The 124,562-nt window shown below is 43.0% G+C and overlaps 2 protein-coding genes and 1 long non-coding RNA gene across 4 annotated transcripts; 1 reads left to right on the forward strand and 2 right to left on the reverse strand.

Annotated features, from left to right (window-relative positions):
* Window positions 1–19,254: 19,254 nt before the first annotated feature.
* On the reverse strand, window positions 19,255–21,585 carry LOC138774669 (uncharacterized). Its single transcript, XR_011360357.1, has 2 exons — window positions 21,165–21,585; window positions 19,255–19,415 (listed from the first exon to the last, which is right to left on the reverse strand). It is a non-coding gene; the product is annotated as an uncharacterized lncRNA (long non-coding RNA).
* A 6,600-nt stretch (window positions 21,586–28,185) lies between these two features.
* Window positions 28,186–107,684, reverse strand: MON2 (MON2 homolog, regulator of endosome-to-Golgi trafficking). Of its 2 annotated transcripts, XM_069973955.1 has the most exons (35): window positions 107,350–107,684; window positions 97,537–97,600; window positions 94,791–94,918; window positions 93,331–93,462; window positions 92,583–92,712; window positions 91,416–91,513; window positions 91,176–91,301; window positions 90,877–91,071; window positions 90,436–90,560; window positions 90,207–90,346; window positions 89,794–89,947; window positions 88,382–88,605; window positions 87,430–87,511; window positions 86,791–86,972; window positions 86,030–86,142; window positions 85,836–85,940; window positions 84,730–84,810; window positions 84,571–84,644; window positions 84,235–84,325; window positions 78,738–78,839; window positions 74,842–74,952; window positions 74,530–74,705; window positions 74,284–74,446; window positions 70,101–70,394; window positions 68,551–68,749; window positions 66,228–66,856; window positions 65,607–65,750; window positions 60,564–60,581; window positions 60,135–60,263; window positions 57,038–57,228; window positions 54,607–54,667; window positions 51,977–52,100; window positions 40,373–40,580; window positions 38,585–38,667; window positions 28,186–28,846 (listed from the first exon to the last, which is right to left on the reverse strand). In XM_069973955.1, the coding sequence occupies exons 1-35, from the start codon at window positions 107,461–107,463 to the stop codon at window positions 28,683–28,685; spliced, it is 5,154 nt and encodes a 1,717-aa protein (XP_069830056.1). In that variant the 5' UTR covers window positions 107,464–107,684; the 3' UTR covers window positions 28,186–28,682. The 2 variants fall into 2 exon arrangements, with proteins under 2 accessions (XP_069830056.1, XP_069830065.1); XM_069973964.1 differs by lacking the exon at window positions 60,564–60,581.
* Window positions 107,685–110,747: 3,063 nt separating this feature from the next.
* RPS16 (ribosomal protein S16) lies at window positions 110,748–115,718 on the forward strand. Its single transcript, XM_069973971.1, has 6 exons — window positions 110,748–110,796; window positions 110,885–110,936; window positions 113,692–113,793; window positions 114,973–115,069; window positions 115,186–115,233; window positions 115,530–115,718. Exons 2-6 carry the CDS (start codon window positions 110,889–110,891, stop codon window positions 115,673–115,675), a joined length of 441 nt encoding a protein of 146 aa, XP_069830072.1. The 5' UTR covers window positions 110,748–110,796; window positions 110,885–110,888; the 3' UTR covers window positions 115,676–115,718.
* The last annotated feature ends 8,844 nt before the right edge of the window (window positions 115,719–124,562 follow it).

Consider the following 124,562-nt stretch of genomic DNA (forward strand, 5'->3'; position numbering starts at 1 on the left):
TATTACCATGTGCCCATAGTGCCCCTCACATTCCCTGTAATATCACCATGCCCATAGTGCCCCTCACATTCCCTGTAATATCACCATGTGCCCATAGTGCTCCTCACATTCCCTGTAATATCACCATGCCCATAGTGCCCCTCACATTCCCTGTAATATCACCATGCCCCCTGCCCTCCTCACATTCCCTGTAATATCCCCATGTGCCCATAGTGCCCCTCACATTCCCTGTAATATCACCATGTGCATAGTGCCCCTCACATTCCCTGTAATATCACCATGTGCCCATAGTGCCCCTCACATTCCCTGTAATATCACCATGCCCATAGTGCCCCTCACATTCCCTGTAATATCACCATGTGCCCATATTGCCCCTCACATTCCCTGTAATATCACCATGCCCCCTGCCCTCCTCACATTCCCTGTAATATCACCATGCCCCCTGCCCTCCTCACATTCCCTGTAATATCACCATGCCCCCTGCCCTCCTCACATTCCCTGTAATATCACCATGCCCCCTGCCCTCCTCACATTCCCTGTAATATCACCATGCGCATAGTGCCCTTCACATTCCCTGTAATATCCCCATCCCCATAGTGCCCTTCACATTCCCTGTAATATCACCATGTGCCCATAGTGCCCCTCACATTCCCTGTAATATCACCATGTGCATAGTGCCCCTCACATTCCCTGTAATATCACCATGTGCCCATAGTGCCCCTCACATTCCCTGTATTATTACCATGTGCATAGTGCCCCTCACATTCCCTGTAATATCACCATGTGCATAGTGCCCCTCACATTCCCTGTAATATCACCATGTGCCCATAGTGCCCCTCACATTCCCTGTAATATCACCATGCCCATAGTGCCCCTCACATTCCCTGTAATATCACCATGTGCCCATAGTGCCCCTCACATTCCCTGTAATATCACCATGCCCCCTGCCCTCCTCACATTCCCTGTAATATCACCATGCCCCCTGCCCTCCTCACATTCCCTGTAATATCACCATGCCCCCTGCCCTCCTCACATTCCCTGTAATATCACCATGCGCATAGTGCCCCTCACATTCCCTGTAATATTACCATGTGCATAGTGCCCCTCACATTCCCTGTAATATCACCATGTGCATAGTGCCCTTCACATTCCCTGTAATATTACCATGTGCATAGTGCTCCTCACATTCCCTGTAATATCACCATGCCCATAGTGCCCCTCACATTCCCTGTAATATCACCATGCCCATAGTGCCCCTCACATTCCCTGTAATATCACCATGTGCCCATAGTGCCCCTCACATTCCCTGTAATATCACCATGCCCCCTGCCCTCCTCACATTCCCTGTAATATCCCCATGCCCATAGTGCCCTTCACATTCCCTGTAATATTACCATGTGCATAGTGCCCCTCACATTCCCTGTAATATCACCATGCCCATAGTGCCCCTCACATTCCCTGTAATATCACCATGCCCATAGTGCCCCTCACATTCCCTGTAATATTACCATGTGCCCATAGTGCCCCTCACATTCCCTGTAATATCACCATGCCCATAGTGCCCCTCACATTCCCTGTAATATCACCATGTGCCCATAGTGCTCCTCACATTCCCTGTAATATCACCATGTGCCCATAGTACCCCTCACATTCCCTGTAATATCACCATGTGCCCATAGTGCCCCTTACATTCCCTGTAATATCCCCATGTGCATAGTGCCCCTCACATTCCCTGTAATATCACCATGCCCATAGTGCCCCTCACATTCCCTGTAATATCCCCATGTGCATAGTGCCCCTCACATTCCCTGTAATATCACCATGCCCATAGTGCCCCTCACATTCCCTGTAATATCACCATGCCCCCTGCCCTCCTCACATTCCCTGTAATATCCCCATGCCCATAGTGCCCTTCACATTCCCTGTAATATTACCATGTGCATAGTGCCCCTCACATTCCCTGTAATATCACCATGCCCATAGTGCCCCTCACATTCCCTGTAATATCACCATGCCCATAGTGCCCCTCACATTCCCTGTAATATTACCATGTGCCCATAGTGCCCCTCACATTCCCTGTAATATCACCATGCCCATAGTGCCCCTCACATTCCCTGTAATATCACCATGTGCCCATAGTGCTCCTCACATTCCCTGTAATATCACCATGTGCCCATAGTACCCCTCACATTCCCTGTAATATCACCATGTGCCCATAGTGCCCCTTACATTCCCTGTAATATCCCCATGTGCATAGTGCCCCTCACATTCCCTGTAATATCACCATGCCCATAGTGCCCCTCACATTCCCTGTAATATCCCCATGTGCATAGTGCCCCTCACATTCCCTGTAATATCACCATGCCCATAGTGCCCCTCACATTCCCTGTAATATCACCATGTGCCCATAGTGCCCCTCACATTCCCTGTAATATCACCATGTGCATAGTGCCCCTCACATTCCCTGTAATATCACCATGTGCCCATAGTGCCCCTCACATTCCCTGTATTATTACCATGTGCATAGTGCCCCTCACATTCCCTGTAATATCACCATGTGCATAGTGCCCCTCACATTCCCTGTAATATCACCATCCCCATAGTGCCCCTCACATTCCCTGTAATATCACCATGCCCATAGTGCCCCTCACATTCCCTGTAATATCCCCATGCCCATAGTGCTCCTCACATTCCCTGTAATATCACCATGTGCATAGTGCCCCTCACATTCCCTGTAATATCACCATGTGCCCATAGTGCCCCTCACATTCCCTGTATTATTACCATGTGCATAGTGCCCCTCACATTCCCTGTAATATCACCATGTGCATAGTGCCCCTCACATTCCCTGTAATATCACCATGCCCATAGTGCCCCTCACATTCCCTGTATTATTACCATGTGCATAGTGCCCCTCACATTCCCTGTAATATCACCATGCCCATAGTGCCCCTCACATTCCCCATACAAGAACTCCAGCACTCCCAGGTCCCCCCATTCAACATGATTAACGCCTTAGCTGAGTCTCCTATCCTGTGACCTGACAGCAGTCTAAACTGCAGGGACCTCAGAGCAATAGTCAGGGAGAGAAGATCCAGGACAGGCACAGTGCAGCATCGCAGTGTGTATGGGACACCACTATAGATAACAGTGTGCGCAGTGTGTATGGGACAGCACTATAGATAACAGTGTGCGCCGTGCGTGACCAGATATTTTAACTGTTTGAGCCACTATGGGCCCCCTGAGAGCTTCAAAACAAACAACAATCTGCAACTGCTGACCTCTGACCTCAGGAGAAGAGCCATAAAACGGGCTGCTCTGTTAACTCTTTCAGTACTGCAGAATGTAGAGTATTACTGTGCATCACTTGCATTCTTCAATACAGAAAGAGTTAACAGCAGGGTAGAACATTACTTTTATGCCTCTTCTCCTGCTCTTTCACTATGCTGAGGTCAGCTCGGAGTTCGGCAGTGCAGAGAAGACATAATATAGCGTCCCCGCTGCTGTTAACTTTTTCCTTTCTACCGTGTGTAAGTGATGCAGAGCATTATTGAAAGGGTTAACAGCAGGAGACACTATGGGCCACATGTATCATCCTGCGAACGGATGATTTTCGGCGGAAAGTGCCGATGGCCGATAAAATATTCGCAAATCGGCACTTTCCGTAGAGTACGCCAGGGGGGCGGAAAGGGGGCGTGTAGTGGGCGGATACGCCGAAAACCTACTCCAGTCCTCAGCTGGCGTAGGTTTTCGGCGGTGCGCACGGGATTTATGTAGAGGCTGTCCGCCTCTACATAAATCTCCGTAGCGCCGGAGCTGCGGGGGCATTTTTAAGTCCGGCGTAAAAAACGCCGGATTTAATAAATGCCCCCCTGTATCTATGTCTCATGTGATGTGAATACCTGTGAATACGAGGCTTCCAGTGCTTCCTCAGCGCTTCTCATGAGGCAACTGACAGGAAACACAGCTGGGCACTGAGCCATAACTAGTTGTAATGATAAGGACACAGGACGCTGACGCCGCCCCCCTCAAGGGCTGTGTTATCTGCCGCCTGAGGCGAACACTTCACTTCGCCTCATGGCAGATACGGGCCTGGTATGTAGTATTCCTCATGTAGGTAATCCCCCTCGTAGTTAGCAACCTCTTCCCCAGTAGGTATCCCACAATGTAGTAGGTAATCACACTGTTACTTACACCCCCTCCAGGTATTTAGCATCCCCCATGCTTTGCATATCTCTAGTTAGCTAATACCCCATGTTAGGCATATCTCCCCACCCCTAGTTGGCATACCCCCTGTGTAAAAACAAAACAAAAAAATCACATACCTGGCTTGCACCTCTGTCTTCTGGTGTCTTCATGCCCCACCGGAGCGCTGGGGCAGGGATTGACCTCTTGCTGCCTGCAGCTACAAGAGAGATTAGCACATCAGGGAGCCAATAGCTCCTTGCTGTGTCAATCTTTGCCAGCTGCAGCTCAGAGATTCCGGGCTGAGTGGGTGGCTGGCGGCAGTGAGCAGAGCTCTGTTTAAAAGGCTTTAGAGCTGAAATCTTTCAGGATTTCACACTTAATCAATGTTTATACAGTGTTTCTCCTAATAATTTGCCTTCTAGTACATCCCATATTTAAACCTAGTCCTAAGCCTATGTGGATGTAGTACATAGATTCAAAGAATATCCCCAGATGCCAAGCATAATATTATTCATCCAAATTACAACCCAACAATTCTATCTACATAAAACACTAACTTCACCTACAAAACCTTGGTTATTTATGTGCAAATAACGACAGCTTATTCATCTATGAGCCTCTTTGACGTTTTGCAATTCAGAAAAAAAAGCATTTTTCTGCTATAGAAGCACAGACAGAAATATGAATGGTACCATGTGTTTTCTTGACCTAACAGCTATTCAACAGTGCCCGCAGCTTGGAACATAAATTGCCTTCGTCTTTGTGATTGACCATTTGCAGACCAAAAATATATTCAGCAGCACAGAAAAAAAAGTCTAAATAGTAGTATAGGCGCAGGCCCGTCTCACCAAACCGGCCCATGTAGGTATAATGTCCAAAATAGACAGAGCACTTCCAGTGAATCCAAGTGGTTTTATTTGCAGACCAGTACAGTGCTGTCTCTTTGTCTATTTTTGACCATTTGCAGAGTTATAAAATTGCATTTTTTCTTGGAAGCTGAAGTGCCACATAAGTGATGCTGAGCCATAGTATGCACACCTCCTCCCCCACTGCTCTCTGCCTTGACTAATTGACATAAAAGACTGGAGGCTCAGCTCTGTATGTTAATCAAATCAAGACAGGGAGGGAAGATGTGTGCATTTGTGGCACTTCAGTTTCCAAAGACAAAGGCCTCATTTGTTCTATCTCCCTATCACTTATCTGCAGCTCTGTACCTGGTACAAATTTGACAGATTTCCTTTAAATACACCTTTTTTCAGTTATCGTAGGATTCACTTAACTCTGCGGTATCTTGGCAAGATATAATTTTGTATATGATGTGATAGTATCTTGTTTATTTACACTTTTTTTTTCCAAATCAGTTGTTTTCCGTTTCATATGTTAATGTAATTGTTGTGCCTACTGCTGTAGATATCTCTATAACGCAGGGGTTAAACTATTACACTGTAAGATTAGATATTCCTGATATGCAGACGCTCCATCTGCGCTGCCACCAGACACTATTTACAGCAGAGGTTAGACTAGTGATTGCTGGGATGGAAAACTAATTTCTCTCTCTGGTTTTATTTACACTTTTAATAAAGAGGCTTTCACTCAATGCAGAATGGCAGCTAATGTCCACGCTCAACAACTGGCCCTACGCCAGATACAGAAATTTACATGCCAATGAAAGTAGTCTCCTTCCATTTTAACCTTTCCATGTTTCTTCGTTTGCACTTCTACTTGCATGAAGGTGAAAATGATTATTAGGAGTTGGGAGGTATCATTGTGGGCGAAGGATTAGAAAATCTGTCTTTTCGGATAAGGACTGTCAAGTGCTGCTGGGGACAATATTGTACAGATATCTAAACAGAGAAGGCTCATTTATGCTTTCCCTGTTGCTATCTTGCAAAGATCTATAATTATTTTGGAGTCTGGATGACATATTTGCAGGGCACAATGAGTGCATCATGTTAGTTTGCAATTTATATTTTAATTTAAAATTTTTCACTTTTTAAAATCTCAATATTTTTAAGAATTACACAGCCAAATATATTAATTGGATTTGTGTCCTGTTAATATTTTAGGTTGCTACTGCATTGCAAAACATTTGTTAGAAAGCAAAAGATTTGCACATTCATACAATATTTTCATGAAACAAATTTTGTTACTAATCAAATGCTGCCATTTTTGGTTGTAATAGATCGTGGGCTAATAATAACCACTTTCCCAAATAAAGAACATGGTACCTATTTATATTAACCCTTTATTTACTATTGGACATCTTTTGGTTGCCAGTTTACATCTCATACTAACATTGCATGCACACACATGGCACTGTAAGATTCAGTGAGTCTCTGTGCGTATCATGTGGTATATACAGGAATGAAGTGTCATCATTCTCAGTATCGTTGAGGGGCAGACCAGCAGTGATCAGCTTATCAGCTATCCGATGGACTTTTTATAACCTGCATAAATGGTAGGTACTAGAGATGAGCACAACTTGAACATGCTCTTGTCTGTCCGAACCTGAGCATTCGACATTTGATCAGCGTTGGATGTAACCGGACAGACCAGAGCATGCTTGCGTTGCACTTATTCCTAGTACCTACCAGTCTAGTGACTCCCAGGATACTATAGACCTGAAGATACAGTAATATAAAAATTACCCCAAATAGGTGTTTAAAATGACTGAAAAGGGTATTGATTAAAGTTATCAGATTGTGACACAAATAAGTTTACTTGCATCAATGGCAGTTTATTAAATATAAATAGGGTGCTGATTACATTTCACTATATACTCAAACCCTCCTAATAGTATACAAGGTCCCTTTCATCACAAAAGCTAAGGTCTCTGTGAGTTTTGTCTCCTTTCTGAGAAAAAGGTCAGAAAACCTCCCCTTGGGACCATACCTTCCTAAAAAACAAACCTTTACCATTTACATTCTTATCTTTGTTATCCAAGTCTTTGTTTCCAATCTTTTAACCAATTGCTGATCCATGAAATTGCTTTTTCACCATCTCCAAGAACTGTTTAGTTTTGAAAGGCATTATCGAATGCTACAGCTTGGAGTTTTGGTTGACACTAATAGGCGAAGTAACAGCATACTGCTTGCTAAAAATGTTCAAAAATGTTAACTCTTAGGTTGCAGCAACATCTCTGAGCTTCTTGAGAAAAGTTGCCAGTAATCAGCACAGTTAAGTTTTTGTCATGTTTTATTGAAAAGTATATTTTTTAATTTTTAAAAACAATTGTGGCTATCGCATTTCAATACAGTAATAATAAAATGTACTGTAACAGTATAAAAAACTCTGCACACAATGAACAAAAAAAGATCACAGGCAAACAACTGTACAAAAAAATCTTTTGACAAAATAAAAATGAAACACGTGTGTTAAAATTAGTACTGTACACTTAAAATCCTTATATCCACAATAACGCTTACAATAAATGTGTATGCATAATTAATAATTGAAATTAATTGTTGTATTTTTATCATTCTACTCACCTGCCTACTTACTCAGGTGTCAAATCTGTATGACTTTATGTGCTACACTTATTAAAGAGGTAAATAAAAATACGAAATGGCTCAATTCACAACATATAAATGAAAATTTTTACCACTAAACTATAATTTTCCCGACAAACCTGATTTGTACCGGAAAGCATAACAGATAATTAGTTCTGGCACACATTGGCTACAGTGAATACATGAGTTCTCAGTAAAGAGATTCCATATTTTCTATTATACTGTATGTAACATATTTTTATTCATTAGTGAATTATAAAAAGTTTAATTTTATTTTCATAAAATCAACTTTTTATGTACTAGCCTTAATGTCTTTTAGCCTATATGTTGATTACTGTAGTTTAGGGGGGTTGGAGGTGATAGGGTCCCTTTAATTATGATTGTAAAAATCAAAGCCGTCATTTTCACAACTGTGGTTCAAAAAGGTAAAACAATAGGACTCCCATACACAACTATTACTGCTGTTCCTGCAGAACGCTGTAGCTGCTACCTCCAAGACAGACTCGTCTTAGTAGTGGAATCCCACTCAGTCAATCAGTGACCGAAGTGGGACAGCACTACAGCCAGGGATTGGCTGAGCGGGCTGTTACTGCTGGGACAAGTCTGTCTTGGAAGTAGCAGCCTGAGTTCAGTGAGGGACCCGAAGACATTACAGGAAGACCCCTGGGGGAGCCTGTTAGGTGAGTATAGGTTTATTATTTTCACTACTGTAATAAAGCGGTTTTAAAATGGCAAAAATGGACTGACAGCTAAGACAATTACGTTTCAGGTTTTCTTACATTTTCTGAAAGAATAAGGGTAGGTTCACACCTGCATTTTACTCATTTATGAACAGATCCATCCATATTGACTAAATGAGCAAACTGATTGCAAAATCGTAATTTTTTTTTAATGGTCCGTTTGTAATTTCACCTTAAAAGTAATATGCCAGCACCAGGATCCAGATCAGTGTGTGTTAAGTGACAGCTTACTAGTTAGAAGGGTGCCTTTGCCTTAAAGGGGAACTCCAGGTAGAGTTAAAAATAATGAAACTTTTGCAGAAGCATTTAGCATTACTTACCTGTCTATCCCAGTTTCAAAACTACCAAAAATTCATTTGTTTGGGGGGTTGTTCTGCATTGTGTTTCTGTCCTTCCTAGTTGAGCAGTTCCCAGAGTGCAATGCTTTTCCTCAGCTGATCATCACAGTCCCCCACCCACACAATCAGTAAAATTAGTGCTGCACCTGCTTCTGGCCATTCAGAGATGGTGAATCACTAAGGGCTTTGGGGGATCCAGCCAAGCCTCCTGTGATATCACGCCCTGCCCACTGTCTGCATCATCAGCCTGTCCTCAGCAAACACACACAATGTGAGACAGAGGCATGGAAGATTTGTCTCCTAAGGGAGGATAGCAGAAGGAGCAGGAGACAATGTGGATTGGCACAGAGGCCATTTTTTTTTTTCACTTCCTGGATTTCTATCAGCTACCAGTGTGGCAGAACCTCACAGATATGGTAATACATTATATAGACACATCTATATAACTTTTAATGTACTTTTAATAGAAAACAAATTTTTCTTATCCGGAGTTCTCTTTAAGTCTCGGTGGAGGGGATGCTCTACAATTTAATTTCTTTCACTGTATTCAACAGTCAAAGAGAAGTCATGGTGAGGCATCGTGCTGCCATCTGGCATGCCTCAACATGCCTTCCTCATTTTTCTTTATGAATATTCTGTGCTGGGCAGCCTCCTGCATGCGCACATTTGTGCAAATGTCAATGCTCGGCCGTGTGTGCCGTCCTGACAGTTATACACAAGCACACCTCCTCCCTTCTCACAGGCACCGTAAACCACACAGGCGCCATAGCCCAGGAAGCGGCGTGTGGACTAGGGTGCTGAACCCAAAGCCCACATTTAAGACACTCAGCGCGTGTGTGCCGCTTCCACGGTTTACAGTGCCTCCACGAAGAGGGGAGGCGTGTGGCATGAAATATCACTGGCGCATGTACAAGCTGCCAGAAATGGAACTCTGACAAATTTGATGAAAACGGAGCTCATTAAAACCCATTGAAATTTATTTATTTGTGTGCATCTGTTTTTCTGTTGACTTTCATTATATTTAAAAAAGCAAAAAAAAAAGATCAAAACGGATCCATTTTTTGTTAACATAATCAAAAATTTGGTCGACAACTAATTTGCGTATGTTAAAAAACAGATGCGTTTTAATCCCTTGTATTATAATGGAAGTCAATGGAAAAACAGATCAAAACAGATGCTCAAAGAAATTGCAAAAATGTAATGTAAACCCAGCCTTATCCTCACTTGGATTAGTTGTCTATAACCATATAACAAACTTAAGATCCATGAACAACATACTACACTTTACTTACACTGGTAGACATATGATCTATTAAACGATTATGCATATATTGCCTCTCAGAAAACTCTGTATATACTTAACAAATACTACCACAATTTGAAAAACCTGGAGTGAAGATACAATGCATCTTCTGTTTGTGCACGTCTGCTGAAGAAATGATTTGCTTTGCATGCACTAGAATAGTTTGACCTTTACAGAACGTAGCACACTGTTGGAGGCATTGAATTTGTCTAGAAAAGACAAGTTTCAGGGGCTGACAACTGCCTGAATACTTCGAAGTTCCATAAAACAATACAGTATTTCCTCTCTAGAACTGCTGTCATAAATTTGGGAAAATAGGCATTACATAAATCAGTGCAGCTATGAGAAATATTTAACATTCTCTGGGACATAAAAATATTGTGACATTCCCAGACTATAAAGGATGCACACTGTATCCCATTTTCTGTATTATATCAATCTCCGAAAAATATTTCTGGGAAGAAAGTGAGGACTTTTTTTTGCAAATAATTATGACTATAATTGCATTAAAAGGTTTCTATTTTTTTACCTTCAGTGATGTATGGGATGCCATTGTTTTACGCCATGATAAGTGTACCTGTCATGACATATAAAACCCCTTATGTTTTCGTAAATCCAGAAGCCTATTTAGAATCCCATTGTGCTGCTCATGCTTATGCATGTCACTCTGAGCTGGTGGGCATGCCCTTAGATCAGTAGGTTTACATAGCTGCAGCAGTGTAGCGGGGCATGTATGGCCACCAGCCAATCATGGGCCAGTTAGTGCAGAACAGAGTACCTACATGTCCAAAAAGAGCAATTGCGTCTATCACCACTTCATGTGCAGAATATTGTGTTTTATTCTAAAAAAAAAATCATGCACAAAGCACACCACACCAGCATTTCCCCATTTACCTACATGTACTGTACTTGTTTCTCACATGCCAGAGGCAGGCGATCTCCTAGAAGAGAACCTTGCTGTGCTGGTCTGTCTCTTGTTTGCAAACTTCTCAGCTATACACACTGCTGTTATAATGTGCCTGCAATCACACTCAGCTATACACTCTGCTGCCATAATGTGCCTGCACTCACACTCAGCTATACACACTGCTGCCATAATGTGCTTGCACTCACACTCAGCTATACACATTGCTATAATGTGCATGCACTTACACTGAGCTTTACACACTGCTGCCATAATGTGCCTGCCTCACACTCAGTTATACACACTGCTGCCATGTGCCTGCACTCAGACTCAGCTATACACACTGCTGCCATAATGTGCCTGCACTCACACTCAGCTATACACACTGCTGCCATGTGCCTGCACTCACTCAACTATACACATTGCTATAATGTGCGTGCACTTACACTGAGCTTTACACACTGCTGTTATGTGTCTGCACTCACATTCAGTTATACACACTGCTGCCATAATGTGCCTACACTTACACTCAGATATACAAACTGCTGCCATAATGTGCCTGCACTCACACTCAGCTATACACATTATGTCTGTGCACTTACACTGAGCTTTACACACTGCTGCCATAATGTGCCTGCACTCACACACTGCTGCCATAATGTGCCTGCACTCAGACTCAGCTATACACACTGCTGCCATAATGTGCCTGCACTCACAATCAGCTATACACACTGCTGCCATGTGCCTGCACTCACACTCAACTATATACACATTGCTATAATGTGCGTGCACTTACACTGAGCTTTACACACTGCTGCCATAATGTGCCTGTACTCACACTCAGTTATACACACTGCTGCCATAATGTGCCTGCACTAACACTCGGCTATACACACTGCTGCCATAATGTGCCTGTACTCACACTCAGCTATACACATTGCTATAATGTGCGTGCACTTACACTGAGCTTTACACACTTCTGCCTTGTCCCTACACTTACACTCAGCCATTCACAATGCTGTATAGAGAAGTTTCTGGCACTGTCCTCCTGCACAGCTGATTCTCACTTTCTGATTGGTTCATGCTGAACACACCCCGCTTCCACTTTGCTGTCATGTGACCACACAGACCTCTGACAGCAGCCCTGCTTCTCTATTCTAGCTTGTTGTACAGTGACTTATAATATAACATATTCAGCTGTTTCTAAATGTTTGTTTCATTTGTTTTACATGTTATTTAGAATTTAAAAAAAATCATTATTTTTGGGGTGCGGAACAAAGTCCTCCAATTTATTCTAATGCTCCAATTTATTCTAACTGACTAGCAATCTACCTGTTAAACACAAAGGACTTCAGATTTATTACTTTACTAGGACCAGTAAAGGAAATCAAAATGGTGATTTATCTTGGTAGTTTTATCAAAGCACTTAAAAGGATAGTTAAAGTAACTTATTGTTACAGAATAAACCCTCAGAAAACATTAGAGCCCTGCAGATTGCAGACATTGATTTTTTCTTAATCCATTTGATAGATAAAAGCATATTAAGAATGCTTAAATTAATTGTAAGGACTTATAAGCATGAGGTGAGGGGCAGCAATGATAAGATGCCTATTAATAAACATATAGAGATTCAAGAAGGCAAATTTTTGTTTATTTTTGCCTGGCCAGAGCTATAACTTTTAACTTACATTTATAACTTGTATTTTTACATTGATATAACCATATGAACGCTTGAACTTTGCTGGACAGGCTACATTTTTAGCCACTATTACAGTGTGTCAGTATTTTTGTTTTAAAGTGACACTGTCACCCCCTTTTGTGCATTCTGACATCTCTACACAGGTGTAAAAGGTAAATTTAGCAGTTTTCATACCTTATTTTATATCATACGTCATGGTGCTTGTTCAAGTAAAAAGTCATCTTTTATCAACTGCAGGTTGTGCTGAGTGGGCAGGGCTTCATGGCAACAACACCAGTTAGTCCCGCCCAAAGCACCACCGTTGGCTCCGCCCCTCCATGACGTCATAGGCAACTAGGCTCTGCCCCCTCACGGACCATTGGAACAGGCTGGCCTAAAGGTCTATGCCCCATCCCCTCTAGGTTGGCCTATACCAATGGGTATAGAGGGGCCATGAAGCCCTGCCCACTCAGCACAAACTGCAGTTGATAAAAGATCACTTTTTACTTGGACAAGCACCATGACATATGATATAAAATAAGGTTTGAAAACTGCTACATTTACCCATTACACCTGTGTAGAGAACTCAGAATATAAAAAGGGGTGACAGCGTCACCTTAACTATTTCCAAAAAATTCTTGCAATATTATCTTCCCAATATATACTGTAGGATATGCAAATAGAAATATGGAGCTGGACGGCACCGTGTAGGCTCTGTGGCTCAAGTGGGTGCTTCAACCTCAGTGGACGGGCTCCAAGACCACCTTGGTTCTCAAATTTTCTACTGTAGGATATGGGTATATAAGACCGCTTTTTTTTTATCACCAAGCAAAACGCGCAACTGCAGGGGGCACCGACTGCTAGGGGGCATCCATAGCAATGCTACCCATTTACTGCTAGTAAACCTATTAAGGGGCCCTTGTCACATACAGAGTATTGTAGCATTGCCGGGCACAAATGATAGAACTATAAGGTCTTGTTACTTGGGGTGCCAAACTCTGTTCTCTGGTAATCATCACTCATTGTCACCCAGGACACAGAACTCAGGTGAGTAGCACAAGCTGGTGTGCTGATAAGTGTAAGAATAAGGACCTTTGGTGACGGCACAACCACTTGATCAGTCTCATAGGAAGGAGGAGATGGGCTTTCAGTTCAGTGCTGAGAAGTATCTGCCTAGATGAAGCAGGATCTATACACAGGGATGGGACAGGATGCTTCAGTGCTGTGTAATGATGTGGAGCTCTCTGTGTAGTATCATGTGAATACAGCAGAGCTGTGTTGTGTATATATCATGTGGATGCAGCAGAGCTGTGTGTGTATATATCATGTGGATGTAGCAGGGCTGTGTTGTGTATATATCATGTGGATGCAACAGAGCTGTGTGTATATATCATGTGGATGCAGCAGAGCTGTGTGTGTATATATCATGTAGATGTAGCAGAGCTGTGTTGTGTATATATCATGTGGATGCATTAGAGCTGTGTGTGTATATATCATGTGGATGCAGCAGAGCTGTGTGTGTATATATCATGGGGATGCAGCAGAGCTGTGTGTGTATATATCATGTGGATGTATCAGAGCTGTGTTGTGTATATATTGTGTGGATGTAGCAGAGCTGTGTGTGTGTATATATCATGTGGATGTAGCAGAGCTGTGTTGTGTATATATCATGTGGATGCAGCAGAGCTGTGTGTGTATATATATCATGTGGATGCAACAGAGCTACATGTTGCAGGGAAATGAAAGAAAATTTGATCAACTCGCGGGAAATGATGAAATGACCACACAGTTACATTTCCCTGAAGAAAGTCAGGGATTTTATCAAAGCCCTGACCCCTTTCAGGAAAATGATGAAATGAATGAGTCAGGAGTCACCTGGCTCTATGTTTATTTATTAAGTAATAAGACAATAGTCGTTGAAATACGAATTATTTATTCGAAACTAATTACAAATGAAATAGGTAGTTAAGCAGATATTTTTACCGAATGTGATTAATAAATAATCATGTTCATTCATTTTTAAATTTTTTTTATTAAAACACGTTGATTTGTAGCAACTCGAGTTATAGAGTACCTTACTTTTTTTAAAAAAATTTACAGGCACTTTTTTTTAGTTTTACATTGCATTTTGGACTGTTCCCTGGAACACTTCTTTAAATCCTTGACATCCAAATAAGGATAATTTTCCTGCAATCTCAGGCAGACTTAGGTCGGTCTGGGGAACTCTTTTGGTAAATGTTGTACTTGAAGAGCGCTTCTACGTAGCCAATTTTTAATAATTCCTACTGAGGTACCGATCTGGTATAAATAATTTTAATTTTTTTTACATCTTATACAATCCCCACAATGGTACTTCCATCTAATGGGCCTCTATCAACCTTAGGTACACACACCAAAACTGTGGAATCCATTAACACATCTTTAAATTTCTTCAAAGAAACTGAGGCTGCATTTACACGTTCCGGGAAGTTGTCCGTGCTCACAGATCCGTGCGCAGGGACAATTTACAGCCCATTGCTTTCTATGGGGCTATTCAGATGTTCTGTGATTTCACGAATCCGTAATCGCTTCCGTTAAAAAATAGGACATGTCATTACTCGGAATGGATGCACGGAAAGGATTCCCCATAGAAATCAATGAGATCCGTGTTTTTCACGGATGTGATGTAATCAATGTCATTTAAAATGCTGTAAGACAGATCCGTGAAAAAAAACGGACACGGATACAAAACGGACTCTTTTGCCCGGATCACGGAGGTAGCGGCCGGACCACAATCACGGACCGGGAAAATCACTGAACGTGTGAATGCAGCCTTAGGGTAAGCAATGCTTCGGCAACTCGTTCATTCCATCATCATCCCTAGGAATTTGATCAAATCCTGTGATTTTGTCATTTCCTTGCAACATATATATATAATGTGGATGCAGCAGAGCTGTGTGTGTATATACATCATGTGGATGTAGCAGAGCTGTGTGTGTGTATTAGAGATGAGCGAACCTTGAGCATGCTCGAGTCCATCCGAACCCGAACTTTCGGCATTTGATTAGCGGTGGCTGCTGAACTTGGATAAAGCCCTAAGGCTATGTGGAAAACATGGATATAGTCATTGGCTGTATCCATGTTTTCCAGACAACCTTAGAGCTTTATCCAAGTTCTGCAGCCACTGCTAATCAAATGCCGAAAGTTTGGGTTCGGATGGACTCGGACTCGAACCCGGTTCGCTCATCTCTAGTGTGTATATATATTTGGATGCAGCAGAGCTGACCTGGACCTCATTCGGCGGTGATTGAGAACATACAACCATACCCAGGGAAGTTTTTAGCAAGATTCGCCATTGCCAAAATAACCTAAAAACAGTCCTATGGTCTCCATTTTTCCCCACTTATTTCTTTTTTTGGCAGGTGAAGTAATGAAAAACATCAATTCTGTGTATTTTTTTATTTTACAATGTTCATTGTAAATTTATTCGCTAATGGAGTTGTTTTTTACATTTTTTTTGCAGCATAAGCTGACGTTTTTAGCGGTACAGTTTTTGAGTACATGTGACGTGACATGCCACATAAGTGTATCTTATTTATAAGGGATCATTTATTTTGGGGGAATAGTGAATGGGTTACACACTGACAATTCATACAGATTAGGCTCCTGCCTCAGTGTGGTTCCCATAGCAAGCAACCCAGAAGCACCGGCTGGCTTCTGGGTTGACATACCTTGGAGCCACACAATCGCTTGCACAGCTCAGAGGGGTGAAAGAGGGAGCCAATCTTCCTACTATCCCCCATTGACAGCTGTGCACGTGCGGACCGTGGTGTCTATGGGGTTAAAGAGAACCTGCAGCCCCCTATACTCACCTGATCCCGCTTCTGGATCCGGTCGGGTCACGGAGATCTCAGCCGCTGCAGCCCGGCTCGCGCGCTGAGAGATGAGTCCAACGCTCATAGAGAATGACGGAGCGCTGGACTCTCCGTCATTCTCTATGAGCGTTGGACTCATCTCTCAGCGCGCGCTCTGGGCTGCAGCGGCTGAGATCTCCGTGACCCGACCAGATCCAGAAGCGGGACCTGGCGGGATCAGGTGAGTATAGGGGGCTGTAGCGGGGGGTCGGGAGCCTGTCACCCCGGCACGGGGGGTGACAGGTTCCCTTTAACTGCCCATTTGGGGGGGGGGGGGGGGGGGGGCGGGGTGCAGCAGGGTTGTCCCAGATTTTTCAATAAACTAGCATTGCATTCATCTCTGTGGGTGTTGTATGTTCTTCTATTCTTTTTTTTTTTTTTTTTTATAGCGCTTATTGTGTTTGCAGGATCAGTCACAGGATGATTGTTTTCTTTACTCCCTGTGATATCATGTTCCCTTTGTTTCCTGTTCCTGCCAGTGAGCCATCAGGTGGGAGGGGTTATGCATCCAAATTGCTTTAGCCACACCCCTGTAGGAGGAGCTAATATCTGACCCCCAATAGCCATGGAGGAGACCAGGAGCTGATAGCTATGGCGTGTGGCACAGAGATTAGCCATGTTATTTTTGTAGTGTTGGAGTCCTGTGATCACATGCCACCAAGGATAACAGTTGCATTAATGTCCCCAATGCTTACCTGAATTTTATCACACTCTCTAAAACTTTGTGGGCCTCATTTGGGCTGCAGAATAGGTGTCGCTAGTTAAGATGTAGTGTTCAGGCAGTGTAATATGGAGAGGAGAGATGCCACTTCACCTTATGTCAGTCACCATTCTATTTAGTGCTGAGGAAAGCTTGTAACAGAATGCTCGCTCATTTAAGCCCCACTGAAACCGCATCCTCCTTTAGGGTAGCTTCACACGTACCGACTTGCAGCGTTAATAACGCTACGAGTCGGCTAGGTCCTGGCAGATCACTTTCACTACATACACACAGCGGTCTGAACGACCGCTGCGTATGTGTAATTCAGCTGGCCGCTTAACCCCTTCTGTTGTCGCCCGGCTCCCGCTCTGTATACATTACCTGTCCTCGCTGCATGGGATCCCGGCGTACTGCTCTCCAGCCCGGCCAATCAGTGGCTGTGGCAGTACAACACACTGATTGGCCGGGCGGGAGAGGACAGGTAATGTATACAGAGCAAGACCCGGCGGGAACAGAAGGGGTTAAGCGGCCAGCAGAATTACATACACGCAGTGGTCGTTCAGACCGCTGTGTGTATGTAGTGAAAGTGATCTGCCAGGACCTAGCCGACTCGCAGCATTATTAACGCTGCAAGTCGGTACGTGTGAAGCTACCCTAAAGATGCCAATCTGTAGTGTGTATGTATTCCAAGACTACGACTCCTAACATGTACTTGTGTGGTGGGTAGAGATGAGCAAATGTACAGTAATAAGCAGAAATAATGAAGTGCGTTGCTTTATCAGCTGGCAGCCTTTGGATATGTTCACACTGAGCAAATATGGCGGAATTCCACAGCAGACTTCTCCAACGCAGAATCCCGCCATGCTCTGTGTCCCGCTGTGAATGAATCAGAGGGTTCGCTCTCCTCTGCTGCTCTCCACACATTGAGATGATATGACACACTGAGGCAGGCGTAATTCTGTGGCAGAGTTCCGCTGCGGTATTACATCTACTTTACTCAGTGTGAACATACCCTTATAACTGACTGCTGCTCGGAAAAGCTGGATCCAATCCTGGAAAACATCTCCCAGTTTGCCAGCACTGGGTGAGCAGCAGCAGTCAGAAGCAGCCGGCTGTAATCATACTAATGTAATTGCATTTTTATTTCAATTTTTTTTACATTATCTTCTGGATGTCTTATGCATTATATGCTAAAAAGTGCCAATACATAGTAAAAATGACATAAAAAGGAAGAAAAAAAAAAACTATAGGGAATGGTTGACCCCTCAGATGCCATGGTTGCTATACAATAAGGTGTCTCCAATATCACTAAAGGCATTCGGTAGGTTTTTCTGGAATGAGGGCCATTTTACACAGGCAGCCTCACAAGTATAAATCAGGGAGATTTGTGCTTGTCTGCAAAGCCTTTTCAAGGCTAAGGGGGAGATTTATCAAACATGGTGTAAAGGGAGACTGGCTCAGTTGCCCCTAGCAACCAATCAGATTCCACCTTTCATTTCCCATAGTCTGTGAGGAAAGAAAGGTGGAATCTGATTGGTTGCTAGGGGCAACTGAGCCAGTTTTTACTTTACACCGTGTTTGATAAATCTTCCCCTTAGGGTCCTTTTACACCAGTGTTCCCCAACAGGTCAGGATTTAAGAATATCCAATACAAACACCACCTGTGGTGATACCTGATGCACGGACTCTAATTATTTCACCTGTGAAATACTAAGGGACCATCATGACCTGTGGGTAGTCCTTGAGGACTGAAGTTAGGGAACTCTTTTACATGGTCCGAAATTCACAAAAGGTGATGGTGTGCTGTGCTGCAGAACTGTAAGCTTTTTACCATGGTTTGGCTATGCAGTTACTGGCCATGTCACTTTTAAATGTGAAACTTTAATAGGTGAAGTGTAAAAAAGACACTGCAAAACTATGTTGCGCGTCATGTATATGTGAATATAACCTGCAGTAAACTTTTGTCAGCAGGAGGAAAAACAAAAAACAGTAATGGCATAATAAGCGGAGAAAGAATTGTTTATTTGTAGATAACAAGTGCCATTATTACAGTGAAAACCATTAGGAGATGTGGTGAAGTAGTGCATGCTGGGTGATAGATGCCAGTGCACAGGAAATATTTCATGTGCCACACAGCGCGGTCCTGTCTGGATGCATCACATCTGTAATGAATGAGGAGAATTCTAGTACATCAAACCTGTTCTTCAGATCAGCTTCCAACATCAGGAACAGCAGCAGGTAAAATGATGACTGTCCCCACAGATTAACCCTATGAGGAGCTATTGTCTCCAGCTGCAGCTCATCCCCAGCACTAGCAAGGCAGTAGCTTGCGCAGTTATCTCCACAGCGGGCAGTGTCACAACCCGACCAACAGCACAAACTACTACCTCAGCCAGGACTGGAGCACATGGCAGCCGTACAAAGCGCATTTACTCCTTACACCCGGGTTCTCCATAGACAATTGATATTGGGCAGAATCCTTATGAGACACGTGCTGCTTGCTGCCTTGGTCCTTTATCTGGTGGAGACAGACTGCTGTAAGGCGGCTCTCCCACCCCCACCGTGTGACCTGCGCTTGACATCCTGCACATATCTGCGCTGCTCCAATACTGTACTGTCACTCCTGAGATATGTGTACAGGGCTGGCAAGCTTCACCTTCAAGTTTCTCTCTTAGGAACTGCAGTAGCATCTCCTACCGGGAGACCAGGACAATAACATGTAGCCCTGTAGGAGAACAGTCTCTGCTGCCAGCACCATAAGTATATACATAGCACCAACATATTCTGCAGCAGTGTATGGAAAGTGTCCTTCTAGCTGTCCCTGTCCCCAGCGGGGCTTACACTCTAATATCCTATAGCAAAGTTCACACTGTGTATACATTACAGATGTTTCACCACATCACAAAATGTACTGTAACAGAGACCGCACAGTGTGAACTGTGTATGACAGATTACTTTGGCTTCCAGTGTGTATGTCTATGGAAGGCAGGAGGAATGTACTGCCCCCACTAACACCCACTCGCCATCACCCTCCATGGAAACAGCTGTCACTATACCCCCATCACCTGATCACTACCCACCTCCCAAGTCCTTACACCACCCAAAGGAGAACTTGCTGGAAAGCACCACCCCAATGAGGGAAGAGACCCCAAACTAATAATATACCCCCTACACAATGCCCTGATCAACACACCGTATAATGTTTACCCCCAGAACAGGGCCTGCCCCCTTCCCAACCTCCCCACACCTATATATACACAGGATGCCCTCTGTACCCCATAAACCAATTATACTGCACCCTAAAAATCACTCCCCCCTCCCAGGCTGCTGACCCCTCCCTGTGATGGGACATGGTGGCTGCTGACCCCTCCCTGTGATGGGACATGGTGGCTGCTGACCCCTCCATGTGATGGGACATGGTGGCTGCTGACCCCTCCATGTGATGAGACATGGTGGCTGCTGACCCCTCCATGTGATGGGACATGGTGGCTGCTGACCCCTCCATGTGATGGGACATGGTGGCTGCTGACCCCTCCATGTGATGGGACATGGTGGCTGCTGACCCCTCCATGTGATGGGACATGGTGGCTGCTGACCCCTCCATGTGATGGGACATGGTGGCTGCTGACCCCTCCATGTGATGAGACATGGTGGCTGCTGACCCCTCCATGTGATGGGACATGGTGGCTGCTGACCCCTCCATGTGATGGGACATGGTGGCTGCTGACCCCTCCATGTGATGGGACATGGTGGCTGCTGACCCCTCTATGTGATGGGACATGGTGGCTGCTGACCCCAGGAGATGGGCCACGTTCGGGAGCTGAGCCCACCCCCGGTGTCGCCCTCCCCCGGAGAGGAGCCGCTACTGCCCGTACACCCCGATCACCGGACATGCAGGAACAGAAACTTACAATGAGCGATACCGGCAGATGTCAGCGTCCAGGACACCGGGATCCCGGCCCGTACACGCACAGCGTCATCTCCGGGGACGACACGGCACAGTGCAGAGGAAGTGCCCGGTACTCCGCTCATACCTCCCGGGAAGCTCCGGTCCATGTGGTCGCAGCGGCCTTCTCCCCGCCCCTCGTGGATGTCTGTACAGACGTGACAGACAAAGCGCGTCTCGTCCCCGGCTCTACCGCAATGTCATGTACGGCGCCGTCTCCTCCGTACACGTGGGTCTCCTCCCGGGGAGATGAGGACCGTGCAGCAGCCCCGCCGCTCTCTCTCTCTGCCTCTTGCAGTTTGCATGAAATTCGCGGGAAGCGTCAGTCTGGGCGGGAACTGGCAGCTGGGCAAACCCTGTCCTGAGGGCTGTCGGGAAATGTAGTCCGCTGTGTACGGTGCAGACGGCTGCTGCTCTCACTGTGTGTACGGGAAGCCTGCTGTGCTCCTCCTATAGGAGAGGTCAGCCCTTGGCTGCAGTGTGTAAGCGAATCACCAAGAGAGGTCCAGAAATGTCTCTACCCCAGTAATATACACTGTGCATACAAGTATAGGACACCCCGACATTACATACAGGACACCTCACTACATCTAAGTCCATTGACAAGAATATGGAGCTGGTTCCTCCTGTGTGGAGATGATCGAACAGCGGGAAATCTCAGGTTCTATAGAACTCGAACCTTGTCCAACCTTCCGCGTTTGATTCCCGATGCCTTCCTGGTCCGTGGGGAAGCCCGGGTATCGCCTATTACCTAGGCTGAATTCCAGGCGGTACCAAGGCTGTCTCCTCCTTCCCCACGGACCAGGAAGGCATCGGGAATCAAACGCGGAAGGTTGGACAAGGTTCGAGTTCTATAGAACCTGAGATTTTCCGATGTTCGATCATCTCTACTCATGTGTAGTTATAAAAACTTCCACTGTTCTGAGAAGATCTTCCACATGATTTTAGAGGTGTCTGTGGAGGTTGTTGCCCTCTCACCTAGCAAAGAATGTGGGATTGGTAGAAATAAGGGAACCTTGGGTGCGCTGGGGGAAGTCTGGGCCACAACATCTGCATTTCATTACCAGTGGCTGAAGTTGTTGGAGGGCGGCATCAAACGCTGAGGGTGCAGAGAACGTTGCTGAACCTGAACAGTTTGGTAAGTCCGCTCTACACTAGTCATGATCACACCTACACAATGATACAAATACAAAGGACGTGGTATATGCTGTAAACATGTAATACAAGTCTGAGTCTGAAATTGTAGATGCCACATAACAAACATATAGGAAGTTCTAGAAAACATGCATACAGCCTACAGGGTTCACAGGCCGTAAGACAGTGGATGTTCTGTGACACGGCCGCTGTCTTTGATGTTCACCCCGGCCAGTACTGTAGTACCAGCCAGATGAACATCACTTCATGTTAAAGGGGAACTCAAGGTAGAGGTTAAAAAAAAAAAAAAAACCTTCTGAAGAAGCATATAGCATTACTTGGCATGGCATCTCTGTGTTCTAAGGTGGGAGCAGGAGACAATGTGGATTGGCACAGAGGTCAGTTTTCTTCACTTCCCGGATGTTAATCAGCTACCAGGGTGGCAGGACCGCACAGATATGGTAATACATTATATAGACACATCTATATAACTGTTAATGCACTTTTAATAGAAAACAAGTTTTTCTTATGTGAAGTTCCCCTTTAATTGGAATTGAATAGCGGCCGCACAAAATTAACAAAATACAGAGTGTATACAATGTGGCCATTATTCCATAGAAAACAATGTTATATCAGACTTTCAATAAATAGCGGCAAATCTGCTACAATGGCAGTTACTTAAAGGGGTACTCCAGCAAAAAGCTTTTTCCCAGTAATTGAAACACATTACAAAGTTAGATAACTTTGTAATATGCTTCAATCACCTATCTGCCCCCCTTCCCTATATTTTCCCCCCTCAATCTCCCATCAGGAAGTGAAGTAAACTTATTCTTACCTAATGACTGTTGACCCCAGGTTGTTCTGTGGAAGCCATTTTGTGACAATGACATCATCAAGAGGGAGGCGGGTCTAAGCCCTGTTAAGCCAGCCTCCCTTTGTCAAATGACTCAGGTTGCTCAGCTCTGATTGGCTGAACAAGATGTAAGCCATCTAACAGTTTTATAGTCTATTAGACATCACAGGAGACAAACTGCATCATGGGAAAGCACAAACCAGGAAGTAAAGAAAAAAATAAAATAAAGCCACCAACTGGAGCTTCAGGGACCTGCAAACAGCGGGAAATTCAAACGAAGACAGACTCCGGAGGGATGGTAAATGTAAAAATTATGTTTATGATGTTTTTTTTTTATCAGCACCGGAGTACCCCTTTAATGAAAAACTACATTGTGTGAACAGGGCCTATGGCTGTATTCAACGTTTGAAGCAACCGGTAATCTTACCCTACACACTTAAAGGGGTTGTCCAGCGAGCAGTAGTCTGTTAAAGCCTTCTTGTTGGCACTAGTACTTTTTTCTCCTGCTTTCCTTCTAAAACGTGGGGCTGATGAGACTAAGTCACAATCATCACAAGCGGGTGTAGTTTTATTCGCATTCACTGATCACGACTTTGCCCCCTTAGCGACTTAACACTTCTTTAACAACGTCTTTACACAGAGAGATTTATCTGGTAGATTTTTGAAGCCGAAGCCAGGAATGGATTTGAAAAGAGGAGAAATCTCAGTCTTTCCTTTATGACCTGTTCCCTTTTTATAGTCTGTTCCTGGCTTTGGCTTCAAAAATCTGTAAGATAAATCTCTGTGGAAATGCACCCCAAGAAAGCTTAAAGTTGAAATCCGGCCAAAATTAATTTTTGATATGTTGTTACTTATGAAAAGTTATACAAATTTCTAATGTACATTAATTATGGGAAATGCACATATAGGGCTATTTCCCTTAATTTAGTAGATCAGGAAGTGTTAGAATTCTCTCAGATCCAGTGAAATCACGTTTAAAGGTGTAATTCCTATGGAGTGTCCAGCAGGGGGCGCTCTCTTTATAGAAGTCTATGGGACTTTATTGTTTCTATGGATTTCTATGTAATGTAATGTAGTGTAGTGTACAGTGCTTTATTGAATGAATACATCTATGGAATACTTTGGGGAGCAAGTGTCCTTGCTCCCCAAGGTATTGCATAAATGTATTCAATCAGTACATTAGGATATCACAGTAAGCACGCCGATCCGCCGCATTCCCGCCGAGCCGCCACATATACATTGAACTACAGCTCCCATCATCTGCTTATAGTATGAACAGGTGATGGGAGCTGTAGCTGGGTAATGCATATCACTTGCCTGCGATGCCACGGCTTATGCCGCCGGGCGCAGGGGGGAGCCGCTCAGTACACAGGAGCGCTCCACCCTCCTCCTCCTTCTTCCGGGAACCTTCCCCCTATAGCACTGCTGACTCCCTGCCTGGCTGCCGCTCTCCGCTCTCATATACTGGCTCCCGATGCATCCTGGTGTTTGCACTGATGCATCGGGAGCCGGTATGTGTGGGGGGAGAGCGGCGGCCAGGCGGGGAGTCAGCAGTGGTATAGGGAGAAGGTTCCCAGAAGGAGGAGGAGGGGGGGGGGGGAGTGCTCCTGTGTACTGAGCGGCTCCCCCTGCGCCCGGCGTCATAAGCAGTGGCATCGCAGGCAAGTGATATCCATTACCCAGCTACAGCTCCCATCACCTGTTCATACTATAAGCAGATGATGGGAGCTGTAGTTCAGTGTATATGCGGCGGATCGGCGGGAATGCGGCGGATCAGCGGGCTTACTGTGATATCCTAATGTATTGAATGAATACATTTATGCAATACTTTGGGGAGCAGGGACACTTGCTCCCCAGAGTATTCCATAGATGTATTCATTCAATAAAGCACTGTACACTACACTACACTACATTACTTTACATAGACATCTATAGACACAATAAAGTCCCATAGACTTCTATATTGAGAGCGCCCCCTGCTGGACACTCCATAGGAATTACACCTTTCGTCGTGACGTCACTGGATCTGAGAGAATTCTAACACTTCCTGATCTACTAAATTAAGGGAAATAGCCCTATATGTGCATTTCCCATAATTAATGTACATTAGAAATTTGTATAACTTTTCATAAGTAACAACATATCAAAAATTTATTTTGGCCGGACTTCTCCTTTAACCACTTGTTTATTGCACGCATTGTTTTTGGTTGTTAATGTTCCATCGTGGGATATATTCAGTTTTTCAGGGGGGTTAGGGGGTTATTATAGGTTTTAGGTCACAATGACAACAGTCTTTAATAGAAAGAGACTGCAAGTGACATGCCACAAAATATTGGGGGGAAAAAGGGTTAAAATCATCATGTCACACTTTTTTACATAATTTTTATGGCCTTTTAATTAAGAAATTAAGAAAGTGCTTCTAGAAATTTTTATAGAAACCATGCAAAGACCATGTTGTATACACGCAATTTTTGACAAAAACATTTATTAATGTTACAACTTACTTGATAAAAATCTCAAACTTCCTATAAGGGCTAATGTACATGTCCGCAGAATTCCATCCGTGCATGGACAGTGTTCTGCGGACTTGACCTACGAGCTCCAAGCGTCATGATTAATTATGATTTTGGGAGCTCAGATACTGTTCGAAAGTTCGCACTAGTGCACTGACACAGCAGCACAGATGTGTCGGTACACTAGCTCAAACTTTCAACCAGTATTGGAACTTCCAACATCATAATTAATCATGATGCTGGGAGCTCCAAAGTCAAGTCTGCAGAACACTGTCCATGCAGCAAAGGGATATTTTTCTGCATGTTGGAAAATATCCTTGTAATGTGTCTTTGTATAGGCATTACCCTCAGTTGTCCATAATAGATGCAGCTCAGGTCTATGAGCCAATCATAGGTATGCGGGAGACCCCATACCCCTCCAGAGCTGGCCACACATGGCTGTAGGCATAATGCTAATTCAGTCAATGGCACCATAAAAATCCACACTTTGCTTATCTCTTGTAGGAATAAGGACTGAGCATACAGAAATCCAAACAGGCTTAGGGTACTATTACACGGAACGATAATCGGCCCAATTGGCCCGATTCGGCCGATTATCGCTCCATGTAATAAATGCAACGATCAGCCGATGACAACGATCATCGGCTGATCGTTGATATAGGTTAGACCCTATTTTTGTCGGGCGCCGACCGCGCACCGCTGCGTGTAGTAGCGATGCGTGGCCGGCGACTAACGATATACATTACCCATCCACGTTCCAGGGCTGCGCCTGCCGTCCGCTTCTCCCGGGGTCCCGCGCGCGCTCTAGCTTCACAGAGGCCTGTCAGCCGATAGGCTGCTCAGCCAATCACAGGCCGTAGCGGACCCGGCCTGTGATTGGCTGAGCGGCCTACCAGCTGACATCGGTAACGTGTAATAGGCCCAGTAAACGAGCAACAATCTAGCAGATCGCTGCTCGTTTACAGGTATTAATGGGCCCTGCTCGGCCCGTGTAATACCACCTAGGCCCCGTTCCCACTGAGGAAAGGTAGCGGAATTCCGCAACGGAATTGTCCGCCGCGGAATGCCGTTAGCCTCCCGCTCATAATGGGAGTCTATGGGAGGCGCGCGCTCCTGCTCTGTACGCGCTGAAGAATGAACATGTTCATTCTTCAGCGCGGACAGGGCAGGAGCGCGCGCCTCCCATAGACTCCCATTATGAGCGGGAGGCTAACGGCATTTCCTCAGTGGGAACGGGGCCTCAGTGGGAACGGGGCCTTAGGGTACTATTACACGGAACGATAATCGGCCGAATTGGCCCGATTCGGCCGATTATCGCTCCGTGTAATAAATGCAACGATCAGCCGATGACAACGATCATCGGCTGATCGTTGATATAGGTTAACCCTATAAGTCTCACATCTTCCCAAAGAGCAGTTGACATCAGATCTTATATCAATCTAATCAATAATAAGCAATTCAGTAGACTTTTGTATAATGTGTTTGGCCAGAATTCTATTTATCTCACTAACTGTGATAGCGACCAATCAGCACAATGACACCTGTCACCAGATAATATCCCTATAAAATATTACCACCATACTGCTACACTTGAAAGCATCTTTGAAAACTTGGCATAAGGCCTTAATAGCTCAGAATAGCTTTTAAGATTTAGTTACAAAACATCCAGTGTCATATGCCAATTAGCCCTTAAAAGGGCTTTATGGTGCCTTTCTCCATCTATACTCACCCCTCTACTCTCCGCCAGTCCAGGACCACCACTGCCCTGGAACTTCCAATGGAAGTGTCCCAGTGTCACTCTCGTACACTCAGCATGAGATGGTGCAGGCAATCGATGGCTTCAGTGGTTACATGCAAGTGACTGGCTGTAGTGTGCAGAAAAACCCTTATTAAAGAGTCCACTGGGTACATCCAAAGTATCCGAATGACCTTGGGCTAACCCATTCCTACTTTACGGATATAGATGGCATATTCTACATCATCCACATGCTCCCTCAAATCTGTAGTACGTGCCATAATGCAGGGAATTGCGGACAGATTGTGATTTCCATGCTGTGGGCATTGCATTCATTCTCATTCTGCACATACTCCCGTCCCAATTTAAGATTTAGAAAAGCCTGTGGATGACATAGGAGGTTGGATCCACATCAATCATGTTGGTAAGTTGGAGCTCAGCCACACACTTTAGACCTCAGGCTGCACCCACCAGACATGTGCTACAGTGCCTTCCTAGCTATTTATAGTAGTAAAACCTAGTAACAGGTTCTATATACGTTTTTCATACATTCTGATGACTTAGAAACCATTTTTCACAATGTTCAAACAAAGAAATTTTTAACAGAAAGCAATCCTTGCGAAAGGCTACATAACACTAGATAACCATAAAGCACCAGTTCAATGTAGAATGGTTCATCCTTATAAACAGACCAGTGAATGATCTCTTACTGAATACTGTCTGAACCAATGCTTTTAAATAATGGGACAACTTCTTACAGAACTGTACCATTTATTTTACACACAAATATGACAGTTCTCTCGGTTTACAAAGGCTAACAAAAATATGGAATGTTATAGTACTGTTTTGCATAAAATTAAGTACATGTTGTACTCTCCAGGGGTTTCTTCCACCAGTCTCACATGTTGACTGAATGGGGTTATTCTTTTATTTTATTTTTTCCTTATAATTTACCAGTCAGATCAATCCTCACCATTCAGTCTCTGAAACAAATGATCATTTACTGCACTTAATTTATATTCAGAAGGCCCACAATGTACTCACACAGGGACATTTATTGAGGTGCAAGTTTGTTTTCATGAATGGCTGAGCTCATTATTATAGCAGTTAAAAGGAAGCCACAGGCTAGGTGGCCGCTCAGGTTAGTTCATTAAATGCGTCCTTCAGAAAAAATAATTTCACTTAGGAGGAAACATTCATCTGTAGTACACTCTGTGTCATGTCCTCAAGAAGGATCATTCCAAACAGTCACGACTCTCCATTCTGCACTTTAGCTGCTGGTGGTTGCATGAAGTCCTTAAATGGAACCAGAGCTTCTTTCAGAGCTGAGCACACTTCAGAGGATGAACATGTAATGCATTCCACTAATGTCGGGTAAAGAGAAATCACCTGGGCCCAGGTGTTATCATCCACTGTAACAAAGAATATATATTACATAAGAAAATGCAAGTCTACATGCTAAACATACATGGGTACCACAATATGGTCCCTTAAAGCAGACCTGTCACAGGATTTTAGGTGATAAAAATAAGGCCATGGTTAGGGCTTCTCAGGTCTCTGTCTTTATTATTATGGAAAGGAGCTCCAAAAGCCTTGGGGTGTTCCCCTGGACACAAAAGTCCAGCTATGTAAATCTCAGCACTTGCCTGCAATGTCCCTGTGCTCGCTTTTATCCACTTCCAGCTGCATTATTGACATGCACTAGGCTTTCAATTATGCCTTCTGAAGACCCATTTACACTACGGAATCAGCGCCAAAATTGTGCGCTAACTGGTGCCGAATCTTGCCTTCTATCTTTTTGACTCAGCGCCTCCGCTCAAAGGATTGACATGTCAATTCTTTGAATGGAGAGGCACGGAGGGTGGAGGCATGCAAGCCCTCCCATTCAAAAAGATAGAAGGCAATTCTGTAGTGTGAACGGGCCTATGTCAATTCTTTTGGCGGAATGCGGATACCGCCCGTGCATAGAATGGTGTCTATGGAACTGGTGGAAAGGCGAATGGCCGTTAGCGGGTACTAGCGACGGAATCCGCCAGAATTTATCTGGGGGTATTCTGTAGTGTGAACCCACCCTTAGATGAAATCCGGTATGAGTTCTCTGCAAACCATTCTTAGCACATGCAGATACAACTGATTTCTGGGGATCTCATCAAACCTACATCCTGAGGCTCAACACAGCCTCCCTGACGCTTTAGCTCTGGGCATGATCTAGAGCTGAAAGTTTCCCTTAAAAATGACTCTGTAACCACAATCTGCCCATCCCAAACCGCTTGTACCTTCGAAATCCAAGATCTGTCCTGGGGTCCGTTCGGCAGGTGATGCAGTTATTGTCCTAAAAAATTACTTTTTAAACTTGCAGCCCTGTGTCAAACTGGTGTGACCTAGAGTGACTATGCATTAGGCTGGCACAACCTCTCTGTCCCTCCTCCCTGCCCTCTTCATCATTAGGAATTCTCCAGATTTTCTCCTATTCATCAGCTGTTTAAGCATGGCATATGGGCATCGTTAAGGCACCGGTGCAGTGTTCAATGCAGAGGAATAGGACAAATCCTGCCAGTGGTATTGCTAATGATGAAGAGGGTGGGAAGGGGGGATGGAGGTATGGTGCAAAGTTAGGGCACAGATACTCTAGGCCACAGCAGTTTGGCACAGGCCTGCAAGTTTAAAAGTTGCTTTTTAGGACAATAACTGCATCACCTCTCGAACGGACCCCAGGACAGATCTTGGATTAAAAGCAGCTATCCGAAGGTACAAGCGATTTGGGGGGGTCAGATTGTGGGTACAGAGTGGCTTTAAAGTGAATGTACAATCAGGCCCAGGCTGAAGCACTGGAGGCAGGTCGACCAACCCCCAGTGGTTGGAAACCCTCCCCCTTCTATGGTGCGGCTCCATTGATTCTAATGGCGCTGCATCATAGAGGGGGAAAAAGCAGAAAAACATGCAATCAATATTAAATAAAGTAATTTGCAATGAAAGGTTCTCCTGATCAGGATAGAGTGTTTACTGTATATATTTAATAATTATTAAAAAAAAAAAAAAAATACAATAAAAAAATGTGTGTGTACATGAAAGAAGGAACTAATTGCAATGATTAAAAATGATTTGATGCTAAAATAAAATTTTAGAGCTAAAATCTGACCAGGCTGTTCTGCTAAAACTGAATTTGCTGAATTTTCTCATTCCCTTTACATTTCCAATAAATAGAACTCTCCTGAACACTTCTAAAAATAAAATCCTATTGGATCTAAATATAGTGACTGTATGAACTCCAAGGCTCAGGGACTCCTATCAATGTTAAAGTCTTTTTTATAAAAACCTTGATATATCATAGAATTTCACATGGAATATTTGCAACCCATCATAAATGCATTTGCAGATAAGCCAATACCACAAGAATAATTTTACATGGATAGATTTCAATGTTACTAAATAATAATAGTAGTAGAGTGGAATGGAGGTTTAGATTTTCTTGGGGCAAACTAATAGCTTTCCTGCCCTAAATCCACCCGAGTATGCGACATGTCAATTCATTTTTCTATGTTGCAGATTTTAAGTTGACTGATGTGAACTCTATCTAAAAAGTTCCAGCTTCTGAAAGGGGTTAAAAACCATGGCTTTTTAAAAAAAAAAAAAAAAATCCAAAAACAGCATCACTATTATCCTCACAGTGGGTGTGGTTTTGCTGCTAAGGGTGCATTTACACAGAAAGATTATCTGACATATTATCTGCCAAAGATTTGAAGCCAAAGCCAGAAACAGACTATAAACAGATATCAGATCATACAGGAAAGCTTTTAATCTTTGGCAGATAATCTTTCTGTGTAAATGGACCCTTAGTTCTACTGAAGTGGATGTGAATGGATTGTAATACCGCACACAACCTGGAGATAGGAGAGGTGCTGTTTTTGAAAGAAAGCAGCTGGATACCCCTTTAAGCTCCTGATACATATCTAAGGCTGCATTAGGTTGGTTTTCTGGAAAGAAAATACCAATAAAAACTCCATATCCACCACATGGCATGTTTTTTTTTTCTTTTGCCACAAAGCGCTGTGGCTAGATGTTAGCTGGGAGTCAATGGGTAAATATGAAATGCCATAGCCACATTACTTTTTTTGGTTATTTTTTCACATTTTAGTGGCACTTTTGGGCTTTCTTGGGTTATGGCATTTCTTTTCAGGAAATAGTGGCTTTTTCTACCCCTACACTATAGGTGTGGAAAAACCATCACCTGCCTCCATTAACCCTGCCGGATTTACTAAGGGACCTACGGAATTTACTAAGGAATTATCGTTTGTATTTTGCCGATTACTTACTGTTCCATACAATAATTGTTTGGTATAATAGATCTGTTAAAAGGGCAACGATCAGCCGCCACGCACAATGTCAGCTTACTGTTGTCTTTCAACATGTTGAATCAAAACGATCACGACAGCCTGCCCATTGTTCCCGCTGCCATCTGTGCTTGTAATAGCACAGGCAGAGAGCTAGGAACGAGGAGGAAGCAAGCGCTGACCTGACAGGTCGTCACTCTCTTCCTCACATCGTGCATGTAATACAGCCTTTAGAGGCGTACTCCTCTTAGTATATCAGGCCGAACCCGAGATGTAGATTTCTGCCATGATTTGCAGTGGAAAAAAGTTGATGATAAAGTGCAAAAAAAATCAAATAAATAAACATTCTATACTAATAAAATATGAAGAACAGGTTTAAAACTGCTTGAATTTTTGGGAAGTTTTTTTTTCTTTTTAACCAAAATGTTTCACAAAAGGTAACATGTGACAAGTTTTGATTACTCAGGTCTCACTACTGGAACTCCAACCGGTTGGTAGTGAGTCCCAAGTAACCAAAGTGATCAAAAGGAGAACAAGTGCAGAGAAACACACAGTAGTGTAATTTACAGATCTGACGACAGATAATTATCTGCCAAAGATTTGAAGCCAAACCCAGGAGTGGATTTGAAAGGAGGAGAAATCCAGTCTTTCCTTTATGACCTGTTCTCTGATTATAGTCTGTTCCTGGGTTTGGCTTCAAATCTTTGGCAGATAATCTGTCATCAGATCTGTTGGTGGAATAGGGCCTTTACCTTCCTGCTGTCAATCATCCCACGTCCAGCAGCCCCATAGACATAATACAGCTGTCCAGAAAAACAGGACAAAGATTGCTGTGAGCTGGGAACTTCTGATCGGTGGGGGTCTCAAAGACCAATCAACTTTGGACATATCCCTGTGACATGTCAAGCTTTTCTGAATAACAGTGCTCATTGGGTAACTGCTTGATAACAGGCAGATGTAGCATTGAAAGTGGTAGGCGAAGCGGATATATTTTGCTATATTACTGTGGAGACACAATGTTATTGTGTACCAAGGATTAATGCAGCAAGGGGATCAATACAAAGAGTAGCAGAACAACATAGAACTGCAATGTAAAAGCAAGTAAAAAAGGTCTCGCACCACATGAACTATAATTTGTATACAAATGGAAGTCTGGGCAAAGCAATTTTTTAAACAAGTGGATAACGGTGAGGACAAAAGAAATAACATGCTCTAACACCACCACCCCCGTTCGAGCACTGGTGGTATTGTACCTCAGGTCAACCACCGCTTCCTCACCTGAGCAAGGACCCGGGTCATTACATAAGCGGTCCGCTTAGCCAGTCAGCAGCTGTAGCAGGGTCCCGCCTCGTCCGTTGACTCACTGAGCAGATCACAAACGTCGCAACCCGCGTCCAGCTCAGACCAGGAAGCGGCCGTGGACAATAACTACGGTAAACGGCCACCAGTGCCGAAGCGGAGGAGGTAAAAGCACACTATTTCTTTTATCCTCCCCAAAAATTTGCTCACACTTCTCCTTTAATGTTAGCAATGTAATGCTGGACCTGAGATGCCTATAGTCATGTGGCAATAACATTGTATGACCAATAGGTTACAGCACCTCTCCGTGATTGTTATTTGAGTCAATGGATATCATCTCTTATATGGATGATGATCTTAAATATGAAAATAAAGCATGAATAAACCAACTGTTTATAGGTTTCCTTAGATTATTTATTAAATATAAGGAAGCAAATATGCAGACACAGGCATACTGTCATAAAACAACCTGTGCCCACTTATAGGAATTACTACTTTTATTATTTTAAGTAGCCTTTCATTATAAATATACAATCATAACATTTAAACCACTTGTCTAATATTGTGTTTGCCCCCACCAAAACAACTCTGACCCATCAAGGCATGGACTTCACAAGAACTCTGAAGACGTCCTGAGGTATTTGGCACCAAGACGTTAGCAGCAGATCCTTTAAGTCCTATAAGCTGTGAAGTGCGGCTTCCATGGATCAGACTTGTTTTCCCAGCACATCCCACAGATGCTTGATCAGATCAGACCTGGGGAATCTTGAGGTCAAGTCAACACCTTGAACTCTTTGTGGTGTACTTGGTCTGCAATAATGTAGGTGCAGGATCCAGTCTTTTCACTTCCACAGGTAGGACTCTCTACCACCTGCTGTGACAGCTATAACAAATGCCACTTTGTGGTACTTTATTCATATTAACTGGATCCAGTTGTGGAAAGATGAAATTAGCTAATTGGTCCTTTTATACAGAGCTATTATCGCCCAAATTTTCGTGACAATGATCATATTTGAGTGATAATTGGCTCGTGTAAACACAGCTAATGATCAAGCAACGAGCGATGTCAAATCATCGCTGGTCACTTGCTGATAATTCGCAGATCACTTAGTCTTAAAGCGATCGTAATAACGATTTTTCAAACAATTCATCTCTCCGTATAAACACTGATCGGTATAAAAAACAAATCATTACATTGAAATCAGTAAACGATGAATTGTGCGAATTATCTCTCTGTGTAAAAGGACCATAACCTTTTTCATTTGCTGGTTCCCTCGACATTGGTCAGTGATTTACAACAACATTCCTGCTAACGCTCAGTCAGCCAATAATCGGACTATGTAAAGAGGCCTTTTAGAGGGGTGTTGCAGAGGTAAGTTATAATGGACTGAAGCCAATGGCCATGAAGAGAAGTATCCTGGGAGCAGAGATGGCCCAAACCAAACTCTTAAAAGAAAGCCCATGAGCCTTTAGCTAGCTCTTGCATCTGGTACATTTTTGGTTTAATGCTTTCTGTATACGGAAACAAAATATAAAAACAAAACTTGTTGACAGCCTGTGACCCTCTCCTATTTCTTTCGCTATCCTTATGGCACTGTTGGAGTTAAACACATCAGCAACATTCCAGGAATCCATAAAAGCAGATAGCTTCAATTAGTCACCACTTGTTGGCTACTGTAACCCCTGCTGAAAACGCTTACTGGCACAGTGTGGGGGTAGAAATGGTTATTTATTGTGCAACACTTACTTTTTGCCAATATAGAATTATTGCATCACTTCTGCATCTACGGAATGATCTTGCTGTAATAAACTACAAATGTAGCCATTTTATCATATAGACAGTGTACCATATACAGTGTGAAAATGTAATGAAGCATATTGGGTGGCACACACAGAAATTACAAGTAAACTAATCTGCCCATTACATGAGGACTTGCAGTGGTACCTAAACAGCTGTTCCCCTTCATCTACAGCTATAGGATTTATTTAGAAAGTATACAGTAGGTGCATAAAAAAGAAGATAAACTATGGAAAAGCACATTCCCCTTGTGAAAACATTTAAGTCAAGATAAGTAAACTATTTTCTGTATAAATGTATCTGCCAATGGACCTGGTGGGCAAAACTGTATCCGAAATGAGTGCCAACTGAGTACATGGTGCTGACAAATTCTCTTTAACGACTCATAATGCGTAATCCTGCTCTAGAAGCTAATTTGCTTTGGTAGAAGTTAAATGTACTGACTCATAGTGAATCTGCTGGCCAAAACATGTTCTACGGTGCTTTATAATGTGCCCAATGCAAGCCACCTTTGGGCTTGTAGGGGTGTTTCTGGATTCCATTAGAGAGCTGAGTCATTGGTATTGAAAAACAGAGTCACGTACAAATATAAAATTGAGCCTTGGCTTAAAGGTGTACTCCGGTGAGAGAAAAAAAATTTTCAACTGGTATCAGAAAGTTATACATATTTGTGAATTACTACTTATTTAAAATGTACTTATCAGCTGCTGTATGTCCTTCAGGAAGTGGTGTATTCTTTCCTGTCTGACACAGTGCTCTCCTGACACCCCTGTCCATGACAGGAACTGTCTAGAGCAGGAGAGGTTTTCTATGGGGATTTGCTACTGCTCTGGACAGTTCCTGTCATGGTCAGAGGTGGCAGCAGAGAGCACCGAGTCAGACTGAAAAGAATACACCACTTCCTTCAGGACATACAGCAGCTGATAAGTACCAGAAGACTTGAGATTTTTAAATAGAAGCAATTTAGTTTCATGTAATTAAAACATATTAATTTAAGCTGTATGTAAAACCAAATGTTGCATAATCCTCACTCCAAGGAGTAAATAGGAGTTGAAAACTGAATGCCTTACTTCAGTCGGGGGAGTGGGAGCCCCCCTTACCCTCCCCCGATTGAAGTATGGACATTCAGTGGGGTAAGAAAAATAGCATGCTATAAGTCATGCACTATGGTGACCCTGTTATCTGTCTTGGGAGGAAAGGCTTGACGAATATGTCGCCTCGGGATGTATGACTCACCAACCTTGAAGGTCACACAACCTCAATCCTGCTTCACCCAATTCCTCCACTTCATTCACGCATCTCCATTCCTAGCCCATTTATTTCACTTTTCATGGTTTTTTATTTTAATAAGCTGATCCACAAGAAGATAAATATATTTCATTACAGGAAAAATAGGTTATTTAGATTAATTCAGATGTCTGTCGGAGTGATTGAAAAGAATTGCTATTATATCCCAGAGGTATATGTTGTCAAAATTAGACATAACCAGGATGCAGTGCAATTTAAAAGAGTTTTCCAGCTTTGGTGTACAAATCCCCCTACCTCACGACATCCCTTTAGTGAGGGTAAAGCCAGACGAAGACTATTTACACAGTATTTTTTTGGGATGTCAGCCAAATTCCAAAAGGTTCAGAGAGAGACCTAACACAGCTACTCTTTGGCCTCAGATTTCTATATCTCCTGCTATTTTGCTATAGATAGGATATACACAACTTTATTCAGTAACAATCTAATACAGAAACTACTACTACTCAATACAAACCACAGCCGTTGTTTCACACAATGTATTGAACAAAGGTCATTGTTTGCTACTGCTGTTGAAATAATGATCATGTAAATAATTTACGGCCGTTGTCTATAGACATCAATGCAGTTATCATTTAAAACAATGACCGGCGATCGCTGCAGCCTGTCATTATCAGTGAGGGCCCAGTAACAGCCAGCCCTCCCTCCCTCGCTATGAAGCAAGCTCAGCTCCTGAGCTCGCTTCATAGCGGTATATGCACTCTGAACTTAAGCCCCTATTACACGGGGCAACTTGTTCCCCTCTCGCTGCCGGCGCTAGTGCAGAGGAGGCAACGGGGAGCTGCCCGGGTAATCGGTAGATCGTCCGGGCAGCCCACAGAGGATAGCGGTGGTCTACTGCCCCCACTGCTATTCTGTGGAATGATTGCAGCATATTGCTGATTTCACAGTCGTTTGTCTTTCAACATGTTGAAAGACAAACGACAGCAACGATCAGCCGACATTGTTCATTGCCTTCTATTACATGGGACGATTATCGGCCGAATACGGCCAATAATAGTTACGTGTAATAGGTCCTTTACTGGTATGCCCAGGGTCGTCTGGTGAAAGGCTGCCTTGGTGTACCGGTTCGTCTAGGGTTTAAAAATAAGTTGTAGCTAGGTCTTCCAGCATGACAATGACCCAAAACATACAGCCAAGGCAACAAAGGAATCGCTCAAAAAGAAGCACATTAAGGTCATGGAGTGGCCTAGCCAGTCTCCAGACTCCGAGATGAAGCTCTGAGTTGCCAAGCGACAGCCTCAAAATCTTAATGATTTAGAGATAATCTGCAAAGAGGAGTGCACCAAAATTCCTCCCCACATGTGCACCAACCTCATCAACTACAAAAACCTCTGGCTGCTGTGCTTGCCAACAAGGGTTTGGCCACCAGGTATTAAAGTCTTGTTTGCCAGAGGGATCAAATACTTTCTCTCTGCAAAATGCTAATAAATGTATATAATTTATACAATGTGATTTTCTGGATTTCATTTTTGATATTCTAGCTCGCACTGTTAAAATTAACCTTTATAATTATAGACTGACTGTTCATGTCTTTGTCAATGGGAAAACTTACAAACTCAGCAAGGAATCAAATAATTATTTTTTCACGGTATAGTGAACAGGGCTGGAAGCAGTTTTGCCCGGAAAAAAACCCTTTCAATGATATAAACGGCAGCATGCATCTTAAAGCATCTTAAAGGAGTATTCCACCCAAGAGTAAAAAAAAAATGAAATGCTCCCAAACCTACATGTTCTTACTCACCGAGCCCCCTTGAGTATTTTGAGCAATCTCACATCTTTCTAGCTGCCGCAGCTCCTTTTTTTATAGAAGCCAGTCTATATCCAAGATGGCGCCAGCCAGGAAAATACATCTCCCAGCATTGGACCCCAGAGCCAACTGCCAGGTATCTGCCTATGACTGGCTCAATCTGCTTATGCTTTACACTGTACAACAGCCGTTGTTTTAAAATAACAGCAAATATTTGCCATTAAATGGCGGCCATCCACTCAATTTCACCATTGTGTGAACAGAGCCTTTCTGTGTTTTCAATCCACTCCTGGTTTTGGTTGCAATATGAGGACCACAATACTGACTGAAATATATGTAGTGTGAACCCAGCCTAAACAAAATATCTGTGTTTTCTCTTGATCGTTGCATTTTATTCCACGTGACGATTATCGGCCACAATGGCCAATAATCGTTTCGTGGAATAGGGCCTTAAGCACTCTCATTCAGCCTATATGGAGTCAGCTTTACACTAGAAGTTCTTTGTATAGTCCAAAAGTTGAGTATCCAAGTTTGAAGGGTGACAACCTGTGGGACCTGCCCTTTCTGTGGTTATAATAAATAGTGAAGTATAGACTACTACTACTATTAATACTTTAATAAATATTAGTGTATTCACTAAAAGGAACATTGAAACTCCATTACTTACCATTTTCAGGGTGAGTTTTCTTAAGAGAGTCTATAAGAGTGCTTACAGCTTTTAAGACAAATATTATCTCTGTTACACGCTGCCTGAAAAATGCAAATATAAACCTCTATTACTTAAATGAATGCTACGAATTACAGTGCATATTTGACAGAAATTCGGATATTTATAGACGTTGTTGTATAGACATATTGTTTAGACCTGAAAACATTTTTTTTTTTTTTTTTACAGAAAAGCCCAAAATAAGTAGATGTGCATTTCCTTTACTCCAGTGTATGCGTATGACTCTTTAACTATAGCATAGATCTCTATTAATAGTCCATTTTAGATTTACACTTCTTTTGTCCACAACGAAATATCTCATATGTAGAAATACACATACAGTGCTACACCCACTGCCTGGCCCCAAGCGGCTTTTATTCACGCCGTTCACCGTGCGGTAACAATATTGTTATACTAAACAATATAGTTTAATAGATCGGACAAGTCCCCATGCTACGATATGTTTATTTTTCTAAAATATTTTTATTTGTATAATGGTAAAGGGTGTAATATAAATCTTTATTAGGGCATTTTATTTTATTTTTTTTTAACATGTTTTAAAACTTTTTTTATTTTTATTTGCGTATATAAGTCCCTTATTTTTATTTGCGTATATAAGTCCCTTAGGGGATGGCCAATGATTGGCTGAGTGGCCTGTCACTTCAGAGATGGCTTTAGATGTGATGGATTCAGAGGCAGCTGCAGTGAATGGGGAGAAGCGAGAAAGACACCAGGGAGTGTGGAGAGGTAAGTATAGTGTTTATTATTTTCTATGCATTACAAGGGCAGCACAGATATCGCTAATGATATATATACAGCACTTGCTGCACGATCATCGATTCATGTGATTGGCTCAGTAAATGGGTGCAGATCTAGCAAATCGGCGCTCGCTTACATAAAAAAATCAGGTCGTGTAATACGGCCCTTACACATTTTCCTTAACCTCTATGATACAACAGCACAAATCATACTGTAGCTGTACAGAAATAAGACGTGAGACACATCTGGGAAGAAAATGCAGAATCTTACTAATCTCGACATGTCTCTTAACTTGAGAAAGGGGCACAGACCCTGAAACGCCTTGTTTTATAAGACAATTAAAAAAACTGTTACTTTTACCAATTGTGCCATTCAGCGCCATAATAGGTCCTTTTTACCTCATCCCCGATTATGGTTGGCACTGTGGCATCTAAACTAAATGGGATTGTATTTTCAAATGGTATGTAATAATACATTTAACTAATATTTATGTAGTTTGTTGTTGGTCTATGTGTCTTTATGATTTCTGGGAAGATTTTACCTTTCCAAGTGTCCAAGCACAAAAAAATATTTGGTTGTAGCACAAGGTTTCTGAATGTAAGGATTTAATGATGACCAAAGCAATGGTAAGTTTATCACCTAAATAAGACTCCCCAATATGTAAATTCTCTACCTAAAACTCCTATCTACCTCTGGCATATGGGGTGTTTGCCAAAATTATCTTGCAATGAATGTACAGGGCTCCATTCTCTAAACTGTTGGATCAGCACTGACTTTTTTTTTTTCTTTATAAGTTCCATTGTAAAACTCTAATTATGTATTAGCTCACTGGTCTGAAGGCTTGAAAACTTTTTTGTGAACTGGTGTGTTGTTGCCTTTCAACGTTGGCACAAGGGAATACATCAAGATGAACGTTTGTGCTGCATAATTTATCTCCAGGATATGTCTTGAGTACCCATAGAAGAAATGCATATTAAAACCCATACATACCTTGGCAGAGGACATTTCCCGCTCAGCCTTTCATCATCTATGTAGCGATGAAGGACATCTTGGGATCTCTTCAATAGCACAGAAAGTGCCATTCTGGAAATATATCCTTCCTGTGGTGTTGTTACTTTATTGCTAAATGAGAATTGAAGCAATGTCTCAAAGCACACTTTTGAGAACTCTTCTCGCATCCTAATGTCTATTTCAGCTTCTGCAAAACAGACACAAAGGATTTAGTGGCAATCAAAAACTAAAACCAACTCACGACCTACAATTATAAACAAAAATCAATTACTTTTGCACTACAGGCTGAGAGTACTAGAAAGGAATAGCAATGGGGTTATCATACTGTGAAAAGAATTCAGACAACCCAGCCCTTGGCAAACACACAGAATGTGGCTGAAAATCAAACTTGCTTCCTGATCAACATTTCTAAACATGTTTGCTACTAGCTATTAAGAAAAGACCCTATTTCATTCTCTTTATTAAGAAGCTTCATAACGGGATATGTCAGAACGATAAGAAACCGAACATAATTCAGATATCATTTAATGGCAGGTCCAGAGAACAATTCCTGCCTTGTCCTCAAAGGCAAGACATTTAACCTTTATTGTATGATATTTACGTAGTACTTTTAGTAGCTTTTTTTAAATTTTTTATCTTGAAGTGGTATTTCAGTGATAAACATGTATAACATACCCATAGGAAATGCCATCAATGTCTGACAGGTGAGGGCATATCCAATGAGCGCCTCTACTAATCTGAACAATGAGGGTCCCTTGCTACAAGCTACATGCACCTTTCAATGCATTTTTTCATAGTGTTTGCTTATTACTTTTTATGGTACACAAAAACATTTTCTTTTAAGGTCTTTATTAACAATTAAGCTTAGTTTATCATCTTCTGCCTCCCTGTTTTCAAATAGAATGCTGGCTGTTGTCTTATTCATGATGAAATCCATCAGAAGCAATCTGACAGGCTTAGGGTCCTATTACACAAAGCAATAATATAACAAAAAAGGCCGATATCAACACAGGCAGATATTGCTCTGCGTAATAAAGAAAGGATGAATTGATCATAGTCATTTACCAAGTTTAAAAATCATTTGCCGCGCATCGATGAGTGTAATAGTGATGGGTGGCCTATGGCTGATGACAGTTACTAACCTCTCCATGCTCCCTGATGTCCTGCTGCCAATTCCTCCCTCAACACACCTGTCGCTGATGATGGCTGCGGGTTGTACCATCGTCATCAGTTATTGGCTGAGTGGCCTGTCAAACTTCAACAGCAGCTGAAGTAAGCGGATAAAAACCAGAAGGACACCGGGGAGCATGAAAAAGTAAGTGTATACTTTAATTACTTCAAGGACTGCACCAACATCACCAATGATGCCCGTGCAGCCCTTGCTGCAAAATCACGGATCCGCTTAATAGGCTCTGTAGGCGACCACTGATCTAGCTAAATTGGTGCTCGCTTACTGTGCTAATCATGCCGTGTAATGAGGCCCTAAGTCTCCAGCCCTCCTCTTTCCTCTCCTGAACTCCATTCTAAGCTGATTAATGATCAAATCAAATGTCACTTTGATCTGGTCATAAATCTACTTAGAAGAAAATGTTTTAGACCATAATAAGAATACAAAGAAAGAATAAAATACGCATTTAAAAATGTCTTTAGCCTTCCAAGATGAGGTTATCCAGGAATAGAAAACTATAGCTGCTTTCTTCTAGAAACAGCATTATTGTTGTCCTCAGTTTGTGTGTAGTATCGCAGCTCAGTTCCACTGAAGCAGAGTAATATCGCACACAACCTAAGGAAGGCTTTAGGAAGAAAGTAGCTATGTTTTTCTAATCCTTAAAAAACACTTTAAGGGTAGCTTCACACATACCGGATTTGCATCGGATTTCATGCTGAGAGTTTGCAGCGAAATCCACTGCAAATCCTGGTACAGTGAAGTTGAATGGGTCAAATACCTGCAGCGGTATTTTCATTCTGCTGCCAGAGAGCCTCACACGCAGCCGCGCTGCCAAGTACGTAATGTATGCTGCGGGGGTTAAAGGGGCCGGGTCACATACTGGCAGCAGAATGAAAATTCCGCTGCGGGTATGTGACCCATTCAACTTCACACTACCAGGATTTGCAGCGGATTTCCCTGCAAACTCGCAGCGTGAAATCCACTGCAAATCCGGTACACGTGAAGCAACCCTAAAGTGCTGAGGAGAAAGTGCATGACAGTCTTCACGGAAGCTAATTCTGGTGCCCTTCTCCTAGTTTTGCCTTTTTTCCCCTCCTAGAGCGCTGTGGCCTCACAGTTATTAGGGCCCTATTCCACAGTAACGATAATTGTCCGGATCGGGCCCATTTGGCCCGATTCGGCCGATTATCGTTCGGTGAAATAGAGAGAACGATTAGCCAATGATCGTGTCATCGGCTGATCGTTCATTTAGGGCCAGACCTAAAATCATCGTTCCCCCACCGCGCATCGCTACGGTTGAATAGCGGTGCGTGGTGGGCAACGGACGATTTGACAAGCAACAGCATCATACATTACCTGTCCAGGCTTCTTCTCCGCGGTGTCTTCATCCCCAGGTCCCGCGCGCTCTATCTTCAGAATGGCCGGTCAGCTGACGGAGCGCTCAGCCAATCACAGGCTGGGACCACCGCGTGTGGCCTGTCAGCTGACCGTCCATTCTGAAGATAGAGCGCGCGGGACCCGGAGATGAAGACAGCGCGGAGAAGAAGCCTGGACAGGTAATGTATGATGCTGCAAGGGCCGCAAGGACATCGGTAACTTGCAGCCCTCGCTTAACGTGGAATAGGCCCAGTACACGAGCGGCGATCTAGCAGATCGCCGCCCGTTTACATCGTTGATCGGGCCCTCCTCGCCCGTGGAATAGGACCCGGTCCTTTAACACACAGATATATGACAGATTTTTAAAGCCAAAGCCAGGAAAAAACTATAAACAAACAGGTCATAAAGGAAAGACTGAGATTTCTCCTCTTTTTAATCCTTGCTTTGGCTTAAAGGGAACCAATCACACCGAAATTGCCCCCATTGATAAGGAAACGTGCTGGTACATCAGCCAGCACGCTTCCCAAACATCCCCCTGTCCCCTCCTTTATTTCCCCGTAATCTTACTTTTGTGATGTCCCGCGCCGTATGCTAATCAGCCCCAAGTAGTCAAGGTGGGCTGAACTAGTCAAGGTGGGCTGAACTAGTCACGATCCCGGGCGCTGTAATCACGCCCAGAGGGGCGTGATTCAAATACCTGCGCTCCGCCGCACGCGCAGTACGTTAGCGTCTTCTCCCGCCGTACTGCGCATGCGCGGCATGCGTAAGACGCGGCGCGCAGCCGACTTGATCGCGGGCCAGAGATGACGTCGGCGGAGCGCAGGTCTTTGAATCACGCCCCTCTGGCCGTGATTACAGCACCCAGGACCGTGACTAGTTCAGCCCACCTTGACTACTTGGGGCTGATTAGCATACGGCGCGGGACATCACAAAAGTAAGATTACGGGGTAATAAAGGAGGGGACAGGGGGATGTTTGGGAAGCGTGCTGGCTGATGTACCAGCACGTTTCCTTATCAATGGGGGCAATTTCGGCGTGATTAGTTCCCTTTAACCCCTAGACGACCCAGGGCGTATAGTTACGCCATGGAAGTCTGTCCCCAGACGACCTAGGGCGTAACTGTACGCCCTGGGTGTTTCTCCCGCTATGAAGCGTGCTCCGGAGCGGAGCGCGCTTCATAGCAGGTGGGGGCCGGCTGCAATCAGCAGCCGGGACCTCACCGGTAATGACACGCTGCAGCGATCGCGCTGCCACGTGTCATTAACTCCTTAAACGCCGCGATCGCGGCGCGACCGCGGCGTTTAAGTGTAAGTGACAGGGGGAGTCCCCTGTCACTTACCGATCGGGACCCCCGCAGTGTGACTGCGGGGGTCCCGATCGGTAAAACGGGCCGCCGGAGGTCTCTCACCTGCCTCCGTGCGGTCCGATCGGCGATCTGCTACTCTAAGCCTGCACAGGCAGGCTCAATGAGCAGATCGCCGATAACACTGATCAATGCTATGCCTATGGCATAGCATTCATCATTGTAGAAATCAAACTAATCTATGTAAAAGTCCCCCAAAGGGACTTCAAATGTGTAAAAAAAAAAAAGTTAAAAACACTAACACACTACCCCAAAACCCCTCCCCCAATAAAAGTTGAAATCACCCCCCTTTCCCATTATATAAATAAAACATATAAAAATAAATAAACAAATAAACATATAATATACCGTAGCGTGCGTAATTGTCCGATCTATTAAAATATAACAAGCGTAATTGCGAACGGTAAACGGCGTACACGAAAAGAGGGAAAAAAGTGCGCGGATTACCGATTTTATGTTACATTATATATATAAAAAAATTTATAAAAAGTGATCAAAACGTCCGATCTTCACAAATATGGTATTAATAAAAACTAGAGATCATGGCGGAAAAAATGACACCACATACAGCCTCATAGGTGAAAAAATAAAACCGTTATAAGCATCACAATAGTCCCATTTTATTTATAATTAATTGCCAAAAAAAAGGATTTCATTTAAAAAAAATATATAACATTAGAGAATCTGCGTAAACCTGCATATGGTTGTGTTCGTACTGACCTATAGAGTAATGGTATCATGTCGCTTTTACCATATAGTGCATTACGTAGACACAGGAACCCCCCAAACGTTACCATATTGCATTCTTTTTTGCGATTTCACCAATTTATATCTTCATAAATAATATATTTGGAATTCCATCACACATGTTATGGTAAAATGAATGACGCCATTAAACAGTACAACTATTCCTGTAACAAATAAGCCCTTACATGGCCTGTAGATAAAAAACTGAAAGTGCTGGAGCTCTTAGAAGGGGAGGAGGGAAAAACGGAAACACTAAGATCAAAATTTGCGCGGTCCACTGGGTCATTTTGGGCCTGGTCCTCAAAGGGTTAAAAAAATCTGTCAGATAAATTGGTCAGACATCTGTGTATGTAAAAGGACCCTTACACATACCGATCAGAAATTAGTGGAATATCCATGGGATATGACATAAATGATTATCACTAGAATATTGTTTAAAGGGGTAGCCTCATAAAGACAACCCCATGTTTATATATGCTGGTAATGCTTATGAACCCTTCCAGTCACAGTAGCATGTTACTGTGTATGCGAGGCTCCTGCATTAAATAAGTAAGACTGTCCTTGAATCATATGGATAAGTATTTATGTACGTCTTGCTGGTCATGTACTTCCTTGGTAAAATTCACTGTTTGCCAGATGTGCCACTAGCCAGACCGACATTGTATAGCTGACTGCAGCTGCGGCTCCAATACAAAGGGGCTATCTGTGACGAGACACTTCAGAAGTGACTGCTGTTCAGGGTAATGACACTGGTCACCTGATGTCAAGAGACATTGTGAAAGGCCTAGAGGACTGCAACTTTCCTTATGGCTGTACATTTTCCAGGCTCATTTAGAGAACTGTAATCCAAGACCTTATATCAAACAACTCAGATAGCAAACCAGTTGATTGAACGGACGGAAACTTTATCACTCTGCAAATGTTATGGTACACTTCACAAATACGAGTGGTTCAGTTAACATAATGTATAATTATAGATTGGAAATAAGCAAACATTGTCTTATGGTGCGTTTACACAGACAGATTTATCTGACAGATCTTTGAAGCCAAAACAAGGAACAGACTATAAACAGGGATCAGGTCATAAAGGAAAGACTAGGATCTATCCTCTTTTCAAATCCATTCCTGGCTTTGGCTTCCAAAATCTGTCAGATAAATTTTTCTGTGTAAACACACGCTTAAGGCCCTATTCCACGGAACGATTATCGGCCGCTACGGACGATAATCGCCCCGTGGAATAGAGTGCAACGATCAGCCGACATCGTTCATGTCGGCTGATCGTTGCAGTCGCTTATTTTTCAACATGTTGAAAAACAAGCGACTGATACAGCAACGATCTTCTGCCGCCGCTCCGTTGAATAGGAGCATCAGCAGCAGACGCTGCTGTATCCTATGGGCTGCCCGGATGATCAGCGATCACGCGGGCACCCCTCGCAGCTCCCCGACGCCCCTCCCGCACTCACCCGCTCACTGCAGCCGCTAAGAATAGCGGCGGCAGCGAGCGGGGAACGAGGAGCAAACGAGAGCGCTCGTTTGCTCCTTTAGATGGCCCGTGGAATAGGGCCTTTAGCTGTTCTTGTATGTGTTTAGTAGCAATGGACAGGTGTAAATCTTCTTACGAGCTAATGCAGAAACAAGGTATAAACAAAACTACAGGATATGGGGGAATCTATATCTGCAGGCTGTCCTGCTCTTCTACTTCATTCAACCCAAAAGTATTTCCAATAGATGAGAAATTGCATTCACTAACATTGCCATTATTTAATCTAAAGTACCTGAAAACAAGAGATATAAAGAAAAAGAAAAAACACCTCAAAAAGGATCTATGCATGTAATAGTAAATGCCAAACCTAGAAACTAAATCATGTCCGAGTCCTGCCCAAAGCTTTATATCAATTTTCGGATTATAATCCCTGTTCATACTGCACAGGTCATTAGTCACATTAGATTTGGAGATTTTTCCATCTTTAGTCATCAGTTCCTCTTACATATATAGAACAATGCTCTGTGTGTGTGATCACCGTTTCTGGGCTGGGACATGTTTCTTATCCTTTAATGAGTAACAAACTATAGAAAAACTATTCACTTCTTATGCTGCCTCACGCACTGAAATAAATAAAATAGGGCAGTGCTACAGTGATAAAATGAGCTTATTACATTTGTAAGCAGTCAGAGGAGTAAAACATTAAAATTAACAATTCTTTTTTCAATATTTCCATCATATACTTTAAAGGGAACCAATAAGTGTAGTGATAAAGCTCCCAGCAGCCCCATATAGCTGTTTCTAAAGGTTCCCCGACCATATCTGGTGTTTCTTCCTCCGCAACTTGACCCATTGATATACAGGGAGCTATACCATTGATATAGCTCACAGCTGCACCCAATACACCACCTGCACAGCTCCCTTACCATAGCAGCTGCATGTGCAGCGGTATCTTTAAATCCATGAAAAATGTACGTTATTCCTGCGTGCGAGGCCAGGAGAGGGGCGGCAACTAGAGATCTGAGCGGAGAGCTGTGACCTGTCAGTGTTCTCTGCTGGGATGACTGACAGGCAGAGAGACCTGTTAAGGGACTCTGCCTGTCTGTCAATCATGCCTGCAGAGCACACTGACAGGCAGAGAGCTGTGACTAGTCAAAGATGGTTCTCCACCTAGATGACTAGTTGCCGCCTCTCTTACAGCCTCCGTGCAGGAATAAAACAAGTTTTTCCTGGATATAAAGATACTACAGCACACACAACTGATATGGTAAGGGGGCTGTGCAGGAGGTGTACTGGGCGCAGCTGGGAGCTGTGTCAGCACAATCGGGCTGATTGGATCCCTTTAATTATAGACTGTTGTCCTGGAGCTGACCGGATTCTCCCCTACAACCACTAAATGAGCAATATCCTGATTAACTTTGGCCTCAAATACTTCATATACTCCCCTCCAGTAATCCTGAATCTTAACACATGTCCACAGGAAATCTGCTTCAGAACTGGTGCTTGATTTTTCTAATGCCTATTTTATGCAAACTTAGAGGAGAACAATAATTGCTATGGCTGCATGTGGTTTGCAAAGAGTTTCCCCACTGCTGGCATGATGTTGATACATCATGCCATCTGGGGAAACAGTCCAGGACTTGCATTCAACGTCCTTGTCTTCTGTGTTTCACTAACAGAACACGGGAGGTGCGAATGCAGCCTATGGGACCGTTCAGCTTTTATGGACACAGAGCAGGGGAGAGAAGCCCACGGCAGCAGGGTCATCTCCCTGCTTGCTCTACTGATAGGTTAGGGTCTGAACACTCAGTCCCAAGGACATGTCAAAAGTTTTCAGAATTGACACTTTAAATAACAGCACTAATAATGCAAACTTGTGTTCTATGTTTATTCTAGTTTTCTTTTTCCAAGCGATAAGAGAGAATCTTTGGAAGTGGGAAGTTGTATGAGATAAGCGTATGAAGTTAAACAGAAATTTTTGAAGTTTATGCACATGTCTACATAAAATGTGGCTTTTGCCCCCATAAAAAGCTCATACAATGCCCTAAAACAGTTGTTACACTTCCTACAACATTGGATTAAATCACAGAAACACAAAGAAAGTGAAACCAGAAAAAGATTTTGTGAAGTTATTATCCTGAACATGCATCTGGAGGTATGGAAAGTCAGCGATGAGAGACCATTTTATCTCACTGAATGGAATGCCGGAATGGAAGGTTTCTCTGGAAACATATGTGAATTCTCACAGTTCAGACAGTTTATAGCACTGCACACACAGATACATAACTCACAATAAGCACATAACACAAACATCCTCTTTGCCGTCTTGTCTGGTAAGTGAAGCTGCACAAACACAGTATAACATTCCAGACCAAACAAAAGCATTAGGCGCTTTGCGAATCTCATGTCCATTATACTGGTGTGTTGTGGGTGATTTACATAGTCAATACAGTGGGAATTAGGAATTATTTCACTTAAAGTCAATGTAACATGTACGATTTCCTGTAAATGATGCCAGGCACTGCATGTACCCATTTCTGATAATCCAGGTACATCTACACTTTTCCAAGCAAAATAAATAAATTATGGAATAATGGATTTGTAGCTGACAACCTAATCTTAAGAATAAATACATAAATTAAAAAATATATAAGTGATATCTCTTGCATTATAGTGCCAAATAGACAAAAAAAAACTATAGCACTATAGAAAAATGATCCATGAGTCTTATGAAAGGATAACCCATTTTAAAGGATGCTCCATGTAGAAAATACACAGAGAAGCACAAGAATCCTCTTTCCTTATCCTGTCCCAAAATACAGTTAAAATTGTTAAAAAGAGAAAGAATTCTCCCATGTGTCCCAGAACATTATCCATTTCCCCTCTCTCTCTTTTCACAACTTTATCAGTCCTCTTTTTGACTCTAGATGGAGCCCTCCCCCACTGACTTGATAAGGATGAAACCGATAAGGATGAAATAAGAGTAATCTTCTTTAGAATATATTTCTATAAGGCTATGTTCATACTACGTAAGTTTCGTTGTAACAGCGGCCGCGATTACTATGGAACTTACGTAGTGCTGCCTTCTAAGGAATCCCAGCCGGAGTCTATACACATGGTATACACTCTGGACGGGATCCCTAGCGATGCCGCAAGAAACTAACATATCAGTTTTCTGTCGCCGCTATTCAGTGAATGACGGACACAGAAAACCTGTCAGTGCACACGGGGTGCAGCGGGGGAATTCGGATGTGGGCACGCAAACTGATGCGCCCACATCAGAATTCTCCGGCAGTGCAGTACTGGCCAGGATGATCTCCTCTGACACTGGCTGTTCCGTGACCCGGCCGGGTCATGGAATGGCCGGTGTCTTAGGGCCTTATAGATTTTCTTGAGCCAAAGCCAGGAACAGACTATAAACAGAGAACAGGTCATAAAAGAAAGACTGAGATTTCTCCTCTTTTCAAATCCATTCCTGGCTTTGGCTTAAAAAAAATCTGTCAAATAATCTGTTGGTGTAATAGGGCCCTTACACAGTGAGAACATGGCCTAAGGCGGTTTATTCAGGAGCTGCAGAAAACCCTGCAGATCTAAAAACTAGAGATGAGCAACTTTACAGTAAGCCCCACGGGAAGGGGGCGATTCACAGACATAACATACATTACAAAGTTGTATAACTTTGTAATGTGTGTTATTTTGTGAATAATTGCTGAGCGCCGCACTACCCCTTTAATACACCTTCCCAATCTTGAGTTATGCAAATCTGTCTGTTCAGGTAACAGGTGGGAGTGAACATAATTTTAATAAAAGGGAGTGAATGTCAGGTGTTTGACAGGATTATACTTTGAGGGTGTGTGTATAAGGCATGCCCACCCCCTCAATGAAAAGCACTCACACCCCCTTGACTGTATAACCACACAGACCACTATTTACTTTAATTATTAAAAGGTTACAATTAAAGGCTTATCCAGCGCTACAAAAACATGGCGACTTTTCCCCCTACTCTTGTCTCCAGTTCAGGTTTGGTTTGCAATTAGGCTCCATTTACTTCAATGGAACCAAGTTTCAAACCCCACACAATCTGGAGACAAGAGTGGTGAAAAAGTGGCCATGTTTTTGTAGCACTGGATAACCCCTTTAACATCAGATGAACTATAAACCTATATATCTTGGGAATGAGAGGATGTACCCAAATGCTATGTTTACATTTGGTAAGAGAACGGCCGTTCTGTGACCCGGCCGGTCTCAGAAAAGATCATCCCAGCAGGTATTGCAGTACTGGCCAGATGATCTTTAGCGCCACTGAGTTCTGATGCGGGCGCATCTGTGTGGGCCGCATCAGAACTCCCCACTGCACACTATGGAGCGAGCAGCCAGAGCCGCACGTTCCATTGTGTGAACTGACATGGTTTTCTGCGGCCGCTATTGAGTGAATAGCAGCCGTGGAAAACTGACATGTCAGTTTCTCGTGGCGCCGCTAGGGATTCCGGACGGATTGTATACTATGTGTATACACTCCGGCAGGGATTCCCTAAGCCTGCAGCACTATGTAAGTACTGCAGAAATCACAGCCATTGTAACAACGGCCGTGATTTCTGCAGAACTTAACGTAGTGTGAACATAGCCAAAATCTGTAAAACTGTGTGTAATCAGGGCACAATCTATGTAATCCCAATCTATATAACCTCTCATTTTTGGGTGTCTGGCCACAGGTCACCTTTAAGAAGTTAAAGCTTATAATAAACTCAGACGGGGTTTAATTCTAGGGGCGGGATCCCGTCCTGAACCCCTAAATAAAAAACAAAACAAAACTGATTATGGACATGGCTAGAGAACAATTTGATTTGAGAGAAAAGTACTAATAAGTCACTTCCTCTACTGTAGTTTATGTATATTATGTATATTAAATTGTAAAGATCTTACACACAAGCAGTATTATCAGAAATCTCACGCAGTGAGTCACAAAATCACACCCTTGTCAGGAAAGCTGCTCTTGTGAAATCTATCTGTCGAATTCCCAGATTAGTTTGTTATTTTTTTCAGTGGGGGAAGCACATGAAACTTCTTTAAAGTGGACCTGCCATATGGACCAAAGCATTTTGTGCTGCACTGTGCTTTGGTACACTATGTAAAAAAACAAAAAAAACATCAATAACCAAGTGCTGTCTTCAAAACAGTAAAAACTATTTCTTATTAGCCTGTTGGCAAGCTATCCTACATATTAGTTCAAGGTAACAATGCTGGGTTCAACCACAGCAACATAGTGTAGATGAAAAAGAAATCCCTGGAGTTCTATCTATGGGGGCGTCCAACCACATCACCAAATCAATCTCTGTCCTCTCTCTCCCTCATATAAAGCCCGTAGAGATCATTATTATTTTATATAAATTTACTTTGTGAACACTGATTGCTAAAAGTAAAATGTACTGCTTCTTTGTAAACTTACCAGTAAATGAAGACGACTGGGAGTGAATGGAGCCTTTATTGAGCATGGTCATGATTTTACCAACAAAATCCTTAGGAATAAAGTTGGCATATGGCAGTATCTCTGAACTGATCAACTGGACAACCTGAAGCAAAAAGCAACAATTAAGGATTAAAGCACACCCCAAAATGTATAGGAATTAAAATGCTTTCAAGCTGTACACCCCCTGGTCAGATACTTTATTGCATTAAATTCATTGTTTTACAAAATGTTACCCCTTTTATCTTTAGAGGAGTTTTGCAGGATTAAGAGGCCATCCAGATTTAGCTGCTATCCAAAGTCCTTAAAAACATGATCATTTAAAGGAGAAGTCCTTTATTTTTATTACAGTATTGTATTACCCCCAAAAGTTATACAAATTACTGTTATACACTTATTACGGAAAATGCTTATAAAGTGATTTTTTCCCTGCACTTACTACTGCATCAAGGCTTCACTTCCTGGATAAAATGATGATGTCACGACCCGACTCCCAGAGCTGTGCAGGCTGTGGCTGCTGGAGAGGATGATGGCAGAGGGATGCTCAGTGTCCCTTTAGTGCCCTGTGTCCCTCAGTGTCCCCCTGCCATTATCCTTTTCAGCAGTCACAGCCCGCACAGCTCTGTGAGTCAAGTCATGACATCACCATTTTATCCAGGAAGTGAAGCCTTGATGCAGTAGTAAGTGCAGGGAAAAAAGAACTTTATGTGCATTTCCGGTAATAAGTATATATCGGTAGTTTGTATAGCTTTTGGGGGGCAATACAATACTTTAATAAAAATTATCGCTGGACTTCTCCTTTAACAGTCAAAAGGAACTAGTCATGCTGTACATGCAATCTGATCTGCAGGCAACATGTAAAACATAAGGAGCTATGATTCATCTAGACTGAGACACAGTTTTATGGAAAATATTTAGGGGCTATCAAGCCTTATAAAATCAATGGTCTATCTTTAGAATAGGCTGTTAGTGTTAAATGGTAGAGGTCCAACTGCTGGCACTGTCTGACTGAAGATCTCTTTAATGTTTATCAGAGCATGCACCTGTACTGCTGTTTAAGGTGCAGTCCACACGTATACTCACCCAGGCTGATCATGTTCCTGCAGTGCTGCATTATTCTTGTGCTCCAAAGCCATTCCTGCCCCGCTGGTGCCCACACAACTTTTCCTCTGTCTGTCTCGAGGCTGCATAGGCTAGAAGTTGCAGTATGCTACTCTATAAGCGCACTCTGAGATGCATAAAAGACACTGATTTCGACTTTTCAAAAGCACTGAAGCCTCAGAAAAGTCAGAGGAGACGTTGTGTGTGCCAGTGGCACCCGAACAGCATCAGAGCACGAGAATAACACTGCACCACAAAAATGTGATTGGCCCGGTTGTGCATTCATGCAAGCCCAAATTAAAAAAAAAAAGAGGGCAGGACTACTTCTTGAAATCTCTGTTCATTCTCTCCTTAGAAGTCTGTAGTCTGACCTAGTTACTGACATCCATTTCTGTATGCATACCCATAGAGGTAAGGTTGTCAATCATTAAGAGGTACCTACCATTTCGTTCACGTGGCAGGATACCTTTTCAAAACTCCTGTGGCTCTGCACTCAATTCTAAAGCGAGCAAAGTACGGACCTGCCGAAATCTCCACAGACTGCATATTAATAAACTTACAACGCAGCCTATGGAGATCCGTACTATGCTCGCTCTAGAGCAGAGTGCAGAGCTGCAGGAGTTGTCAAAAAGTATCCTGCCACGCTAACAATATGGCAGGTGAAACTGTCCATTGGACGTCTAAGCAAAAAGCAAGGATTACAAACAATAAATTACAAGTTGCTAAAATTTCTTCCCAAAAATCTATATAATGATTTGCTAAGTTGATTATACAGAAGTGACAAATGCCTTGTAATGTTTTTTTCAGGATAATAAAACATTAATATATCTGATCTCATCTGCACCTGTTGACTTGCTGCTGGGTTTTTAAATCTCTCTCATATTATTCAATTAAATGCACTGCAAAAAAAAAACAACAAAAAAAACAAAGAAAAACTAAAAAGGAAAGCTCCTAAACAAGAAAACTGATATAAACACTACACCAGGAACCCAATACCTAGACAGGTGGAGGCTGCCTGTCACTATTGCAATGTCCGGCAGTCTCTGTGAGCAGATTGCTATCGCCTCTCACTGGGCTAGAAGCTAGAACCAGTACACGAATTGGGAACTGCAGGGCTTAGTTCCGTTGGTGGCAGAGATGTACATCATGTACATATGTATATAAAAAAAACTATAGATTTTTTTTCAAATGTAATTATATTATTAAGTAATACAACTTTATTAAAGCAATGTATTAAACATACAGTTTTTTTTCCTCGGTCTGTAATTACCGCACTTGATGCTCGGGTCAATAAGAAATTTATTTATGAACTATATGATGCATACATGATCATAACCCTGTTCTCCTGTGGTTATTGCATAAGGCAGCTGAATTTGCTAAAGACCTATATTTGTTCATGAAATTTTGTATGAGCTTGCTTGAGTTACCAGCAAGAGAATATTGGCATTTTTCTTTCCCCTCCTCACACAGATGGCATTACAAAGAGCGCTCTCTCTTCTTGCTCCACTCACCTCTACATCAATACTCTCATTTCTTTGAAACTCTTCAATTGAAAGATTATCTGGAGGTGAGCTAGAAAAAGAAAACAGGGGGAAAACAGTATTACTCCGGCAGCAATTCCAGGAAGTAAAATGATGCTTTGTGTGGAATAACATTTCAAAGTTATGCATACGTAGAAGGTCTCTGGATTCTGATTCAGCCCTTTGTGCGAACATCATTTCACATGCCCTGGTTTACCTCTCCTAACATACAAGATATTAAAATGCTTCATAGTCCCAAGAAAAGGAAGTCTAGTAATAGTGATCTGCTAAGGGACCCCACACTTAAGTTCTTCTAAAATAACAGGGCCCACCTTGCAGAAGGCCGCAGGTTACATAACTAGCCCTTTCTGGATACTGACACTATTCTACCCTATTGCAGAAAGGATTCTTATTTCGTAAAGGAGTATATAGAACTCTGTAGTATTTATGAATAATGCAAAACATATGGAGTGGAAAACATCTGCCAAGCGAATAAAAGCTTAAGCATTATATACATCTAAAGTCTATGGAAAATGCTGACTAACTAAAATGCATCTTCTCTCATGACCTGCACACAAAATTGTGACACGACTCAATAAGTAAAAATGCTCTTATCCACTGAGGACGGTTAAAGGGAGGTTCTGTCACCGCAGAAAGTGATGACATATTGCAAGAATATGCCATCATGACAGTCAGAGTCCCCATGGATTATAAAGCCCCTTCTTGTTTTTCCCTGCAATAAAAGTGGTTATACAGCGGACTGTGAATGGCAATGGTGAAAAACAGGTACAGTGGTACCTTGGTTTAAGAGCGTTTTGGTTTAAGAGCTCACAGTTTTTCAAAATTGTGACTTGGATTAGGAGCATTGGTTTAAGAGCTCCCTGTACTGGGTGGGAGGGCGAGTTGGGGAGGGGCATGGTCTGCATAGCGGGGTCTACAGCCCTGTACTCTGACCCAGGAAGTCTTACATCAGGGGACAGGACTGTGGAGGTAATCTCTCCATAGCTGTAACCCCTCTCTCCCCGGACAGTGCTGCATGTATGTGCCCACATCTGCCCTGCTTACTCCTTCATGCTCCCTGCAGTCTCTGTCAGTCCTAATTGGTCTATGCTGAACACACCTCCCTTCCCCATTGCTGTCATGTGACCACACAAACCTCTGACAGCAGTCCTGCTTCTCTATTCAAGCCTGTTGTATTATGCTACTGCATTATGGGGATCTGCAGTTCCCTCCTGTATCTACAAACTGCTGTGTTTTCAGGTTTATACATTATACATTATACTCCACATGCTGATTGCTATACTGTACAGTAACTTATAATATCACATATAACTATCACACATTCAACTGTTTATAAATGTTTTTTTTTTTTTTTTGTCTTACCTGATATTCAGGATATAAAATCATTATTTTTGGGGTGTGGAACCAATTGTCTGCATTTCAATGATTTCTTATGGGAAAATTTGCTTTAGTTTAAGAGTGGATTTGGATTACAAGCACAGTGCTGGAACGAATTATGCTCGTAATCCAAGGCACCACTGTATATATATAGAAAAAAAACAAAAAACTAAAAAAGGCTGGGTTTATAATAGCATTGCTTATTTACTGCTGTTCTGCTCAAACACTGTGGATGTTACACGCCGGATAAAAAAGATGCCCAAGGCACTCAAGTGACTTTAATGGGGTGTCAAGTTTCTGGAATGGTGTTTAGTATGTTTTATGGAACCTGCAATAGGCAACCAATGGAGTGTCCAATACAGGCGTGAACCCAGCCTAAAATCCAGCATTTGTTATACGGCTATATAATAATTTTATCTAATAATATTCACCCACCAGTACATTTACATTTCTGCAATTTCAGTCGGCAATTGCAGAAAGATTAGAGACCCAATAATTTCTATGGCCCCGTTGACATACCTGTAGGTGTTACAGGTCCACAATTACAGCTCGGATCATCAATAACCTATGAATGGGTATGTGCAACCGATGTCTGTAGCTGCAGGTCCACGGCCACAAACAGTATTACAGACATGTATGTGTGGTTTTAAACATTTTTGCTATAGAAAAAACAGCATCCTAAACAAGTCGCCCACCGCTAATCCTAAATACACATTTCTATCAGAATCCTTACAGAACTATGGATGGAGTCAGCATAGCTGCCTCCCTGTTTTTCTATAGGTGTAAATAGTTGTAAACATACAGTTAAAAGGTGGGTCCAAACCAGTGCTTCAATTTATAAATCGAAGTACAATATTACTAGCTTTAAACGTCACACATATTTATTTCACCTTAGTGTGAATGTACAGTACTAATCAATTGGATAATTGGATGAAAAAAAACTCTACATTTTCTAAATGTAAATACTGATGTACATACTGATGATGACGACGACATGTGCAGACTAAAGAGCTGTATACTTTACCTCTTTGTAAATAAAAAGTCTTCAAAAGAGTTCGCCAATTCAGGCCACATGCTGTCAAATTTCCCAGAAGATGCATGTTGTCGTGCTACTGGTAACCCAACGGAAAGTACCTTCAATAGAGAGGATACTGCCAATTTCCATGTGCTTTCTGATGGGCAAGCATACTTCAGGCTTAATGGAACCCTAAGAGTCTGGTAAGAAAAGGGGAAATGTATTTAAGACTTAGGTGGAATATTGTAAAATATGGGAATAAAAATATATGTTTTACAAACTAAGAGTAATTATGTATATTTTCTTCTGTTTTGCTAAAATGGAAAGATTACCAACAAGTTGTAGGATACCTTAAATTTAAACATTTGTTTCAGCAAATCGTGAGGGTCTCTATGGCCAGTCCCCCACCAATCAAAACCTCTGGCATGTTATGAAGGTGTCCTTTAATAGTATATAGCTTGGCACAAAAAACATTCTCCTTATCTGATAGAGTCAGGCAAGTTATGTACCTTCCATGTGGTGCCGTAGGGGCACTGTACATAAGCTGAATTTGTACATGTCCTTAAAAATTTCCTTTGAACACCTCTGCACTTCACCCGATCAGCAGTTTGAAGGGGCCACAGTGTTTGAGCAAGCACTGTGACCTACTTATTGACTTTATGCCTGCCATATGCCTTATTTCATTCATTTGAATTCTGGATTGGCCTCAACATACCCCCTCAAATTCAAGTAATTATTTTATAGCTCATAATGCATCATTCTTGTCTATTCTTCTCATTTCTACAGGCCTATTTGAAGAGCCTACTATTGGTCTTGTCTAAACGTCCAACTATGTTCCGAACTCTTAGGGGGAGATTTATCAAAGGGTGTAAAATCTACACTAGTGTAAACTGTCCACAGCAACCAATCACGGCTCAGCTTTCAGCTCTGGTAAAATGTAAGCTGAGCCGTGATTGGTTGCTGTGGGCAGTTTACACCAGTCTATATTTAACCCCCCTATGATAAATCTGGGCCCTAAAGTTGTTGGTCTGTTCACAGATACTGATATTTCCCCACTGTATCCTATATTTGGTAACCCCAAGTTTCATCTGGGGTTGGATGGTGGGTTCCTTCTGCCATTTGATAATATTAAGAATATTGGGAATATAATATTAGGCCTTTAACATCCTTCTTATACTCTCTCCAACCACCCTGAGAACTATTACCATCATACATTGCTGACTGTGATCAACAAACATCTTTTACACCTGAACAGGACAGGATCTTCCTATTTGCCCATGGGTCATCTATCTGTGGTAGAATACAAGAGGCAGGGTTCAAACTTCTCTTCTGCAGTTTATGGGATCCCCTGCACATGCCATGCATTAATGCCCACAGTCTCCCCTACACATACATAACGTACATTGATAAATATAGTTTGTGGAAATATTAAAGGTGATCTTAGATGTATCACTGCAGTGCGTTAGGTGGGCCCAGAACCTTACTCAGTTGCCTGTGAGAACCAAATTCATATTAACAAGGTAACTCTAATTTGGTTCTCACAGGCAACTCCGTACCTACCTAACCCACTGCAGCGATAGATGCATCATCTTAAAACTCACATATTATCTGCTCACTGCCCCACCCGCCCTGAATATCCCTTATTTTAGTGATATACCTGTGTCATTATAGAAGAAGACCCAACATATATTGCATGCAGCCCAAATTTGTATCCCTGTTAGCAGCTTAACGCTCTTACTCTTCCCCACTAGTTCTCTGGAATACAAGTAGTGATGTGGATGGAGCATCTTACAGCGACTTTTACAACACACAACAAAGGTTCACAGGACCTCATTTTGCCATATTACTTCCTTCTTTCCTCCATCATCCCTCCCCAATTTCTTCTTTATATCTTTTCTACATCCCCTTCCTCTCCTGAACAACTGAATTTACTACTAGGATATCATGTTAAACATTATCAATCAAACATGATCTACTTTTTCGTGTATCCTCTTTGGTCAGATTTTTAACATCGTCTGGTCAGCCTTCATGCGGACGCGATACACAAAAGACTCTGCTTACTTTTTCCTTGTAAAAATTCATAAATAAAAAAACCTTTATTTAAGTATATGTTCTCCGTGAATAGGTTCATTTGGTGATTTATTTCAGTGACATACGGCAGTTGTCTATACTGCCATCTGGTGGTTAATAGGCTTTTCACATGGCACTGAAATGCAGTATAATTTTGCATGTTGAATGTATAGATTGTATAACTGCATACACAGTAAAATGTCACTTCTGCATAATTTTCCCTTAAAGTGTAGGAGAGATCAACAAGGAGTTACGGCATAGTCTACATTCTGCCTGGAAGGCAGCAGACACAGGCATCTTTGCAATATCAGTTTGTAGGATCTTGGTTATACAGGGAGCATTTTAAATATAGAGGTATACATGGGAATTTTTTAGACCTAGACATGTAAGGTCCGCTCAGCCAGTCAGCGACTGAGGCGGGACCCCACTATGGCCGCTGACTGGCTGAGCGGACCTCACGAGTCATGACCCGGGTCCCCGCTCAGACCAGGAAGTGGCCAGGAACCAAAGTGGCCAGATGCGGCCACCAGCGTCAGAGCAGGGGAGGTAAGAGCATTTTAATTCTTTTATCCTCCGTTTGCGGGGAAAAAAATGGGTCTGACCAGACTTCTCCTTTAAAAGGCCCTCAAACTTGGGTTGCTTTAGTATGCTAGCAGCCCAAATCCCATCATGACAAGGTATAGCGAGTCAAACCACACACAAATAACTAGATGTAGCACTCTACCTGCCCTGGATGAATGAATAACAGATACAAAAGTGCATGTACAAATACATAAAAAACACAATTCCACTTGTAAACAAACACACATAAAAAGTGCTGTGCATAAGCAGGCAAGGTAGAGATTATCACCAAAAATGTATAGATTGGGATGACACAACAGTGTACAAGGAACCCCACATGTTCCATCCATCAGCAAAAGCTATGCAGTCCATTTAACAAGTAAAAGAATATCATGGCCAAATGGGGACTGCTATTAATTGGTAGAATGAAGGTGTAATCTCCTTGGAACCAAACATAAAATAAAATCATACATACCCGAATAATATTTTGGAGAACCTTCTCATTTACTACAGCTTTATGACAGGCTGTTTTCTGGTACAGGTCAACCACAACTTCCAAGGATTTTTCAGCAAAAGGTACATAATTTAAGGCGACCCACTCTGCCTGGAAAAAAAAAAAACATGAGACTTTAAGACGACAACTAGGAAAACCACTTCCTTTGTTAAAAATTAGAAAATTCTGCATGCTAGGTGATCTTGTTGGGAGTCATCCGAAAAATTAAAAAGGAAAGCAGAAACAAGCACTTTGCATGCCCAAAGAAAAAGTAGGAAAAATCTCCATACATGGAAATACTATGGTCAGTTTTCCACTGTACAGAAGGAAGAGTTGACGATTATTACTAGTTTTCATTATTCACTTTTATTTTTGTCAGGACAGGGCAATTTTTAAGGAAATATCACTCACCGGTGCAAAAAGTTGGATCTATTGTGATTCCATTTTGTTGCAGAATAAACAGAACGAGAGAAGTTAAATTCAGATAGATTCACAGACATATACATGTTAATTTTAGATGCGAGCATGATGCACAAGCACTAAGGGCATGATCACACAGGACAGATCGGCTCTTACATTTTCCATCCAGAAAATCTGCAGCAAAAAGTGTATGAGATGTCAAATAACATCCAGGCACTGTGGGGAAATCCACTCAAAATCTGTCAGATATCAAACAGTGCAACTAATTTTAAAGCCACAGTAGGCCTTCTAATATTGCAAAAACGCTGCAAGTTTATTGCAGATTTTCCCACCAAACATGGATTGTGTTGCAGAAAAGCAAAGTCTGCAATTGCTTAAATGGTGGGGAATAAATAAGAACTGTCCACAGCAGAACTATCTGGCTTTACCATAGCAAAAAGAGGAAATGTTAAGGTCGAATAGCTGAACTCTGATTGGTTGCTGTGGAAAGGCCAGACAGTTTTGCTGTAAGAGTACAATCACACGATAAAAAAAAAAATTGACACATGGATTTGCACCTCAGAAAAAAATGTTTTACTTCCTTAAAACAAGTTTTAAAAAAAAAACGCCCATTTAAAACTGATCTGATCGAAGACGTGACATGAGGCGTTTCCACACAGTACATGCGATTTTGTATCCAATTTTTTGGCACCTATTGGATGCTATTTTTACATGCAAAAAAGTTGCATGATTTTTTTTCTTTTTACCATGTGCATGTACCCATAGACAGTTTTTATTTATTCCCCCTATATACACAATGTGCACAAAAATCTGGTGAGGATCTGCCTCTACGGATTTGCCTGCAGTAATACTGCACATTTCTCAAATGCAAAATAGTCTGTCCTGTCCACAGCATTTCCGTCCTGTCATGATGTGCCCTTAAGGTGTTTAATTAACATTGTGCCAATTAATTCAATTAGGTTCTTCAAATTAGCTGTAGTGACATGAATTAAAGGTAAGACAAGCTATGTGGCTAATCATGAGTTAACCAAATGAAATGATAGTTTTTCTCTATTTCAGCCAGCCACAAATATCAATACCAGTAATACCTCTGTTGCTGAACCTAATCAGTTCTGGAAGGCTGTTCCAGAACCGAAGTTTGAGAACCAAGCTGTGTGTTCCCATAGGGAACAATGTAAATATCTTTAATTGTTTTTTATACTCCATGGGTCAGATACAGAGTGCCTGGCACACAGAGTTTAAAGACTAGCAGTAAGTAGCGGGCATCGTGCACCACTACTTACTGTAAAGGAGCGGGGATTCCTGAAACAATGAGAGGAATCCCCACTCTAAACCTTGCACCCGCAGAGTGATGTCCTTACTCTCCAAGCGACCAGCACACTCAGCTGCATAGGAGACACGCCGGCTGCTTGGGGAGGGAGGATGTCACTGTGCAGAAGCTCGGCTCACCCCCAATATGCTGGCATCCCCCAATACACTGTACAAAGCTAGCAGTCCAGGAGGAGATGAAGAGCAGCGCTGGAGCTCTTGCATGGTGACGTCCTCTTCCCCCCCCCCCCTCTAGGCAGCGGCCATGTCTCCTATGCAGCTAAGTGCGCCGGCCTCCTGGAGAGGGAGGATGTCACTGTGCAGGAGCTCCGGGGCTGCTCCTCTTCTCCTCCTGGACTGATGGTATTATACAGTGTATTGGGGGTGAACTTGGGGGATGTTATAGGGAATACAAGCGTATTGGGGGTGACCTGAGCTCCTGCACAGTGACATCCTCCCTCCCCAGGTAGCCCGAAAGTCTTTTATGTAGCTAAGTGCGCAAGCTGCCTGGAGAGGGAGGACATAACTTTGTAGGAGCACGGTTTAGAGCAGGGATTCCCGTCATTATGAAGGGAATCCCCACTCCAGTGAGCCTTGGTGAAGGCTTTGCTTATACGGAAACTGTCTCCTGCAACTGGACTAGCAAACTGCTGACACGGTTATAGAGTATTTGCTTCACATACTGCATCTGTATTTCTGCCTGGTCTGTCTTTAGGCCCTTATTCCACAGGAGCGATAATCGGCCGAATCGGCCCCATTCGGCCCAATTCGGCCGATTTTAGCTCCGTGGAATAGAGAGAACGATCAGCCTATGATCGTGTCATCGGCTGATCGTTCATTTAGGTTCGGACCTAAAATCGTCATTTGGCACCAGCCCATCGCTACGGTTGAATAGCGGTGCGTGGCAGCAGCATCAGCTTCGGAGGGGGGCTGAGTAATTGGCTGAGCGGTCAGTCAGTTCAGACAGCTCCGCTCCGAAGCTGATGCTGCTGCGCGGGACCGGGAGAAGAAGACCTGCAGCCCAGACAGGTAATGTATGAAACAAGGGCTGCAAGGACATTGGTAACTATGTCCTTGAAGCCCTTGTTTCACAATCATCGGGGCCGTGGAAAAGGCCCAGTAAACGAGCGCCGATCTAGCAGATCGGCGCTCGTTTGCATTGTTGCTCGGCCCGTGGAATAGGGCACTTTGGCTTTAATCAAACACATTTTTCCTCCATTTGAAATTGTCAATGAGGCGTGTCCGGGCCCCGCACTGGTTTCTACCCCCCCCCCCCCCTCCACACACACACACACACTCTGTCTTTACGCCTCCTACGCCTGACAAACATTCAGGGTTCCCACTGCTCTGCTAGAAATGCCCATGTGTAAGACAAACAAATTAACAGTGTCAACAATTTGCTAGCCCAATCTGGAGGATTCCCTTAAAAGGGTTATTCTCACCACTAGAACCTTAAAACAGAATTCTTTAAATTGTTAAAAGTAGGCAAATTTAGCAAATGCTTTTATTAGCAAAATTGCTTACTTTTGCTGCTGTGCCCACTGCTCTGTCACCATTGTTTACTGCTCGTTGCCTAGGTTACCGACCACCACTCTGTGGGCAGTGGACGGGGTGCTGACGTCACCCGGTGGCCAAAACCTCTGGAACATGCTTTGGTTGGTGAGTACTTTTGGACAGCTTCTGTGTCTCCCACTCAGGTCACAGATGGCTCTAAGGCTCGTGGATTGTCCCTGGAGCCATCTGTGATCTCAAAGGGAAACACAAAAATGCAGAGCTAATTTAGCTCAGCATCAGAGCATCCCGTTCTTACTCCGCCCTGCCCCCCCAGCTAAGGGTCCTATTATATGGGCCGATGGTGGTCCGATCAATCAGTAATGTAATCCTTTACTGACCCTATTACACGGCTCGACGATCGTTTATCAAGGGCAGCACAGACATTGTTAGCGATGTTCGTGCAGCCCTTGCCCTAAAGTGTAATACACTACCCCTCCAAGCACCTGGTCTTCTCCTGCCCTCTGCTCGCATCCTGGCAATGCATGCTGCAGCTTCTTTGAGCTGACAGGCCGTTCAGCCAATCACCGACAGCAGCCTGTCAGCTCAAACACCGTTCTGAAGCTGTAGCGTGCTGTTTCAGGGAAGCAAGCAGAGGGCAGGAGAAGACTGGGAAGTGTGGAGAGGTAGTGTATAACAGTTGTTTTAATCGTTAGCAGTCAGCCGTGCAGACATTGCTATTTTGTCAGCTGATGATTCTGGTGTCGGACCTAAAGAAACGATCAGTCGATGATTGATGTCATCAAATGATCATTGTCTCTATTATACAAAGCGATAATCAGCCTGATTCTATGCTGAGCTAAGCTGAATCAGCTGAATAAGAATATCTGTATTCTTTTCAGTAGTAATGTATTTACTACTATGGCGCTTGCGCTAAGGTAATATTGGTGCTGGTTTTCTTGATATTGTCTATACCATTTTCAAAGTTGTATACTGTGTGACAGAAATGTGTGTCTGAATGTAGTACATTTCTTTCATAAATCTGACTATAATGTTACACATGGCAATAACATGCCTCCTTTTGGCAACATTAAATAATAAAAAAGAGAAGGCACAGAAATAATAAGCAAGGTGAAAAGTCTGTGTGATACAAAACCATTCAGGAAGTAGCCAAAATTGTAAAATTGTGGCACAGACACATTAGTAAATCTGGGCCTCTGCATGAAACATGTGACCGATTTCCTTTAACATAGTGGGTTGTTAAGTAAGAACAGACCCTACCCAAATGACCTTCAGGGTATTTTATTAATGGGGGTCCCCTGCTTAAAGAGTGACTCTCACCCAATATTCTATTAAAGTGGTTATCCAGGCTAAGAAAAACATGGCTCCTTTTTTCCAGAAACAGCAACACTCTTGTCCTTATTTTGGGTGTGGTTATGCAGCTCAGTTCAACAGCAGTCAATGGAGCTGGATTGTAATATAACATACAACCTAAAGACAGGGGTGGTGCTGTTTTTTTAAATCCTGGATAACAGATTCAACATTTACGCTATTGTAATGTTGCCCTCCCTCCATGCCTGATCTGAAGAAGGAGCGGTAGCTGAGCTTTGGAGTTTCACTGTAAGACTCTTCTATGCACCAAAATGCACTGCTAGTAGCAAGCAGCAGATCTCACTGACAAATTCGAGCTGCATCATCTACAGCATTCAGCTGGAATGGCAACCATGTTTTTCTATAAGAAAGGAGTAATAATTCACCTTGAGAGTCATGAAGACGTGAAGACATATAAGCCATTCATGCCCAACTGGGAATTTGGGGAAGAAGAATATACAAAGCAGCTCTCGGGTGGCTAATCTTTCTCTCTGGGGAGATATTTCTGGCTTGGCACATATGCCCAGTCACATGCTAAGTGTCTCGAATCAGAGTAAAACACGGAGGGAACTGCAACCTCTAAAAAGGCTTTGCATATTGTTCTTTCTATATGAAGAAGAATAGAGCAGCAGGTCATATCATCTACCAAGAAGAGCGGTTTGCAGATCAAAAAGATTTCTGCATTGAAATTACCAATCTCAAAAAATTATGAATACTAAAATATGTATTAAGTGAGGATGTTGGTTAAGAGTGTGGTGTAATGGAAAACAAGCCAGTCAAATGACGGCCTATAACTGAATATCTGCAGCAGTGAGAGCGGTGACCAGACACAAATCCTTGGCGGAGTGACTAGATAGTACATACCTGATTGTATTTGGCATTAGCAATGTGCTTTGTTTCTAGTTTGCCATACTGAGGAGGTTTACAAGAAAACTGTACAAATGCAGATAGCTGGTCAAAAATTGCTGGATACATTATCTGCATATTTTCTGGTCCTACACAGATGGCCTAAAATGAGAAAAGGAACAGATAAAAATAAGGGTTACGTTGGGGCAACTTTAAAGTGTAGCTATTGTGTCAATAATTTTCTGACATGTCCTAGACACAGTTTGGACAGGTTGGGGACTAAGTTCAGACCCTGACCGATCTAAAAGAAGTGAAAAAAGAAGTAAACGTAGGAGTAAAACGTGTTTAGTGTGCACTAAATCTATCTAGTGATCACTTAAGGTCAGGAGGAATGCAAGAGGAGTAATGCAACTTAGAAGTAATGTAACCCAAAAAGATTCAGATATTGAATTGTAAGAAATCATAACATTCTCTTATAATATATATGGTTTCTTATTGGTTGTTTAGTTTATCGAGGAATGTATCTTTTGCTACGGTGTCAGCTTTTAGCATTGGATTATTGAAAGTTCTCTGTGGTGCTATGTAAAAAAAAAAAAAAAAGCCAAAAAATGTGAAAGTGAAGATGAGACTGACAGTCACCTTTTGTAGGACATCCAAAGCTGTAAGCACAGATTCCTGTAAGCTTGTCAACACTGCTTCGGTATAAGAGGGGAGGATGAAAGGAGAGGCATCTGAGCTTATAGGAACTGACACAGCCCCATGTAATATAACGCCAAGCTTTTGTAGGTCATCCATGTTAAAAGCAGTTTTGATGTGCTGATAAAGAGCTGGGAAAATCTGAATTAAAGCTGTGAGGAACGGCTGACTTGGGATAAAAGTTAGTTTGTCACATGTAGTTGGAGGCTTTGTACTTTCTGAACCAATCCTATACCAGGTGTTCCATGCAGCCCACCATAGAGCTGAGTCTTCAATCTCATCCATGGCTATGGGCTGCTCAGAGCCATTATATCTGTTAAGTCTTTCCCCAGCAGAGTCTGCTCTTGTCAATGGTCTACCTGGCCCAGCAGCTGTAACCGGTCCAATAAGAGCAGGTACAGTAACTGAAATACCAGGCAGTGACTCTGGCCTATCCAGCTCTCTGGTTGGGCTAACAATCTGCAATATTTCCTGTAAGCTCTTGAGTGCAGCTAAGGAAACTTCATTGTTCTTGCTGAGAGCTGCAGACTGAATGTGATCCAGAAGGACATCCCAAGCCTTTGAAAAATCACCTACATTGAGAAGCAACAGAGACAGAACAAAGTAATCAAAATATGATTTTAGGTGCTGGAATAAGGATCACAGAATGAGTCTGTCACTAGGTTTATGCTGCTATATTGGAGGACAGCATAACAGTGCCAGAAACAATGAATGAAACAGAGGATCACTCACATCTGTCTGTGCAGCCATTTTCTTGGTGAATATCAAGGACACAGAGCACTGTGCTGTAGTCCTCTTCATTATGTGCGTTAGCTCAGTAGTCCTAAATATTCACAAAGACCCATTCCCTTTGCGACCGGTCGCTGACTGGCAGCTGTCTATCTATACTGTGTATAAGCAGACAACTGTCAATCAATGATTGGTGGGGCAGCATGGCACGGTGGTCTTTTTTTGCATACCAGGTGAAAGGCTGCACAGAAAGATGTAAGCCATGCACTGTTCTTTTCAGTGTCTCGGTCACTATTTTATGCTGCTGTATGATAGGGCAGCATACATCTACTGATTCCCCTAACATACATTTACTTTTTAGACTATAATACCCAATAGACTCTTAACATGATACCGTCCCCCCCCCCCCTTTTTACTTTCGCTTCATTTCATTAGTGGACAGTGTCACCTAGGCAGAGCTTCATAGCAACTGGGCCCCTTCTTCCTGCTGGGCAGATGGCCCAACTGTTGTGAAGCTCCACCTAGGTGACATGGTCCACCAATAAAATGAAGCAATTTCTGAGTAGAAAGAAGACACAGGCAAGTTTTATACAGGTGTATATCAATTTTGCAGCATCTAAGCTTGTGAATGGTGCGGAGAAGCGCACATAGAGTAAGAGGGGACAATATCACTTTAGGGCAGAACAGCAATGCTTTGTCAAACCCTGGCTATTATTGTTACACATGGAGGAGGGTTTTAAGTTACTATACTACATTCCTGTGTAACAAAACAGATAAGAAAACACCTTATTATTTGCTATAAGAATTTATAACAGTGCAATTATTGTTGATAGTGATATATGGTAAACTATGGTAAACTAAATCTTGTAATATCACTAGAGCTTCCTTAACCTTAGGGTTTTTTTTATCATATCAACTAATTTAGCTATACTTGCTGGACTCCTCAAGTTAAATATGTTTGCGAACATTTATTTAGCAAACTTGCCTCCTTCTTCTGATATGCCGCTGTATTCCTCCTATTGTTGACAGCTCATTGTCTAGACCACCACTATGCTCTAAAAACAGTGGTCAGGTTGGTGTATATATAGCTAGAATGTAGATGTACAGATGTACGTATTATATATTCACCTGCCAGACCACAGTTTTTTAGTGCAGTGGTGGTCTGTAACCTAGACAATGAGCTGTCAGCAATGGGAGAAAAACTGCAGCATATTAGGAGAAGGAGGCTAGTTTGCTAAATGAATGTATTTGCAATATAAAACTTGACATGCAATTGATGGACAGCTCAGGCAAGCAGTGTTGTGATAATGGCACTGCTGCTGGCCTCTGTGTGAATGTGAATGTAAAACGCTCAAAGCAGCATTGGGACTAGCGAAAGCTATCCTCTACAAGGTTTCTCTCAGTAAAGGAGATAGTGTTTTTTCCATTGCCCAATTGCTTTATGTACGTAAGAAGAGATCTCCCTGTATAACATCAGAATGTCTTAACAGGGTATTTGAAAATTGGTTATGAAACAAAATATAAAACATGCTCTTACCTAAAGGCTGTAAGAGGTACCGTCTAGTGTTAAATATCCGGGCTACACCCGCAAGGGTTAATACCCAGGTTTCAGCCCACTGTTTCTCTGCTGTGTCTCTTGAGTGGTGTATGAGGATGTTACCACCTCCTGATTCAATCTTCTCCTTATCAGCTGTTGTAGAAGACTCTCTAACCTGATCTAAAAGGTGAAACAGGACCTAATGGAAGCAAGAAATAAAAAAAAAAACTAAAACAAATGTTCTTTTTTTAACTAGTTATGACATCTATGAAAGTGTTAAGTTGCAATTTTCACATGCACAATCCTATGAAAAAGTATGTAATATAATGCGCTAGTTAAATATCTTTATTTTCTTCTATCAGGCCCCTTAAAGGGGTAGTGCGGCGCTAAAAAATTATTCACAGAATAACACACATTACAAAGTTATACAACTTTGTAATGTATGTTATGTCTGTGAATCGCCCCCTTCCCAGTGTCTCACAACCCCCACCCGTGTACCCGGAAGTGTGTGGTGAATTACAGTATACGCAGCCGCGTCATCAGCTGCTCAGCCGCGATCGCGGCTGAGCACGGTTATGAGGCGGCGGAGGGGGGAAGGCGGCAGCGATTCGCCCGTCCAACCGAAGATGACGTTTGGTACAAGATGGCGGACGGGCTCGACACGGATCAGGTAATGTATAATGCACCACACACTTCCGGGTACATGGGCGGGGGTGGTGGGACACGGGGAAGGGGGCGATTTACAGACATAACATACATTACAAAGTTGTATAACTTTGTAATGTGTGTTATTCTGTGAATAATTTTTTAGCGCCGCACTACCCCTTTAATAATGCACTAAAGAAAGACACAAACCGCCTGCCTTGTGCTATTACACACACAAACAGCAAACAGGGAGCAGCAGAATCTGCCCGAACAATCCTTAGATCGATTGGGCAGCTCTTTTGAAGTCAGCAACGGTCGCTGCATACATAATAATCTTTCAACATGTTAAGGCTTAGTTCACACAATGTATGACGACGGCCATGTCATAGAATGGCTGCTGTCTGTGAAGTTCAACCCGGCTGATACTGCAGGACCGGCCAGATGAACTTCATTTCTTTCTAATTGGTTGTGCCCACATTCCTATTAGCCATTGCAGACAATGTATAAGGTGGCTGGAGCCGCTCTTTACATTGTCGGCACTGACAGTCTTGTCGGGCTGCTATTCAATGAATAGAGGTCGCACAAAACTGACCTGTCAGTTTTCTGTGCGGCAGCATGGAATCCTGGCCGGACTCCATAGAAAACAATGCAATGTATTTTTTCAATAAATAGTGTCCGGTGTTGCAATCTGTAACAACGGCCGTTAGTAATTGAAAAAAATATGCTGTGTGAACTCGGCCTAAAAGACCACAATCAGCCGACATTGTGCATTCAACATGTCCTATTACACTAAACGATTATCAGCCTGAACAGTCGGTACTTGGCCGAGTAAAGCCGATAATTGTTCAGTGTAACAGGGCCTTTACTCTTTAGCGAACCCCCGCTTACACAATGTGCTTCAATACCTTCCAGATGACAGTATGCCATGTCTGATGCTGCAGTAAAGTTCCATGAGCGCCAATTGTAGAAAATAATGTCTGACCAGCGCTCTTTCTGACAGCAGGGCGTGTGTCAACGCAAAGTTCCCCAAGTTTTGCATAGAGACACAGCCACAGGCAATCAAATGGGGGTGCAGGGTGGAAGGGGCGATTTAAAGTCACTCCTTTCTGTTTTGCTTGCATCTGAAGCAATTCTTCCTCTCGGTTTAGTTCTTTCACTATAGTATCTCCTCGTTGAAAGAAGTAATCTGAGATATTCCACTAAAAAACAGAAACACATCACGACAGAATTAGAAAACAACCTTCCCATTTTGTTGGTAATGGTTAATAAGCTTTAATAAACGTTTCAGTGTAAGCTCTTGTGTGTGTACATTTGGTAGTAACATTATTTCTGGCCATTATGTACCTTCTATATAGAATTTTGAGGTTTTCTATAAACCACAAACACACAGAAGAGGTGATCCTGATTTCCTATACTGTATCGTAATAGCACACCTTTTGAAGCAGTAGGGGCATGGAAAACATTGTAGAGCAGTCCTGAGTTGTGTTAGCTGTGAATCCAGCACTGGGGTAAGAGAGAACACTCCATCTTTCAGTTTATTCTTGTGTCTCTGTCTCTCTGTGCAGCTAACTGTTCCTCACCTCACCCACAATTCCTTAAGTAACTGATCCATCTCAAGACAAGACTACTAGAGTTTTTTTTGTGATCAATTTGTGTAGAAGAAAGGAACCTGACAAGAAAATAGCATTTTTCTCTAAAAAGGTATATCAAAGGAAATGCCTTAGATATCAGGGCCCAAATTTGACAACTACCCCTGCATCACCTATAGTTACACCCCTGGTAGCATAATCATTAACACTTTTCACATTCCTAGCGACATGTTAGAAGTTCTTATCAGTGCGGTCATCACTGACCTTGAGAATAAAAGGGCAGCAGCTTTGACCATATGATAAAATACCCCACTTCCCATCACTGCCTATTTTAAAGCAACTACGAGTGGTTTGCATGTGTAAACTAACTTCAAGATTTTACTATACAGTGGTGCCTTGGATTACGAGCATAATTTGTTACGGGACCGTGCTTGTAATCCAAATCCACTCTTAAACCAAAGCAAATTTTTCCATAAGAAATCATAGAAATACAGACAATTGGTTTCACACTCCAAAAATAAATATTTATTATTCTGAACAACATGTAGAACTAATGAAACAAACATTCTGAAACAGCAGAATATGTGATATTATAAGTTACTGTACAGTAATTGAGAGGATGGGAAACACAAGGGCTGACAGAGACTGCAGGGAGCATGAATGAATGAGCAGGGCAGATGTGGGCACAGTATAGCAGCTCTCTCTGTCTGGGAGAGAGGGGGTACAGCTATGAAGAGATTACCTCCACAGTCCTGTCCCCTGATGTGAGCCCCAGCCTGAAGTGGATCTGCTATGGTCTGGAAGGTGATGGAGACTTCCTGGGTCAGAGTACAGGGCTGTAGACCCCGCTATGCAGACCATGCCCCTCCCCCACTTCCGCTCCCACCCAGTACAGGGAGCTCTTAAACCAAAGCAATGCTCTTAAACCAAGTCACAATTTTGAAAAACTGTGAGCTCCTAAACTAAAACACTCTTAAACCAAGTTACTCTTAAACCAAGGTACCATTGTATTTGCATTTTGGCACGCTATTGCATGGTACAGAATGAAAAGGGAATAAAGTTGATTTATTTCATGGGTAAATTTGTACTACACATTAAGTGAGATTTATTATCCCTGGTTTTCGTTTGATGTGCAATTTATTTGTTAGGCCAGAATCCTATGAGTGCTCTATTGGTATACTTGCAAGTTTTATGGCTGTAAATCCTGGCGTACCTGCGAGTCTAGTGGAAGTTTGGGTTAATAAACCCATTAAACCACGGTCCAGGACTGATTTACTACTGGTCGTCACCAGTCTTCGTGTCAGTGAACACCACAAAGTGGTGTGCACCATAACAGCCTCACCTGTTTGTAAAACCTTCATACATATTTCACAGCAGGGGCGATGAAATTACAAACAACTGAACTCAGTTGAACAGAGAAGAAATCAGGCGATACCTTTTGGAGGCTAACTGAGTATATTTGATTGTAAGCTTTCGAGAGTCTAGCTCCCTTCGTCAGACATGATGTTATACAGAACTGAAAAAAAATCACAGACTTATATACACACTAAACAGAGCTCATCAAAGGATTTTAGGAAACTTTAGAATTAACAAAATTTAATATACACAGGGTCTGCTATTTACAACAGGTCCATAAACTATAGCTCATGAGGCGTGACAAGAGGATGGTAAGCTCTTGTTGCTATCTGATTGTTGTCAGATTAATGGCCTAATAGTAATTAATGGTCTTCATAGCCAGAACAGGTCACACATAGGTCGACATGAAGCTGGCATGGATATTGAGAACATGTTGCAAAGTTTTAAATTTGAGCATTAGTTTATATTCCCATTCCCTTCTTTCTCTTTGTGTCTTAAAATGTCTCATTAAGACTGTAACCCGCAGGTCTTCTACTGTGTGTCCCTCTCCAGAGAAATGTGCAGCCACGGGGAGGTCTGTCCGGCCGTTGTTAATAGTAAATCGGTGTGAGTTCATACGTTGACTGAGTTATCTGCCCTGTTTCCCCCACATAGAGGCCTGTAGTGGGACACCGCACACACATGATCAGATACACCACATTGGAAGATCTACAAGAAAATAATCCCTTGATTGTGTGTACCTCCTGTGACTGTGGGACTGGTACACTGTCAGAGATATGGATATGTGTGCAGGTTTTGCACCAGTTTTGTAGGCAGGGTGAGGTGCCATTATTCGTTGGGGCCTTCAGAGCACTGCGGACAATGATTTGTCGCAGGTTGGATGGTTGCCGAAATGAAAGCAGTGGGGGGACTGGGAATATTTCTTTTAGTCTGCTGTCCTTGTGTAGCACAGATTGGAGTTCCCTAGAAATCTTTCGTAGGATCTCCAGCTGTGGATTGTAGGTGACAACTAGGAGCACTCGGGGTTCATCTTGGGGCTCCTTGTATGTGAGGAGAGTGTCCCTGTTGATGGCTGCTGCTTGGCTGATCTGTTTGTCCGTCATGTTTGGTTTATAGCCCAATTGGAAGAATTCAGTCCTAAGATTAAGGAGGTGCTGGTCCAGGTCTGCTTTTTCTGAGCAGATACGGTTGTATCGAATAGCCTGGCTGTATATAATGGATTGTTTTGTATGTTTGGGATGGAAGCTGTCGCTTCTCAGGTAAGCAGTTCGGTCTGTCGGTTTGCGTTGTATTGATGTAAGTATCTGGTGGTCTTTAATGCATATAGTTGTGTCCAAAAAATTGATTTCACTACGGGAATGGCTTAGTTTGAGGTTTATGGTGGGGTGAAAGTCGTTGAAGTCTTCATGAAATTTAAAAGGAACCTGTCATCCCCCGTGCCGGGGTGACAGGCTCTCGACCCCCCGCTACAGCCCCCTATACTCACCTGATCCCGCCAGGTCTTGCTTCTGGATCCTGTCGAGTCACGGAGATCTCAGCCGCTGCAGCCCGGCGCGCGCGCTGAGAGATGAGTCCAACGCTCATAGAGAATGACAGGAGAGTCCAGCGCTCCATCATTCTCTATGAGCGTTGGACTCATCTCTCAGCGCGCGCGCCGGGCCGCAGCGGCTGAGATCTCCGTGACCCGACCGGATCCAGAAGCGGGACCCAGCGGGATCAGGTGAGTATAAGGGGGCTGTAGCGGGGGGTCGGGAGCCTGTCACCCCGGCACGGGGGGGTGACAGGTTCCCTTTAAGCAGGGCCTCCTCACCTGCAGTCCAGATAATCAGGATGTTGTCAATGTATCGAAGGTAAGTCATAGGTTTGATGGTGCATGTGGATGGGTATGCTCCTTCCAGTTCCTTCCTCTGTTTAGTGTGTATATAAGTCTGTGATTTTTTCTGTTCTGTATAACATCATGTCTGACGAAGGGAGCTAAACTCTCGAAAGCTTACAATCAAATATACTCAGTTAACCTCCAAAAGGTATCACCTAATTTCTTCTCTATTGTACTGAATACTATGGCTAACACGGTACAACAATACTCTACAAACAACTGAACTGTAATACGTGTATAGGACATAGGATATACAAAACCACTCACCAGCAGACCAATAGATGTCAAACTAATATTCAACTCCTGATTCTGAAGTCCAAAGCTTCCAGCCACCTCTACAACTATCTGCAGGCATGTGCAAGGCATTGTGGGAAGAAAGTCTGTGACAACCAACTGAAGGCACTGGAAAGAAGTCCGTATTAAAGATTCCCTTTAAAAAGAAAATAGGATTATATAAGAAAAGAGCTGCTGTGAAGGTAAAACATGCGGGTTATTATTTCTTTATAGGCTCACCCCTGATCATTTCTTATTGCTCCGATCACTCCTAAAACCAGTGGCCATCCGGGCCCAAGACTATCTCCTTGGTTTTGCAAAATCTGTAACACACATTCTAACTGCTTGTGGCGAATATCATGGTGATTTATAGCAGAAAGCTCCTTTAAAGGATTCAGGAGAAGCAATTGCAGCCGCTAAGAGAGAAAACAGGGCTTCAATAACACATTAAATAAACATTACTTCGACTACAAAGATAAGTCACGTATCAGTTACATAGGTGCAGTGTAAGTGAATGAGCTGCACCACAGGTGCACAATAGCAAAGGGATACCTGGTTCTGAGAGAGTTCCGGCTCATGCTTAAAAGCAAGCCCTGATTTTATTAAAGATGTTAATGCCTCCGCTCCCCATTCTCTCATTCTAGAGTTTGGATGCTGGCAAACCTGGGGAAGACAGTAAATAAAAAACTTTTTATCCCCTGGAGAAAACGAAGTAATGTACTCAAAATGAAGGAAATTAAATGAATGTATTGTATTAGGTGTCACCTGCATAAAAGGCACTATACACGGGGAGGGAATGTAACCAGATAGATCCAATTCTGGTTTTAAGTCTTAACACTAATTTTCATTTTCTTAGAGTGTTTTTCCCAGAAAAACTGGATGTGACATGTACATTGTATATGAAGATGAGACTTTTCTTAATCTTAATTTCAAATTAACCTATTAGTATGTCTCTAGAGTGTAGGAGAGAACAAGAGTACCTGGAAATAACCCAGGCAAATGCAGGGAGAATAGACAAGCTTCTTGCAGTTGTTGCCCTTGGTGGGCTTTGAATCCTGGACCCCAGCACTGCAGGGCAACAGTGCTGACCACTAAGTGAGACGCCTGCTGCTGCCTGCTGTTAACCTGCCATTTACCTGGTCTTTTACAATCAGTTTAAAAATCACATCAGCCAATGAACGATGCCGTGTATAGCTTTTTATACAAACACAATCAGCTACAAATCATAACAGCATCATCAACATTCCAGTGTTAATGAACTGCAAATCTGCCCTTCAAACAGATTTACCATGGGAAATTAATGGAATGGTGCAGAAAATGTCAGAGGAAGTAACACATAAAATTATCCCAGATTTCTTGAAGATACAATGAAAAAGATGTCAACATAGGTAAGTAATTTCTGTGCTTTTCTTTCTCCTTTGGGCTTCAAATTTTGCAATCTTTTATTTATTTACTCCAGATACATGGTGTCAATCCAAACAAATTCAGTACCATTTCTTTTTTTGCAATCAGGCATAATATTTAGCATACTACTCCTACAAGCAAATTTGTCCGCGTCCCCGAAAGGCTCTGAAGATGGCAGAACAGCAGCATCTAGCTTTATAAACGTTCATGACCAATCTGTAAAATGTGTTTTTATTTTTGCAAAAAAAAAAAAAAAAGCTTTTAATCTACAAAGTAAAACTGTGGCCTCAGTTGCTTAGTGCACCTATGGCACTAGTGTACAGCAGAACAACAGCTCATGACTCTCTGACATAGGCAGCGCTCTGCATGGAGGGCAGAGGGGCAGACATAGGCAGGAAGACATGCCTTTATGACACCTCCCAATCGACTGGTGCCATCCGTTTCATAAGAGTAATTCCTTCTCATTTGTGGCTTTTACAATGTGCCCAGTGCCTTAGGGCAAACAATGATCTTTTAACCTGCAGCAATGTCAGCATGAGGCATGAAGCTCTAGGCTACACCTCACTGACATTAAAAGATTTTTTTTTTTACCCTAACCGAGGCACGGGGCACATTTTAAGACACAACAGGGAAGGACTTGCTGTCATCAAACAGATGGTACCAACAGTTTGGGGGAAGGAGGGTTGGTGGATTCAGTATCGCTTTAGGCAGAAATAATTACACTGACAAAGGTTTTACAGGTATGAAATGGGGGGGAGAGGTTTGACAGGTTTGCTTTAAGATAACATTTTTTTTTTTTTTTTATTGACTACCTGACACAGAAAGACAATGTTGCCTCATGCAATAACCATTTGAGCCATATTTCTTACATAACTAGATTACATTAACCCTTGAAAAATGAGAGGCTGCATGCCGTTATGATAGAAAAAAAAATTACTGAGCATGCAACACACAAAAACAGACAAAAATGTAGCAGATTGTGCACATAAGATGCATGCAGTGCAAACGTACCTTCTGATCAGGACAAGAGCAAGCAAAGGAAAAAGACAGAACAGTTCATGAAAACAGATAACATGAAACAACACGAGTACAAGGTGCAAACTTCTAGCATGTAGCCTATGCAAAATCTGGCTTATTCTGGACATATTCCACATCAATCAGGAAAACAATTGACTTTGATGATCACACAATAGCAGCATGTTATTATACAGTACACTTTTAGACTATTTTTAATTAACCTGCACATGTATTCAAACTAAAATTGAAAGATTACTAAAATATAAAAGCTAAAAATGTAAAACAAAAAGAAAGGTAAAATAATACAAAAGTAAATATTGCTTAGAACTTTTCTCAAAAGTATGAATTACCTAATAAATCTTAAAAGTTGCCAAAACTGTTTCATCTATTTAGAAAGTAACTTCTATTTTATAAAACACGACAGGCTCCCTCATTAAATGGTGTATTCTCAAATACTGAGAAAACATAAGTACCTTTTAAAGCTAGCACTTTAAAAAAAAACTTTGGACAGTTCCACTTGACATATCCAAAGGGTTTTTTTTTTTCTTAAAGTGTCACTGTCGTGAATTTTTTTTTTTGCAGAAATCAATAGTCCAGGCGATTTTAAGAAACTTTGTAATTGGGTTTATTATCCGAAAAATGCATTTTTATCATGAAAAAGCAGTTTGAAGCTCTCCCCCCTGTCTTCATTGTTCTCCTATGGAGAGAGCTAAAGAAAAGACCAAAACAGGACAACAAAGAGTTAATCTACAAATCCCTCACCTGATATCTCTTGGGACCATCACCAGTGACCTGTCTCAGCTCGGATTACAGCTGTCACCCAGCTCCGTGCCTGTAATCCTCTGTTATCTGCTTTCTGCTGCCGGCTAACTCCCTCCTTCCTCCTCCCCCCTCCCCTCTCCCTAGAGCAGACAGGGTACGACTCCTGCAACAAGTCACAGTTTTCAGATTTTTCAGAGTGGATGAAAAAGAGGAAGGAGGGGGGGGACCTGGGAAAAGGCTTTTTACATGCAGATAATGGCAGATTTGGCTAATAAACCCAATTACAAAGTTTCTTAAAATCGCCTGGACTATTGATTTCTGCAAAAAAAAAAAAAAATACGACAGTGACTCTTTAAGCGTTACTGTAACTTCAAGTAACTTTTGAAACATTCTCAGACATGTCAAAAGTTACTGACCGCACTGGGTCCATCTACAGACACCTTCTGTGATCCCAAACTTCACTACCAACCTGTCAATCAAATTTATTGTGTGTGCTCCATTAGAGAGTCTATGGTGGAAATATGTTAAAGCGACTCTGTTCCCACAATCTGACCACCCAAACCGCTTGTACCTTCGGATAGCTGCTTTTAATCCTAGATCTGTCCTTGGGTCCGTTTGGCAGGTGATGCAGTTATTGTCCTATAAAGCAACTTTTAAACTTGCAGCCCTGTGCCCAACGGCCGTGGCATGGAGTATCTGTGCCCTAACTTTGCACCACCCCTCCGTCCCTCCTCCCCACCCTCTCCATCATTAGGAATGCCACTGAAACATTTTGTCTGAACATTGCACAGGTGTCTTGACGATCCAGCCCATGTACCGTGCTGACACAGGTGATATATAGGAGACAATCTGACGGGAGTATTCCTAATGATGAAGAGGGAGGGGGGACAGAGAGGTTGTGCCAGTCCAATGCATACACAATCTGTTTTTTAGGACAATAACTGCATCACCTGCCAAACAGACCCCAGGACAGGGATCCTTCTTTCCCCTGACATCATCTGGGGGAGAGTTGGAAGGCCCCTATATACTTTAGGCACTTGGCTAGTTCTGCTAAAATTGAAGGGTTTGGATGACTATCTTCTCAGGTGCATGAAGGCCTTAACCGACCTGTTGTGGAGATTGCTGTGGGTCCCAGTAGCCAGACTACTATCCATGACCAATGTTTCATACTGTATATTATCAATTGGTCAGAAATCACTAAAAAGGTAAACACTATTAATTGAAATAAACTGTGAAAAATATTTTAGCTTTAGGACAGACTTTACCTCTATTAAATGTCCTGTCAATGGCCGCCACAAGATTTCAATTCTATGCATATTCACTAATCCGGTTTCCAGTAACTTAGCAACAGCAAAGAGAGATGGTTCCTGTTAGAAAAAAAACACATGAAATAAAAAGGAGTGCAATGAATGAATGAATGAATGAATGCATGAAGAGGGAGATATAAGAGAAATCCCCTTCTGGCACACAAGCCTGAATCAACAGCTGTCTATCATATTATATTGTGGAAACTGAATAATCTAAATTCTTACATTTACATGCGAGTGCAGAAACCTTACTGCTCCCATACAGTCATACAAATACAGATAAGATAACTGATACAAATGTCAAAGTATTAACATTAATTGCGGGCGGCCCAAGAGTCCTCCAATTGGAAAGACTGGGGAAGGTAGGATAGGATGGTGAATCATATCATAATGTGTACTGGTGGTTTTAGGAAATAAAATCATCAATGGCTGCCAGCTCCCCAACACAAGAACATCAAACAACTGTAAGTATGATGCGGGAAAGGTGTTACGTACCAACAAGGGATGTTGGGGGTTATCGAAAAAGGATGAGTGAGAGGAAGGACAGGTCTTTTTCTACCATGCAGACACTTTTAGTCCACAGATTACCAGTCTTATAATATAACAGTACAGCAAGAAGAAAGTGTCATCATCTTTCATCGGGTTTAAAACAATACTTAACTGCTTTGATATCAATACTAAAGTGACAGAATATTACACCACAAACTAAGACTTTGAACACATGTAACATAGTGAATTCTATGAACACCAGCTCTGAGCTTTCTTAGTGATGCCAAATGCTGTCATGAGGGAAAATGACAGATTACTAGATCAATGATTTCAGTACCAGCAGCTATTATTACAATTACATTACTTCAAACAGAAAGAAGACCATGTGAAAAATCCCCAATCCCAATAAAGTCATCAGAAATTCCTGAAAGCTACCTACAAGGAATTTCCAAGCAATCGAAGACCTAAATCTAAGCCTCACTATATGCTGAACCTTAGTGAGGCCACTGTAGAGGACATGCATGGCTGGCTGCAACTTCAACCCAATAATGACAGTGATATTCTGAAGCCGGAACCGCAGCGATCACCTTACTGACTTCAATTTTAAAAGGGGTCGCCTTCATGGGACAACAGACACAAAGGAGCATCATTATCATCAGGAAGGGATGAGAAAAGATGGCAGATTAAAAAAAATCTAATTGTTTCTGAAACGCCAATTGTTCCTTCTGAAAAATTTTGGTTGTGCTAGTTAGACCAAATGAAGGTTGCCAAGTATATAATTGCCAATGGCAATGAAGGAGTGCTATTATAATAATAATAATAAAAAATAAAAAAAAACACAGAAAAACAGTGATTCCTATCCAAGATATATAAGTAAAAAAAATTAAAAAAAAAAAAAAAAATTATAAAGAGGCTAATCACATATGAATGACAATATCAACTTTCCTACGTGTTTCTGTCTCATGATGTAATCAGGGGAGAAGATGTCAGTGTATTGATATGCAAGACTTGAGTTTAAAGGGAATCAATCAGCACAATTGGGTTGATATGGTTTTTTTTTTTTTTTAATTTTCCAAATTTTTTATTAATTTTAAATTACATATACAGGGTACAAAATTCCAAACAATTAAACCCACCATATTACAAAACACCCATCTGCCCCCCTTCCCATCCCTACCCCCACCCGACTCCACATCAAGGAGGCAAATTTATTTACATCACATAGCACTCCCTATATAATCCCTTTCACCCAAACCCAACCCCTCCCCATCCCAACAGAGAACATGCACGAAAACAAAAAACAAAAAAAAAAAAAAAAAGAAGGCAGAGAAGACCTCATCCCCTTACTTAACACACTCATATCGCTTCACACATTGACCCCATTCCGCTAGACTGGGTGGCTGAGGGGATATCCATCTTCTCATAATCAATAATTATTACTATTTTCAGCAGGCACTTCCTCTGCTTCCTGGTTATCCCCGCGGGTAATCCCGATGTATCCCCCAGAACAAACAAACGGAGGTCCTCTCCTAGGGACAGGCCTATAGCCTTATTTATCTCCCGGGAGACCCCGGACCAAAGCTGACCCAGCTTCTCACACGACCAGAGCATATGCACAAAGTCTCCCACATGCTTTTGACATCTAGGGCAAAGATTATTAATTCTTTTTTTAATTTTACAAAGGAAAGAAGGAGTATAATATAGTCTGTGGACGATGTTAAACTGGATCAGCTGATGGTTCACCGAGGGCGCTACTTTTTTGATGTTACCGTAAACTGATAACCAGTTCACCCTCGTCCCGATATCCCTTTACCAGGCACTCTGGCTCCCAAAAACCCATTTTCTTTCTAACAGGAAGCATTTATACAATATTGAGACCCCTTTAGATCTACTACCCAGCCCTCTTAACTTATCCAGCATTATATTCGCTCTAAGCCTATATTCCGTCCTTCTAAGATCCATCCCTAACGCCCTAGAGAGACGCAAATAATCAAACCAACGGGAGTCTGCAAAGCCGTATTCTGCCCTGACCTGTTCCCAAGTTTTAATCTTCCCTGTAACCACCATATCTGTTATCAACCTCAGGTCACGCCCAAATATTCCATGAAGAGCCTCTAACTTCTTAACCTCCACCAGCTCCCAATGGTCCCAGAGAGGAGAGAAGCTCAGGAAACCCTCCAGCCCCAAACATTTTTTTATTTCCCGCCATGTTCTAACCAAGGCGACCACCATCGGCCAGTCAGCTTTTACTCCCCTCTCCAATATCCCGGCATCAAGGATCTGAAAAATATCTAAGGAAACGTCTCTTGCCCCCTCCCCTAATTGGGAAAAAAAAGGATTATCTTTCCAGTTCAAAAGCCAAAAGGCCTGAGAGGCCAGGAAGTACAACTCCATGGACGGAAGGCCAAGCCCGCCCCTATTCTTAGGTGCTGTCAATAATTCTAATTTTATACGAACACGTTTGCGCCCCCAAATTAAAAAATTCCACATATTCCTTATCCTCTTAAAGACCTTCTGGCCTACCCAAACCGGGGCGGCCCCAAAAATGTACAGGAATTTGGGAAGCAAGACCGCCTTCAGTAACACCAACCGGTCCGCTTTGGAGAGGCAAGTTATGCCACACCTTCACCTTATCCTCTGTCTTTTTTATCAGCGGAACTAGATTTAGGTCACTGAAGGCCGCCAAGTTCTGACAAATCCGTATCCCCAGAAATCTAAAGGAGTCACCCCTTCCCAGCACCTGAAGATGTGGGAAGGACAAATCACCCTCCACGGCCAATTGCATTAAAACCGATTTTTTCCAATTAATCCCAAGGCCCGAGTACCTCCCCACCTTCTGTATCTGTGGTTGATATGGTTCCCTGGAGCACTTTATAAAGTTCCTGTGCATCCCACGACACATACTGCAGCAGAAGTTTTATACAGGACAAAATTACATTTTATTCCCCAAGCGCACAGCAAGCAGAAGTGGGCAGGTAGTCATCTGGGCAGCTCCCCACCCGTATGTAGTCACCGCTCTCTGACTGTCAACTCACCCAGCGGGATGACTGACAGGCAGAGAAGCCAGCAACAGGCCTCTCTGCCTGTTAATCATCCCCTCAGTTTGCATTTTGCATCTGTTTGCATTTTGCTTTTGGCCTGGATTTCTATGAAACAATGAAATAGTTGGATGTGGGTCCACTATTTCCCCTCCCTCCAGTACAAGTTTTGTGTAGGGTCCTACACAAACCTCAGGTTAAGCTGCTGTGTCATTGGTGGACTATGGGTATGTATATAAAGTACAGTATAGAAAGAATGAAGATTTTTTTCAGATGCAAATTTGAATTCTAAAACACAGCATCGAAACTACTGAAAACCACGTGGATTTTGGTGTGAATTGATAACAAATGTGTCTCTGCAGATTTTGGTGCAAAATATGCAAATAGACCAAAGTGTTCATACAGCTAAATGCATGCATGTAGATTTTGACCTCCCTACTGAAGTCAAAGGGAAAAACTGACACATGAATTGTGTGCAGATTTTTATGAAATATCATCCACTTTGTGAATATACCCTACAGTGTCTGTAGTTAAAGCATGCTGGATCAGAAAGGCAAGGAAGCCATGTAAGCCTGATGTGGGAAGTCTGTCCTGTTGTGTTCTGTACAATCTGACTTTATGTATAGGTGAGGAAACCTTCCTATGTTTAGATGGAGGGCATTTATACAGTTTTTGTTACAGGTGTTTGCTAATGCTGTGTGCCTTTAGAGCAAGCATGGGGAATTGTAGTTTTGCAACAGCTGGAGGGCTGAAGGTTCCACATGCCTGCTATAGAGTTACTGCCAACAATTCTCTACACTAACTTACCCAAAACAAAGTACACATTTACTCATTGGAACACTGCACTGTTTGGATGTCCTATCATCATATATGTATAAGAGCAGGGCTGGCTTTGGAATTATGACATGTTATGCCCTCATCTTCCTATTACATTATGGGTCTCCCTGACACTTATCCTATTAAACATCCCCCCCCCATTTCTCGGCTTCCCAAGTGGAACGGGTATATACCTCTCCAGGAGGCGGGTTACAAGATGCTCTCACGTTGGTGCTGGGTTCCTACTCGTCTTCATAGGCTATTCCCAGATGTTTCCCCATTGTGCTGGAGAAATTGCGGTGAGGAGGGTTCCCTCCTACACATGTTTTGGAGCTGTCCCAAATTGGTTCCCTTCTGGAAGGAGGTGTGGTGTATCGCCTTGATCTTTACAGACTTCTAGCTACCTTTTTCTCCATTGCTCTCTCTTGCACTTGTCGGACATTCCCCTAAAAAGTTACCATCATTCTATTTTCTGCTATCTGATAAACACTGCTACAGCTTGTATCCCTGCCCTCTGGTGTCAACCCGCTCCCCCTACTGTCTCTATGTTGATTCAGAAGGTGGAGGACCTTAAATATATGGAAGATCTTACAGCACAATTGCATGGTCGTACCTCTCGCTTTTTTAGAACCTGGTTTTACTGGGACCAGTTTGTTGAATCAGACGAATATATGACTCTTTTAACTCAAAGTGGAGTCTCTCCCCCATTCTCCATTTTGTCTGATGTCTTTTTCAGTCCTGGTAGCTTTTCCCATTACTTTCCTCCTGTTTTGTCTTCTTCCCTTACTTCCTTGATGCCACGGCTCGAGTGAATGAGCTCATTCTTTATGGATATTAGTGAATAGGCTCATTCTTTATGGATATTAGTGCCTTATTTAATGTGGCTTTACTGCCTTCTGTTTTAATTGCTTGTTTGCCCTATTACTACTATGTCATGTGTTCCTTCGCCCTCTTCAGTTGTTTGTGACACCCTCTGTTTTGCACCCAACAGTGCTTGTTCCATGGACAGTTGGTCTATTGTTATACTGTACGTTTGTATGAAAAATTACTAAAAATTTAGAATGAAAAAAAAATAAATAAATAAATAGTGGGGAGTGCACTTTGAGTCTTACCTTGCTGTTTCCATATGCCATGTCCATAGCCTCCAGGGACAATGAGCAAAGTGCATTTATGAGATGATGCAATGACACGTCATCCAGGTATCTGAAATAAGAATCAAGTCTCAGAGAACAGCTATCTGGTTTTCAAGTATTCAACTGCTAAGACCACCACTGACAGCTAAAATGAGCAGACAGAAGCACTCTGCTGAGTGCTGTGTGCATTCGTTTCCACTTGGTGCTCCTGAGACAACAAAGTGAGTGGTGATTAAACTTATTAAAGTGATTAAACTGATTAAAGTTACCCTTTAAATAGCATATTATGATTTTCAAAACATGAAATTTTCTTACTGCGAGCTTTCAAACAGTCTTGAAAGGATTGTGGAAATAACAGGCAAGTCCGTCATAACTGCAGTGGTCAAGACCTAAAAAAAATAAAATATTGTATTCAGAAATGCAACTTCTATGAACAGTATAGATAGTCACAATTAATAAAAAGACAATACTTACTGTGCTAGGGCCCTCAACTGCTCTCCCAGGTTTTAAAGCACCACCGCTACTGGGTTTCAAGCCAAGGATCCACACCAGGTGCTAAGCAAAATAATTATAATGGGTATATTTTAATAGATTTCAATTATTAAATAATTATTAAATAGCAATTATGTACTATTAAGGTAAAAAAAAAATTTAAAGTTTGTATCAAGGATTGGAATTTCATAATAAAGAAAATACCAAAAATTATTATTGACAAATCATGAAATGTTATTTTTATAGTGATATCCAAATAGGCTATTACCTTCACATAATGGAGTGTATGTAACTGTACAGCATTCCAGTAAATAACAGGTTTGTTTTAGTCTACCTGTATTTCACGGCATATAAGAAGACTGGGTGTAAAAGAGGACCCCCAACTTTCCAGTTTGAATACAGAGTTTGGGATATACTTGCCATATAAGACTACCCCTCTTCCAAAGCTCACCAAATAAAAAAAAAAAAAAACAGACAGCAGTGAGATCTGAGGCAGAGAAGGAGGTACAGTAATACCTGTAGTTTACAAGGGCAGCCAGACAGGTGAAAAAGTGTTTTTCTGGGCACAGCGCCGCTCTACCGTATCTCTTTATTCCACCTGCAGCTTGCTCTGCCCTTCTTAGGGTTGCCACAGATGGCGGGGATGTAGTCGTTTTTTAGCTACCCCCACCGTATGCAGCTACCGCAGATTCTCCAGCCGTGTTCCAAAGTTTTTCACCACCCACCTTATAAGATGATACACAGCGTATAAGACGACCCCTGACTTTTGAGATGCAGGAAAATACTGTATGTAAAAGTGGTTAAGGCTAGGTCCACACTACGTTATTGCATACATTTTATTTTAACATAAGGGAAAATGTGGTCAACCACATATTTGTGTATGTTACCTATTTATTCTTTACAACATCCGTTTCACCCATTTTTTTTTTTTTTAACACAAGTCAAAGAAGGACTGATCCCGCAGTATGGCATACAGCATCTGTTTTTACCACAATCCATTTTTTTTCCTTTAAACATATTCATTAAATGGACAGCAAAAATGCTGTATGAACCTAGCCAAAGGCCAATAAAGTATTGAAAGAACATACCTGAAGAGTCGCAAGCACAAGCTGCCAAGATGTCCCTAGATATCCACCATGACAATGTGCCAAATTAAGCAGTGTTCGCATACACTGTATATTCTTAGCTGTAAGCTAGAAGAAAAATAAAAAAAAAGTAACAATTATCCTCTTCTATTTAAAAAGAAAGGAGTGAGTAGATGATAACTATTCATTCACTGTACCATAACTGTTCCTTGTGGCTGCAGGGCAAGGGGCTGCCCAACCGCTACCACTTGCTGGTGAGAGTCACTTGATGGGCTGATCATCTGTACACTTTGTCCCTGGATTGAATATGCTGCAGAAAAATATAGAAATCAGACAAACTATGTATTAAGTAATGAAAACAACACTGTACCAATGAAACAAGTTACAAGAAACTGAACACACTTTGCACTAGGAATAAAGAGTTTTATGAAAATATTTGCCATCTTTCAGATTAGCTAAAGACAACAATCTCTTAAGAAACAGCTTTCATTATGATCACACAACATCAGATTTGTATGTCTGCTTTTAAAACATTGGTATTTCTATAAAAGGAAAAGTTTTCAGATGGGGCCCAAAGGTAAAGCCGGCATGAGGATCGGAGAGCCACATATTGGATCACAAGCAGCATGGCTGGCAAGTATAGACTGCTTGTGATCTAGAAACGGACAGTACGGATACATACATTTCCATGCTGTCAGTTTTCAGGGCTGCATGAACAATACAAGGATCGTTCATGCAGCCCATCTGCTCGATTTCTTGTGCCATGTAGAGGCACTGCAAACTAGTTGCTGATCTACGCTCGTTTGCGGCCCCTATGGCCAAGAAATCTCTACCCTAAAAGGACCCTTAGGATGATCCCTTTACGAAACACAGTGGTTGCCAACCAAGACAGGGCTCCTTTCTCAGGCTAAAACGTCCTCGAGCTTTATAAACCTTTCCTGTATATAAAAGCACTTACATTTGTTGGATAAAGCAGCAGATGAACTGTTCAATACGGTAAGAGCATAATGTGGTGGCAAGGAGCCTTTACAAATGGCGGTGATGAAGGCATCTCTTGGGGTGACAAGTGCCAGTTTTCCACACAGAGCTGCCATAGTCATTTCAGCCTTCAATATGTTTTCTGTTGCTGTTTCATCAGTGCTGAAAGTGAAAAGACAGACGTACAGTAATCTGTATTACCACTTTAGGACAAAGTTATCTTTATAAGAGGTTGTCCGGGAAAACAAGATACCTGGCCATCCTGCCAGGGCTGCAGGCGTCATGTCAGTAAAGTATACTCACTGATCTCGCTCCCACACAGCTGCCGTGTCCCGCCCGCTCTCCACCGCTGTTAGTGTTTTATCAAAAACCTGTGACGTCCCGCTCCCTCCGCAAATGAGCGCTTAGCATAGACTCTATGCATAGCAGCCAGTTCCAGAGGAAGCAGGACATAATTCCATGTTTTCAAACCACTGACAGCAGCGTAAAGCAGGTTGTCCTTAGATAAATTTTCAATTTACGTTAATTTGATGATCATGTCAACTATCAATTGGGGGGGGGGGGTCTGAAGACTGACAAAAGCACCTAAAGAATGTACAGACAAAGCTTTTCTCCTTACCTTGCATCCAGAAGCAATGAGAGGGCCGCTAGAAGTCCACACCAACAGGCATTGATCATCTCCTCCCATACTGTTCTACCAACTTAAAAGAATGAGAGTTTAAATGTTTGTTTTTTTATATCCATTTTATTTAACTTTTAATTTAAGATTTTTTTTTTTCTATTTTCTGTACATGATTATGGGGGCTTATCTATGTGAGCTGCTGTTAAAATCATGTAAAATATGTGAATAGTGTGATATGTTATCTATACATAGAAGACTTTGTAAAGTTGGCAATCTATTTAAAATAGCTGTCAGCCAAATTTTTATTTGACAACCAGCTATATTTCCTGAGCCCCTGATAGAAATACACACATTGACACATTGTGAATGGACAGCTCGCTCAGCCAATCACTGACAGACAGGACAGCATTGCACCCAGTGTTTGGGTGCAATGCCAAGACAGGTCAGTCTCAGAAGTGGAGGGAGGAACATTCAGTGGGGGATCCACAGACCTGTAGGAGGACACCAGGGGAGGGGGCGTAAGCATAGCTTCTTTATTGTTTTTTACATACTTGCAACAGTATAGAAAAAAAACTTTTCCCACACCAGATAACCCCTTTGACTATATATAGTATAGTAAGTGATTTAACTTTTTAAGGGAAACTGATGCCACAACTGATTCCATTGTTCACAATGGAAACATTGATGGAATCCAGTTCTTCAGCTGCAATGCTAGACAGGATAGGGTAAGCCTCTTGTAGCATTTTCCTTCTAGCTCTGAAACTCTGGCAGTACACAATGGTGAAAAGTTCTATTGACTACTGATGCATTTCTGCATCATCTGGGTTCTATTTTTGCATATAAAAACTGATGCACATAGATCTGAGGAGTGGAGTGATAACATATTATGCATCTTTTGAGGAGTGGATGGAAAAAACTAACAAAAGTGTATGAATTTTTGAAAGATAACCTGGTTCTTCCTCAGGTGGATCCGACACTCTGGCATCCTTCTGCTCAATGGCGTGTGATGGAGGCTCTTCTGCAGATATCTGTGAGTCTGTTTCAGCCTGGCCGATCTCCCCTTCAATCATGGTAGTGATGCCTCGCACCAAATCTAACAGGCAGTGGAACGCAACAGACATTGCATAGCCCTCTGGGATAGTAGGAGGTTCCACTTTGTCTAGCATTTCAAGACTGCAAAACAGCGAGAAAAATTGCAAATCTAATTATTGTAGTTAGACACTGCTGAAAAATGCTAAGGACCCAGGTGAGAAGGAAACAGGCAAAAATGGCTGTTCCCATAACCATTGTATCATGGTGTAAGTTGGCAGACATTAAACCAAAGCATACAGCAGGCTTAAAAGGGCTGGCAAAGGGTAACATTTAAAAAAAGAAAAACATAACCACCTGCCCTAATGCCTCAGAGCAGCCGTTCCGATGCTCCTGGTTCTTACTGCTCACCACTGCTTCCTCAAACCTGTGAAATTGTGATCCAACAGGAACTGTCTGCAGTAGTGTAAATGATTTTCTGGGCTGGACAACCCCTTTAAACCTATTGCACAGTCAGCAATCTCCAAGACACAAGGCAATTAGCTATAGCTAAAGATATTCGCCCAGTCTCTGGTTCTCCAAATCAAACTGTATCTCACAAAAAATCAGTACTGTCTTTTAGTTTTACAAACACCATTCCAACTAACCACTTTTAATAAAGGAACAAGTAGTGTGTTTTTAAAAAGGTTATCCAGTGTTTTAAAAAGGATAGCCTATGCCCTAACATTAAATTGGTAGGGTGGGAATAGGGAGGGGGCACTTAGAGCTTTCAAAACAATCAGCTCTTTCTAGGTGATGTAGACTCTTTAATTCAAAAAATGGTTTCAGTGCGGTTTGTTATTCGCAAACACTGGAGATTTATCAAGACCGACACACGCCTCTTAGTAAATCTAGTGGGACGTGTCGCTAGAGCAGGTGTAGATTTCTTCCATGATTTACACCTGTTTGCAGGCATAAATCATGATAAATCAGGCGCGGGAACAGGCATTGGGCAAGTGGGGTTTATGCTGTGGAAAAGGTGCTGATTTTTGCACAAATCACATGGTTTGCTTAAAAATTGGCGTCTTTTCCATGGCATACTCCGGGAGTGCAAATGATAAATCCCCCCCCCAGTACTTTAATAGAGGCTCTACACAAAATTGCATCTTGGTTAATTCACCTAAATAAGACAACACACAGTACCTTGTAACGGTGTATCTACTACTACTACTTCTCATCGGTGGGCATCATCCCCCTACCAGTCTAATATTAATTGCTCATCATCAGTATTACAGAATACCTTCAGGTTCAGTAACATTGAATAAAATCACGTTATAATTCTAGTGAACTTACTAGGTTGCCTTGGCGCTGCCTTGAACAGAGATGGTCATAATCGGAATCCAGGTACCTCGGTATTCGAACGCAGGAAGCACAGTTACATTACCAGCTGTTGCTGCCATCCCTGATGTGGCCTGGTTTGTGGCAGGAGCAATGGAGCTAGCTCCAGCTGTAAATAAAGAAAATGTTCTAACACTCTTCTTATTGCATAAAATATACAGGCAATTCTGATAAAGTTAATCTGTCATAAAGCAAATATAAAGATAAAAAGATTTAATCCAGCACACTAATCTCATAATTTGACATTTACTGTATACTGAAAAATGTAGTAAAAAAGTATAGAAGACTCATTTGGGAGTAAAAGAGGGGTAGTGATAGAGAGGGCGCGAAAGAGACAGACACAGAGCAAGAGGGTAGAAAAACATTACCACTGGGGACTGATGTTGCAGAGGCAATTCCAGTACTTGGTATAAGGAAGAGCGACTGGATGAAAGACCCCAAAGCGTTGACTATGTCACGGAAAACTTTAGTGGAGTGTTGTTTCATGTCATAGGACTGGCAGAAAGACCTGATTAGAACAAGTTTTGATTAGTTAAAATCAGTTTGTACACAAAACACAAAACATACTAAAACAAACAATGACATAAAAAAACATACCTGAGCAGCTGGGGCTGCACACAGAGTCTGTGTATAGACTCCACAGCCACAGCCCTTAACCACTGCGGTTTATCAGCATCCAGAAATTTTACTAGTAGTGACAGAAAGATCTCACACTCCGTCACCTAAAAAGGAAACTGGATTTATTTAATTATTCTTGCACACTGTAGTGTCCCCCAACTCATGCATGCAGTGTGTTAATACAGAGACATCCTGCTCTGAATGTAGACTACAAACAAAGTCATTTAAATATATGGAGGCCAATAGTCCACTTTAGAAAGGTAGATAGTGTGGAAGATGTAGAGCAGCTCCACAGCCACAATCATTACTGCATGATGTGTGCATTTGTGACAAATCTATCTATGTGATGTGTGTGTATATACAAAAGATAATATATACTACAACTCTATGAAAAAGTAAGAGATAAATTCATTGTCTTACCAAAAGGCCATAAAATTGCTTAATAAGCACAGACACAACCCGCAGCAGTCTCATACAGATAGGAAAGTAGGGTTTCTCAACAGGAGCCGGAGAAGAATTACTACTGGAGCCTTGTCTAAACTTAATATTTGGTGAGAAGAGCTTTATCACAAGAGGGCACACCCGCTCCTTCAGGAGGAAACTAAATTCTTGGTGCTGTAAAATAAATAGGTCCAAACATGATAGCAGACTGGTCTCTATAGATGTGATGCCCACATCCCAGCTTTACATATAAACAGTACATGTAACAATTGCATTACCTGCAAGAAAACTTGGGGAAAGTCATTAAGGACTGATTCCAAAAGTTCCAAACCAAATGTCCTTGTCATCTCTGTCATTCCTACCAGCCAATAGGGAGCATCAGCATTAACCAGCTGACACAAGTCCTAAGGAAGACAGTAAAGGCATCAAACGCAAAAATTAAACATCATTATTGAAAGCGTCATCTACACAGAGAAACGACTAGAAGCAAACACCAATTCCTTTGCATAACTCTATACCTGAAACAGCATATATGCATCCTTAGCACATGGCTTCAAAGTGCTGACAGATCTCCTATTACTGTTTCCAGTGACAGGCACAGGTTGCTCCACAACATCTGCATAGAATAATAAGACAGATTTTAATCTTTAAAAAGATACCTGGAAAACATTGATGTTTTACTGGAATAAGCCCATGTTTTTAAAATAATAACACGCATGGTAACATCTGGATACCATTAAAAGAGAAACCACTAAATACATCACTAGACACATAGGTATGAGCATGGTCTTGGGAAAAAATTCTGATCAATTAATGGATAATTAACCTTGACTTGCCCAGTTGTGCTGAGAGCAAGATTCATGGAATTACGCACATATGCAGGGGGGTCTTCTAAGGGCAAGAACCAGAAGTGCTTTTCACCTACTTGCTACAACTTCATTTTTAGCAGTTTTTCCCTACAATTAGTGGCTATGGACAGCTTTAAATGTATTTTTTTATTCTTGCTTTGAACAGTTTCTCCATAAATCATTGCCTTCAATAAGATGACAATGTGAAGAAGTTAACGGAAAGAAGTCTCCTAATCCCACTGGACCTTGTTCAAGTATACCTCTACTGCTGTAGGGTGGCACTTTAATAAAAAATTTTCTAAACCACAGTCATTTTGAATTCAGCATCAGAAGTGCCTTATGAGCAACTGTTCTTTCCACTTGGTGTTCACTTTATCAGGGCTACCTATTACATTCCTTCATAAGAATCAAATTTTAAGAACTGTATAAATAGTAGCTCTGGCGCTTAGTTTGGGAGAAAATGTTTTTTGTAGTATTGGAAGTACAAAGCAAGAATTATAAGATAAATCCATAGATTTACACTTCTATGATAAATTACAGAAAACATAATCATTTCTCAATTGATATAATATTAAAAAGTGCTCCTGCATATTGCTGTTAAATCGTAACCTTTTCATGTCTTTCTGATTCCTGCTCCTTTTGCTCTCCTAATGTGTTAACTGCTGGTTAAAGTTGTTTCTAGTGCAGTTTGTTACTGGTTGACCAGCATAATAGCAAGAACCACTCCACTGGGACAACCGGTGGTAGAAATAATTCACTTAAAACAAAAACTGTCAGGCCAAACAGATGTTGAGGAGAATCTTATCTACCAAATTAATATTCACAGTTAAGCCTTACCTTTGTGTCTCTCATCTTCGGCCACCATTCTCTCAAACACCACAGTGACTACTTGCCGCACTGTTGCTGCAGCTGTGTTATTGGTTATGTTGTCTTTTGTAAAGTGCAGTCTGAAGCAGAGAACAATCGCCTGCAAAATATATTACAAATGGGAAGGACTCATAATATTTGCACAAAAAAGACTGTAGGTCTTTGTCTTGAATAATCTGTGATGACCAGAGTGACCACTGTTGAATGCACTGATAAGTGATCATGGTCATGGCATCGCATCAGCCAAGAATCAAACAGTGCAATGGAGGGCCCATAGGACCAGTAAACAGCAGAACTGGAAAAGTGGATTTATTATACAGCCATATTTTTAAAGGCTGGCACATAGATACTTTATAGAGAAAATGTGATCCCACAATTCTTACTGGAGGGGCTGTCACTTATCAGGCACCGTGCAGACCAGGTACTTATCCACAGGCATACTCAGGAAATTGTACATCATGGCCTCGATAGTACTATCCCCTAAAAGCTTTTAAAGTAATCCAATAATTGTATCATTACATTTGCAGAACCTCCCCTGTCCCCTACAGCACTGCCACACTGCTAACAGACTCATCTCTCAATTATAAGGTGCCGTCTAGTGACAGAATTTCTCCTAGACACAATTCTAACAGGTTTTTTTTTCTTTTACAAGTACTGTAAATTCCGCTAACACACAGGTATTGTTAAATAAATAAATGGATTGGCATATATCTATTACCTTTGATAAGGCATCATCATGAACCACTGTGTTAGTTGTCAGAAGAACCAGAACAGTCTGTAGAAGCTTTAATTCTTCTAGGCCATTCTCCATCAGCTGCCATAACATGTTGATTATATTACCAGCAGCAGCCTTTGGAAAAAAAGGAAAAAAAACAAACAAAAATCACACCAAAACTCAAATGTATGATCAGAACCTGAAAAAACTTTATACTAGTTTTTTATTCCCTATGGATAGGTGATAACAAGCTGATCAGTGGGGGTCCAACCGCTGGGACCCTCATTAATCCTTAGAACAGGAAAATAGTTGGCCCTGGAATGAACAGAGTGCTCAACCATTCTCTTTCACCTAAAATTCTGAGCACTAAACTCCAAAATGTTCAGCAACTTCATATAGTGAATGGAGTGGTAGCAGATGTGCAAAGTTTAATATGGGGACAATATAGTCTATGTTCTACTGTTATTGTTGGGACTCCCAGTTGTTGGACCTCTACCAATCAGCTGGTTATACCCGTCCTATGGAGAGGGGCTAGCTTAACGAAATGAGAATATCCCTTTAAGTCATGTTTGGAAGGGGTAAAACTTTCTATCATGGACCTTGCTGAAAATAGGCAGCACAGTCCACGTCGAGCAAATGGCTTTGAAATAATAAGCCAACAAGACAAACTTGCTACATGTAGAGCATCGGCTAGATATTTGTTTACAGTGCTGTAAAAATGTATTCTCATCTGAATGGTAAGGTAACTCTGAAAATACACTAAGCTTAGGGCCCTTTTATCTGTCAAAGCAGGCAGATACTGCCCTGTGTACGGGTGTGTTTTCACAGAGATTTATCTGACAGATTTTTTCAGCCAAAGTCAGGAAATAAGATATTCAACCTGAATCATTCACTTCTTAGGCTAGGTTTACATCAGTGTAAATTTTTCCATTGTACTGCCCCATAGCCCCCACCAATTTTAATAGGTGCCTCCAGGTTTCAGACATGGTCTCCAGCATTTTATCAAGTATGTACAGAATTTGCAATGGAGGCAGCCAACAGAACCGCCAATGCAGGTGTAAAACCAGCCGTACTGATGCTGACTGTTTCTCATTAGAGATGAGCAAATTGAAGCACTTTGTTTGATCTGCGCTCCGCTCATCGAGCCGCTGGCCTTTAGGCGCTGCTCTACTCCCTGCCCTGCCCTCATCCCAGGATACTGAGAAAAGCTGGAGCCAACCCTGGGAAACTTCTCCCAGTTTCTCAGGACTGGATGCAGCTTTTCCCCGACACCCGGAGTGGAGCGGCACGGAGTGGAGCAGCGCTGAAAATTCAGTGGCTCGATGAGCGGAGCGCAGATCAAACAAAGTGCTTCACTTCATTTTGATGATGGATTCCCTCATCCCTATTTCCCATACTAAATGAAAAAAAAGAGGACTTCAAAATAATAAGGAAAGGACCTGACACACAGTAATCCCCCGTACCTCTGACACCACTTCATGTGACATTAGCCTCTGGATAGCAGCAAGACAAAGCTGGGTGATTTTCGGCTCTTTTGTTCCACAACCCATAAGGAAAGGTTGGACTACTTCTGAACTGTTCTCCTTCAATGCTTCAGGAAAGAAAAGAACACTTCAATTTGTCCAAAACAGAAAATGTATTATTATAATCTGTATCTTAAAGTATCAGATGATTTTGAAAGAATCTGGGGTCCCTCGGTTGTCCTACTGCTCTAAGGCTTTAATTCTCAGATTCAGTATTTACAGTCTATTCTAGTTGCTGGGTGTTACAGATGCAAGGGTTGTCTAGACATTAAAAAATATATTATTAATGCAGGGTGGCATAAAAACAAAACAAAAAAAAGTATACTCACTTTTCTAGAGCCTCTGCAGCACTGATACTCCCAGGCTACTCTTATCAGCACTACTTTCTGATAGCAGACAATGTGTTGTCCCCATAGAAAATGCCCCACTCAGCCAATCACTGACTGCAGTGGAACCCTGGTTAGTGGCTAGCTGAGTAGGGCAGTTTCTGGGGAAAACGTATCATCAGCTAACAGAAAGTAGTAGGACGAGAGGAGCATTGGAGTGTCGGTGCTTTAGGTGATTATCCTTTTTTTTTTTATGCCTGGACAACATCTTTAAAGGTTACTCTGTTGAAGAATGCTTTCTTTTAAATCAAATAGTGTCTGAAAGTCATATAGATTTGTAATCTATCTCTATTTAAACCATCTCAAGTCTTCCAGTATCAACTGGATGGCCAATGCCCATATAAATTAAAAGTAAATCAAAGCAGTTATTAGTTGCTGCACTTGGCTAATCTTTTGCCCACATGCGGCATCTGCAGTATGAGCAGTAAGCCTAAGGGTGGGTTCACACTGAGAAATTCTCGAGGAATTGTAGAGGAAAGTTTTCTGCTTGAAATTCCTTGTCTATTCTATCGCTCTGGCAGCATAGGATAGCATAACAGAAAGCCAGCAGAATTTAAGCCCCCATTGACTTCTATAGGATTCCTTTAGCAGAATCCGCTTAAAGAATTGACATGTCAATTCTTTGGGCAGAAAGCAAATCAGTGGCAGAAAATTAAAGCAGATAAAGCAGAATTGGCTTTAAATGTCACTATATGATTATTATATAAAATGAGCATTTATGTTCTTTCCTTGGTGTAAACAGTTTGATGGCATTATGCAGTAGGACACTATGAACAGCTTGTCTCCGACAATGATATTTTGCACTGCATTTCCACCGAAGATCCTTCCTTTACAAAGATTTATAAATATCTGTAAAAGATTCCCTTGAATGTGGCCTTGCTGATGTTTACTGCTGGACGACCGCTGATACTGCTGTACTACACCAGTGCTGCTGCCCCTTCATTCTCAGGCTCAGAGAGGGCCCCCGAGGTTAGACTCATACCAATGACTAAGGGTACTATTACACGGAATGATAATCGGCCGAATTGGCCCGATTCGGCCAATTATCGCTCCGTGTAATAAATGCAACGATCAGCCGATGACAACGATCATCGGCTGATCGTTGATATAGGTTAGACCCTATTTTCGTCGGGCACCGACCGCGCACCGCTGCGTGTAATAGTGGTGCGTGGCCGGCGACTAACAATATACATTACCCATCCACGTTCCAGGGCTGTTCCTGCCGTCCGCTTCTCCCGGGGTCCCGCGCGCGCTCTAGCTTAACAGAGGCCTGTCAGCTGACAGGCCGCTGTGAAGCTAGAGCGCGCACGGGACCCCAGGAGAAGTGGACGGCAGGAGAAGCGGACAGCAGGAGCAGCCCTGGAACGTGGAATGGTAATGTATGCCAGTTTAGCAAGGGCTGCAAGGACATCAGTAACGATGTCCTTGCAGCTCTTGTCAAACGATTATCGGGCCGTGTAATAGGCCCAGTAAACGAGCAATGATCTAGCAGATCGCTGCTCGTTTACAGGTATTATCGGGCCCTGCTCGGCCCGTGTAATACCACCCATACCATTTACACAGAAAGATTATCGGACAGATTATCTGCCAAACATTTGAAGCCAAAGCCCGAAACAGACTATAAACAGAGATCAGGTCATAGAAGAAAGCCTAAGATTTCTCCTCTTTTTAAATCCATTCCTGGCTTTGGCTTCAAATCTTTGGCAGATAATCTTTCTTTGTAAATGCACCATAAGTGGTGACATATTGTAGCAATGTGTCATCACCTATGAGGATGGCAATTTTCCTTTAATGAATCACTAGATTATAGATTGTGCTGGTCATGAACCATAAATAGTGATTAGAAAATAGGGCAGAGTAGTTTTACAGCTCCATTATATTATTATATGCTCACTTTAGAAAGTGTAGCTCCACTAGTGATAAACAATACCTGGGTATCATTCATATATATATATATATATGTTACTTGATATACATGATATATATTTTAGTTCTTTTTCTGGAAAGCGTTCCACAATCTGCTGCTGACAGCTAATGAGGCAGCATACAGCAGGTATATACATCTTCATAACCATGCTTACTGGTATATATTCAGGCAACAGGGCAGTCCTACTCTATGAGTGAGAGATGGCGTTATGAGTATGTGCATTCACAGATAGATGTCCATCACTGAGTAGGACAGCCCTCTTGACTACCAAGCCCAGAATGAGCAGAGACATAAATGACACGTTATACTGAAATGTTTCTAATAAAAAAAAAAAAAAAAAAAAAAGAGTGTTTGTGTGTCTGCTGAGCATTACCTGTCAGTATATCTGTGTTCCTTGCAGCTATGTTTTTAACCTTCACTATCCCGGATTCTGCAGCCTGGAATATACAAAATAAGAGTTAGGGTGCGTTCACACCTACAGGATCTGCAGCAGATCTGCAGCAGATTTGATGCTGTTTTCAGTTATTTAAATGAAATCTGCTGCAGAAAATCAGCTGCAGATCCTGTAGGTGTTAACGCACCATTAAGATACAAAGCATGCATTACTGTACAATCACATGACATTGTAGAGAAGACAGACATTCTGAAACTGTGTTGGATTAGTAAAGGTGGGTTCACACCATTTGCTCCTCCACCTGCTTCTGTGATTCTTTAGGCAATAAGAGAAATGCAGCTTGCTGTGATGACCCCCCCTCATCTTCTGATTGGCTGAGCAGAGACAGCATGCTCCAAACACAGGAAGCGCTGTCTACGGAGTCTGGTGCTGGTAAATGGAAAGGCAACATGATCCCAGGAGGTACCTATAAGTACCTTCCCTCCCAACCGGCACCAATATAAAAAGATTTCTTTTAGCTGGAAAAACTGCTCTAGGGTTGCTTCACACGTACCGGATTCACAGCAGATTTCACACTGCGAGTTTGCAGCGAAATCCACTGCAAATCCTGGTAGTGTGAAGTTGAATGGGTCACATTCCTGCAGCAGAATTTTAATTCTGCTGCCAGTATGTGACCCAGCCCCTTTAACTCCCTGCAGCCTGCGCCCAGAGCATACATCACCTGATCGGCGGCGCGGCTGTGTGAGGCTCCCGGCTCCTGTCAGTCCTCATCAGCCAATCAGTGCTGCCTGTGCACTGATTGGCAGATGGGAGTGAGGGGAGCCGGAAGCCTCACACACAGCTGCGCTGCCTGAAAAGCATGCGTAATTGCGGGCAGGCAATGTGCTAGCTTGTTAAAGCCCGGTATCCAATTTTCATTCCAATGCATAGCCATATGCCATAAATGTTCCAAGCTTTGCAGCAGATTTTGTCGTGATATTTGCAGCGTGAAATCCACTCAGATGTAGTACATGTCAAACTAGACCATGGGTCTCCAAACTGCGGGCCTCCAGGTGTTGCGAAACCACAACTCCCATCATGCCTGGACAGCTAACGTCATCATTAAATACTTGCAACCCATCCCTGAGATATAAGCTACCGAGAACAGCGACCAGCAAGCTACCAAATCCAACACCATCTACTATAGGATAAAGTGTAAATTAAAAAGCTATAAGCAATTTTGTAGTCACTTATACAAACGCAACCTGAAAACTGCATAAACCACACAAATAAGCTAAGCAATACATTTAAAAAAAAAGGTCAGTAAAAAATAAACACTTAAAAACCAATGGCAAGCATATATGAAATCTGGACATTTTTCTTAAAGGACAAGTGCCATGAAAAACTTTTTCCCAGTAATTGAAGCACATTACAAAGTTATATAACTCTGTAATATGCTTCAATCACCTATCTGCCTCCCTTCCCTGCCTTTTCCCCCCTCCACCCCCCACCAGGAAGTGTCCTGACTCACACAGATCTGATTACTGTTGTCACCGTCACCAAGCTCTTCTCTCAGCTCCTTCTCCTGTTACACTAGCCTCCCCCCTCCCCTGCCTTGTCAGGTGACAGGCTTGCTCAGCTCCCATTGGCTGAACAACTGCAAGCCATCACTTGTCACATCTCACTTGCTTATCTTCCCTCCGACTGACTACGGCACATAGGCAGCTCCCCCCTCCCCTCATACCCTCTCTCCTGCTGCCCTGGACTCAGTGAAGGAGTCATGTCACTAGAGAAGATAAGATGAGCAAGCAGAGTCACCTGACAAGGAGGGGAGGGGGAGGCTGGTGTAACAGGACCTAGAGCAGCCCTCCTGCTGATGACTCATCCTCACAAGAAGGAGCTGCCTGGTGACGGTGACCACAGTAATCAGGTCTGTGTGAGTCAGGACACTTCCTGGTGGGGGGTGGAGGGGGGAAAAGACAGGGAAGGGAGGCAGATAGGTGATTGAAGCATATTACAGAGTTATATAACTTTGTAATGTGCTTCAATTACTGGGAAAAAGTTTTTCATGGCACTTGTCCTTTAAAGATCTTGTAGCTATTCTGTTCAAGAAGTCATCTCAAGCAAGACCTATTGCTAGCTTTCCATGGCAACTGGCTTGAATGCTTTTCAGCTTGGAAATAAGGTGTTTTCTTGTGGAAGCAGAAGAATTGGGATGCTTGTTCTCTTACTCAAACACACAGGAGTTATGCCAAAAATCACAGAAATGACTTGTACCAGCTTCTACAGTTACACATAAATGGCCACCACAAGTGGAGCTTCCCAAATCTTCCCAATATGCAGCTGCTCAACCCAGTGAAATAAAGTACAATTCAGTTCTTTATAGTGTATAAAGAAACGCAGCAAATGAACCAGTTTTTCTGTACTAGGCAAAAAAACAGCAACAGTTGTGTATACTACAGGATCTCAGTGGCCTTGAGGTCTGCAGTTTGCCTAAATACCAGATGACCATTTTTATCCCCTTAGGCATATCTGCCATCCGGTGTACAGGCACCAGATCAATAAACATTGCATGCAGCAGTTTTTGATCCGGCTGGAGGGAAAATATGCCGGATGGTTGACATGTTCCTGTCCCAGTTCAGCCTAGTGGGGAAACAAGTGGGACGTGAGATGCAAAGTACTCAGCTTCTGGCATCCGGTGTCCCTGTGTGTTCCTATCACGGACAGTGCCCGTTACCGACATATGTTAACTCAACCTTAAAGGGGATCTGTTCTGCATGACTCTGTTATATGTTATGTCAAGGAGACACTTTTCTTATATTTGTCTGATTGGCTTAGCAAGCTGAAAGCCATGTGATGTGCCACAGCCAACGAAAAGGCTGCCGGTGTACATGCGCACTAGCAGGCTTTTCTCTTCCATTCACTTTAATGGAACCCATTAGATCTGAAGACGCCAGCCTGAGCTGACGGGGATGCATCCGGTGGGAGATTCAAGTGGTGATCCTCACCAGAGGGATGGTGAGTATAAAGTGTGTCTGGTATTTTGGTTTTTTTGTACTGCTGGAGTTGTCCTTTAAAGTTACTCTGTACCCACAATCTGACTCCCCCAAACCACTTGTACCTTCGGATAGCTGTTTTTAATCCAAGATGTGTCCTGGGGCCCATTCGGCAGGTGATGCAGTTATTGTCCTAAAAAACAACTTTTAAACTTGCAGCCCTGTGCCCAACGGGAGTATCTGTGCCCTAACTTTGCACCACCCCGCCGTCCCTCCTCCCCACCCTCTTCATCATTAGAAATGCCACTGAAACATTTTCTCATGTATGAAAATTGCACAGGTGCCTTAACGATCCAGCCCATGTTCAGTATTCACATAGCTGATGAATAGGAGACAATCTGCCTGGAGCATTCCTAATGATGAGGAGGGCGGGGAGGAGGGACAGAGAGGGTGTGCCGGTCTAATGCATACACAATCTAAGCCCCGGCCGTTGGGCATGGGCTGCCAGTTTAAAAGTTGTTTTCTAGGACAATAACTGTATCACCTGCCCACCGGACCCCAGGACAGATCTTGGATTAAAAACAGCTATCTGTAGGTACAAGCGGTTTGGGGGGGTCAGATTGTGGGTACAGAGTCGCTTTAAAAAAGCACTAGCAGCCACCTCTCTCCCTGCCTTGTACGGCATAATAAAACTTCTTTTTCACCTGCTGCCGCAACTGTGGCTGGTATGCTCCAGGAGCTGCACAGCTGATCTATACTGTGCTGCAGGAAACCATATCAGCACAATAGTGCCGACTGGTTCCTCTCACTGCATGCACACTTAGATAGATGTCAATCACTGAGTACGACCGCCCACATGGCTACTTAGCCCACACACTGTGCACAGAGTTCATCAATAAATGACAAGTTATCCTGGAATATTTTCCCCCAATAAGTATTTATTCAAGTTCCTCAGCTCCTGCTGCCCTATAACATGGTGGTGACCACCTGTATTTTTAACATAATGTTCTATGTAATGCCTAGATTAGGGGTCTTCAACTGGCGGACCGCGGTCCGAACCCGGACCCCAGGTGCGGCGCTGCTCCCTGCACAGTAAGTATCTATGAGCGCTCTAGTGACAGCTGCAGTGCGGCCACAGGAGGAAGAGAAGAGGACGTGCAGTACTTAGGTGAGTATAAGTGGTTTCTTTTTTTTTTTTTATGCTATATGGGAGGGGGGGGAGCGCACAGGGGGGCTATATACAGGGGAGGGAGCACAGGGGGGCTATATACTAGGAGAGAGCACAGGTGGGGCTATATACAGGGGGAGAGAGCACAGGGGAGCTATATACTACAGGGGGAGAGAGCACAGGGGGAGAAAGCACAGGTGGGGCTATATACAGGGGGAGAGAGCACAGGTGGGGCTATATACAGGGGGAGAGAGCACAGGGGGGGCTATATACTAGGAGAGAGTACAGGGGGGCTATATACTGGGAGAAAGCACAGGGGAGCTATATACTGGGAGAGAGCACAGGGGAGCAATATACTGGGAGAGAGCACAGGGGAGCAATATACTGGGAGAGAGCACAGGAGAGCTATATACTACTAAGGCAGTCACCCCCTGTGTACCTAATTTTAAAGGGCTGGTGAGAGAGAGAAAATGACAGTTTTCCCACTAATAAGCAGCAATTCTGTATGTAAATAGTTCAACGTTTGTGGAAAGTAACAAAACACGTTTTCTACTGATGTTCAGCTCGGACCTTCACCTGACAAAAGACCCCGGTAAGTGGACCTTCACTAAAAGTTGTACCCCTGGCCTAGATGAATGATTTTGTTTTGGCTTTCTCCACAATGTTAGGTTGTAACATTTTTAATTTAAAAGGTATTATTTTATTTCTTATAACAATTGTTTTTATAGCTTTAAAACCAGCATGAAAGTACAAACAGCCCAACCTAAAAGTAGGGTGTACCAGGCAATGAACTACAGTACTTCCTTCAAAATGTAACATAGTTAAAATACAGTTATTAGGTTCCAAGCATTTACTGACAGGGTTGTAGATATTTTTAAATTTAGTGCTACTTAGTGCAGCACCAATATATAGGCCTCCTTTCCGCCAAGCTCTCCATCTGATACTGTAGCTTCAGTCCGATGCCCCCCTACTCATGGAATGGAGAGCGGGGTGGGCAGAAGGCTGCGCGGGGCAGGCAAAGATGTTGTGCAAATGAAGAGAATGTGCAAATGAACCTGCTTACAGCTCCCTGCAACCACGTACCTAAGCTTTCCAGCACCAGTCTTGGATAACTTTAATCAAACTACAATATAGTAATTAGTGCCTAATGGTACTTTTACACGGAGCGATAATTCGCACGATTAACGATTTTGAATGAACAATTTTTTTTTTTAAATGACCAGCGTTTAGACGGAACGATACATCGTACGGAAAAATCGTTATGCAATCGTTTTGCGATCCTTTAAGCCTATCTCACACATAGGTGAAATCGTTGAAAGACTGTTTACACTGAACGATCTGCAAATTTTTTGCGAACGACTAACGATAATTTGAGAACATGTTAAAAGATCAAAATGAACGATTGCTCGCTCGTCGTTTGATCATTCGCTGCATTTACACGTACGATTATCGTTCGAATTCGATCGTTATCGTGCAAATTCGAACGATAAATCGTTCCGTGTAAAAGGACCATTAGGAGCACTGAGGGCATTCCTCGGGCCCCCAGAGCATCTCCCAGCCTGCCTCCTTTGGTCACACCTACCTATGCCTTCAATAATACATAAGCAGGCTGTTCTTTGTGTAGGCACAATCGAAGGAGGAGGAGGGTGGACCGACTGGTACTCTGGGGGGGTGGAGGAACACACCCAGAGATCCTAATGCACCAAATTAAATTTTTTATTATTTATTAAAGTTATCGAAAACAATGGGACAAACTAAGGAAAGAAGAACGGTGCCAGAATAGTTTGCTATTGCTAATCTCACCAGAACTTATTCACTGCCCCACATTGGAGAAGTCTCTTTTATACACAGGTATTTATGAGATGCAGTGCATTTGATCAGCAGGGTATGAAGCCCTCAAGGCTTCTTACGTTATACTACCGGTTAGACAGCTACTGTGAGGCACGGTGAGGTGCACCACCCCTAACTCGGCCATGGTCTGACAGATGGTTAGGACATCTGTGACATATCTAAGCTCACCAACTTGAAGTTTACATAGAGTGAATTTTCTTTGTGTACATATACTTGAAACCATACCTTTTCATCCACCTTTTCCACATTCATTAATACTCCGTTTTCCACAGTTCCTGACATTTAATCCTAGTACACATTAACTCTTTTGGATCATTTAGGTTCACTACTATAGTTCAAGAATGTGAGATTGTGAGATGTCAGAATAATACTACAATCATTTATTTCAGCCTTTATGTCTTCCCCCAAATTCCCAGTGGCTAAAAACACACAACACACAATTATACACATGGTTAGTATTTGGTATAATTGCTTCTCACATGGGCCAAATGTTTTAGGTAGCCTTCCACAAGCTTCTTAGGGTCCTTCAATATAGGTGGATATCAGGGCCGCAAACAAGCACCAGTCTGCAGGGTCAGTGCTTGCATGCAATGCCTTTGCAAGACACGATTAATAGCACGGGCAGGCCACAAGAATGATCACTGTATTGTTTGTTTGGCCATTAAAATGGATTGTTATTGGCCGCACTTCTGTTTACACGGAGAGAAGTGTGGCTTATAATGATTTTACGGCCACACAAAAGATAAAATTAACTGATCGCTGGCTCTTTTACACAGGCCGTTTATAGGGTGAATGAGTGTTTCTAGGAATGTTCAATAACTTTAATCGGCCCATGTAAAAAGGCCTTAACAAAACGTTGCTGGAATTGTGTTCCATACTTCCTAACTGAACTAGTATAACCAAGCCTGGTTTATAAGCCCTAAAGGATTAACATTTATAGCCTATAGGGACATACTACTGTGCATGGGGGCACTATAGGGGCATACTTCCTTGTATGGGGCACTAAAGGGCTAGGGGAAAAGAAGAAGGATAGGCCCTTCCTAGTGTAGTATTTTCAGGTATTCACACTTGTCCAGCGCTATGACATAGGGAGAGTCAGTGTACTCACCTATTTAGATTGTGCAAGGTAATAGGCACAACACTATAGAAAGTCTGGAAAGGGGTTTTCAACTGCAGCTTGTCAGAGGACCAATAGACTAAGGTGCCATACCCTTCGGGAGAATGAGCAGGGAGAGGACCATGCTGCAGCAATCTGCCCCCTTCTCTGTGTAAGAGTAAAAGAGAGTTGGCCTCCATAGACTTACATTGTGAGCTCGACACTTTTTCTCTTACACAGAGCGGGGAGAGGACGCACTGCCGCGCAGTCCCCTCCCCGCTCGTTGTCCTGCCCAGTACGGGCGATCAAAACTTTTGAGATCTCTTTGACATGTCAAAAGTTTTCCCACATGCCAGTGAAACTTTAAGAGTAACAGAGTTGGTATAACTCATAACTTAGGTATGCTTTATTCTGCTATGTCTCCTTAGTACCTATACAGAGGTTTTACAGTAGCTGTCACCAAAAATAATGACAGATTCTCTTTAAGGCTCCATTCACGCATAAGGGATATGCTGCTTCAAATCTGCAGATCCTAGACACGCTTTCAATAACTGTAAGCCGAGCAATCATTCCATTGACAGTTCACTGTCCCGCTCCATCCTCCCCATGCACAGGCCAGTTTGATACAGCTAAACATTCCTGTGTTCACTGCGGTTTATCTCTCCGAGGACAAAGGGGTCGGGCGGTAATTTGCCATCATACCTGAGTCGCTATCTTCACTGACACTTATATGAGTGTCAGGAGAGCTCCATACACTATATACTAAAGGCCTGACCTGCCGCAAGCGGGGTGCTGAAACCTAGCTCTACTGCCTATTGATGGGTTATCCTGAAGGTAGGCCATCAATTACTCCCAGAAAACCCCTTTAAATTTAATCTCAGATATGGCTGCAATGTAAAGGGGACTTCCATGCAAATAGGAAAAGCACCAAAGGTGAAGCATAATGCACAAAAGCACAAAGCCTTTAAAGGAGAAGTCCGGTGAATATTTTTATTAAAGTATTGTATTGCCCCCCCTAAAGTTATACAGATCACCAATATACACTTATTACGGGAAATGCAGATAAAGTGTTTTTCCCTGCACTTACTACTGCATCAAGGCTTCACTTCCTGGATAAAATGGTGATGTCACGCCCCGACTCCCAGAGCTGTGCGGGCTGTGGCTGCTGGAGAGGATGATGGCAGAGGGATGCTCCGTGTCCTTCCAGTGCCCTGTGTCCCTCAGTGTCCCTCTGCCATCATCCTCTCCAGCAGCCACAGCCCACACAGCTCTGGGAGTCGGGTTGTGACATCCTCATTTTATCCAGGAAGTGAAGCCTTGATGCAGTAGTAAGTGCAGGGAAAACACTTTGGGCCACATTTATCATCCGGCGGACGGATGATTTTTGGCGGAAAGTGCCGATTTGCGTATTATTTTATACGCAAATGGCCGATTTGCGAATAAAATAATCGCAAATCGGCACTTTCCGCCGAGTACGCCAGGGGGCGGAAAGGGGGCGGGAAGTAGGCGGGAAGTGGGCGGAACGGAGGGCGCGGACTCAGAGTCCGCGCGATTTATCATCCGTTCCGCCCAAATGTACGCCGAAAACCTACTCCAGTCCTCAGCTGGCGTAGGTTTTCGGCGGTGCGCAACAGCGCGCACGGGATTTATGTAGAGGCAGTCCGCCTCTACATAAATCCCCGTACCGCCGGAGCTTCGGGGGCATTTTTAAGTCCGGCGTAAAAAACGCCGGACTTAATAAATGCCTCCCTTTATGTGCATTTCCTATAATAAGTGTATATCAGTGATTTGTATAACTTTTTGGGGGCAATACAATACTTTAATAAAAATTTTCACCGGACTTCTCCTTTAAGGTACTGAAAAAAAAAACACATTCTACAGATACTCCTTAAGGGTACGTTCACACGTAACGGATCCACAGCAGATTTAATCTAAATGACTGAACACAGCATCAAATCTGCTTCGGATCTGCTGCAGATCCTGTATGTGTGAATGCACCCTAAAGAGGATGTACCATCAGAATGGTAGTGATGAATGATGTGTCATAAAAGCTGGGAGGCTTTGTAGCAATTTCTAAAACTAAAAAGTTACTTTATGGTATTCCCATTGCAATGTTTATGGTATAGCCACAGAATATCCCATTCTGGGACCTGCTTCTTGAGAATGAGGACTTCCTGGCCTTCTTGTGGCGGGCGGAGGTTGTAAAGAAGCCGTAAACAGCCAGATGCAAGGTCTCCCATGGGAGTTCTGTAAGGTGGGAGTATCCCTCTAAGGGCCCTCTCACACGGGACAGAATTGCTGAAGTTCCCCCGCAGCACATCCGCATGGACACTGCAGATTTATAAGCAGACATGGAGCAGAATAGCTATCTGTCTGACTGCTTCACTCTTACAAAGGGGTACTCATCTATCAGTGGTAGCTCCCAATACTGGAGAATGACTGGAGCGCTCCATTCTATTGGGGGATTGTGTGCAGGGGCCTACCCTAACCATCATGGGCCCCTAGCTACCAGATCCCTGTGGAGTTTTGCTGAACCCTGGACCATTCCCTTTTACAAGGATCTCAGAGCTGCACTCTATAATTCTGCAGTCATGGAGGGATGGGGGAGCACACTGCATACACACAATACGTGCCACCATCATGGAGGAAACTTGTGTCAGGAGGTGAGAGGGCAGCAGCTGGTCCCTGGCAGCCATGCTCACCTCTTTCACAGGAGGGAACTTCTTCTTGCACTCCATGGACAGCCCCCGCAGGTCACTCTGCATGTTCTCCAGCAGCTTCTTTATGGCCTCGGGGCTGCTGGTGGAGGAGGACATGTTTCCAGTCTAGGAGCAGGCAGGAGCGGGGAGAAACGGGGCACGAGCTGTCACCGGAGCGGAGCGGGCAGCCACACAGCCTTCCTATCGGTCACACTGCTAGAACATGTCCCCGGCCGAGCACCGAGCTGTCAGCCCCTCGGCTCGGCCATCAGCCGGACTCCCAGAATCCCTTGCTCCCCGCACTGACACGTAACAGCCGCTTCCGTAAACACAAGCTGGGAGAACATCCGCGCAGGCGCAGTGTGACATTCCCACGGAGTCGTCGGCGTCACTTCTTCCAGTGACCGGCGGAGATATTCTGTATACATCATTCTGCTATACAGTCCGTGCCTCATAGTGTAATAGCGCCCCCTGTGGATAGCAAGTGTTTTATCCTAGACAAGGGCTGCACTACCGATCGCATCCAAGACTTTACAACTTATATATATTGTTGCCACTTGTCTGCCACTTCATCACAGTACTGTATATAAGTCACAATCAGGTCACAGCCGCATGCCACTTTATATTGAAGTAAATGGTGACACATAGGACCGGCATCTAAAAATCCATCAAAGATGTCCTTATAGCTTATGTCATGTGGCAACCCCACACCATTCACTAACATTACATGCAACGCTGTGATCGAAATCACCATGTAGCCCTGGCCTAAGGCTATATTCACATCATGTTTTCAGCTACACGTTGGGAATCAATGAAAAAAGGTTGCTGACATGCAGCCGACGGCCCCATTGATTTGAATGGGCTGGATGGAGTCATTTTGTGACTATGTTTTGTCCATCTGCCCGATAGATACTTCTTTTGGGCAGGACTCAAAAGCGCGGTCTTTATGTATATGTCCGGCAAATGAACAGAACGTATTTACGAAATGACTTTGTCCTGACCATTCAAGTCAATGGGGCTGTCAGCCACACGCCAAGCTGCACTTCAGCATCCATTTTTCATTGATTCCCAACATGGGGCTGAAAACGTGATGTGAACATAGCCTAACAGTTACCATCTATCCACACGACAGGTAACTGGCAGGGATTTAATGGCTGACCCCCATCAATCAAGAGAACACAGGTGAATTTTCACCACTCCATTCATTCTTTACATTCATTGCAGAATTTGCATGGAAATTTTAGGTGGAGTCTGTGGAGTCTGTGTATTCTGGAGCTCAATCCACCGTCTACCCAAAGAATTGACAAGTCAATTAAATGGTACAAGCAGAGTCCACCTCACGGTCCGCTTGAAATTTCTGCGCAAAGTCCATAGTGTGCACATACCCTAAGGCTATGTTCACACAACGTAAAGAGACCGGACGTTCCGTGACCCGGCCGGGTCACGCAACGGCTGCTGTCTGCCCAGATCATCCCGGCCGGATGATCTTTCCAGCCGCAGTGTTGTGATGCGGGCGCATCAATGTGCGCCCGCATCAGAACTCCCCATAGGACACAATGATGCAAGCACCCGCAGCCACTCGCTTCATTGTGTGAACTGACAGGTTTTTTCCGGGTCCGCATGGGATCCCGGCCGGAGCGTATCCAATGTGTATACGCTCCGGCCGGGATCCCATAGCTGATAAGGCAATGTTTCACTCTGCATAAAGTACAGCCGTTGTTGCCGATGGCAAAAACGGCCGTACTTTTACGTAGTGTGAACATAGCCTAAGGCTGGAATCACACAGCAGTTTTTGGGGAAAAACCGCCACAGTAATTTTTGTGCCAAAACCAGCAGTGGATATAAATGGGATAGAAAATATAAAGGAAGGACTTGCACTCTATCCTGTTGGATCCACTTCTGGTTTTGGGACAAAAATTGTAGTGGCAGTATTCCAAAAAACTGCAGTTTGTGTTACCAGCCTAAGGCCTTCTGAATATTGCTGAGTGCTGAACCCACAGGAAGTAGTGTTGAGGGAGCCTGTCTAAATGTTCGGTCGGCAATTGTTATCTGAACTCGAACTTTCTGCGTTTGATTCCCATTTGATTCGGCTGCAGAAGTGGGATGACACCCTACGAAGTCCTGGAAAACATGCATACAGCCACTTTATTTATGTTTTCCTGGCAGCCCTTAGACGGCATCCATCTTCTGCAGCTTTGGGGAATAAAAACACTGAGTGCTTAGGTTTGGATAACATGGCCAAACTGAACATTTTGACAGGGTCACTCAACACTACTAGGCAGTAAATTGAGCAGTGGATCAGCATGTGCATTACTGCTCCATTTACTTGGGGGACATTTAGCCTCAGTTCTTATGATCAATGAGGGTCCCGTTTTATTTAAAGGAGACCTGTTAACCAGGTCAGCCCACCCGAACCCACCCCACCCCTGGACAGGGCCAGGCATACATACCGGCCGCACAACAGACTGTAAGCCCACCTTTAGGCTTTGTTCCCACTGCGTATAAACAACGGCCATTATGATGTCACTCTAGCACTCATCACTGCAGAGTACTAGATACATATTCATTAGAAGGGGTGGATCAGGCCACTGAGGGCCGTCTGTGACACTATCTGCTCCGCCACAGCCTCAGCCTGCCCCACTCTTCATCTGATGCTGTAGCTTCAGGCTACCACCCGCCTCCTCCGGAATGACTGACAGACGATGGCGGGCACAGACAGTGTCACAGACGCATTCACGTGACAAAAAGATTGTTTTTCATGAAGATGCCGGATCACAAAGCAGTGCGGACAGTAAGTATACACTGCTCCTGTGATTGGCAAGGGGAAACTGGCGGCACAGCTATATGCATATCCATACTGTCAGTTTCCCTTTAATTTTTACAAAGGGGGTGAATGTCAGGCGATGGTTGTGATTATACAGTCAGGGGGTGCGTATTAGACATATATGCCCCAAAAAATAGAAAACACCCCCCCTGACTGTATGATCTCGTCCATCACATGATAGTCATTCTCATTATCAAAATTAAGTTCACGCCCATCTGACTAATAACTTAAGTGTCAGACAAATTACCCACTTTTCTCAGGGACAAAAGAATCAAGTCTATATATAAAACTAACACAACTTAGTTCTGCAGGAGATTATGTAATTCCTACTAAATTCCCGCACAGTCACAGGAATATCCATAATGTGCCGTAATATGTTGTATATAGTTACAGTGTGACGTAAGACCCATTAGCTTTGCCATATACACAGTCCTATGACAAATGCCCAGCCGCACACTTCATGAATTAACTGTGGGAATCTGTTACCACAAGTAAAATGGCGCCGCTAGGCAGACAGACTTGTGCAGATTACGTATTACGTCACAGCACGCAGGGCACGCATGCCCCTGATGAGTGGGTGCGGAGAACCCGTGCTTCCTTTTCTCGCTGCTGTCCATCACGGAGAGGTGAGGCTCCGTAGTTCTTAGGCCTGAACGTGTAGTTTTTAGAGTGTGGGTCGCCCGGTAACCGACTGTCCCCGTTCTCTCTCCGCAGGAACATGCCGGCTAAGGGTCCCTTGCAGTCCGTCCAGGTTTTCGGACGTAAGGTTAGTGTGTGGTGGCAGTGTGCGGCAGCCTCGTGTGCAGCTCGGGGCCCTGGGGCTTGTGCCGGCTCTGCCGCTCTATACCGTCTAACCACCCCGTTATACGGACGGGCTTCATAGTAATATTAGCCGGGAGGTATTATAGGGGGAAATCACTCCTCGCCGCAGCACTCTATGAAGCGTGTCTTCACTGGTAATCATACACACCATGCGGTCTTCATGCCGATAGAAGTGTCTGACGCATCAAGTGTGTGGAGCTGGACAGGCAGGGAGGGCACCTGGCACAGTGTATGCCCAGCTGCTGATCACTCTAAGTGGCAGGGTCACTGACCTGTGGCTCGCCAACTGTTGTAGAACTCCAGCCATCCCGTGACAGCCTCACGCCCATTGCATGATGAGAGTTGTAGTTCTTGCAATAGCTGGAGCACCTAATTGATCAGCTCACTGGGTTAGCGGAAATGCTTTGAAGTTGTCTGGGCAGAAGTTAGGTCCTACCTGAGCCGGGTGGGGGTGTACCAAGCCATGTCCCCTGCATGATGTCCGATACCTGCCCAATGTGATGGCAGCATCAGGAACATCCGGCTGCCCATCATCAGGCACCTGCCCCCCTCTTGTCTAGGGGAAATATATGTATGTACAGATTAGGTAGCAGAGCCATGTTATATGTTCCCCATAGACTTTACATATGTGAATGACAAGTAGTAGCAGTATTCATAAGTTTCTGTTTATATGGTTGTAATCAAGAATACTGGAAGAGTGGGGTGGTAACTGAGCAGTTTTTCCTTATTGCACATTTTGGGGGGTTTGTGGCTAAATCTGCTCAGAGATCTGCTTTTTGTCTGCCCTATGGAGGGGGGGAATAAGATGTGTTGAATTTAGGCCTGTATGACTGATGACACAATGCCTGTTTGAGTGATCACAGCTGGCAAATAAGGTGCTTGTGAAATAAGCTTCTGATCCCTAGTATTTCATGCCTAAAATGTCTTGTATCTTCACAGGTCTTCTGTCCTTTGATAAAAGCAGTGCATGATTCTCTTATCTATGCTGTCCTGTCTAAGGGTATGTTCACACTTAGTAAAATAGGTGTAATTCTGCAGCAGAACTCTGCCGTGGAACTACACCTGCCTCAGTGTGTCATGTCATCTCAATGAAAGAGCGTGCGCTCCGCTCAGAGAAGTGATATGTCACTACTTTGAGCGGAGAATGGCGGCAGGGGAGGAGCGTGCGCCCTCTCATTCACTCACAGCGAGACACTGAGCAGGGTGGAATTCTGCCGTATTTGCTCAGTGTGAACATACCCTTACAGTGGCTATTACCCGTGGCTTCTTGTTGTTGCATTCTCCCATAAGCCTCATGAGCCTGGGGAAAGGTGACAGCAGCACAAAATCCACTAGTTTTCCTTTGGAGTTGTAAACATGTTGGATTTTACCTCTTTTACAGAACTGTTACATAAAGAAAACTCGATAGAGATCTGGAAGAAGCACTCAGCTAAGTGCTTCTCTCCCAGTCTCACAGCAGAAGACCTAAAGTGTACTTGTTGTTAAAACTTTCAAAATCTAAATCAACAGTAGATGTGATATAAAGCAAGTTTGCAATATACATTGCTGCTGCAAGTTAGTCTGCCCATAGAGTGTACTGGGCAGGGATCTGCAGCAGGTCTCGCTGTGAATACGCAGCGAGTAATCCGCTGCGGATCCGGTACGTGTAAACGTACCCTTAAGCTATATTACAAAGCCTGATCTACAAGAGAAAGCGAACACCAACCTGTAAGATAAGCACTGGCTTCCTCCTGGGTTGCTGGCTGTGCTATTCCACTCACATTGAGCAGGGGGGCCATGGGCAGCTGTGTGAGGGGCTGCCTAGGTGATCTTTATATTGTCCACATAGCCAATAAAAGAGTGGCTATCTGCTGCCGCTGCTCTTATTGCACAGAGACAGGCAGCAGACCGTCACTATTGCCATTGTGTATTTAGAAGGTGCTGAAAGACAACAATTAGCCAACATCGTGCAGGTCGGCTGAACGTTGCCTTTCAACATGAGCTATTACACAAAATTATCATTGGCCAATAATCGCTTTGTGTAATAGGACCCTAAAGGTGTTTTTTACAGAGATTTATCTGACTTTTGAAGCCAAAGCAAAGAATGCATTTGAAAAGAGGAAAAATCTTTATGACCTCTTCTGTTTATAGTCTGTTCCTGGCTTTGGCTTTACAGATCTGTCGGATAAATCTCTGTGTAAACCCACCCTACGGAATTCCCATGTATTCCGTCGCTCGTACCCAATTGTGGTGTCGCACATCTCCGCCCTTGCCGTAGACACCATTCTATGCATGGGCGGATTCCACCAAAAGAATTGACATGTAACTACTTTCGGCGGAATGCGGAATCCGCCTGTGCATAGAATAGTGTCTATGGCACGGACGGAGATGCTTGACGCCGTGTGCGGGTACGAGCGACGGAATACGCCGCAGGTTATACGCAGGAATTCCGTAGTGTGCACGCACTCTTACACGGCGTAGTAAGAAAAGAAGCACGAAGTTGAGTGCTTTCCCTTGGTCATATTAGTAATGGAGAGCCCAGTAGCCACACCTCCACCGATGAAGAGTGCACCTACATGCAATATATAGGGTGTAGTATTATAAACTTGGAGCAAGGTTATGGATGTAATTTATGTACAGATAGGACTGATCAATTCTTAACACATTAAAAAGCTTCGCAGTGAAATTGTTTAACTGAACTTTTCCTTTTATCTTTGCAGAAAACAGCAACTGCTGTTGCCCACTGCAAAAGAGGTAATGGCCTCATTAAAGTTAATGGAAGACCCCTAGAGATGATTGAACCTGCAACTCTGCAGTACAAGGTATGACCACCCTTTTAATATAAATTGCAACTGGTATTCAACTATGTTCCATACAAGTCAATAAGGTTTTCCCACTAATAAGCTTCTATCCACAGCATAGGTGCTAAAGCATGCCTGTCAAAAAAAGTCTCACTCATAACTTTAAAGTTTTGAATGGTCGGGGTCTGAGTGTTCAGACTATGATCGATAAAGCGAGCCAGGAGAAGTTATCCCTCAGTTTGTTAAATCCCGGCTCTGTGTCACTTGACCTGGACAGCCTTCCACTGCAAGTCCATGAAGCTGTCCAGGTCTAATACAGAGTGAGAAGAGGAGAGCACGGCAGCAGGGTTTTTCTTGCTGCCCGTTCTGCTGATCTGTACAGGTGTTAACAGTCAGACACTTACTGATAAAGACTCTTGACGTGTCAAAAAGTTTTTGTAACAGGTATACTTTAAAGAAATCCAGCCTCAGCTTCTCACTGGTGGCAGGGGAGAGTGTGTGTGTGGGGTATGCAAGTAGAACCGCCTGCTTTACTACTTTGCACAAACTAAGCAGAGGTGTACATGACTTTTTCCCACAAAACTATACGTCAACCTTCTTGGCTCCTACTGCTCTATAACATGTTGCCTGCTGATTGGATTGCATTTGCCACTTGACATGTTCCCTTAAAAGTGGATGGCAACCTTTACACACGTAATGTATATAGTAAGGCACTTAAGAGTGCCTTAAATGTAGACCTGTTTGTTTTATTTTACCATGCCACTCCGCCCCTGCTGATTCTATGTCATTGTCACGGCAGACGGCCCCTCCGTAAATACATGGCGATTTATGGAGGACTATGTGGCATACATGTCACTCTACTCTTACACTGCACTCAAGGACGGCAGGCACAGTGGAGGATGCAGATTGATGTGTATTGTTAGATGCCCCCCCCTCCTCATCCACCATGAGACTAGATCCAGAATAACAGTGGGTGGCGGAGAGGCATAGTAATAAAGGACAGGCACGCAGTGAAGGCACTCTACGTGTCTTACCATATACATTACTGGAAATGTACAAAAATTTCCATAACATTTTTTTTTACCGGTATTGCTTTTCAGTAATGCATTTCCTTAAACGTTGAGGGTGGGAGAACTTATAAACATTATAAATATTCCATGTAGTAATGACAACTTTTTTTTTTTTTTTTTTTTTTTTTAGCTGCTGGAGCCTGTTCTTCTCTTGGGCAAGGAGCGATTTGCTGGTGTTGACATCAGAGTCCGTGTGAAGGGTGGTGGACATGTCGCACAAGTCTATGGTAAGCATAAGTCTAATATGTTTTAATCCTTTTGTTTAGCAGGTTACATGTTGTAACAGATTACGAATTATTTTTACTTTGCCTTTACAATAACGAAACATCTTTTTCTTTTACAGCCATCCGTCAAGCAATTTCCAAGTCACTTGTGGCTTATTACCAGAAGTGTAAGTTTTTGTTTATGATCTACAGTGGAAAATTCCATTGGAATGCTAGTACATCCCCAATGTAGATCATTTAGGTTGTTTTGTTAGTACTTTGTAGCTGCATATGCAATTGTATCAGAGCAGCATGGTAAGTCTCTTTAGTCAAATATTTATGCTTGATTCAGTATTTATAAGTAGGGTTTCTGTATTACCCTGGTGGTTAAAAAAATAGTCAAAGCAGCATGTGTGATAAATCTACCCTTCACGAGAAATATAATGTGAATGTGTTAAAAAAAAAAAAAAATTATTTATTTCAGATGTTGATGAGGCCTCCAAGAAGGAAATCAAGGATATTCTCATTCAGTATGACAGGACTCTTCTAGTTGCAGATCCTCGTCGTTGCGAGTCCAAGAAGTTCGGTGGACCTGGAGCCCGTGCTCGCTACCAGAAGTCTTACCGTTGATCACATTGTACATTTTCTTTCAATAAACAGTTTGAAAACTTCAGTATGCTGTTTTGTGTGTTGGCTACTTATGAAGAAAACGTTATAAAGGATGCAGTTTTGTTGTTTGGTATTTCTGGTTTATTCAGCCGGTCATACGCTTAAAGGGGTTGTGCCATAAAGCTTAGAAGGTAAAATCAGATGTGTACCACATAAGTAGAGGAGAACAAATATTCTGTTTTTAGTATAGTAGCTTACATCACTGAACCATTTTTTTTCTTCTCTATGCTTCCCATTTTTTCCTGGTTTTCCTCTCTGACCTGTGACCCTGCTGTTGCCATGCAACAGTACTCACATTTTACCACAATCCCCCTCGCGTACATGTAAAGTCAAAGCCAACAGCTAGTACTAATGGGACAGATCAGGTGACTGCAGTTGAAATGAGCATTAGTGACCCAACCTAGTGGATGCCTAGTGTTTTTAGAGGAAAGCAGCAAATAGAAGGGATAAGGCAGTCTATAGCTCTCAGATGATAAATTTTAAGAAATGTACGTTTAAAATATCTAGATCATTATTTAGCATAGTTCTTTAGTATAAGACCTATTTTTGTGACACAACCCCTTTAAGGGACAATTTGTAGTGTGGCCAAGCTTTACATGGGAGATACAGTCGTGCCTTGGATTACAAGCATAAATCGTCTCGGGACCATGCTTGAAATCCAAATCAGTCTTAAAGCAAAACTAATTTTTCCATAAGAAATCACTGAAATGCAGACAATAGTTTCCACACCTCCAAAAATTATATATATATATATATATAATCTCTATCATTCTGAAAGATGTAAAACAAGTGAACCAAACATTTAGAAACAGCTGAATATGTGATATTGTAAGTTACTGTACAGTATAGCCAAGCAGCCTGTGGGGTATTATAGGTATGTACAGTAACTGCATAAAACTGATAATACAGCAGCAGTTTGTAGATACAGGATGGCACTGCAGATCCCCATAATGGAAGAGCATAGTACAAAATGCTAGAATAGAGAAGTAGGACTGCTGTCAGGTCTCTGTGGTCACATGACAGGAAGGGGGTGGGGTGTTCAGCCTAAACCAACCAGGGAGTGAGAATCACAGAGCTGTGCAGAAGGGCAGTGACAAACTTTTCTATACAGCAGTGTGAATGGCTGAGTAAAGGCCCTTTTACACGAAACGAACACGAAACGAAACTATCAGCCGATAACCATCTTGTGTAATAGAAGACAATGATCGACTGACATGAACAATGTCTGCTGTTCATTGCAGCGGTTTCTTTCAACATGGGGGCTTAAGTGCAGGCACGTTATAGCTGTAGTGGAGAGGGTGGGAAACAAGGATTGACTGAGACTGCAGGGAGTATGAAGGAATGAGCAGGGCAGATGTTTAAACATACATGCAGCACTCTGCATGGTGAGAGGGGTTACAGCTATGAAGAGATTACCCCTTCAGACCTCTCCCCTGGTGCAAACCCCAGCATGAAGTGGATCTATCATTTGAAAGTTGAGGAAGACTTCCTGGGTCAGAGTAGAGTGCTGTATATGTGGTAGGGTTTTCGAAGTAGTTTCAACTGATATTAGCTAAACAAATCCATAATCAAATTTTTTTATTTCCTGTCTGACACTTAGGTCAGACATGAGAAACCAAATTTCTAAACCAAAATTGGCTTTATCTGCCAACTTCCATGTTAAGATGTGTGGCCAGTGTGAAGTTAATGTATCGCTTAAAGGGAACCTGTCACCCTCCCACCCCCGCTAGAGACCCTTATACTTACCCCAGAGAACAAAGTCCCACTCCTGGAGCCGCTGCCGAGAGAATGGGGCAGTCATTCTCTATGGGCATTGGACTGATCTCTGATGTGCGCGTCAGGCTTCCGACGGTGATATCTCGGCAGCGGCTCCAGGAGTTCACACTGCGTTTTTTCAGTCCATTTTATGAAAAAAAAATGGACAAAAAGGATGCACTAGTGTCCAAATGTTTTTCTATTGACTTCCATTACAAAAAAATCAAAACATTTTTTTCTTTTTTGTGTATACAGAATGTGGTAAACCAAGTTTTTGTCTACACAGAAAAAAATTTGTTTTTTTGTTTTTTTTATATGATGGTATCATCCACTTTTTTTTTTTTTGCATAAAACTCATTGCAAAAATGCAGTGTGAACCTAGCTGTCAGCGCTCACTTGCTCCTAATTCCGAGTGCGGGGGGGTGGGGTGGGGGCAGATAGGTGATTGAAGAGTATTACAAAGTTATATAACTTTGTAATGTGTTTCAATTACTAGAAAGGTTTTTTGCTGAAGTACCCCTTCAAGAAAGTTCAGTACGGTTATCACAGAAGTCCCCCAAGGGGACTTCAAATTACTGTTTAAAAAAAAAACCCAAAAGATCCCATCTCAAAATAAGTGTAAATCGCCCCCCCCCCCCCCTTTTCCCATTTTATAAATATAAAAAAATAAAAATATATATTTGGTATTGCCCAAAGTATTAAATTATGGCATTCCTGATCTTGATAAGTGTAAAAAAAGTCAAATTGCAGATTTTTGGGCACATCGAATAATTGTAATAAAGTGATCAAAAAGTTGCATATATGAAAGCAAGCTACTGATAGAAAGTACAGATCATGGTGCAATGACACACCACACAGCCCCACAGACAACGGATAAAAGCAATATAAGGATGGTAATAGAGCAATTTTAAGAACAGAAAGTTTTTGTTTTTTTAAAAGCCATCAAAATAAAAGTTATATATGTTGCCTAATGTTGTAATCACACTGACTTGCGGAACCTGTCAGTTTTACTGTAGGAAACGGCCTAAACACGATTACTCCCCCCCCCACACTAAAAATGTCATTACAGTGCAGCGCATATCGGTACAGTTACCCCACTCCTAGCAGCATATCAGATAAGCTGCCATCCAGAGGACAGACTCCGGTACAGGCCTTCCTGAATTTTAATATGCCATCCGCCCAAAGAATTGTCAGTTCAAGCAACTCCGCTTGAAATTCCACAGCATTCTCTGTTGTGGGAACATACCCTTACAGGTATCCCAGCTGCTGCATTCATACATGCGGTCACAAAAAGGTTTGCTGTATCTCCCAGCACAGTCTCAGTGCACAAAGCAGGTACCAGGACATGGGATGTTACACAATGAGAGCTAGACAGGGATGTAAAAGGGAATGAAAAAAAAAGCAAATCTTGCACAGTATTAACACCATACAGTACATAGTGTGTGTATGTATGTGTATATATATATATATATATATATATATATATATAGACCAACAAAACACAACAATCACTGAACTCAGGGAGAACAGTGAAAAATTCCAATGGAGTACTCATTTACGAGTCTCCATTGATTGTCCCATACAAAATTTAAATATGCAAAAAAGGGGTCCGTGTAGCCTCAGTTACGAGTCTCAAAACACGGGAATAGCCAGATATCCCTCTCTCCAGATAAGGAAGCCCGTTGCCAAGGGGTGCCTCCTAGTGGGGAGAGCACCAAACCACCCTGATACGTAGTCCCTCAGGTCCTCACTCTGTTGCGAGCTTTAGGACCTAAATAGGGAAACACCAGGGTGGCCCCTGTGAGTCAAAGTCTAACTCTGTGGCGAGTATAACGACATAAGACAAGGGTTACCAAGGCTAGGCATCCATCCACAGACTGCAGTTTCGGGGTATTTGCCCCTCGTCAGTGTGGAGCAGGATTCTGGCTACTGGGGCAATTCGTTATACTCGCCACAGAGTTAGACTTTGACTCACGGGGGCCACCCTGGTGTTTCCCTATTAAGGTCCTAAAGCTCGCAACAGAGTGAGGACCTGAGGGACTACGTATCAGGGTGGTTTGGTGCTCTCCCCACTAGGAGGCACCCCTTGGCAATGGGCTTCCTTCTCTGGAGAGAGGGATATCTGGCTATTCCCGTGTTTTGAGACTCGTAACTGAGGCTCCACGGACCCCTTTTTTGCATATTTAAATTTTGTATGGGACAATCAATGGAGACTCGTAAATGAGTACTCCATTGGAATTTTTCACTGTTCTCCCTGAGTTCAGTGATTGTTGTGTTTTGTTGGTCTATTTATCATTGCCCCAGTAGCCAGAATCCTGCTCCACACTGACGAGGGGCAAATACCCCGAAACTGCAGTCTGTGGATGGATGCCTAGCCTTGGTAACCCTTGTCTTATGTCGTTATACTCGCCACAGAGTTAGACTTTGACTCACGGGGGCCACCCTGGTGTTTCCCTATTTAGGTCCTAAAGCTCGCAACAGAGTGAGGACCTGAGGGACTACGTATCAGGGTGGTTTGGTGCTCTCCCCACTAGGAGGCACCCCTTGGCAATGGGCTTCCTTCTCTGGAGAGAGGGATATCTGGCTATTCCCGTGTTTTGAGACTCGTAACTGAGGCTCCACGGACCCCTTTTTTGTATATATATATATATATATATATATATATATATATATATACATACTAGAAAATGTACCCGGCGCTGCCCGGGTATAAAGTGTCAGTGTGTTAATTAGATTTGTTCTAAGGTGCCCAGGAGGCCAAGCTAAAGGTATTGTTTCATCTGAGTTAATCAGTGGAATTAGTGTATACCTGTAGTGCATAGTTGGAGGGGTTCTGTATACCCACAATGTATAGTTTTTAGGGGTCTCGCATATCTGTAGTGCATAGTTGGGGGGGGCTGTATACCTATAGTGTATAGTTGGGGGGGGGGGGGGTCCTGTATACCTGTAGTGTGTAGTTGAGGGGGGGGCTGTATACCTGTAGTGTATAGTTGAGGGAGGCCCTGTATACCTGCAGTGTACAGTTGGTGAAGGTCCTGTATACCTGTACTGTATAGTTCGGGGGTCCTGTATACCTGTAGTATATAGTTGGTGGTGTATACCTGTAATGTATAGTTGGTGGAGGTCTTGTATACCTGTAGTTTATAGTTTGAGGGTCCTGGATACCTGTAGTGTATAATTGGTGGAGGTCTTGTATACCTGTAGTATATAGTTCGGGGGTCCTGTATACCTGTAGTGAATAGTTTGAGGGTCCTGTATAACTATAGTATAGAGTTGGTGGAGGTCCTGTATACCTGTAGTGTATAGTTTGGGGTCCTATATACCTGTAGTATATAGCTGCTGGAGTTCCTGTATACCTGTAGTATATAGCTTTGGGGTCCTGTATACTTGTAGTATAGAGTTGGTGAAGGTGCTGTATACCTGTATTATAGAGTTGGTGTAGGTCCTGTATACCTGTAGTGTATAGTTTTGAGGTCCTGTATACCTGTAGTGTATAGTTTGGGGTCCTATATACCTGTAGTTTATAGTTGGTGGAGTTCCTGTATACCTGTAGTGTATAGTTTTGGGGTCCTGTATACCTGTAGTGTATAGTTTGGGGTCCTGTATACCTGTAGTGTATAGTTGGTGGAGGTCCTGTATACCTGATGTATATAGTTGGTGGAGTTCCTGTATACCTGTAGTGTATAGTTTTGGGGTCCTGTATACCTGTAGTGTATAGTTTTGGGGTCCTTTATACCTGTAGTGTAAAGTTTGAGGTCCTGTATACCTGTAGTATATAGTTTTGTGGAGGTCCCGTGCACCTGTAGTGTATAGTTTTGGGGTCCTGTATACCTGTAGTGTCCTGTATACCTGCAGGGTTGTATTTACCCGTATGGCAGTGTTATTCAGTCACAGTGTGTCGGTATTGGTCATGTCTGGTATGGCGGTGTTATCCAGTCACAGTATGGCGGTATTGGTCAGGTCTGGTGTGGCAGTGTTATCCAGTCACAGTATGGCGGTATTGGTCAGGTCTGGTGTGGCGGTATTGGTCAGGTCTGGTATAGCGGTGTTATCCAGTCACAATATGGCAGTATTGGTCAGGTCTGATATGATGGTGTTATCCAGTCACAGTATGGCGGTATTGGTCAGGTCTGGTGTGGCGGTGTTACCCAGTCACAGTTTGCCGGTATTGGTCAGGTCTGGTATGGCAGTGTTATCCAGTCACAGTATGGCGGTATTGGTCAGGTCTGGTATGACAGTGTTATCCAGCACAGTATGGCGGTATTGGTCAGGTCTGGTATGGCAGTGTTATCCAGTCACAGTATGGTGGTATTGGTCAGGTCTGATATGACAGTGTTATCCAGCACAGTATAGCGGTATTGGTCAGGTCTAGTGTGGCGGTGTTATCCATTCACAGTATGGCGGTATTGGTCATGTCTGGTATGGCGGTGTTATCCAGTCACAGTATGGCGGTATTGGTCAGGTCTGGTATGACAGTGTTATGCAGTCACAGTATGGCGGTATTGGTCAGGTCTGGTTTGGTGGTGTTATCCAGTCACAGTATGGCGGTATTGGTTAGGTCTGGTGTGGCGGTGTTATCCAGTCACGGTATGGTGATATTGGTCAGGTCTGGTATAGCGGTGTTATCCAGTCACAGTATGGCAGTATTGGTCAGGTCTGATATGATGGTGTTATCCAGTCACAGTATGGCGGTATTGGTCAGGTCTGGTGTGGCGGTGTTACCCAGTCACAGTTTGCCGGTATTGGTCAGGTCTGGTATGGCAGTGTTATCCAGTCACAGTATGGCGGTATTGGTCAGGTCTGGTATGACAGTGTTATCCAGCACAGTATGGCGGTATTGGTCAGGTCTGGTATGGCAGTGTTATCCAGTCACAGTATGGTGGTATTGGTCAGGTCTGATATGACAGTGTTATCCAGCACAGTATAGCGGTATTGGTCAGGTCTAGTGTGGCGGTGTTATCCATTCACAGTATGGCGGTATTGGTCATGTCTGGTATGGCGGTGTTATCCAGTCACAGTATGGCGGTATTGGTCAGGTCTGGTATGACAGTGTTATGCAGTCACAGTATGGCGGTATTGGTCAGGTCTGGTTTGGTGGTGTTATCCAGTCACAGTATGGCGGTATTGGTCAGGTCTGGTATGGCAGTGTTATCCAGTCACAGTATGGCGGTATTGGTCAGGTCTGGTGTGGCGGTATTATCCAGTCACGGCATGGTGGTATTGGTCAGGTCTGGTATAGCGGTGTTATCCAGCCACAGTATGGCAGTATTGGTCAGGTCTGATATGACAGTGTTATCCAGCACAGTATAGCGGTATTGGTCAGGTCTGGTGTGGCGGTGTTATCCATTCACAGTATGGCAGTATTGGTCAGGTCTGATATGATGGTGTTATCCAGTCACAGTATGGCGGTATTGGTCAGGTCTGGTGTGGCGGTGTTACCCAGTCACAGTTTGCCGGTATTGGTCAGGTCTGGTATGGCAGTGTTATCCAGTCACAGTATGGCGGTATTGGTCAGGTCTGGTATGACAGTGTTATCCAGCACAGTATGGCGGTATTGGTCAGGTCTGGTATGGCAGTGTTATCCAGTCACAGTATGGTGGTATTGGTCAGGTCTGATATGACAGTGTTATCCAGCACAGTATAGCGGTATTGGTCAGGTCTAGTGTGGCGGTGTTATCCATTCACAGTATGGCGGTATTGGTCATGTCTGGTATGGCGGTGTTATCCAGTCACAGTATGGCGGTATTGGTCAGGTCTGGTATGACAGTGTTATGCAGTCACAGTATGGCGGTATTGGTCAGGTCTGGTTTGGTGGTGTTATCCAGTCACAGTATGGCGGTATTGGTTAGGTCTGGTGTGGCGGTGTTATCCAGTCACGGTATGATGATATTGGTCAGGTCTGGTATAGCGGTGTTATCCAGTCACAGTATGGCAGTATTGGTCAGGTCTGATATGATGGTGTTATCCAGTCACAGTATGGCGGTATTGGTCAGGTCTGGTGTGGCGGTGTTACCCAGTCACAGTTTGCCGGTATTGGTCAGGTCTGGTATGGCAGTGTTATCCAGTCACAGTATGGCGGTATTGGTCATGTCTGGTATGACAGTGTTATCCAGCACAGTATGGCGGTATTGGTCAGGTCTGGTATGGCAGTGTTATCCAGTCACAGTATGGCGGTATTGGTCAGGTCTGATATGACAGTGTTATCCAGCACAGTATAGCGGTATTGGTCAGGTCTGGTGTGGCGGTGTTATCCATTCACAGTATGGCGGTTTTGGTCATGTCTGGTATGGCGGTGTTATCCAGTCACAGTATGGCGGTATTGGTCAGGTCTGGTATGGCAGTGTTATTCAGTCACAGTATGGCGGTATTGGTCAGGTCTGGTGTGGCGGTGTTATCCAGTCACAGCATGGTGGTATTGGTCAGGTCTGGTATAGCGGTGTTATCCAGCCACAGTATGGCAGTATTGGTCAGGTCTGATATGACAGTGTTATCCAGCACAGTATAGCGGTATTGGTCAGGTCTGGTGTGGCGGTGTTATCCATTCACAGTATGGCGGTATTGGTCATGTCTGGTATGGCGGTGTTATCCAGTCACAGTATGGCGGTATTGGTCAGGTCTGGTATGACAGTGTTATGCAGTCACAGTATGGCGGTATTGGTCAGGTCTGGTGTGGCGGTGTTATCCAGTCACGGCATGGTGGTATTGGTCAGGTCTGGTATAGCGGTGTTATCCAGTCACAGTATGGCAGTATTGGTCAGGTCTGATATGATGGTGTTATCCAGTCACAGTGTGGCGGTATTGGTCAGGTCTGGTGTGGCGGTGTTACCCAGTCACAGTTTGCCGGTATTGGTCAGGTCTGGTATGGCAGTGTTATCCAGTCACAGTATTGCGGTATTGGTCAGGTCTGGTATGACAGTGTTATCCAGTCACAGTATAGCGGTATTGGTCAGGTCTGGTGTGGCAGTGTTACCCAGTCACAGTTTGGTATACCTGTAGTGCCCTGTATATACATGTACTGTATAGATGGAGTAGGGGGCCCTGTATATACATGTATTGTATAGATGGAGTAGGGGGCCCTGTATATACATGTACT

Source organism: Dendropsophus ebraccatus, chromosome 1 (genome assembly GCF_027789765.1).
Source record: "Dendropsophus ebraccatus isolate aDenEbr1 chromosome 1, aDenEbr1.pat, whole genome shotgun sequence".
NCBI lineage: Eukaryota > Metazoa > Chordata > Amphibia > Anura > Hylidae > Dendropsophus > Dendropsophus ebraccatus.

Coding starts and splice junctions, on each gene's coding strand:
- MON2 (XM_069973955.1), bottom strand. CDS start 107,463: ATGTCCTCCTCCACCAGCAGCCCCGAGGCCATAAAGAAGCTGCTGGAG. Junction 92,713..93,330: donor ATGATGATGCCTTATCAAAG/GTAATAGATATA, acceptor TATATTTTGCAG/GCGATTGTTCTCTGCTTCAG. Junction 90,347..90,435: donor GTGCAGCCCCAGCTGCTCAG/GTATGTTTTTTT, acceptor TGTTCTAATCAG/GTCTTTCTGCCAGTCCTATG.
- RPS16 (XM_069973971.1), top strand. CDS start 110,889: ATGCCGGCTAAGGGTCCCTTGCAGTCCGTCCAGGTTTTCGGACGTAAG. Junction 113,794..114,972: donor CTGCAACTCTGCAGTACAAG/GTATGACCACCC, acceptor TTTTTTTTTTAG/CTGCTGGAGCCTGTTCTTCT. Junction 115,234..115,529: donor TGTGGCTTATTACCAGAAGT/GTAAGTTTTTGT, acceptor TATTTATTTCAG/ATGTTGATGAGGCCTCCAAG.